Source organism: Gigantopelta aegis, chromosome 4, assembly GCF_016097555.1.
Source record: "Gigantopelta aegis isolate Gae_Host chromosome 4, Gae_host_genome, whole genome shotgun sequence".
Classification (NCBI taxonomy): Eukaryota; Metazoa; Mollusca; class Gastropoda; order Neomphalida; family Peltospiridae; genus Gigantopelta; species Gigantopelta aegis.
Window position 1 is genome coordinate 75292941 of NC_054702.1, and position 131717 is coordinate 75424657.

At 35.6% G+C, this 131717-nt stretch overlaps 3 protein-coding genes across 7 annotated transcripts; 1 reads left to right on the forward strand and 2 right to left on the reverse strand.

The window, feature by feature from the left end:
* Window positions 1–1454: 1454 nt before the first annotated feature.
* On the reverse strand, window positions 1455–7517 carry LOC121372653 (ankyrin repeat and SOCS box protein 2-like). The gene is made up of 4 exons (XM_041499094.1): window positions 7155–7517; window positions 6368–6456; window positions 5011–5140; window positions 1455–2328 (listed from the first exon to the last, which is right to left on the reverse strand). The coding sequence occupies exons 1-4, from the start codon at window positions 7418–7420 to the stop codon at window positions 1521–1523; spliced, it is 1293 nt and encodes a 430-aa protein (XP_041355028.1). The 5' UTR covers window positions 7421–7517; the 3' UTR covers window positions 1455–1520.
* Window positions 7518–39184: 31667 nt separating this feature from the next.
* On the reverse strand, window positions 39185–57432 carry LOC121371093 (proteasome subunit alpha type-3-like). Its single transcript, XM_041496736.1, has 10 exons — window positions 57359–57432; window positions 46292–46374; window positions 45099–45222; window positions 44342–44443; window positions 43601–43744; window positions 41830–41895; window positions 41347–41393; window positions 40566–40633; window positions 39940–40004; window positions 39185–39502 (listed from the first exon to the last, which is right to left on the reverse strand). Exons 1-10 carry the CDS (start codon window positions 57377–57379, stop codon window positions 39458–39460), a joined length of 765 nt encoding a protein of 254 aa, XP_041352670.1. The 5' UTR covers window positions 57380–57432; the 3' UTR covers window positions 39185–39457.
* A 252-nt stretch (window positions 57433–57684) lies between these two features.
* Window positions 57685–116601, forward strand: LOC121371094 (ral GTPase-activating protein subunit beta-like). Of its 5 annotated transcripts, none has more exons than XM_041496740.1 (29): window positions 57685–57746; window positions 60199–60464; window positions 61065–61263; window positions 61678–61842; window positions 63671–63691; window positions 65744–65977; window positions 66349–66609; window positions 67470–67613; window positions 70039–70239; window positions 72071–72285; window positions 73018–73160; window positions 74386–74489; window positions 74797–74925; window positions 75792–75899; window positions 79024–79391; window positions 83379–83417; window positions 89391–89501; window positions 90559–90736; window positions 91364–91455; window positions 92468–92583; window positions 94568–94747; window positions 95406–95478; window positions 106853–107026; window positions 107240–107378; window positions 108647–108796; window positions 110824–111078; window positions 111700–111859; window positions 113347–113463; window positions 113932–116601. In XM_041496740.1, exons 2-29 carry the CDS (start codon window positions 60261–60263, stop codon window positions 114047–114049), a joined length of 4398 nt encoding a protein of 1465 aa, XP_041352674.1. In that variant the 5' UTR covers window positions 57685–57746; window positions 60199–60260; the 3' UTR covers window positions 114050–116601. The 5 variants fall into 5 exon arrangements, with proteins under 5 accessions (XP_041352674.1, XP_041352671.1, XP_041352675.1 ...); XM_041496737.1 differs by lacking the exon at window positions 83379–83417 and adding an exon at window positions 86145–86213; XM_041496741.1 differs by lacking the exon at window positions 83379–83417.
* Window positions 116602–131717: the final 15116 nt, after the last annotated feature.

Genomic DNA, 131717 nt, shown 5'->3' on the forward strand with positions numbered 1-131717 from the left:
ACAATATATGTTTAAATAAATCAAATTTTGTTGGTGTGTATATAAACAAGCATTTCCACCCAAAATATGGTTAATTCTGGAACAGCCTTAACATGTGTAATGCTATGATGAAGGACATTATGCATTGTAAAACTAAACAGATTGATGCAATAAATAATGTAAAACTAATTAACAAATCAATAAGTAATTACTAAATGGTAAATACTTAGTGATGGCTGTTAATACAATTACTGGTCTAGTGTGAAAAAACACATTTACGTTGGTGCTAAAAAAAAAAAAAAAAAAAACAATGAGACAACTGCAATAAAACATGAGACAAGATGTGCATTTACAATTATTGGCAGTAGGTATGTAGGGCCAAATGGGCCATCAGAGACGGAACAGACAGGTGGGATGAACTTAATAACCAGTCATTGTTTTGTTAAAACCACAGAAAGAAAGAAAGAAGTGTTTTATTTAACGACGCACCCAACACATTTTATTTACGGTTATATGGCGTCAGACATATGGTTAAGGACCACACAGATTTTTTTTTAGAGGAAACCCGCTGTCGCCACATAGGCTACTCTTTTACGACAGGCAGCAAGGGATCTTTTATTTGCACTTCCCACAGGCAGGATAGCACAAACCATGGCCTTTGTTGAACCAGTTATGGATCACTGGTCGGTGCAAGTGGTTTACACCTACCCATTGAGCCTTGCGGAGCACTCACTCAGGGTTTGGAGTCGGTATCTGGATTAAAAATTCCATGCGACTGGGATCCGAACCCAGTACCTACCAGCCTGTAGACCGATGGCCTGCCACGACGCCAACGAGGCCGGTCATTAAAACCACAGATTTTTATATACTTTTTGGATATCTTTACAATTTGACAGATATATATTTACCATTTTACAGACTAATGGATCCTAGATATATTACAATTTTACAGACTACTGGATTCTAGATAGTTTTACCATTGTATGGACTACTGGATCCTAGATATATTTATCATTTTCCAGACTACTGGACTCTAAATATAATATATGTATAATATACCAATTTACAGAGTACTGCATCTAGATATCTTTACCATTTTACTGACCATTGGTTCTTACATATATAAAAACACTGTATGCTAGATATAGCTATCTTTATAGACCACTAAATTCTAGATATTGGTACCATTTCACTGGCCTTTTGAATCAATATAACAGTACCATTTTACTATTGGTTTTAGATATCTACACTATTTTATTGATCACTGGATCCTAGATATGTTTTCTCTAAAACTGATTTCAATATTTGTATTACTCAATGATTTCTCGTTCTAACCAGTGCACCACAACTAGTATATCAAAGACCGTGGTATGTGCTATCCTGCCTGTGAGGTGGTGCATGTAAAAGATACCTTGCTACTAATGGAAATCCAGCGGGTTTCCTCTCTAACACTATATGTAAAAAAAACCTGATATCAAATAGCTAATCATTAACAAATCAATGTGCTCTAGTGGTATCGTTAAACAAAACAAACTTTCTTTTTACTCAAGAATATCTGTATCTGATTCAGAAGATATGTCCAGTTCTGGGCAATCAGCACGAGAACATGGGACTGGGCAGTAATATGGACACATTTGGTCATCAGTACTAGTCGGCTCAAATATTTTCTTGTTTATCAGATCTGTGTACTGCAGAAATTCCTTCAACTTTTCTGGAAGAGACAGGAGGGAAACCTTTGAGGTAGGATGTTTTCCAAGTTGAAAAAAGATCTTTGCACGACAAAGTTTCATCAAAGAATTGGGTTCATTCTTCAACTTTAGCAACCATTTGCAAATATCGGGTCGACGATATATAGAAACGGGCCAAAGTCTGGACTGGATCCACTGCTCATTTAAATAAGTAGGCTTTATTTCAGCGAGGAGTTTTACAACATGAGTCATCTTTGCATCAACAGCCATGTAGAAGTATGATCGTTTTCCCCGGTGAGGATCCAGACAGCATCCTCCGTGAATCAAGGCTATTGCACACTGTTCAGCTTGAATGTTTATTGCTTGTTCCAGAGGCGTCTCCTTCCACTTGTAGCGTTTGTCCAGCTTGTAGTCATACTTTATGAGCAGACTCACCATGGCGGCATTGTGATGCTCTATTGCAACAGTCATTGCCGTCACACCGTATTTGGTAGCTACGTTGATTTTGATCCGGTTCTGCAACAAGAGTTCGCAGATCTCATAACGGTTGTACGCCACCGCAAAGTGGAGAGCTGTCAGACCAACCTCAGTTTTTGCTTGGATGTTACAGAGAGAGTTGATGAGACATTCGCAGATTTCTTTATTGTTTAACTGTACAGCCCTGCAATACGAATTTTCAGTATAATATCTGTTTTAAATTATCACGTATGTGCTGCAATGGTGATAGCATAACACTTTTTGTTAGAAACAATTACAAATCAAAAAAAGAAATCAATTTCTGAAAAACTAATTAAATGAGAGAAAACCTCACTAAAATCAGGTTATATGATACATGTATAATAACAATTAAATAGCAGACAGATTTTGATGTTAAACTCGAAATTAATATTAACAACTTATATTGACTAGCTTCAAGGCTAGCTAGCTTTGGCACTCACCAAATTCACCAATTGCAAACATTAAAAACAATTTGCAGCTTTTATTTTAATGTGGCCAAATATTTTTATGTCATAGATATTTTGATGCAATTTTGGAAGTTTAAAAGCCAGTTTGTCAAAATTTTCTGGTCACCCATAGTTAGCCCTGAGATTCCACTTTTTTTTTATCATCCTAAGATAATGATGGTACAAAAATGATGCCCTTATTCAAGCTATAATACTGGGTGTATTTTTATTATTCAGGGATAAAAATGACATTGGACAAAACATCCACAAAAATTGCAGGACTTTTGAGTTTTTCATCTATGAACATTGACCCAAACAATCTTTTGGTAGCACTAAAATGTTAAAGGAGGGGACAATTAAGGCATTTGGCCTGGTATGCATATTCAACGATATATACTGCACATTATTGCTTAATATCAACAAGTATAATTGTATAGTTAATTAATAAAATGGTTAAACGTGATGACTATTATATATAACGGGCGCAGCCATTTTGTACCATCCCAGTGAATATGCCCTCTAGCAAGCTGGTGGTTATGTAATACCTAACGTGTCACGTCAGGAATTAGTTTTCGAACTGAAGAAACAAAACATACCTGATTTTTGCGGATGTATCGCAATGTTCTGTAATAATAGCCATCCCAATAAACCACCATTGTCAAAGTGTTGATATAACTGTATTATGTTTTGTACATAAATTAACCCATGTACTGAAATAATAATCGGAGTGTTTTCTTGGTTAATTGTCTTTTCTTTCCGTGGCCTGTACTTGTGATTCCTGATTGGCAGGTGTATATTTAGACGGTCACCCAGACACTGTGTTTAGACACACTAAAAAGACGTGCCTCTTTTATTAAGATCACAAGGTATTGGCTGATAGCCGCGCGGACGCCCCTCAAATCAGAATGGTTATTATCACTTTATTACTGTAAGTAATTCTGTAAAACCCTTGATTAAGTAGACTTTCCCATCTAAAATCACAAAACTGACCAATTACGTCGTCCCAAAGAAAAGAAAAGTATCACTTGGGTATCGTGAGTGGTCGTTTTTGCTCGAACGTATCCTACCAATAGGGTTAATAATATGCATTTTTTCTTTGGATTTATATATTTAGTTAAATAGTTTATTATACTATCAAGTCATTTATGTTGTTTTACAAGTCAGGTTGATGAAAGCGAAGCACCTTGTCGTAAATTAGAGCGTTTGTTTACACTATACATAGAGGAGATGGACAGAGCTGACGTCACTTCACCCCAAGCTATACCACCGGACGTCACAAAAACGAAACAAAATGGCTGCCCCAGTTAGCAGGAATAATCATGTTTTTTTATTAACTCTAAAATTACACGTTTTTCATTTGTTAAAGTGTCAGTATGTGTTGGTGGTCCGGGTATGCATCTTTCCAACACATAAGGCTCGTTTGAGTTGACCCTACCTTTAAAGGGACTGTCCTGAGTTTGCAGCCATTGTAAGACTAACAGAGCCTTTTCGGTGACTAAAATTACATACAAGTCTGCATATCTAATGTGTTTGTGGTTGTATGCTAATGTTTGCAGTGCTATAGTCAATGTTGATTTTCTTCCTGATATACTAGTACATGTATATTGTTTTTGTATGCACAAAATTATTGGAAAGTAAAATCTGGTTTAATGGGCTACTACAAACATTTGAACAATTTATAACAAACACCTTGCTTATACAGATAATGATATTCAAAACAGGAAACTATCTTTAATATGAAATGTTAGTCATCAAAAAGGATCTGTTACATTTAAATATGTTAGAATGGCAGCAAACTCAGGAAAATTCCTTTAAATTCTTATCTCCAGATAAAGCCAAAAGAAAACAATATATATATTTTGGGGGAGCATGACTCAAACTCCCCTAGAAACTTCACTCACCACAGTCTAGACCACCCCCTGTATAAATTTCTGCACACATGCCTATAGTAAATCTGATTATATTTAACCATTCAGAATAAAACATTAACATTATTGTTTTTCCAATGACATGTCATTATTCAATATCCTTCACTCCCCAGTCTAGATACCCCAAAGTAATTTCCTGCACACATGTCTGTGTAGCTGCGTTCACTAATCTGTGTCACATAAAAATTTAGGCCTATTATTCACCAGTTCATCTCTAAAAATGGTGACATGTTTGATTGCTATATCATGGCAGCTGATGGTGAAAGCTCACACATTTACAGAAATTTTATTTTTATTTTACATCAGCAAAAGGCTATTGTAAGAAGGGGAGGCATGACTACAACTTCAACTACATGGCCAGAATGAATTTAAACACACTGGGCCAAATTTATGAGGGCTGTTTTTCTTAGATGCAGGTGTTTAAGCATTGTAAATTAATGTATGCAAAAAATGTAAATTTGGCCTGTTTACTTTATGAGTGGTGTTTCAAATCCCACGTTGACTCCTAGTCTTCTCTGATTAACATCCCCGCCTGCATTGATGATCTGTTGAACAACCTCTGCACTGTTGCTCATCACTGCACGGAACAGAGGGCTGCAGCCTGGATAGTGATGTAGTTCTTAGTTTAGTTACACAATCAGTACATCAAAGACATCCAAGCTATAGGTCTGGTGTAAGTTAAATTATACATGTTATTTTTAATTCTTTTGTTTTACATGACATTATTTAAGGATTGTCTGTTATTAAAAACATAATCCGCAAACTGTGTGAATCGGCGCAGCCATTCTCACATAAGTCTGTGGATGATTTTTTTTTTTATACCCAGATAAACGTAAAAGAAATAACAGACAATACTTATAATTAAGTTTGAATCATACAGGCTAATAATAACACTAAAACATCATACTTTATTTTGAATTATTTTTTATTCATAAACAATAACGCTCAATAAGACAATTTGCCCATATAATTATATTACGGGTATATAAAATGACGTCATCAAATATGCTGTTCCCTGACAACGTAATTTTTACGTTCATTGAAAAATTAACAAACTCCCATTGCTACGTCTGGACCAATGGGATGACGTTACATTGTAATGAATGTAACAGAAATTTAATTATATAGAAATATACAACACTTGATTCCGTGTTTATCACATGTCTGTTAGTATTAAAAATATAATTATTGTCATGAAAATATTTCTGTATTATGTAAACATATTGACTATAATTATTGTAGATCTGTGGATTCTTATTCAGAAGATAATACACAAGTTACCCATTACAAAATGTATGTCCAGACTAAAATAATTTTCATTTGTCACTCACTAAAACTGATGACAATTTAAGTGATAGTAACTGGTACCAAGTTTGTTATTCTATTCATTACCTCATTGATTGTTTCTCTAAAAGCCCTTATTTTAAATATCCATACATGTACAAATGATTATATTTATAAATTGCTTTAAAAAATCTATAATGAATTGTATTAAAATAACATTTTATTACAAAATTTAATAATTAAAACATAGAGGTATAAATGGAAATTCTCTAAACCACATGACATAATCCATGTTTGCCCAATCATGATGAAGTCATATTTAGTTCTCACTTGGAAAGTGTGATTCTTATTCTCTTAGTTAGGAGTGCTCATTAGGATAACAAAGTTTTGTTATTAACATTGGCAATTAATTTCTTAAGATTCCATGGCTACGTTTACTACAGGTTCATTAACATACATATAATAGTTATACCAGTATCAAATAAGAAAACAAAGTTTCCAAACTACTAAACACAAATTCATGTAGCAAACCAAATGTACAAACCTGAAGCCTTGTCTATGACATTGACCTCACACTGTCCACCTCTTAAAAGAACACCTGCCAGTTCCTTATTGCCATGTTTAGCTGCCCACCTGGAAATGTAGAAACATTCTGTGAGTTAAATAGTAACTGTGTCACCATCAAGGAATGCAATAACATCAACAAAATGTGTGATTTAGATACACCATAAATTTAAATATTTCCACACAGAGCAGTGCTATCTCTACATATGCAGAATAATGATGAAAGCTCAAGCCTCTGAAAATTGTGATAATGATAGTTTCATTTGCACATTGCCTGCACAAGGCTAATTTTGCATATAACCCAATTTAGGACATCATTTACATGGTTATGATGGATTATGCAAAAACAAAATTGGTTACCTCAACTTGTTTTCTGACTTTGCTAGTATTTTTAGCAACTAAAACTACATATTAAATACATTTTCTTATTTAGTATGTATATTTGTGGTCATGATGTTTGTAGCAGTTATTCTTCAATTTACTTACAAAATTATTGGAAGTTAAAATCTGGTTTGGGCTAGTACATATACACTGTATAAGGACGACAATGAAACATCTTGAGCTGAAGTTACAAAGCTTGCTTATGTCTTACACCCATTAAAGTAAAACAGCCTTCACAAATGTGGCCCTTTGTTTATGAAGACAAAGATATTCTAAAAAAGAAAAACATACTTAATGTATAACTTTAGTCATCAAAAAGGCTCTGTTAGTTGAAAACATCTTATAATGGATGCAATCTCAGGATAATCTCTTTAAAGGAAACATACCATATAGGTCTTCTGTCATCAGCAGTGACTGCGTTAACGTCTGCTGGTTTGGGTTTGGCAGCAATCAACACTTGAGCCATTTCTGCACTGTTCAGCTCAGCCGCAATGTTCAAAGCTGTGGGCAGAAGCTCACAGTGCTTGTCTTGGATATCCGGAGAAATAGTTTTTTCCTTCAACAGTCTCTTCACTCTTGAACATTCCAGATGTCGAACATTATAAAAGAACTCTTTCACTTTAGGATCCTGACGTGGCTGTTCAGAAGGCATGTTGTGTGTTCTCTCACAGACTGAGGAAATCCTAGGTCCAGGATCAGCTGATGCATTAACTTGTAAATGAATTCTCCATTTCTCCAACAGTGCTTAAGGCTACAAATGACATCATCTACAAATAAATATAACATAGAAAAAATAAATAAACAGTATTGTGGATACAAATTACAAACATCTTTGCCAAATTAGGTGTAGGATGAATTATACAAATGATCACCCCCAGTGACCCCTTTTGTTCCCATCCCCCCAATCCTAACCCGTTTCTCACAACTAGTTTGTCAAAGGCTGTGATAAATGATATCATATTTACTTCTCTCTGAATATCTGTCTCCCATCTCCCCTATCTCTCCTTCTACTCTCTCCCATGGGTGGGATATAGTTCAGTGGTAGAGTATCCACCTAGATGCAGTTATTGTAGGATCAATGACTCTTCGGGGACCCAACCAGGTCCCAATGCTGGTACACACACACACACACACACACACACACACACACACACACACACACACACACACACACATATACATATACATATATATATATATATATATATATTAATGCATGAGCGAGAGTGCCATATGGAATTTATTAAACAAGTTTGGGTATTTTTTTATTCCCCAAACGAGTTTTATAAATTTTGTACAAAACGCCCACATGTTATAATTTATTTATTATCCACAATGTTTTATAACAAACGTTAATTATGATTATAATTGCTTGACAATCGATGTTATAAACATTCAGCAATGGCAATTAGTATAGTGACAATGAATGTTGTTAATAACTTAATATCATACCCATCGACTGCCACACGCAGTGACATCCGAAGTGTGATAGAATAGTTTTTAATGTAGTATTATGACGCATGTCATAAAGATAATATGGATAATGTTTGGGTGTGACCGAAACATAATTTTTTTAAATTAAAAACGAAAAACAATCGGGGGGGAATACGATGTTTATTCAACCGTTTAATGTAGACCATATGAGTAACAAATATTTTACATGTCCTGTTTATGAAACGGTAGGATACATAATAAAGATCCCTTGAGCTGATTTCCTCTCTTTCTAACATATGATAGACACCAAACACCTATAGTTTGACAAACACACATGATTTTGCTTATTTTATGGCGTGCAGTATAAAAACACACTGTCGGGACTGTGTACAGGTATTTTATCTGTTTAACCGAGTACATATCGATCACTGAGATTTTTTTCGGTTTTTATATTAGTTAACCGTGTTGATTAGATAAGCAATTTTTGGGTAAACTTAATGCGTAAATTTGTAAATGTTTTACCTTACCGATCCGATCGTTGTCAACATATACAATCTTGTACCGTACATATACTAAATACCGTAGGTGTTCCGCGGATTATCTTCTTTTTTACACTCCCTCCTTTCATTCGAAGAAATGAAGAACAAGAATATACTAGTAAAACGATATTTCCCAATGCCTGTAGTATCAGTGTCCTCGCTGGGTGAAAATTAAAGTGGGTTCGTCTGCGCGACTCCCCTCCCGTCCATCCAAAAGAAAAAGTACAGTTGTTAAGAATTACTTACAGCAGAGATTGCATGTATCCTGTGCATAACAGACACACTGGCGCATGCAGAACGGGGTTGGGGATTGGAGATTGGGGTCGAAACACCCTGCTCAAAGCTTCTTTTTTTCAAAATATTTTCCGGGGAGCATGACTCGACCGCTCCCCTAGAAACATCGCTCGACATAGTCTAGACCTGAGATAGGGGTGGGTGTGTGTATGGATGCATGGATGGGTCGATGTATGTATGGATAGATGGAGGGGGATGGATGGATGGATGGATGGATGGACGGACGGATGAGTGGGTATTGGATGGACAGACTGACGGACAGATGGACAGATGGATGGATGCATTTATGCCTGTATGTATGTATGTATTGAGTATGTATGTCGAGGTTGACTGTTACATACATATATATTAACGCACTGGCGCAGGGGATAATTAAATCCTTTCTGGCTTCACAAATTGTCTCATGCCGTTGCTGGGACTCGAACCTGTGGCACCGAATCGCCCGCAAATTGCAAGACTAACCACGATACGCACTAGGCTATCGAAGCTTCCATCAAAAGGAAGTTCTTTAACTCAACCACATGTATGTGTGTGTGTGTGTGTGTGTGTGTGTGTGTATATTGATGGATGGGTGGATGCATGTGTGTGTGTGTGTGTGTGTGTGTGTGTGTGTGAGTGAGTGAGACTGCGCGTGCGTGTGTGTGTTTGTGTGCAAGAGCGCATTCCTGCTCATCATTATTCGGAAGATGATTCGAATCTAATCTGTCGTCCCACGGCAGCTCAGGGGGGACCAAACCGGGCGGCTCAACCGCCAGGGGCGGTCCCTCCTGCTTCACAGAAGAAGACGAGACCGGCAGGGGCGGTTCAGGGGGAGCCAAAACCGGCAGCTCAACTGCCGGCGGCGGCCCCTTCTGCGTCGCCGTCCCCCACTACTCGGAAGCAGCAGACGCCAGGAGCGGCAAAGGGGGAGCCAAAGCTGTCGGCTAAACCGGCAGTGGCGGCTCCTCCCCCTGCAGCACCAACGCCGATGGAAACAGGAAAAGTGTCGTCCGCACCAACCAATCCACCGGCGTCTCCACGAGTTGTTGCGACAGCGGTTGCAGAGCGTGAAGCCAAGAAGAGGAAGGTGTCGGTCCAGGGCTTGTCCGACACACAGCCCACGACTTGGCAGATCGCACGCAACAAGCTTCCTGGACGGTACCGCAACTGTGTGAAGGGGGAGTTCACTGCGACCTCTCAGCTGCCAGGCCCCTTCGTCACCAAGAGCTGGAGACCAACACCAACTGGTCAAGGGCGGTACCAGTTCCAGTACGTCGAGGGAAGTCGTACCTACTACCTGACGTCGGAGCGGAACGGGATGTACCGGCAAGGCTTACTGAAATCAGACATGGATAATCCAATCGTCCATCGGATTATCAAGCTGATACTTCCGGAAGACTACTCAGCAATACTTCGGGGAGAGTGCTACATCGACCTGCCTCACTTCTTCCCGAAGTTCCGAGCCGATCATCCCATAAACTCGCCATGAGTTCCGCTGCGTACCCACTCCTAGGACATGTACTTCCTTTTTTAGGGCTCAGTTGGACTTTAAAAACATTTTTGGCCGCAGTTCAAAATTTCATTGTTTTTTGTTTTTGTTTTTGTTTTTTGTTTTTTTCTTTGTAAACAGTCCGACGCAGTTTATTTTGGTAGCCCGTCTAAATTGCTCAAATCACCTTAAAACCTTTTCGGTCGAGCACTCTAATTTTATTGTTTGGACTTAAATTTTGGTAGCACATTTTGGTCTTCGGTCTTTGACCTAACTACTAAATTCGTATTCCAAATTCCGCCCACCTCAAAATTACCCCTCCCCCCCTGGCCCGGACCATATAGATCGGACTTTAAACTTTTAGACCTTCGTTCAAAATGTTATGTCAAAAATATTATTAAATAGTCCGATCCTCTCTTCTTTCTCTTATTTATTTTTGGACTGTCCTTCTAAAATGCTCCAAATTATATAAATATTCGGCCGAGCAGTCAATTCCCACTATTTAATTTTTAGATGTAAATTTCAAAATTATCCCCTTAATTTTGTTCTGTCCCGGAGCAAGTCACTGGCTATCCAGAGACAGGCCCCGGGACGGACATGCTCGAAACTCTAGTGGTATGTGAGCATGTTAAAATTATTCGCACTCGCACTCAAAATTTGTTTATAACACGAATGCACATAGGTTCGATTCCTATAAGATCCACTGACGCTGTCCAGCCACTGTTTTTTCAATCATCTTTTAATCATAATTTATATGACTGGCGATGAGTAACAAACAATATATGCATCCAGATTGTATTTACTAAAAGGTGACGGACGGGCTATATTTCACCGGCTTCAGTTGTGTAGTGTTTAATCTATCGGGCTTCATGCTAGAAGTTACTGGGTTCGCATCCTACTACGGGCTCCCACCCAGAGATGAGTTTAACGAATCGATGGGTAGGTGTAAGACCACTACACCGACTTCTCTCTCACCAAAAACTAACCACTAACCTGCTGTCTTGATGTGTGTGAGAAGTCAATTGGTATGCGATATGAAGGAAGGAAATGTTTTATTTAACGACGCACTAAACACATTTTTTATTTACGTATGTATGTATGTATGTATGTATGTATGTATGTATGTATGTATGTATGAATGTATACAATGACAAAAAGAAAGACATGTTTTATTTAACGACGCACTCAACGTATGTTTACAATGAATGCATGAAGGTATGTTTTACGACACACAATACACATCGGCTGTTGGATGTCAAACAAAGGGTATATATGCATGCATGTAGGTATGCCTAGATGGATGTATATGTGGATGGATGGGTGGATGGATGGATGGATGGATGGATGGATGGGTGGATGGATGCATTTATGCTGGTATCTATGAATATATGTATGTAATGAATGCATGAAGGTATGTAATGAATGCACACAAAGTGTATACACATCGCTCGGCTGTTGGGTGTGTGTGTGTGTGTGTGTGTGCGCGTGATCGTGCGTACGTGCATGCATGTGTACATGCATGCATGCATGCATGTAGGTATGCACGGATGCATGCATGGGTGGATGCATGGATGGATGGATGGATGAACGGATGGATGGATGGATGGATGGATGGATGGATGGATGGATGGATGGATGGATGGATGGATGGATGGATGGATGGATGGATGGATGGATGGATGGATGGATGGAAGGAAAGAAGGAAATGTTTTATTTAACGACGCACTCAACACATTTTATTTACGGTTATATGGCGTCAGACATATGGTTAAGGACCACACAGATATAGAGAGAGGAAACCCGCTGTCACCACTTCATGGGCTACTCTTTTCGATTAGCAGCAAGGGATCTTTTTATATGTACCACCCCACAGATAAGATAGTACATACCACAGCTTTTGTTACACCAGTTGTGGAGCACTGGCTGGAACGAGAAATAGCCCAATGTTGCCACCAACGGTGATCGATCCTAAACCGGCCGTGCATCGAACGCTTTACCACTGGGCTACGTCACACCCCAGGATGGATGGATGCATGTATGCATGCATGCATGCATGTAATATGTATGAGTGAATTGCATGCATGTAATAAATATGTATATATCATGTATGTATACATGCATGCGTGGGTTGGTGGGTTAGTGGATTGTGAATGTAAGGATGTAAGACGGATGGACGTACGGGCGGGTCGATGGACAGATGGATGGATAGATAGACTATTCAGGACGCTTACATAATATACATGTGTGTGTGTGTGTGTGTGTGTGTGTGTGTGTGTGTGTGTGTGTGTGTGTGTGTGTGTGTGTGTGTGTGCGTGAGGATCAGTTACCAAAATGTCATTTTCACTTTGACCTGTATTCACGAATGCTCTGAATAATGAGACGGAAGTTCCAACAAAAACCTAACTGCTGTATATGGTTACACTATACCAATTAATTTCCGGCTGGGTCGAAGTTCGAGGTGCACCGCTTTTGATAGAGAAGTTAACACCACAAGTCCTGTGATTGGTTATAAATGTGAGTGTGTTGGTTGTAAAAAAAATTAGTTTCATCTGGGCTAAAAATGTATGCAATTTTATTTGATGTAGTACCACCGTGTCAAGTAGCCTTGTGCTTGGAACATGTATGGGGTACCTGTAAAAAAAAGTACTAAAATTTTGTGCGAAACTAGGGGTGTTGCAGAAACATCTGGTTATACCGAAAATGAGCCATGAAAGGTACTATTTTCTGCAGTTAATACTTTGAGGTAGGGGTTGTAGTACTGATATTTATGGGTCACAGTTTGGTTGATATATTGCATATAGTGTTTTTAAACACAAACGTTAACATGGTCGCCTATGGGATTTGAATTGGTATAGTCCAACCATATGGGAGTTACGTCCCTTGTACGGTGTTTAGCTTTGGACTTTTCTAATTATTTAGCAAAAATGTACTTACTTCAAAAAATAGGTGACTTTTTGGCCTACTGGTATCTTCAATACATTCTAACAACATCTTTGTATATGTTGGAACCAATAGAGAGACGAGTTTTCAGTATCCTTTTTGTGTAATCAGAATCGCATCATTATGAATCATTTCCAAATTGTCTTGCCATGCCATTCCATTCAACCATTGCCATCCAGGATCCATGGTTATGATGGTATTTATGCCTTGTCCCAGACTGCACTAAATGTATTTTTGTCTATAATTAAAGTCTGGTTTGATGTAAAGAGAAAAACTAAATTATTTAGACCAAACTAAACTTCTATATTTATGTGCAAATTGAGGCTTCACCTTGCAGCCCTGGATCAAAAATAACTATCGTCCTTCCCACAGGGAATGCTAGCCTGAGTACTCTGCATTTAAGGCATGAGTTCGACCCATACCCCCCTTTCAATGGTTAGGGTAGTTTTAGGTATAGAGTTAGTCTTTAGAGCCTATCAGGGCTTCTGGATTATGGTAGCCCCATTCCCATGGCTAGTGATATTCATTGTTGGGCTAGTAAATAACTACTATTGCCATGCCAGACGGCTAGTGATTTTTTTGGTCTAATGTTGGGAGTTAAGTCTATTTGTAAATATGAATATCCTGACCTCACCCCCCCCCCCCCACCCCCCATTGTTAGTGTTTGTAAGCTTTATCTCCCTCTTTAGTTGACATATCTCATTATTACTATTATTTAGTAAAATTGTATTAACGTAAAGTAAAGAAGGACTAGTGAATTTTTAATCGTGGCTAGTAAATCTTTTAAATCACTGATCCTATGGCTAGTGCATTTTAAATTTTTTATAGAAGCCCTGCCTATGATATAAAGGGGTACGGGTTGAACTCTTTCCCAGTTCAAGAGCTAGACGGACATTTGGATGTTTATGATCTCAGCCAGGGATATCTCAATAGTGAAAACGGGGTGGGATTTAGCTCAATCGGTTGAGTACTCTCTTGAACAAATCGCCTCAGTGGATCCATTCAACAGATTTATTTTTTCTCTCATTCCAACCAGTGTAACACAACTGGTCAAAAGCTGCTGTACGTGCTTTCCTGTCTGTGGGAAAGTGTATATATAAGATTCATTTCTGCATTAGGAAAAATTTAGGTTTCCTCTGATTACTATGAGTCAGAATTACCAAATGTTTGGCGTCCAATAGCTGATGATTAATTAAACAATGTACTCTAATTGTGTCGTCAAACAAACAAAACTTTTAGATATGTCGGTGCTGATGGCTTTTTTTCTGTGATGTATGTGTTAGTAGTTATAATAATACTTTACAATATAAAGGTAATTAGCATCAAACCTAGGATTATTGATGTATTAGAGTTGGAAACTTTGCCATAAAGATTCTGTGGCTGAGAGAGCAATCATAATGTTCAAATGTCCGTCTAGCTCTCGAATGGCTGAGTACTTGGCCTAAGGGAACACCTTTTTTCATACTATGAAATTTACTACAACTCATTTATTTCTGAGCCGATTGGTTCCTAAATTACACACAAAAATAGTAATTTGTTTTGTTTTTTTAAGCACTTTTACATTTCTTTTTAAATCGATCAAACCAAACTGAAATTATAATTATAAAAAACATTTTTGTAGGAGGATGGACTATAGTCTGTTATCTCTATAGCCCAAAAATTTGATATCTTGAATTTTTAGCCATAATGAAAATGTCTTGCAAGACTTGGAGTTAAATTTTAGGGTTAAGGTTCTCTTTTCTATATTTAAGCCCCATCAAGGATTAGTGATTTATTTGAGAGATGGGTGTCTAACTCTTTTAAAATGTGTTACTTTTAGCCAGAATGAATTGAGAAGTAATGTACATGCAGACTTTTTATATTATACCCTGTATATTCGATGTTCTTAATGTTCCATTTAAGTGTGGCGGACTGCCCCACTGTTGCATTTTGCCACCCCGCTTTCATGTTCTGCTGCCCCACTTTATTTTTGATATACACAAAAAAAAGTTCTATTTTATTTGAATAATGAAAAGATTTTATTTTTATCGTTTCGGCAATTTCCAACTGAAAAAATATTTATTTGGTGCCAAATTTGTAACATGATCAGAACCGTCATTCTGTATTTTTTGTTCACTGACTTTCGTCGGATATATTGTCTTCAATTGCAGATTTAATTGATTGTAACTGATTGTTTTTACTTACTGTCTTTGTTTATTCAGCAATTCCTGATAGTAATAACATTTTAGAAACTTTTTATTTTGTTAGGGATATCATTATCACCGCTTATAAAAACAATGTAAGTGATAGTGTTCCATCATTAAAATCATTTATCTTGAGTTCCAAATATTATATATACACCACCTTCATAAAAAGGAAACTACTTTTATCAGCTAGCAGAATCAATGCAATCAATTCATTCGATGAAGATTAGAAAAAAAAAAAAACAGATTTTTTTTATCCCACTTTAAAAAATCTGTCTTATTTTTCAGATACATGTATCTTGAAATCTTTATTAAAATAATAATATTAAAACTTTGATTGGTTTACCAAAACAGCTGCCTCCCTTTACTTTCCACCCAGCGAGAACACTGAAATTAATATTAAAATGTGGTTTTTTAGCTAATCATGTACAAACAGGAATGAAAGTGGCTCAGGTTATAATTAGGCATCCAAAGACAGCCACTGAGGAGAGGTGCAGTTACATGTATATATCACATCAGGCAAATCAAAACCTTATCTTGAGTTGTACACCTGGTGACCGAAATTTTGCACATTCATTGCAGCAAATTATTTTGAAATATCCAAATTGTAATGTTTGTAAAACAACTAAAAAATTAATTTTGATAATAATTCAATTGACTTGTTCTCTGGTATGTATAATATGTTATTTCGGGGGGAAATTTGGGCGCCAACTAGTCTATTAAAATAAAATATATATTTGGAACACTTCGGCCAATTTTGTTACCAATATGCAGCTACACTGGGAGTGCTTGATTGGGCGATCGCGATTCAGTGGGAACTATTATTAAAATTGAAACAAAAATCCTATGCACCTTTTAGTGGTGGTTGAAAATAGCTCCACCATTGTTTTTAAAGCATTGCATAAATTGTGTTCAATATTGCTGCGTTTGCACTTGCATACACTAATATCTGCCATCTATGATTCGATTCTGGGTCATTTTGCCCTGAAACCATTCCAAACCCTGTGTTGTTTCGCCCTTAGTCCCGTTTACAACGGGTTGCTTTAACCTAAATCTCATAAATCATTGACATAGACCTGCAACTTGCATGGGGAAAGTAAATTATACTAAATATGCTTCTATCACAGGGATGGCACAAGTCTACCTCAGATCTATGTCAACAATATAATTATGATATGGGGGTGGCACAAGCCAGATTTTTTTTTTTTTTTTTTTTTTTTTTATATGGAGTAGGACAGAAAAAAATGTGAGATAGCCCCAGCCCCTACTGGCTTGTAACTATACTTTGTGTGTGTGTGTTTTATAGATAAACTTGCTAAAGTGCTGTGTTTTTTTATAGATAGACTTGCTGAATGTGGTAACATTCACAGACATGTCTTAAAATGAAGTATAAATATCAAGCAAATAAATCAAAATTGAACATAATCCACTCATAACACTGGGTTAACCAGGAGGGGACATGGGACCACTCCCATCTCCAATCACACCTCTTTCCCTCATCACTTTTTATATTTGCCTGTTTCCCTAAAACACAACTCTTAGACAGTGTGGGTGATGACTCATTATTAAAAGCATTTTTATAAATAAGCAAAACAAGCATACATAAAAGCATATATAATATGTTTTGATAAAACACTGAATAGTTTTGTTTTGAAAAGTTCAGGCTGTATTCTATTTTTCTAATCCACTAAATGTTTCAGCCACCAAAATGGGTGATTTTGCTAATATGGACGCTTACGTGGAAAACTGCTACATATAACAGCCAATTTAGTGCTTATTTGAAGGGTAGAAATAGTAATAAAACGCTAGCTATTTGCATAACAGCGACCTCTTTAAAAACATTGATATACACATGTACTTTAAAACTGAGTTGCATAAGCCCATTATAAAACTAATGTCCTATGCCAAGTACAATACTGTTTTAAAAATTAAAAAAAGTTTGGGCTTCTCAAAAGTAAAAACAATCCTACTCACCCTGCTACCACCACTACCCACCCACTTACTTCTGGTGGCTGTGTAAATCAACAAACGCACAGAAATATGGGGTTGTTGTTTTTTACCCAAACAAAATTGAGAGTTGATCCCTTTTTTTAACAAATAGTGCTCTTTATCTCTTTAAAATTGATCATTCTTGATGTGTTTTTTTAATTAAAGAATCAGTTTCCAACCCCTACCAATTTTATAATTTGCTTTAAATTGTATTCAGACATGTTACTTTCAGCTTCATTTTAAATGTCTGTTGTTGATTTCAGCTTCTTGTTAAAGGGAGAGTCAACTCAAACAAGAGCCTTATGTGTTGGAAAGATGCATACCCGGACCACCAACACATACTGACACTTTAACAAGTGAAATGATTATTCCTGCTAACTGGGGGTGGCCATTTTGTTTCGTTTTTGTGACGTTCAGTGGTATAGCTTGGAGCGAAGTGACGTCAGCTCCGTCCATCTCCTCTATGCACAGTGTAAACAAAAGCTCTAATTTATGACAAGGCACTTCGCTTTCATCAACCTGACTTGTAAAACAACATAAATGACTTGATAGTATAATAAAGTATTTAACTACATGTAAATATATTTCAATTTGCATCAATATAACGAAATGGAGTTATAGTATTTTTCTTTTTTTTTTAAACCAAAGAAAAAATGCATATTATTAGGCCTATTGGTAGGGTACGTTCGAGCAAAAACGACCACTCACAATACCCAAGTGATAATTTTCTTTTCTTTGAGACGACGCAATTGGTCAGTTTTGTGATTTTAGATAGGAAAGTCTACTTAATTAAGGGTTTTACAGAATTACTTACAGTAATAAAGCAGGACGGCTGATAATGTCCATTACGATTTGAGGGGTATCCGTGCAGTTATCACACAGTATCCTGTGATCTTAATAAAAGAGGCACATCTTTTTGGTGTGTTTAGACATAGTGTCTGGGGACCGTCTAAATATACACCTGCCAGTCAGGAACAACAGGTACAGGCCACGGAAAAAAAAGACCAATTAACCAAGAAAACACTCCAATTATTATTTCAGTACATGGGTTAATTTATGTACAAAACATAATACAGTTATATCAACACTTTGACAATGGTGGTTTATTTTGTATTGAAAAATGATATATAATTGTTGTTGGATTACTGGGATGGCTATTATTACAGAACATTGCGATGCATCTGCAAAAATCGGGTATGTTTTGTTTCTTCAGTTTGAAGACTAATTCCTAACGTGACACGTTAGGTATTACATAACCACCAGCTCGACGGATGGTACAAAATGGCTGCACCCGTTATATATAATAGTCATCACGTTTAACCATTTTATTAATTAACTATACGATTATACTTGTTGATATTAAGCAATAATGTGCATTATATATCGTTGAATATGCATACCAAGCCAAATACCTTCATTGTCCCTTCCTTTAAATGTCAAATAGATTTTATGTAATCATTTATTCATATCTTGATAGAAATTGGCTTGGCCAGAATTGTAGCCACTTGCAAATTTTATTCATCAATTTTTGTTAAAAAAAACAATTAGCCAATGGTTAATTTTGCTAACGACAGAGTGTTAGACTTTAAAGATTAATATACATAAATAAATCATGTGTACACAAATGTAGACTAGATAGGTCCTGGCTTATAGTTTAAAAAAAAAAAAGTATTTGAAGGAACAGACCCTAGTTTTTAAACACTAAGGCATATTTTTCTTTATTAAAGCCATTTTTTTATCATTAAAATCAGACATTACTTGCATTTTATTGCTTAGAATATCTATCTGAGTACATCAGAAGTGTTATGGGCCATCCTGATGTTTGTAAATGTAATGGAACGAAATGCTTTTTTCATAATTCTAAAATTGCATGTGCTTCTGAGAAGTAATAGTTGTGGAGACGAGCTCTGGTCTACATGTATTTTAAGAGGGGTTTCCCAGTTTTAACATCACATACTCTTGTTTAACTCCATTGCATCTTTAGTCAAATGTGTTACAGAGTAACTACATGTTAATGTAGGTTAACCAAACAGTGACTTGTTTTCACAGGTTCAAACTAAGGTCTGCGACTTCAAAGTGTCAAACTTTGGTACTTGCGACACATAGTCTATGATTTTCAAAGGCCTGAGAATGAATAGATAATATTCCTAAATACTGCATCTGATGATGTAGGTAGAACTGTAGAAATTTGTGACAGCAATCAGAAGTGCTGCCACAAAACACAAAAAGCCGTTATAAAAATTACATGATGGAGAATGTACGAGGAGGTGTAGTTTCAGTGAAAAATAATTCACAAGCCCCATAGGGACAAGTTAATTATTTTTCAGGTATCAACACTTCTGAGTGCATTTTCCTACTTAAACCATTAATATTCATTAAAAAATGTACTTCTATTTTCTTTTTTGATGAAAATATTGATTAACAATGGCAACTAATGTTTACAAAACGAACACTGATAACCCAAAATTATAGGATCCTTTCAGACATAACCTGAATGATTCAGTCATGAAATCTTCAGCAGTGGATGGATATTAAACATGATGCCAGTGCTATACATGTATGTGTAATCTCTGATTTCTGATTTAGTTTCTGCCAATCTTCGCTGTGTTCTGCCAGAATATATTACTGTCACAAGCACCAGGTTTATAAGGCTTAAATTACATGTTTATTTGATGATGCAGATGTTAGGCCTCATGGGTTAAAGTGTTAATTGTACTTGCAATGTTTACAGTGTACAAGTTGTGTCAGTAGTGGGTTCGAATCCCTGACCTGAACACATAAAAAGTTCAAATTGCAAGTGTTGATTCTTGAAAAATAATCTACACATAGAACAACAGTGTGACATTACAGGTATGGATTTTTTATTTTATTACATGTATTTGTACTGAATTGTCATCACAAGATTAGATGATTCAAATTTTAAAGGTGTGTGCATGTGAAACCAGGAACATATATTAGCAAACACCATATTGTCAACAATATTGTTGTGGAAGTAGTAATTGCTAATTTTTTGCATTGGTGTAAAAACATGTAGCACTGCTCTAAAATGACGTCACACACTGCCATGACTGTATGTAGGCTGCAGATTATTAATAATAACAAAGGTGCCAAATCTAATCACTTTTAATAAGCAGCCTGGAACATCTCATTTATCATTTTATGCACACACACAAAAACCTGTTAATTCAAAAAAACATTTTTTTATCTGGCTTGTTTTGACTTTTTTATGACCATTTTGACTTTTGGTGTGTTGGGGTTATTTTAACTTATATGTGTGTAGGCACCATACCATCATTTCTGTTGTTGTAGCAGCTTAATATAGTCCAAGTTAGAAATACATGTAGAAATAGATGGATTTGACTATAATTCCTCATTGAAAAAAAATGAAAAAAATTCTGATATGCCTTTTAAAATTGTTGCTTCATGATTTTAAGTAGGTTGACTTCTGTAGTATTTAATTAGCATATTGATTTGAAGCTACTTATAATAATTAGTACCAACTGATAACATCTGTGCAAGTGGTATGCTGACTTTGTTATGCTATAATATACTCTTCAAAAAAAGAAACGCAAAAGGGTACAAATGGGTTATAACTCCGATTTTATGTTTCCTACCGGTTCATGCTTTGTGAATATAAGGTCATTGCATGTCCCAAACACATTCCCACGGTTACATTCGATAAAACGCAGCTACTGTACAATAAAGTTCCAAAATGTGAATATTCACAAAAACGCAGCCACATGTAAAGCATGTCACCACTGCACGTGCGTTGTCTGCACGTGCAACATGAACACCGACAGTATAAAAGTGCAGGGTGTTCGCTTGCCTGGCCTCTGTATCTGGCCGACAGTTGACAATCCAGGACATGCCACGTCTCAGTGAACCGCAGAGAAACAATGCCATCGGCCGACTAGATTCAGGCGAATCCAGAACGGCCGTTGCCAGGGCATTCCATGTGTCCCCAAGCACCATCTCCAGACTGTGGGACCGTTACCAGCAACATGGATCAACACGTGACCTCCCTAGATCCGGTCGACCACGGGTCACTACCCCCGGGCAGGACCGCTACATCCGGGTACGCCACCTTCGGGAACGATTGACTACTGCCACCTCCACAGCCGCAGCAATACCAGGTTTGCGCAGGATATCCGACCAGACCGTACGGAACCGCCTACGTGAGGTAGGAATTCGTGCCAGACGTCCAGTTCGAGGTGTCATCTTAACACCACAATACCGTCGACTCCGACTGCAGTGGTGCCAGATTCATCGACAATGGCCTCAACTGCGATGGAGACAGGTGTGGTTCAGTGACGAGTCCCGATTTCTGCTCCGACGTCATGATGGAAGATGTCGCGTGTATAGACGTCGTGGTGAATGTTATGCGGCAAACTGCATGCAGGAAGTGGACAGATTCGGCGGGGGTAGTGTCATGGTGTGGGCAGCCATCTCACACACTGGCAGAACTGACCTGGTCCACGTGCAGGGCAACCTGAATGCACAGGGCTACATTGACCAGATCCTCCGGCCACACATCGTTCCAGTTATGGCCAACGCCAATGCAGTGTTCCAACATGACAACGCCAGGCCTCACACAGCACGTCTCACAACGGCTTTCCTACAGAACAACAACATTAATGTCCTTCCTTGGCCATCGATATCACCGGATTTGAACCCAATTGAGCATCTATGGGACGAGTTGGACCGACGCCTCCGACAGCGACAACCACAGCCCCAGACCCTGCCCGAGCTGGCAGCAGCCTTGCAGGCCGAGTGGGCCACCATCCCCCGGGACGTCATCCGTACTCTGGTTGCTTCAATGGGCAGGCGGTGCCAGGCAGTTGTCAACACACGCGGAGGCCACACCCGGTATTGACTCCAGATGACCTTGACCTTGGTGGTGTGTCCTATCACTTACTCACAATGGACTAGAGTGAATTGTGAACAATCCTGCAACATTTGGTAATTATCGGACTCACCATTCAATAATTAAATCAATTCTCCAAATGTTACGACAATGTGGTTTTGCGTTTCTTCTTTTGAAGAGTATATTTATTGGTAATATATTTCCTCGTCCATTTTTTTCTTTTTTTTCTTTAAGAACCATGTATTTTCATTTTCACATTTAATAATGATTTATATAGAAACAATGTGAACATCTTTACACACTATTCTTTGTATTTTATTCATGACTACAGATACTTTTAAAAAATCCAAAGTTCTGTTTATTCTTTCTAAAAATTTGTAATAAATTGTATTAAAATAGCATTTTATTTCAAATTTAACAATAAAAACTGAGGGAAGTAAATGCAAAGGCTTTAAAGTATGTAACGTCATTGTGTGTATGTTTGTCAAAATGTGATGATGTCATATTTAGTTGTACCAATGCATAATAATTTCTCAGTGAGAAATTATGATTTTTATTTCCCCGGTTCTGAGTGCCTGCTAGGGTAATAAATGACAATTATCTGCCTAGTATAAATGTTACTTCTAACATGTCTATTATACCCGGTACATGTACCAGGTATATAGAACTACTAGGGGTGGGATCTAGCTTAGTCTGTATAGAGTGCTTACTTGTGGTGCATTCATTGCTGGACAGAAACTCATAAGTGGATCCATTCTGTGAATACATTCCTACCCCCCTCCCCAACCAGTGCGCCACAACTGGTATATCAAAGATTGTGGTATGAGCTGTCTTGTCTGTGGGAAAGTACATTGTACCTAAATGGCCCTTTGCTGCTGTAAGCTCGTTGCAACTGAAAATTATTTCACTCAGGACATAAATTTGATTTATTATCCTCTATTTAACTTGTCTTCTATAATGACATTGAATTTGACTACATATATAATGATAATTGTGTAAAATCTTACAAGCATTTGTTTTATTATGTATAGGTAAATAGTTAATTGTGTGAACAGAATAAATAAATAAATGTTTAATGACACCCAAAACCTGACAAACCCCCCATCCCCCAAACAAAAAATATATAGATCATAGGCTATATCAAGTGCAATTTGATCATTGCTATGCCAAATTTATTTACAGTGAGACCTGGATAAGCCGGACTCCAGTGATCCGTGAACCCCACCTTATGGATACCCACAATACAACACAAACTCGATCTACACTATATAAATGTGTTTGTTAATCCAGATATTCAGCTTCCAGATCCAGACGAACATTATCCAAAACAATTTGTAAAAATTAAAAACAATTTGCTTCACTTGACCAAACGTAATTTCTTCCGACAGATCATTTAATTAACTTGCTCAGAGTTCATTCAACCATGGCCAGTATAACCAGCAGTAGTCACCACCATGGCCAGTATAACCAGCAGTAGTCACCACCATGGCCAGTATAACCAGCAGTAGTCACCACCATGGCCAGTAAATGCCAATAGACAACTAACGTGCAGCAAAAGCTTAGGTCTTGAGTTTGTTTATGTGTTGGTTCTTTGTTCAATAATTTTCCTTTAACGTGGGAATGACATGGTTCAATGCTCTAGGATACTGTTTTGTTAACATTTTCATTGCCTTTATAAAATGTAATTCATAACAATAAGACTAACAGTCACTGGTAAAACGTAAGAAATAAGAAGTGCAGCCTTTAAATTGAAAGAAAAAAGTTGGTAAAAACAATATCAAAAATTCATTTGAGAAATGACTTTGAAAATTGAAATGTCTTAAAATATAATTTAGAATTATTTGTCATCAATAGATATGTTCAGTATTTTTGGAATATAAATATTTTTGTTATTTTTATTCAAATATAAATCTGTATGTGTTGCCTTTTTTTAATTGGTTTGCCATTCGAGGAAAATATTAAGTCTTAATTTCAGGTATGATTCAGTACTATGGAAATTCCTTAAACCGGACATTTTTAATAAAAACCACTCCGTCCTGATTATGCTGTCATGAGATTTGCTTGGTAGTGCGTTCACCTGAGATGCAATTGGTCATATGATTGATCTCCCTCAGTGGACCTAGAGGGGTTTTCCAATCTAGTCTAGAGAAAGGAAAGAAATATTTGTTTATAGTCAACTTCAACTTACTATGTTAGCATAACAAAAATGCTATACAACCTGAGTCATAACCTCCACCTCAGCATTGTCTTCCCTTGCCAGATGTATATTAGAACACTCACGCATGGGTAGACCATCAACCTCGTCTTCAATTCTGCAGTCCTCCATGTTTCAGACATGTTTCTTTGTGCTTTCAAGATAACTTCATTTTACATGATTGTAAATTGTAAAATGGGTTTTTTTTGGTTCTCATTTACTTACTACTTCATACGGGGTAGTTTTTAGGGAAGTTTTAATTCTCGAGGTAGGATGTTTCATACGGCTTTGTTCAGTTTGACTAGACTGAGGGTGAATGCTCAAGAAAGCTTCAGTGTTTTGATACATACTTGCTGTGCAACTCTTGCCAATCATGCTTGTATAAGAGGCAGTGTGACATCTGTTCCTCGTGGTCTGTCACGATGTGGACCAAGTTCAAGAAACAGATCCGAGATGCTGAGATGAAGAGCATGCACAGAGAAGTGTGGAGGTGATATACAGTGTTGTCCTCCATCCCGACTTGCTGGCGGTTGGGTACCACTTCGAAGGTGTCGAGGAAGGGTGCTAGACACAAGGGCGATTCTTCTTCCCACCAAAGCCATGGCCATGCTGGTAAACCTGTGGCACCAGCCTGCACTGCGGGGGCACTGATACTCCCTGCTACTTTCTATGATGGATTAGGGTCCAACTGTATGTTGGTTTGCCTCGGTTGGTGGACGTGGCTGCAACTGTGGCACCAGTGTTGGTGGATGGAGGTTCTGTTGTGTTGTCAATGCCAGTTCCTCCCAGTTCAGATTCCCATCGTGGAGATGGATGCCAGGTTGCCGGTTCCTCTTGGCTTGGTTATGGGAATCACTGCAGTTGGGATTTAAATCTATGCCAGTCCCCCTCCGTCTAGTTTTTCAGCGAGGCCTGTGATGGTACAGTTTGCGGTTTTGGGTGCAAGCCATCTTTCTGCCAATCAGTGTCATGGGTCGGTGCACTGTTCAACCCTTTTGAGGACTGAGTCGGACTATGGTTTGGGGGAGGTGTCAGCACCGGGCGCAGTAATTGATGAGGTACCTCTCTTTGAAAGGTGTTTCGCCAGAGGAGGGACATGATTACCAGGTGGTCCTCAGTTTTGTTCATGAACAGGTGTGCGAAGATGCAATTCTGACTGAGGAGACTGTTCCCTCATACCAAGGTGTTTCTTTTGGCAACAGAAGCATTGCATCAAGATTTGGGCTTGCCATAAGCACACAAGTGGTGCACTGATCGCTGGCAATAATAGAATTCTGGGCACTGTGGTCAAGGAGTACCCGGCAGCTTTAGCTACAAAGGTTATGGCTTTGTCTTCATATAAGACGGTAGGAGCTACCTTCAGTTCTGATCCAGCATTCGTTTCCACTCAGGTAAAGGCAGACTGCCACTTGGATAACAGAAGCATGAGGGTGGCTAACTGAAATTTTCATGATCAACCTATGTTGACTTTTGATACTTTCAGGGTTTCTGCCAGAGGATAAAATGGGTATGGTGCCATACCAAAATGTGCAAAAACTAAATTAATGACTTTATCATTACTGTATGATTTTCTTAACCCTAAACCTAACCTATTTGTTTTCTGAGGGCCTTGCCCCCTGTCGACTGTGGTTACATTCAACACACACATTCTAAAAATTCAGTTGCATAGCGCCATACCCCAAAATTTCATTCTGGCAAAACCCCTGACTTTACTTGTCACAGGAAAACATTCCCTAAAACTAGTATATAGTATAAAACTATAGTACTGTCAGAAATAGAATAAAAGTAAATATTTTGTAAATACCCATTCAATGATACTTTACCTAATTTAGCATATACTTGTTTGGGCTCTCATTGATGTACAAGGTAGTGTTTACTCTTGAAATTAAACTAAATATGTCAGTAAACCGATGATTTGTGACCTTTATTGGAACAGACTATAACACATTTTGATGATATGTGTCAATTTACACAATCTTACAACAATTTAAAGGTGCTATATAATACCAGTAGATAAAATTATTTCCTATAATCATTTATGGGCATATTGTTAACGGTGTCTTCTTTAAATGTTAAATCAAAAGTTTATTTTTTAAAAACCAAAAAAAAACCCAAATGATTTGCAATAGCTGTCATTGGGTAACATTGAGATAGCACCTTTAATACCGGTATAATGGATAGTTATAATGGCTCTTGACAGTTTTGCTCAAAAGTTACTTGTAAATGACTACAAATATTTTGTTTTGGAGAGGGGCAAACCATCATCAGAAACAGTCCCTCACATATTGTAACAGCAGTGAAATTGACACATGTTGACCAAAATTTGTTCCAATAAAGTGCACAAATCACCTGTTGACTGACATTTTTCTTTTAATTTTAAGAGTAAACACCACCTTGAACATCAATGAGCACCCAAACAAGTAAATGCTAAATTAGGTAGACTATCATTAAATAGATATTTACAAAATATTTACTTGTCAGTTTAATATGTAAGAAATAATCGACGAAAATCATTTTTATTCTATTTCTGACAGTACTATAGTATATCAAAGGTTGTGGTATATGCTATCCTGTCTGTGGGATGGTGCTACTAATGGGGAAATGTAGCAGGTCTCCTCATTAACACTGTGTGTCAAAATGACCAACTGTCTGACATCCAGTAGCCAATGATTAATAATTCAGTGTGCTCTAGTGGTGTTGTTAAACAAAACAAACTTTAACTTTAGAAATTTTATTGAACTGCACGGAGTAATTAATGGTGATGTACAACCCTAAGTTCATACATTTTTGTAGGGAGTATAGAATGACTTGTATGGTTTATGTGATTCATTGCAAACATACATGTCTATAGAGGTAGTTTGTATCCATTACTCTTTGTGGATTAATTAGGTTATTCCCCATTGATCTAGAGCTCTTTGACATGTATCAGTGTGTTGCACTGTCAGTAGTAATTATAAGCTGCATGCATACAAATGTAGATCACTTGCTTTTACATTGTCAGGTGGTTCACACCACACACAATGCCTATGAAAGCTGTGGTAACTGAATAAGAATGGCACTGAAGTGAATTCATACAATTTGTATTTAAAGTATATGATGTTGAAAATGTTTAATACACAAAGGTCATGTGGCATTCAGGGTAGAAGTATAGAGGTATTTCCATGGGCCTGATAGACTAGTAGCCTAGGAATGTTAATACTTGTTAAGAAAAATCGCTAGTCCATGTGACCTAAAGATATGAAAATTTGTGGCAGATTAAAAAAACCTCACCAAACCTATGCATAAATTTTATTATAATAATAATAATGATATAATAATAATAACCACATTGGAATGATTGCCTGGGGAGGAGGATATTTTTACCTGTGGTATTGATTGATATTTTATATATCTCTTACATCAAATTTGGACTTAATGATGAGCTTACGTCATTCATAAAAAGCTTTTTCTTTTTGTTTAGTTTATACATTCATATTCTAGTTCTTACTGAATAAATCATTGCATCATACTCATGTGTGCTGCATAATATATGAATAAATGTTTGAAAATGGTATTATTTTACATCCTGTATAGTAAAAAATTAAACAATGTTTTTTAACTCTTTTAATATTATTGAATAATTGTTACACACAAAGCAGAGATTGATTCTCATCAGTGGGCCCATTGGGCTATTTCTCGCTCCAGCCAGTGCACCATGGTATGTGCTATCCTCTCTATGGGATGGTGCATATAAAAGATCCCTTGCTGCTAATCGAAAAGAGTAGCCCATGAAGTGGCGACAGCAGGTTTCCTCCCTTAATATCTATGTGGTCCTTAACCATATGTCTGATGCCATATAACCGTAAATAAAATGTATTGAGTGCGTCGTTAATAAACCATTTCCTTCCTACCTTGTTACACACATAAATACCTGTATAATATATATATACATATATTCATTATAGTAGTTACAGTCTGTAGCATGCACTGTATGAACATAGTTCAGATTACAAAATATATTATCAGTATTTTATATTTTACTAGTATTAAATTACCAGATAATGACTAAGCTATGTTTTTGGCAAAATGCCCATAAATATTGATAGTCTTTGACAAATAATCCTGTTTTTGTAGTCAAGCCAGATAACATTTGACGTGATTTTAGTTTAAATTGAAATTTAATTTACGGTTTTAAATAATCATCATACATGTAATTGTTTTTACAGTTAGGTTATTTACTGATTCTTGAATCAGTTAAGTAGTCATAATTGTTTCTGAATATCATTGGATATTTAATATACAAAATAAAAAAGATTTTACCTGAATATCATTATAAGAAAAGAAGTCAAAACTGCAAATAAAATCCTTAATAAATTATACTATATGTTAGGAGTTATTCAACAATTATGTAACACATTAGGATGTGTATAAACTTGGGGCATCATGGAGGTATTTGTTAACAGCTATTTAACATTGTAACACCAATGTCTACATTTTAGTAAATAATGCCACAGTCATTTGTGTTACAATTTTTTTTAATGAAAATGATGTCTAGTACATGTGTACAATGAAAATTAATATTAATGTTGGCCAAGAATCCAAAGATATATATTTGGAGGTGGCCTAGCTGTAACTTTTAAAGGGGTTTAGTTTTTTTAACAGAACAAAATATTAATTAGTATAGAGTGGTGGAGGGGCTGTGTAAAATTTACTAAAATGTTTTGCATTGTGTTTGTTGAAATGTTCTTTACTTACATGTAGCTATATTCCTATTATGGTTACATAAAATATTACATATAATTTATATGAAAATTTTATATAACTGTCACTGGATGATTTTGTCACAGATTTGTTTTATCAATTACTTTCAATTATTTTTACAAAGTTAAATATTTGCCAAACTTAAGTTGTTTTCTATATGCATATGGTACTAGGAAGGAAGGAAATGGTTTATTTAACGACGCACCCAACACATTTTATTTACGGTTATATGGGTCGGACATATGGTTACGGACCATACAGGTATTAAGAGAGGAAACCCGCTGTTGCCACTACATGGGCTACTCTTTTCGATTAGCAGCAAGGGATCTTTTATATGCACCATCCCACAGACAGGATAGTACATACCACAGTCTTTGTTACACCAGTTGTGGAACACTGGCTGGAATGAGAAATAGCCCAACGGGTCCACTGACAGGGATCGATCCTAGATCGACTGCACATCAAGCGAACACTTTACCACTGGGCTACGTCCCGCCCCGCATATGGTACTAATTGGGGGGGGGGATGACTGGTGTAAAAACATTGAAGGAAAAATTAGCAATAAAGTGTAATTATACATTAATTTTATTACTCCACTCTTTGTATTATGATTTTGTCATTGATTAATATTAATTAACATTGATTAACTAGCGCGTCACAAACACTTGGAACCCATTGTTATAAACGAACAGGTTTGTGCCTGCCTGTACCTGTGTAATTGATACAGAACCTATCAATTTATTGAACAGTCAGGCAGTCATTAGGCCAGGCAGAGTGAAAAACAAACAAAACCTGAAGCAGTGGCATTTTTATCTGGGATAAGCCTCATTGATTGACTGATATACCCCACAGTGTACTTTTAGCTGTTTTCCTATCCTGTACATGTATGACCTAATATTGAAGAAACTATTCCTATTCCAGTAGTCTTGACGACCAAACAATGACACCTGTTTGTTGTTGTACATTTTATTCATGCTATGAGTTCTCTATACAGGCAGTGGATCTATAAGTTATGATTTAAAACTGTTTAATTGTTGTGTGAATGTGGTTTTTTGTCACATGAAATGTCAAGTGTAGCTCTTGGTGTAGTTAGAAGAGGTCTGCAATGGAAAGTGTTGTGAAAAGGATTGTGGCTTTTTTGAATGCCTGGTATTTGAAGTACTCCCTATTTATTCCTGTTTACATGTTGGAACCGACAGAAGCATGTATTGTCAGTATCTTTTTAATTCATCATGTACAGTTACGTGTACAGGCAGTCTTGACTGAAGTTGTCCAGTATGTCTCATAAAAAGGTCTGTATGGACAGGTGGTTTCTTTATGCAAGTGAGTTAACTATATTTGTTTATAAAGAATAAGACAAGGAGGGTGTGGGTTTTGGGTGGTTTTGTTTTGTGGGGTTGGTGCTAGGGTTTTTAAATAAAGGTGACCATATCACATTACATTAATGTAAAACTATTTATGTATATATATATGTATATATATATATACCTGTTTGTAGTGTGTATGTTATCATTTGGGTTTGAAGTCTTTGCCATTTAGCTCAACTTAGCTTTTTGGTACAAACATACAATAATAAAATGGTAACAATATTATGACATAACCATGAAAAATGAAAATATATCCTATAACATATATCATATTTATATAACAGATTCTGGTCACAAAATGGCTAACTGTACCCTATTTACTGAAATGGAAATTGCTGTATTTAATTTTTTATTCAATTATTTTCATATAATGGCTAGTAATACCAGGGCCAAATATCCATCCGTAACCCCCTGTTAGGGATGGGGTTAGGGTTGGAATTAGTTTTAGGGCAGGGTTAGAGTTGGGGCTAGTTTTAGGGTTAAGGTTAGGGTGAGGGTCCCTCTTTATATTAATATAATGGGGGAGGGGGGTAACAGGCGGAAATCTTTCTGACAGGACAGTACATACTATGGCTTTTGATATTCCAGTCATGTGGTTGTGATGGGCCAGGATAGACCGAAGTCCATCAAGGACGATTGATCCTCTCACCCACTGTACCTTACATGTAGATAACCATTGATCCCACGTACTTAAAATCTGAGTGAGATCGAAGGTAATACATAAATCCTGACATAAGTTTCGTGAAATCAGTACGACATGCACACAAGTGTAATAATTTCTTTATAATCCATATTATTATTGTTATTTTTTATGAATAACAAGGACTGTCTCAAAATGTTTCAACCACAACTAGATAAGAAGGAGACGACGAAATGACATTATATTTCACATGCAAAGTCTGAGCTAGGACTGGGGGAAACAAGGTCATGTTATGACCCCGCTTTCCAAAATTATGTCATTACACTTGCTATTACATGTGTGCTTTGTATGATTATTATTATTAACTTGGTTATGTTGAACCATCTGGATAATAAAGTGTATTGAGGCCCATTATACATGTATTGACACTATTGTATTACGACTTAAGACAGCTGAAACCTTCTGCACCCCTGGGTAATGTACAGCAGTTCATTCATTAATATTTTGTCTAGTATATATTGCCTTTGTATGTTGGCTATGCGTTCACTTGTTTAGACTTTGGTTATAAATGTTTTATGAAATACATATTTGATAGTGTAAATATGGTCGCTCATCGATTATTGGATTTTTGATCAGTCTCCATGCTTTGATATTTCTAGCATTTACTCTGATATTTCATCAATACTCATTTGTTCTGTGGAGTGCATGAATTGTGTTCTAGGTATTTCCCCAAGTACTTGTGTGAATTGTTGATTATATCAAAGTGGATTTAGTTGGTTTGTTTTATGTGGTTATGTTGCAGGTGATTGGTATGGTAGCTAATATTGGAATTCTTATTGTTTTATGCAATGTCTGTTGTGTACCACAAATAGGGGGATTTAATCCATTCTAGGATAGCATCATTGTTCCATATACATAACCATGGACAGTATATCAAAATAGTAGTTTTTGTGGCTATCTCAATTTTTCCCAATTTTGGACTTAATGAGTTCTTAAAAAACTCTTCTATTATGTGGTATTGTTGCTGTTGGGTTGTTATACCCCTGTGGTATTGTTCATAGCAGCAAGAGAACATGTAGGTCAGGGTTTCTGTTTTTGTTGAACTATTTTTGTTGACTTTTTACTTTTAAAGTGACAGACCCTATTCTTTAAACATTATGGGGTATTGTTTACAATTAGAGCTGTCTTTTATAATTACAGTCAGACATTAATTAAGATTTTATTGTTTAGTAGATTGTCTACTTTTGCCTCTGGTTATCCTGGTGTTTCTAATACATTTTTTAAATATTTTTTTAAATCCACATACATGCTTATCTATATCTCAGAACTGTCTATGGCATGGTGCATATATAAAGATCCCTTGCTGCTAATCGAAAAGAGAAGCCCATGTAGTGGTGACAGCGGGTTTCCTCCCTCAATATCTGTGTGGTCCTTAACCAAAGTCTGATGCCATATAACCGTAAATAAAATGTGTTGAGCGCGTCATTAAATAAACCAAATTTTTCTCTTTTTTTGTTGGGAGTCTGTAAGAAAGAAGTCAATGTAGTGGACCTACTTTAATGTATCTATTGACTCATTAAACTTGCTCTGGGTGGGAGATACTGGGATGTGAATCCAGTACCTACCAGCCTAATGACTGATGGCTTGATAACCACTACACCACGGACGCCTGCAGTTTTCTTGTTTGATCCATTCAATACGATTGGAACCGAGAACAAAAACAATTGATCCTCATTTGTTTGAACAGTATGCAATTTAGTTGTCTTCATACATCTACTAGCATTTCTACACAACAGATGTTTTGAATAACTTTAATATAATTGGTGATATTAAAAATATGTACATTCCTTAATTATTAGTACTCCAAGTACATGTATTTATCTTGTGATATTATACTTTTTACTCTTTTTTTTTTTGGTCCTAATTATAGATTTTTAAAGGCTAAAGTTCATATTTTATTATATTAATATGATGAACAACAGGTATAGCATTTGCATGCATGGATGTCTGACCTTATCAGTGTGTTCATGTGAGGGTATTACTAAACATTCATTCTGTTCATCCACGTTTGTTAATTATCACTTGTGTCCCTAACTAAATGTAAATGTAGTTTGTTTGAAATGATTGAATGTTAAATGCCACTCTAGCAAAAGGATACATGATCAGCTAATGGGAGCCAAACAGGTAAGTTTATCAATGGTGCAATTACCTATCAGGATATTTTGCTTTGAATTTGAGTTAGTCTACATCCGATAAGTTTATGTGATTTTTAGCATGGTTCAGGTAATTTTACAAAACTGAATGCAGTATTGTTATTTTTTCTATATTTGGAAGTACTTGGTAGCTTTCTAAAGATGCCTGTTTGAGGTTGGGTGGGGAGGGGCTTGGGTTTTTTGGGGGGGTTTTTTTTTTTTTAATTAGGCAAAATGATTTCCTTAACCAAGTGTCAGATGCTCTGTTGGTTGCCCTGATTGCGATGTGTGTGTACACCAGCTATCTCTTCCTGCCTGGCCATGCCATCATGCTGCTCAACTTCATCAAGTACATGCTGGGACTGGACCTTCAAGAACATGCCGATACTGGACATGCAACTGCTGTATGACAGGAACTAAACCTGGACTTTTGACTTTGTACACCTGTGCCTGCAAGCTTAAACATTTGTAGCAGATGTATCAAACTGTCAGAACAGTATCCTGGATTTCATTTCCACAGTGGTGAAAAACATTGACAACAATGGTGATTGAAATAGCAACATGAACACTAAATATTTAATTTTTTTGGCTTATCAGGTTTCTGTGTCAGATACATGTAGCTTTGTAATCGTGTTAAGTTGTGTACAGTGTATGTTAATACCATATACATCAAATATAAGCTACTATTACTAAATAAACTTGCATTAACATGATATATGTACCTTCAAAATTGCTTTTATACAAATTCAGAATATAAATAGCAATCATGGTAAATATCCAGGTTTTAGGGCAGGTGTGTGTGTGACCGGTTTCTGTGGGTCATGAAACTTGCTGAGGACTAAGCACCCAAAATGGAACCATTCCATTCCTCAGTGTACCAACAGTGTCACATAAATACTTGTAGGTGTATATCAAGGCAGTTGACAGTATCCACAGATAAAAACAACAACACAGGTTTATAACGTATACTAATGGAAAGAAGTAAGGGAACACAAATAGTAACAGCAAATATATTCACTGCTACTAGAACTCTCATCCACGGTATTAGGAAGTTAACTATCATGAAGTTAACTATCATACTGACATTCAGTGCTACAGTACTAACATTCAGTCCCACATTACATATCTTTATTTTCTACAGGCATAACTATTCTAATAGTGAATTAAAGTACCATATGTTCCCTTATTTCTTTCCATCTGAGCAAGCTGAAAATTTAGCATGTTTCCATAATTCCCAGATTTTGGGTCAGAAGCATAATTATGGGACAGAATCACAAAAAAAACCTTAACAAAATCCATATTCAATGCCTGCATTAGTATATTATTAAATTTCAGTTTGTGTTTTGTATTGATAAACTGTTACAGGGTGTGAAAGTGAGATTGCAGTTTTAAAATTACATGTACATTAATTTTAATAAAGCAATGAAAATCTTTACATTGTGTTTCCTTGGTAACACTGGTATTCAAAAGTATATTAAGGAATAGTTATTACAGATATGTACTTTAAATGGGGGGGGGGGGTCCATATTTTTGAAATTAACAACAGTTCACAATTTTTTAAGGTATGTACAAGGTAATTAACTGATCAAAACATGTTTGGACTTTCGACAGGGGTACCTGCATTAATTGCATAAACAGGAGATGGTAGAGGCAGAGGCACCTGTCCTATAGGACATGTTTATGTAGAACCGTGCATGTTTATAAGATACGGTCCAAAGATCTTACATACACATGTAACTGTATTGCTTATAAATATATTGTTTTAAGCAAATAGTGTTTGGTACTGTACAGTTATTCAGTTATTGGTCGTCTCTTCTCGGTTACAGAGCATTTTTCATGTAATGTCTACATTCACCTGCTGGGATAATTCTACTAGTGGTGTTTTAATTGGTTGAATGTGACCTTGACATGGGATTACACAAACAAGTGAAAGCTACTTGAGGAAGCATTAAGTTACCAGAATATTGAAGTTTAACTACTTTAGAATATCATGCACTTTCAACATATAATGTCATATTTCTTATTTTATATTAGTTATAAGGCCATTTTTTTACCAAAAAAATGTTGTTTAATGCTTATTTGACAATGATATGAATGTATGTAATGTTTATAACATTCTCTTTTAATCCCAGAGAATTTTTCATGAACGAGCATTGGACAAAGTATCCTCGCAAATATTTCATCTACATCCATTATGTTCAATGCATTGTCTACTATTAAAGAACAGTTTTTCTCTTATCCGGCCTGTATATAATCTTACTAATAGCAGTAATATTGTTCTCCCCTGTTGGCTTCTTGATGTGGTCAAGAGATTGCTTCCTGATGTTATGTAATCATGAACTACTGAACCAACTTGCCAATCAGGATTTACACATTTATATTTTGTTACTGGTGTGAATATTTGTAATTCTCCATTGCACTTAAACATGATTGTGTCGACTATAATAATAAACAAATCTTGCATCAATGGTTTTCTTTTTTGTCTATAGCTTTAAGATTGTGGTAGTCGTAGAAAATATTGGGGAAAAATAAGTAATGGAATATGAAGACCATACAAAATTGGATTAGCAGCAAGGGATCTTTTATTTGCGCTTCCCACAGGCAGGATAGCACAAAGCATGGCCTTTGTTGAACCAGTTATGGATCACTGGTTGGTGCAAGTGGTTTACACCTACCCATTGAGCCTTGCGGGCACTCGCTCAGGGGTTTGGAGTCGGTATCTGGATTAAAAATCCCATGCCTTGACTGGGATCCTAACCCAGTACCTACCAGCCTGTAGACCGATGGCCTACCACGACGCCACCGAGGCCGGTTGTCTGGCAAGTATATAAGCCACAAATAAGCTTATCTAAAGGGTTTTTTTTAATTTGAGGTGATGTGGGGAAGGGAGGGGTTGTTGCTTTTTTAAATCCAGGCAATCTTGTTATTCACTTTGGGTTAGCATTAATTTATTCAGGGCTCGAACCTAACGGCTGCACAGACGGCAATTTCCGTCATTGAGATATAAATTGTCGTAGGTAGAGAGCATTGCCGATGGCACTTTTGTGCTGTCGGTAAAGCTCCCCAACAATGGCGAAATGTATACACCTGGTGTACATTATCTGCCAATATTTAACATTTGTACATTTAAAAGATGTCTACATATAACAAGATAGCCTTTCAGTCAGGTTTATTTGCTGCAAATGTCGCTTTAAAAAAATTGCCATAGGCAGGCTCAAAATTGTCATCTGAGGACTGTTTCACCCATTGCAATTTTTTTCAAAATTGCCGTGGGAGACAAATTCTTAAGTTCGAGCCCTGTTATCTATTCAGTTTGGTAATTACAGACAAAAAGTTTGGTTTGTTTAACAGCACCACTAGAGCACATTGATTTATTAATCATCAGCTATTGGATGTCAAACATTTGGTAATTTTTATATAGTCTTAGAGGAAATCCATGAGTAGCATAATCCCACAGGATAGCACATACCACGTCCTTTGGTATACCAGTTGTGGTGCACTGGCTGGAACGAGAAACAGCTCAATAGGCTGCTGTGGATCGATCCCAAACTGACCGCCCATCAAGCGAGAGCTTTACCACTGGGCTAGGTCCTGCACCTCTGCAGACAAGGACGTTCTTTACCGTTTTACCACCCTAACAATTCATACTATTTTGAACTTCGGTGTCCGTTGTGATATGAACTTAAAAATAACTATAGCAGATCTATGTTGTAACAAGGTTGCGTGGATGATGTTTGACCCATGACAAACATTGAAACAACTAAAGTCAATAAGAAAATGAAATGGTTTTGCTCATCCCCACATGAAAGGTCAACAATACATGTATAATGAATGGTACTAATTTTTTCTACCATGTAACACATCTTCAAAGATCCAAATTATGGATCGGGATAATTTTCAATTTGAAAACCTGTTAAAGCAATTTTTAGTTTAGTTTTTTGGCTCTACTAGATGTTTAATAATATCAAAATACACATGTAATATTTAAAACTTACTGCCTCACACCAAAACCTTTAAGACAAAAGTTACTGTAGTAAAAACATTGGTTAGAACTATGCAGCTTGGAGATGGAGAAGGAAGGAAATGTTTTATTTAATGGTGCACTCAACACATTTTATTTACGGTTATATGGTATCGGGCATATGGTCAAGGACCACACAGATATTGAGGGAGGAAACCCGCTGTCGCCACTTCATGGGCCATTCTTTTTCGAGCAAGGGATCTTTTATACGCACCATTCCATAGACAGGATAGCACATACCACGGCCTTTGATGTACCAGTCGTGGTGCACTGGCAGGAGCTAGAAATAGCCTAATGGGCCCACCGACAGGGATTGATCCCAAACCGACCACACATCAAGTGAGCGCTTTACCACTGGGCAACATCCCGCGCTGGCTATAGGGAGATTTTGGTAATTTGGATTCTATACTCTGTATTCTTGCTGGTTAAACTAGTCATCATACCACAATAGATGTCTGGTGAATCCCATGTTCAAACCGATTTCAAACATTGCCATATGTTACAAAATATCTTGTAACATTTTCCATTAATTTACTCCTATTGGATCAAGAGTTGGAAGTTTTTCCCCAATTTATTTTAGTTTGACCAACTTTAATTTCCAACACGTGTGTCAACATTTTATACACTAGTCTCTGGACGGGTCGTGTTATGGCGTGGCGTTGTCCATACGTCCATAAACTTTTTTTTTCTTTCGCAAACAGATCTTTCTTATCAATTAATATAGAATCATCAAACATTGCATGCAAATAAAACTTGGGATGGCAGTGGGTCATGTACCATTACTAGGTCAATGTGACCTACTTTTTAGAGATTACTGCATATTAAAGGAAATCCTTATCCAAGCCATATTGTCTGTATCAATGCATATAGGATAATCAAACCTTGCATGCAAGTACAACTTGGCAGTGTCACTGTGACCTACTATTAACAGGTGTATCGATAACCTCATCAGTACTCTTGTTAAAGCCTTTAACACGAATGTTTTAGAATTGTGTTTATATTCTCATTTTAAGAGTTAAATCTGCATGTGCATTTCCTCATGTGCAGGAGTAGCAACATTCTTGTGAGTTTTCCCAAAACAGCAGCCCTCTAAAACAAAAATAATACCTTATATACATTGTTGTTCTGTTTAGCTGACATGGTCAGACCATCCATTTTTTTAAAGTCTTTTTGAACATTTTATTTTTGATAGGTTGTACAGACAGGTGTCATTTTGTGAATGCAACTTTTTTATTGATAATTTTATAATTTTGTATAAATATCAGTTATTAAGCATCAACTAATAAACACATGCAAAATGATGCCAAGGTTCATCTTAAGTAATTTCCCAAGCGAACAGGTTTTATTTGTGTGGGTTTTCGCTTCCAAAACATCCTTTAAGAACTAAGCTGTATTACATGACAATCACCTTGAAAAATACATTCAGAATATTTTTCTCAGATGGCCATGATCCAATAACTTTGTGATGAATAAATAGACCTCTTTAATTTTTTTCTTCAAATGAGTTGGATACAATTAATCACAGTGGTAGAGAAGACAAAACTAAGACACTTTGATTGGTGATGTAAATATATATTCTGTAACATTCACAAATGCATGTAGCATATGATCTAACGTCAGTGCTGTTTAATGCCAGTTCATCCTCTAGTATGACTAGCATTAATAACAATGATCTTAGTAAAGCAGTCAGTTAAGACTTATTGTACATAAACCCTGAAATAAAAAGTTTTCTTCATGTTGCTAATGCAAAGCACTGAGAATGAAACCAGTCTAGTAGATGATGAAGATGAAGACACAAATGATAAATGTCTATGAATAATATCACTATAAATCTTCTTCATCCGATTCATCAGATTCTTCAAGTGCCTCCTGAAAAACAAAAAGGAAATCTGTTAGCATATATATATATAAGAAAATTAATTGTTTTATCAACTTTGTAACTTCATGAAATGATAAAGTTGTCAGTCATTGCTTTAGTGTACAATTTACAAATCTTTCTTGTGTTGAAACAATTCAGGATTTTTTTTTTTTTTTTAAATGAATTGGTTTTTTTTTGGTTTTTTTTATCATTCTCTTTATTTTTTCTGCACTATACAGAACAGACTATTAGTGTTATATAAAAGTGTCGGTCCATACTTTGAAACTATCTCAGTGCTATCGTAAAACCATCATAGGCAATGACAATTTTACGGCGAGTTGTAGTGATGTCATAGCCTACAATGGTTTTATGATATTGTATCGCTAAAATAGCTTTGAAAATCTGTTTCAATAAATTGATAGATGGAGAATTACAAAATTAACCATACCTTAGCATATTTTTCCGCCTCTGCATAAACATCTGGTGGAACCAACTGATGCACACCTCCAGTTGCTGAAAACAAAAATACAATCCGTAACACTGTTATTCGAAACTAACAGAAATAACACTGTATTAATATATCACACAAAACAAGTTTTATATAATATAGTAATACACTCTTAAGAAAACTTTTCAATTTAAAAATATCTTAAGCTGAAAAATCATGCATTACCAGGGGAAAATGTTTCACTGTTAAATGTATCGGTGAATCAAACAATGCTTATTTCAATAACATTCAGCTGTGCATGATGTTTTTCACTGTCGTATGCATACAGCTTTTGTTGCTAACCCATTAACCTTTGTCATGCAGCAATTTTGTATGCCCTGGACATGGTGCTTGAACCTTAGCAAGCGAGGAAAAAATATAATGATGGATGGTCAGACACATAGGATCACCAACTTTGCATTATACAGCACAAAACATTTTTTATTAACACTGAAAAACATTGTACTAGTTAAATATTTATTCCAAGCAAATAAAACTAGTGTGCATATGATAAACAGATGAATAGTATTACATTCACTGTGATACTTAGCATTACAAGATTAAGTAACAAAGATGCACTGGCTTACCTTCACCAACCCAACTAAGTTCCAGTTCAAATGTTTTGTCTTTTACTTCGTCATGTACTATGTGGATACTGAAATTAAAAAACAATGAAAAATGTGTTTTAGATAAAATGCATTGGGATGGACAGACTGGTAGCCAGGAGAGATAACCATATTACTATGTATTGAAGATAGTTGTCAAAATCAGCTATTTCTCCCATCCCTAGCTATAAAATAAATCTGTCTTGCATAGGCCATGATGTCATTGCTTTTAACATGGGGAATAATACGTTGTTTGTAATATATGATGTCATATTAATGCGAGTTGGGTTAGTTTTATGGTTTATTTAATGAATGGATGGATGGGAGAAAAAGACTCCATCATATGCGGTCATGTGGGAAAAAAAAGTACACTCTCAGTGGTGGAAATTTCGACCCTGGGACTCGGCAAGCCTCATCCTGGGTCGAAATAGACTCTTTCAAAATTTCCACTACCGAGAGTGTACTTTTTCTTTATACTAAAATCTGCAGACACACCCTTTAGATATTATCCCCAAAAACCTGTCACTTTGTAAGTTAGCCGGATTAAGACATGCACATGATCTGCTTGAGTAACAAAGATGATCTCTTTAACATGATGAAAGTCTCTATTTATCTAATCCATCCCATTCTCCTACAAAAATATTTTTTCTAAATAATTTCAGTATGAAAAAATGAGTTCCCTGTGAGAAGGACTATAAGTGTTACAAAGATGTTCAAGCATGCCAAATAGATATTTAAAAAAATTATAAATCGATATACTTACATTTTTGCTACTTCTTTAACCAGTTCACGCATTGTCATATCTTTCATCTGTGATAAAACAAATTCAAAAATATGTTTAACAAAAAATATAGATCTATATGTCACTAACTTCATTAAGTAATGTTTAAAGGCATTTAAAGACATCTACTTTTTTAATTATATGCTGTATTGTTATACTATTAATTTTCAAGCAAGTCTGTGATGTAGTTCACAAAAAATGTCAATAATCAACAAATGATAATAATACAGACACACTGTCCCGACAATCCTCAATAACTCTCAATTCAAGAAAAAAATGCAAGAAGAATATCAGTTTTATTACAATCCAAGTCATTTTGTTTATTTAATGGGTGACAAATTATATCAGCAAATTTTTACAAAAATGAAAAGCTAATGATAGCGAATAAAAAACCAAAAATAACAAGTTTAATTTTGAGAATCGATGTTACTAAAATAACACATCTGTTGTACTCAAACAACTTACTTTTAATTTTTCGATTTCAGTCTTTGCAGCTTGCTTTGCTTTACCCACTGCACAGCCATAGTAACCCTAAAAGAAGAAGAAATATATTATGAACATACTGGTTTTGGTAATAAACATTTATTTTCTGGTAATATATCAACAAATATGACTAGGCTTAAAGGTTTTTAAGTAATAATAAGAACGAAAAATACATTTATTTCAAATCAATAATAATTTCTTAATTTTAAAGGCCAATAGTCATTTCAAAGTCAAGGAAAGGGATAATTGACAACAGACACCTCAGTACATTTTAAACTATGATTATTTGGTGTATAGCATATGTTTAGCCAGGGGTTCTAGAATATTTTTTAAATTCACTTGCCATAGGGCCAGTGGATTTGAAAATTTCACTGGCCATGGTGAAAAATTCACTTGCCCAATTTTTACTGTTAATAAAACAAAAAAACTGTAAATTAAAATAATTAACTTTTTAAATGTCCATTTTTCATACTGAGAAAATATGCAAATAATTTTCATCAATTTAGAATAAAGTTACAAGAGAAAACAAACAATTAAGAACCTTTATTAGCATAAAGTGTACATGTATTGCAGTTTAAACCTTTATTAGCTGTACATGTCCCCCCCCCCCCCCCCCCCCCCCCCCCCAACACACACACCATATTAATAATTTTTCAATTTGGGTATTTTGTTAAATTTATCTATTTCATGATACTGTGTTCCTAAGCTTTTTAAAAAACTTTTTTGCAATTTATGTCATATTTTATAAATTAAATTAAATTAAGTATTTGTAAATAGTGACATGCAACCTTTAAAACTAATAAAAGACTGGTTACCATTTTGCATATTATTAGTATTAGAGTAACAAATCTTTGAATTCCAGTGTCAAAAACAAAATGGCGGCAAAACAATGAACTTTTATTTTTCCAATGTTTACACTTTATAACTTTAATAAAGTTATATCAATGGGTATATTGATGTCATGGATGGGTCAGAGATTACTGGTGGCCAACTGTTTGTTAGTGAAATATTGCATGTGATAGCAAATTGAAAGAAGTGACTTGTAGATGTTTATTTTGTTTTTGTATGATCGTAGGACGTAGCATTGTAGATTTTTTTTTTTTTTTTTTTTTTTTTTTTTTTTTTTACCACTTGCCATCGGGATTGTACAAAATAACTTTTACTGGCCCGAATCCAAAAGACACTGGCCTCGGGCATCGGGCCACCGTATTCTAGAAGGCCTGGTTTAGCTCAAAATGTTGTAAATAGAGATACAAATTTGAAAAACCCTGCCACTATGTAGCCTACTCCTACCAATAAAACAGAAAGGAATCTTTCATTGCACTAAATCAGGACTACATACCATGGCCTTTGGCACAGGATCCCCCCTATACACCATCAAGGGTAATCAATCAGGTACACACTAACACTGAGCTACATCCTAATCCCTTTGAACTTCAAGCTCATTGAGATCCATAAATTCTATAATCATTTTCTTTGAAAATTCTTTACAGTTTTTTTTCCCCATGTCACCTATCTGGCCCAACAATTTTTTTTATCTCCTAAATTCAATTAAACACAAAAGTCACACTTCATCTGTAACTCTGTATGATAAAGATATATACACAAAATTTCAGCTCAGTAACTTGATGCATTGCCAGAAAACTATATATAGAACAGACGGACAGACAGAAATAAAAACTAATAGTATAGCCCCCCCCCCCCGATGAACCAGTACTTTGGGATGATAATATAAATTTGTGCAAAACAATACCCATGATACTCCTGATGGGTCAATGAGATACATCTGTGGTCCTTTCTCTTCATAGGAACCGAGAATGACAGCTACCCCAAATGGTCGAATAGAGCTGTACAGGGTGTAAGCATGGACATACATGGAGACCCTGTCTGTGAGATGCTGCAAGAAAGGAAAATATTAGCATATATGCATTCCTATACAATAACATGTCAGGTGCAAATTACAAAGTAAGTCACTTTGACACAGGATTAAGCAGCAATCTTTCATAGTAGGTCAACATTGTTCTCCCAAATCATTGTGAAGTACAAACTGACATGATCCTTCAAGAAGAAATCTTTTCATACTCTATTAGATGGCAGTTGCAAGATTTAGTACAATCTGTCATTATCAATTTCTTTGCATGTTGGTTAAGCATATTTAAACTAAAACTTGCATACTTCAAGACCACTAACACTTTGTTTATGCAAATATACTCCAAAAGTGTTCAGACTGATTTTGGAAACTTGATGCACAGCACACCAGTAGTTATCATTATTGCATTTGTGAACATAAGGGTCTTTGAACTGAACAACCTGAGCCAAACATTTTTAACTACGTGCAATGTATCGGCAGGTAAGCAACCAATTATATAAATATAATCCACATTTAATCTAACAACTGGTTACCTAGGTAAATATCACATGAACTGTAGACAAAAGTACAAATTAGAAACTAACATGAAGTGTTACTCTGCAGACTTAACCAATACAAGCTAACCTTAAGAGGGATGGATGACCCATAGTTATGTCTGTAGTTGGAGCATTCATCCCGACAATTGTCCACCAAGTGTCTGGCATCAGCCAGCAAACCAGCTACAGCCTAAAAAGTAAAATAAACAATAAATTAAATTCTTCTAAAGCCTTACTCTTACACTTAAGACAGCATACATGTAGATAGATATTTTTATTTAAGGAAAATTAAAATTACAATGTTGACTGCAAAAAAATAATAATTATAATAAATTTAATGAAATCTTGCATATGATGGAAGCTTTATGGACACAACCCAGAAATATTTAAGAGGGTTATAGAGGGTGATCGGTTAGTAACATCTTACACATAAACCACAGCAATAAATAAAAATAGCAATGTTTGTGGCATAAGATTATTGTGACAAACATTGACAGAATAAATAGGTACTGCAAGCAAGTCTGTGATGTAGTTCACAAAAAAGGTTCTATGTCAATAATCAACAAATGATAATAATACAGACACACTGTCCCGACAATCCTCAATAACTCTCAATTCAAGCACATTTCCCAATTTTCTACCTAAATTTACACAAATCACAGAAAAAACTAAAAATGGAATGAAAAATATAGCAAAAAAGATAAGGAAATTCTCATACATAATGAACTAAATAAAACCGAGTCTTAATATCCTCATGGGAAACTACTGTGTAATATTTTCCTATTTATTAAATATTTTTGTGTCAAAAAGATTTCATCACGTAATTAAATTACAGTGACACTTACAGCCCCAATATGCCTGTCAATGTTAAATATCCTCTTGTTGGTGCCCGCTTCATACAGTTTTGATGTAACCAGTTTCTCAACCCCAAACACCACTCCATCTTTACCACGAATCCCAATAGCTGTCCTGAAATTAAACAATAAAAATAGGTTTTAAGTATCTTCATAAACTTACAAATACAGTAGTTTTCTTTTTGTGCCATTACCAAGTCAGGACTCCACATCTGTGATTCGTGCCTATACTTGTTTTATAAGCTCCTGTCCTGGGTCCCGACTGCAAGTGTCCTACTCTAATAGTCTGCTGAAGTCTTATTGATCTGTTACATGCAGTTTGTACAGCACCGCTATCGTATTAGTCTCCAGTTCAGCTTTTAAAACATTTATATGTATAGCACTTGGCTCTCTGCTTATAAAACTTTTAGTCTAGACTCAAGACACCATGGCAACACCAAACAAATTGTATGACATTATTAGAGATCGGAGGTCTATAGTCCATCCTATCCTCCTACATAAATGTTTTTTTTGTGTAAATAATTTTAGGTTGGTTTGATATAAGAATAAAAATAAAAGTATTTTGGAATTAACAAATAAAATACTATTTTTGTGTGTAATTTAGAAAACAATCCGCTCAGAAATAAATTATTTGGGGTAAATTCCATAGTATGAAAAAAGGCATTCCCCTTCTGGAATCGGCCTTGGTGGCGTCATGGTTAGGCCATCGGTCAACAGGCTGGTAGGTACTGGGTTCGAATCCCAGGGGAGGCATGGGATTTTTAATCCAGATACCGACTCCAAACCCTGAATGAGTGCTCCACAAGGCTCAATGGGTAGGTGTAAACCACTTGCACCGACCAGTGATCCATAACTGGTTCAACAAAGGCCATGGTTTGTGCTATCCTGCCTGTGGGAAGCGCAAATAAAAGATCCTTTGCTGCTAATCGGAAAGAGTAGCCCATGTAGTGGCGACAGTGGGTTTCCTCTCAAAATCTGAGTGGTCCTTAACCATATGTCTGACGCCATATAACCGTAAATAAAATGTGTTGAGTGCGTCGTTAAATAAAACATTTCTTTCTTTCTTTCTTTACCCTTCTGGAAGGACTGTAGATTGTAAAGTTTGATAAGCACAAGCCATGGCCTAGTTTTTTAATCATTAAATGTTTCATCTTGACAATACCTGTAAAAACAGATCCACTTACCCACTATTTTCTACAGCTTTCTGAGCATATTCTACTTGGAAAACTCTGCCATCAGGAGAAAACTGTGATGCTGACAAATCATACTGAAAAAATACAAATATGGACTGTTAATCATCTTACTGAAAACAGTAAACTTCACCTACATGTACAAGTACATGTTGGAATATTCAAGGAAAAAGGTACAGGTCTATGTATTGTGTTTTATGTAAATCAAAAACTATTCCAAGTAGTTTAGTGCCACACAACATCCACCATTCTACTTACATTTGTATTTTGGTACATGTACATCTAAGAGTAATACATATTTTTAAATATGGGCCTGGCATAAATATAGCCATACAAATATACATATATATAAGAAAATGTCCACATTCAGTAATTAATATTAGTAGATCTGGACTGATGAACCTAGCCCGAAAACACCAAAGAATACTGTTGCTCTTCAATTATGTTAGAACTTTTTCATCTTGGTTAACAAAGTTACTGTGATATTAAGGTACATGACACTGTCTATAACATTTTATTTAGCAATTTGCTAGCTACGTTTCAGAGATTGCTACACAATTCTATGACATCAAATAGTAGAACACTGTCAATCAATTATCATTTGTCCCTATTCAAAATTAACAAAAAATATTATGTTTATTTCATCATCGAACTTGGAATAATTTTCACACATTAGTCATTTTGTACCATCACTGAGAGTCATTTCATATCATAATGTAAAAATGAAATTTATCTAGTCATCATACCTCACCAATATAATATATAGTTATATATCAAATTTTTTATAGGTACAATTGACTTGTTTAAATTACTTTTGTTTTTCAAATCTGACCAGATGCATCATCAAACTTAAACTTAAACTTGTAATAATTTACAAGGGAGATAACTGATTGATTAATGTTCACCAAAATATAAATATGATTTCTGTATTTTCACTGTAACTAAAATACAGTCAACATATGACTTTTCACCGAATATCACTTTTATGGTTTCTGTAGATCTACATACTTCATTACTATGCATATAATAAATTTAGTTATTGTATAAATTTTATAAACTTTCTTCCTCAAGTATATTGTTTTTCTCCTCAGGATGATGTGACTGGTAACCATTCATTTTATGTTTTTTTTTATCATTATATGGTACAAACTTACTGTTCACAATGGTATGAATTGACTAGGCAATATTGTATAAAATTACTATGATTCATTTTTTGTCTCAAATTTTCAAAACATTAAAAATTAATCAACCTCTGCAATTAAGAAAATGACCACAGCAAAAAAATGGAAATATAGTGTCCACAGCATTTTCCACAGACATTTTACATGTATGCAACTTCGGATTATAAGTAAATCTGAATGATGAGTTTGTTATTTATTTTGTTTGCCAATATGCTATCAGATTCATTTATACCAGTGTCGGTATTCGTTGACTAAAAGTGAAGCATTAGTTAACACATTGATGACAAGATAAAAAACAATGGGGTTGTAAGGGGATGACAATTTATCATATACAGCGTAGTCAGTCTGCAGTAATGTGCCAGTTCAATCTTTATCTTTTAATTATATTACATCAAAGTGTCAGAATATATTTAATGCAATATAGAATTAAAATTATTTTCATTAAAGGGACAGACCCTAGTTTTAAACACTACACAATATTTTTCACTATTAGAGCCGTTTATGATCACTGAATTCAAACATTACTTACATTTTATTGTTTTAGATTATCCATTTCCATAGAACTATTATCATAACAATCTCTCCCTATATGTATATCTACATCATCAGGCCAACCATAAAACTTCAAGTGACTTGTAGGTATATATGGTGAACATTTCACTCGAAATAAAAAACCCGTACTGCACCACAGCCACGGTTCAACATGTACACAACCTGTCACTCTACCTGTAATCCAGTGATAGCTGCAATGCACGTGTTATGAACAGTCAACAGAGTCCAATGACCTTCCCCAAGTTCAGTCAGCAAAGGATATTTGACTGGATTCTGACATGAACATTTGGTTTACCATGCAGTGCATAAACCAGTCTAGCGAATGTTTTTCTGCTCAGCCTGGCTGAACTCAGCACTAGCTGGAACTCTCTTTAATGCTGGTAATTGATATACACTGGTGGCACCTAAGTCTGCAGACCTAAGCATTTTAAAGTTAAAATATTTCTTTAAAATTATTTGTTTCACCGCCACAGTACAACTGAACAATAAACGTGTTGCTACTGAAAGTTTTTTGTTTTTTTTGTTTTTTTTAAACTCAAGTAATGAGTGCATTTTTAGTGGAACCCCTCTGTATTTACTGGCCTGCATGACGGCACATAAGTACGCGTAGAAAACGTTAAAACAACCACTTCTGTCGCTAATGTTTACAGAAACAACAACAAATAATGGATCCGACTTTTTGTAAGTTCTAAAAAACAAACACTTCCTGTTATAGTCTGCAGGGATTCTAGAATTTTTATAAAATCCACTAGTCATGGGATCAATTATTTAAAAATTAAAATTTTTTTACTAGCCCTGCATTACTTTATGTTAGTATAATTTTATTAAATAATAGTAATAATTGGATACGTCACCTAAAGAGGTAGATAGAGCTTAAAAATACTAACATTGGGGGATTGGGGTGAATGCAGGCTATTCATATAACGCACTTAAAAAAAAAAAAAAATTCAAGTCTTGCAAATTTAATTATGTAATGTTTAAATATAATTTAATATAATATAGATGTTGGCCGATTTTTTTTTTTTTTCATCAATCATCATCATCATGGTTTATTTGTTTTCCCCTCACTGGCCACCGGGCTCTAACAATGTACATATTTGTGGAATACTAGTATATTTATGACTACTAGCATTTGCATTTTTTTTTTTTTTAATATCGGCTAATTAATCACAGAACTGAACTCGTCCCTTTCTTTACTAGTTACAATTTTTAATGTCCCGGTAAAGAAATTCACGGGGTCGGTGAGGGGTCCTTCCGGCCCCTAGGGGAAACACTGATGGTAGACCAAACACTTTGGGGGCATTTTCGGGGCATTTGCTTTTCATTAAAAATACACAAAAATTAATTGAAATAAACATTAATGTAATTTATGTGCTTGCTTTAATAAATAAATGGCAAAACATATAAAAGGCATATTTTATTAATTAATACAGTGCTTCTAGATTATGGTAGCCTCACTCCCATGCAGGCCTTTCCCCAGGATTTTTTTAAGGCGCCTACATATTTAGCATCATTATAACACAAAAATCAAGCCAAAAGAAGTGGGGTAGTGGGTTGAAAACAGTTAAGCGTTTGCCTTCAATCCATCAAATCATGTTGGGTTTTGTTGTTGTTGTTTTTTTGGGGGGGTTAAATTTTGTTTTAAAATATCCCATCAATTCCCCACCCCCAACAATTTCATAATTTGCACCATGTTGTTGCTGTTGATTTCAGCGTCGTGTTAAATGCTTGTTGTGATTTTTGCTTGTAAAATACCTAAGCTAAGAATGCTGACTTCACAGTATATTCATTTATAATAAAAAAATAAAAAAAATAAAAACGTTAATAAAATAAAATTGTACGGTCTTTTTAAAATCCAGCTAACTTATTAAATGTCACCTCACAGTTTTACAAATATATATCTAGCATTATCTAACAAATATGATTATTGTAAACTAATTCAGTGTACGTGTAACTGCAATTTGTATAAATACTGCATGTTCATTTCCCGCGATCGCGATCTGCATGCGTGCTCACGACCATAGGTACAAAATTAACAAAGACAAAGGAAATAACCGAAACTGCAGTTAGGTATTCATTGATGCAAACAACTATTGCTTTTCTACAAATTTACATCAAGATTTACTTCTGTGTAATTGTATTGTTTAATGTCCGCAACGATGTCTCTTGACACGTGGGTGTCAGCTGACTCTGAAGCGTGACGTATATTACGCCAAGAGCGTTCCTCAGTTCAGCCAACGAATGTTCTTCCTAACGTTCGCGAACTATTTGATTGGTGTCCATTTGGTTTAACGTGAAGCACACAAACCAGTGTAGCGAACATTTTGTTTTCTTTCGGTCTAGCTGAACTCAGCCCTTGGGATAGCCGATATGTCTTTCGGCCCTGAACTGGCATGTGTATTCAAATTGACATGCATTGTCGGTTTGTTTTCATTACTTTGGTTCAAAGACTTTACAAAATTAAAATAGCAAGTTACATATCTTCCAGACATTGAATCACCGTCACATTGCTGTCATACATGTCGAATGCATGCCATTAAAATTAATAACCTTGATTATTAAAATTAGCAAACATCATAAGGCATACGCTGTATTCTGGATAACACCGTTTCTTGTTACTGGTCGCGAGATCGCTATTATGCTAATTGAATATTTGGTATTATTATGTTTGAGGTGTCGAATAGATTATGTAACTGTTTATTCACATCAGAAGATAGAAAATGGCTCAGCAAATTTTTTAGCCACTTGCTAATTTTATTAGCCATTTTTTGGGTAAAAATTATTTTTAATTAGCCTATGGCTAAATTAGTTACCAACAGTCCTGGATGTTTTCAGTATGTGTTTTGGGAAGGGGGTGTAACCGTGTTAGGATAGAAATTACTGATTGCCAACTTAACTGTACTATTAAAAAGTGCTTCACCTATTGTTTATTGAGTTAAATAGGCATCTTCTTTGATTGGCCTTGAAGCTTGATTGCTCGGCACGGGAATCCCATTACACGTAAGTGCCTTCCTGACAGATTAGCGGTCCCAGTAGATGTGGTAAAATTACCAAACACCAATTGTGAGCAGACGACTGGTCCATTGTTAAGTAGTTAGGAAGTGTTTTACCTGTCATAGTGATTAGGTGTGCTTGATATACTGGTACACAAGTTGTTTGCAAGAGGTAGTCGACTGCCACGCTCGTACTTGTGATAATTGTTTTTCTAAAGTACTTCAGATCAAGGCGTAGCGGCAATTGATTTAAGGCATGTCGAGCCGCTACGCCTAACGGCCCTGGGGAAACCCCTGCCCATGGCTAGTGATATTCAGTGTTGGGCTAGTAAATAACTACTATTGACATGCCCAGCGGCTAGTAAACAAAATAATAGTTAAATATTGCAAATGAGTCTATTTTGTAAATATGAATATCCTGACCCCACCTCAACTCCCAATGTTAGTGTTTTTAAGCCCTATCTGCCTCTTTAGGTGATATATCTGATAATTACTATTATTTAGTAAAATTGTATTAACTTAAAGTAAAGTAGGGCTAGTGAATTTTTAATTGCGGCTAGTAATTTGATTTAATCACTGATCCCATGGCTAGTGGATTTAACAAAAATTCTAGAAGCCCTGATTAATAATACCTTTTTGGGTGTTTTATAAAGGCAATTTTAGAATTAATTAGTGAAAAAGGCTTCTTTAATCTCAGGGCAGCATGGTGCTGATTAAGGCAAGGTGGTGCTAGATTATTGAGGAATGGTGCTGCATCTAGTTCACCAAGGTAAACATCTACGGTCCGTTTTTTTACATTTTTACATTTATTGGACCCATGTTTACAAGTTTAACAGCAAAAGCAAGTGCGCACTTTCCGCCCAGATTTCAGGGAAATTGATACAACCATGGAATTAATTATTTTGTGGCGAAATATGAGATGTACCAATAAATATAAACACTTACTGTATAAAGAAAACTTCCCGAGTCACGTTTTACGCATAAATAGACAGTTTGTCCAAATAGTAATCCTGCAATTATCCAGTTTTCAGTTACAAACAAAATCTCGAATATTTCCGCCGGCCATTATGAGCATATTTAAAATGTGATTGAAAACTGTTGGCGGAATCGGATTATTTTTATTATTACTCGTCTCAGGTTCACACGTTGCTTCCACGATATTTAATGGAATATCACGTTTAATAATAATAATAATAATAATAAATAAACTTAATTAATGAATAATATTTTTTAAAAATCAATTAATTAATACTTAATAAATAATAATATAATATTAAATTACTGCATAATGTTAGTAATTATAATAAATAAATAAATAACATAATAAATAAATTATTAATTTAATAATAATGATAATAAATAAATTAATTGATTAATTTAATTATTAACTAAATAAAACGGGGTTTTTCTCATTTATAAATGTTTCCGTTATACACACACACACACATAGAGACTTATATACAAACAACACAGAGGTTAAGTAGGAATCAAAATACACATCGGTTTAGCCAATGTGCAGACAGGTACAAGGCAGTCATCACAAGCAGCAGTTGTCATCAATGCATATTTTGATTCCTAGTTAACCGTTTGAACATTAACTGTGTTGCTGAGGATTGCCTCGCAACCATATGAACATGTTTTGTAATTAATGCATAACTGTGACTTGATGACAACTGCTGTTTGTGATGACTGCCGTGTACCTGTCTGCACACTGGTGTGCACTTGACAATAACATGCAAGTAGTGGGATGGATGTGTATCATTCCTGTTATTTTGTTGGTACCAGGATAACTTCAGGTAAGTTTACAGTTAACATGTACATACACTTATGTTAATTTCTAAATGTTATGGTTAACATTTGAGACTTAATGCTTGATAATTATGTAGTTGAACATACTTTTTCAGTACTTCATTTAAGTACATTGCTGTGCAGATTTGTAATGTAACTACATATGACTTATAGTACAAGTTTTGAAAGTAGTTACATGAATATGTTTCAATGAATAAATTACATGGAGCTGACAATCATTATAACATGTTAGATTTACATGTATGAAATGTTTTCAACAGCCAGTTTAACTTTCAAATTGTCTGTTTTCCCATTATTTGTGTGTCTATTCACCTTTCCCTAGAACTTGCTATAAAAGATTAATATAAATATTAAGAAAGGTTAATGTTCAAATGATTTTTTAGGTGAAAAAAAATGAAACATCAAAAAAGAGAGTAAAAACAAATAATAAATAAACAAGACCCTTAAAATAACTAATGACCTGCAATGATAATTAAAGTAAGATTTTTTTTAAGAACAAAAAAAAAGAGAGAAAAACCTTTGAAACAAATGTAAGCAATGGCCTGTAATAATAATATATATAACAAAAATACTAAAGGAAATAATAATTTCTAAAAAAGAAAATAAATGAAGGCCTTAAAATACATAATAATACACCCCAAAACTTTAATGTGATAATGCATATAATGCAACCCACACAAAGCACATATATAGAAACAAAAATAACAAAATAAATAATCAATTCCATTCAGTTCTGCAATATTTTTTTTTATTGGGTGTATGTAAAATGCTTGATACGAATAATTCTCGTTCCACAATATTTTCATTCCGCATTTTCGAGGTGCCAGGATAAAAATAACTTTCATAATGTTTAAATGTGTCATCTTTAAACATCTAATCCTGGAAAGGTTACCAAAGGTATTGTACTTAATATTTTTGTCTAAAATTTATTAAAATATGTTGTTGTACGTGTTGAGGCTCTTAAATAAAGCACATATGCCTGATTTTATTAAATCGTGATTGCAAATGGAAAATTCTATCCAATGGATAAATGTTACGGCACAGCAATAAACATCACAATAATAAATATCGTGCCAGAGACGTTTATTTTGATGAACTAGTGCTGCACCATGCTAAAACACTAAGTAGCATAGAGCAAGCATTTTTTTAAAACACTTTTTAAAAACTTTTTTTTATGTAAACTGAAGCAAATGGACCTAATTAGAAGGAAAATAAACAAATAAGTTTTAATATTTCATAGAAAAACCTCTTTTTTATAGTCAGAAAAATGACGATTTCACAGGTATTGCAGAGGCTAATTTCGTGGTTTTGGCAAAAACGTGTCTTCACCATACCACACTAAAATGAAGCATTATAACAAAAAAACTAAAAATATGACAATTTTACTTGTTATCTCATCAAACTATCCTCACAATTTCAATATGTTTAGTCACTCCCTGTATTTTTAGCTGCCTGTCAAACATGTGACCCGTCTGCCAAAATTGTGTCTGTGAAATGCCAAAAAGTGAAAACTTCTTATAGTGTTGCTACATATTAATAATCAAATTATATATATTATTTCTACTAAGGATATATACATAATTGATGATAAAATTTACTAATACTCATACAAATATACTAAACAGTGTTTATTTATTGGTATATATGTCAATGGGAAAAACGAAAAAACGTTTATGTATGTATTTATTGAGCTGAAAGGCTTTCCCATCACCAACATTTTACAACATTACATGTATTTGCAATTCAGTTGCACACAGTAATTTATATATAGCTATTCACACACCCAGATAAAACATGCACTAAACAACAAGACAGAATATGATAAATGTTTTGAAAGGTCACTAGCCCAAATTCCTGATCAATTATAACTGGAATTTTTATATAATTTGTAACATTACAAATTTACAAATATAACAGTAAAATGAAACAAACAATTAAATCATGTTGTAACTTTCATTTTAGGCCAGACAAGCAAGAGCATAAAACACATAAGAATATAAACCATGTCATTAAATTTGTTAAAAGGACAAGAATTATTAATCAAATTCCACCACAGGAATTCACAGTAGGAAGACTGTGTTCATTTACATGGTGTATACCTTTTGCACACTCAATCTAGTGTTGAATACTTTCTTCTGGATCAAAACTTTCTATTTCAGGGCCAAGATGCATAATGCACAGTACAGACTGAAGTTTCCTGTGACATTCTATTTCTTTGCAGTGTTTTTAGCTGGTTCAGTTTGCTGAAAGACCGTTTACAAGCAACAGTTGATTTTGAAAGCATCTTGTTACAAGATTATGAATCGAGTTTTGATATCAGAATTATTTTAAAGTCCAAGTTATTATGACTTGAGACAACATTACTGGATGAACAAACAAAAATGGTTTCAAAATTTGTTTTGGTTAACGACACCACTAGAGCACACTGATTTATTAATCATCGGCTATTAGATTTCAGACATATGGTAATTTTGTAATATAGTCTTAGAGAGGAAACCCACTACATGTTTCCATAAGCAGCAAGGGATCTTTTATATGCACTTTCCAACCGTTAATATACAAGTCGTGGTGCACTGGCTGGAATGAGGAAATAGTTTCAATACCTAAATAAAACAAGCATGTTTTTAGTATTATTACTAAATGAAACAATAAACATGACTGGTGTTGTTAAAATGCAGATGTCAGTTGGAATCACAGTTTTGTTACCATTGGCTAAAATTATGTATGAACAATTGGTTTTGATTGGTCATTTTAAATAATATATGTGAAACTTGTCTTGAACGTACCACTAAATATCATGATTATATTCCTGATGTTCGTAACTTTGTTTAAAAAGCACCAATTTGTATTTTACTCAATACATACAAGTGCAGGTACAACAATGATGTCAACAAAATAATACACGGTAATCTTGAATACAGAAATATTTTGTTTAATTATTAGTTGCTTGAGAAATTTGCAGTGAATCCCTCATGATCAGTATCAAAATGTTCATAAATGAGTACAGTATGATAAAAGACATACATTTGGTCATGTTGGTGTATTACATATCAATTTCTGAAACACTATACAACATGTTTTTGCCACACTGACTGTCACTCAATCATTTGTCAGTGTATACAAATGCAACAAAAATGACTGTAACACTGAAATTTTTGGCCAATTACTATATTCTATTTTAATTTATGTAAAGAAATCTACAGTTTCTTTTATTCACACTTGGTGATTAAATATTTTCCAAAGAACCACCACCAAACCCCCCCCCCCTCCAAAAAAAATAAAAAAAAAATAAAGGAGTAAACTTTGAACTAGAAGTGTGCAATTGTGTTCTACAACTGTATCACTAAAAACTTTTGGCTAATGGCTGTATAGTATTTTTTTTTTTTCTGTTAACACTACAAAAATATTTTGGTCCTCAGTGACTCAATACTTTCTCAATGTGATTTATTCTTCAAAAACAAACTAATTTGGTATTAATTAAACCTATAAAAGCTTTATTGAATGTCTACCACGTTATTTATATATCATTTACGGAAGTATGCGCGCTATTATCAAGAAACACAACTACCATTAGTGACGTGTACGTCCAGATAAGTTATGTCCCTTGCAAGGTATTCTAGAGAAGTTACGTCCCTTGCAAGGTATTTTTCCGGTCACCATAACTACTCGGTACCAACGTTTCATAAACAAACTAACTATGAATACGGTTGTTTTAAAATATGTCACTGGCGAATATCATTTGTTAAAAGTATTTCCCATTATATTATAAACATATGAAGTTGCGTCTGGATGTTTAAATGTCTTTAAAGTGTTTATCAATGTTTGTAAAAAAACAATTGTCAGTATCTACTTCGCACTAAAATGGCAGTGTTACTTGATTTAATGCATTCATCACCCTAGTTTACATATTCGGCACAATTCCCATTATTACCCCAGTCGTTAATGTACATAAGGCTGGAGAAAAATGCATGTAATCTGAGACGCGATTTTGTCAAAATGAGTTTAGAGTAGCGGCCCTTTGCTTGCTCGTCGCTACACTAAGAAAGGATTTGTTTTATGTCCACATTATTGATTTTTTTTACGTTAATTGATTGCAATCTATTTTGTTTCACATATCGTTGCTGAATCATTCAAAGAACTTTCCATGGAAACAACAATATTTATGGCTTTCCTTTGGCACTGTCATATGTATAAAGAACATTATAAATACTTATAATCTAATATTATAAATAGTTAGGGTTAGTGACAGTGCCAAAGGAAAGTGCTTCCTATTTATGCTCAGAAATAGTTTGCCTTCAATCTCAAACTTGGATAAATCTCAACCTTACAATTCAGACTTCGGGTCTGTTTTGAAAAAGCTTCATGAACATTTTCATTTTCATGATTTTGTAACAAAACATCCAACACTGTCCTGGGAAAAGAAACAAATAAGAAAAACCGAAACAAAACATATCCTGGATGTATAAACAAGTAAAGATATTTATTTACATCTCGAATTTAATAAGTCATCATTTTATGAAACTTACACCTGTTCCAATGGAACTCATATTTTGTTTTCTCTTGTTCACGAAGTCTGCGGTGTCATGCAGTCTGTTTTCATTTCCGGTAAAAATATAAAATCTCGTCTTACGACGAATACGGATTCAAACATATTTGACCATGAGAGAGGTGGTTAGGCTGTTTCACTTGATTTATTATTACAATTGTTGCAGTTAAAAATACATGCAGTTATTTTTGTGGTAATAAGCAAATATATTTACTAATGACGTTTGATGTTTTTTTGTGTATTTTAATTTATGCCTAAATCGTTTCAATGTTGAGTACATATGTTTACAATTTCCTGTTTTGGAGGAAAATGGTGAAAAAAAAAGTGAAAAACTTCAAAAAGCTATGATAAATTGTATTATTACAGAGGTTATGATTGTTTCTTTGGTTGTTTCTTCTAAACTGCATGCGGTGTTTATTCAAAGCATTTTGTTTAGCAGTTATTAAGCTTATTTGACTGCACAAACTACTTTTGGTCATGTGTTTCTGCCTGACAGTGACGGTTCTCAGAAATAACTTCCATAAGAATTAACTTTAAAAAGACATTTAAAGTCAAGCATTACCAAAAACATCATAGTAATATAAACTTTGATTGTAATTTATTACGAAATATAGACTTAGCAAATAATATGTCATATCATCAGATATTCCAGTCAAGTGTGTCTGACAAATACTGTTTACATGCCAAAGACCCAATGATTCAGTGCGAATTGATGTGCACTGAGTATGATTACTTCCAGTTGTTGTTACTACTATCTTTAGTTATGAAGCACTTCGGTGTGCTTTCAACCCATTCCACATCCACATATGTCGACTAGCTAGTGGAAGTCTATTAACCAAATGCAGTTTGTTTTGCTTCCATTTATGATGTTACGTAATACGAAATCAATGATACAGTCCCAGACGTGATGTTATATGAAAGCAACAGGGCCCTTCTGTTGTGTCATAACTGTATTTGGTTTATGCAAGTGGGGGGACTTATTGTCTGTTTTGTTTTTATTACATACCCTCAAATTATTTTTTGGTAGAAAGCCTACAACCTGTTATTCTCGGAACCGAACATACAGGTACTTCGACCCCTGACCGCCATCGTTTATCACGTGACACGGTGAAGCTCTTCCTTAGTTACGTATGGTTTGATAGTGAATTGAGACAACTTTGGTCGATCATTTACAGCAGTTAACGGCCAAGATACCTGAAACAAGTTGTGCAGTTGGCTGCATAAATCATAACATGATGTAAAAAAAAAATATCGTTTTATAAATTTCGAAAAGAAGAGATCAGACGCCTCTTCTGGGTAGATGCACTAAAACATGTCAAACCTGAATAAACGCCAGCGGCCATGGCTTCCCATACAGAATGTGACTACGTTGAGTTTAATGTTGCTTGTCGACACTAACTGACAATAGCAACCAAAATGGTTAAAGCATGTGCAATGATAAAAATTCCACACTATACTGAAAATAAAATAGACTTCTATGAAAAAAACCCGGATGCACCCAGTTCTTGAATAAAGAGTATACTCTTTTTTTTTCTTTTTTTTTTTTTTTAATCATCAAATGTGTGTGGTCTTCATTTTTCATTTAATCGAATTTTAGAGTCGCTTGGACATTCTCTATACTTGTATTTATTTGGCAATACTTCACCTACTATATCTTATTTATTTTAATTATTTTTAAATTTTAAAATAAAAGTACATACCGTTCAATTACACATATAATAATAATTATAAGTTCTTGTAACTGGTTTACTTCATCATTTAAGTCAAGTATCCTTAATAGCCCTCGATCCCCACATATGTTGTCAGGGACAACCCTGATAACATATAAACAGGGGAGGGCTAGAAAACACTCTAGCTAGATACATCATTCAGTGGCTTGAAAAATGTTGCAAGTATGATTTTCCCATTTTCCCATTTCCAATTGGATATGAGATCGTGGTGAAAATTGTGGATAAATCCTTGGATGAGCACTCTATATAGTTGCCTTCTCACAAAACTAGACTGGCACAAATGAAACTACAGTTCTCTTAATTTTCAGAGGCCTATACTGGGAGACTATATATCATGACATATAAAATACTCAAACTTTGTTGCATTTCAAAGTAACATTAACAATGAGGATGGTTTATGGTATATTTATAGCCAAATGTATCTTAAATTTGAGAGTGAAATTTATTTATTTATTTAAAAGAAAAAAGAAGCTATTACGAGCACTATAAATCATTTCCTATCTAGACAGTTCAGGGTTGCCATGTACATGTAGAGCTGGTGGTATGGATGAGACTGTATATCACAAAACCGCACAAATAATTTTCGGTATTGGTATTATGTCAGTACCGATTTACCGTACCAAGCAAATCTCAAAATAACGTAATTTCGGTATTGAAAAAATGTTTCACTGCCAATTAGTAAAGCACTAACAATATATCTGACAAATGCAAAATGGACATCGTTCTTCCTGAGAATCGACAGAAAAACAGTTGAGCCTTAACTCGAGCCTGCATTTAAAGCTGAGTATACTGTAAATACTGCTCGATAATTGTATCAGTATTGTGTCAGTACTGATACCGAGGTAAATCACCCCCAAAATACTGATACCGAACCTGAAATTTCAATACCACAGAGCAATCACACCCTTCTAACCATGAGATCTGGTTAATTAATGTGGTACTCGGACATGCATCACTTGAGTTGTGAAAATACATATGTATATGCAGTGGTAATGGAAGTAGTCTTTTTGTATTTTTAAAGTTAGATTTATCATGTTAATCACTGATGGTTATACAGGTCTGCGATGTTATTGTTTTGTTTTTATTGCAGATTGTTTGAAGATGACGAGCTACAAGTAGTCCACATCTGTGTACTTAGCCACACTGACGGCTATGTATTCTGAGTGGTCATCCCTTCAGGAGGAGATCCAGAGTGGGAAGGGTAACCAGTCAGTTCTAAACAACTTCCCACCTGGCGTAGGTCAAGAAGTTGCAAGTGTTGTCGTTCGAAATATTGCTGCTAACCTCAGCATTTCTGCTGCAAGTGATGAGCCGAGCAATTTGAAGGATGACAAAGACGTCAAATGGACCATGGAGGTTTGTAACTATTGTACCAGATTCTTCTTAACCTGTCTGCATTTAAAACTGATTAGCTGATATTGTTTTCACTTCTATTAAAGAATTTGATAAACTCAGAATATTGAACAGTTGTTTTGGATCATTGAAAGATTTGGTTCCATATTGATATATTTGAGGTACAGTGTGACAAAATATTCTACATTTTTAAATGTATGTGGTGTTAAAATAAATTTCAAATTAAAAATATTTTTATTTTCAAGAATAGATAATTAATTTTGAATTGAACCAGGGGCAAAGTGTATTATTATTATGGGTTGTTTCCAGGATAGCTTTTAAATTTTATTAAATTATTAGTCCCCTACCAGTCCAACTAGAAGGGACTATAGGTTTTGTCATATTCTGTTTTAAGTCCATCCACCTGTCTCTCCATCTGTCCTACTTTTTCTTCATAATGACTTAAGATATTGGGCAGATCAGGTTTGACTTTCATGAGCATTTACCCTTTTTTGTGTGACCGTTATGGTCCTTGAATTTTAGCAGATGTGAAAATTTGTTGGGCCCGGTAGGGGACATGTATTTCTTTAGAAGTACTCTCAGAATGTTTGTTTAATTTTTCAGGTTCTTTGCTTTGGCCTGGGGTTGCCTCTCACCGAGCACGACACAATCAATGACTGTGTGAAGGTATATTGTGAGTGGCTCACAGCTCTAATCATCCCCAAGCCATGTGTACCGAAACCTGTGATCGAAGACCCCAACCCATACGCACAAAGTATCCTACTTCATCTACTAAACCTGTTCAAGCCAAGGCCACAAGCAGGTAACAATGACATGCTGAAACTTGTCTAAATGGACATACCTCACTAAAATAAGAAGGGAGTGGGGAGAGGGACTTAAAAAAGTATTGGGGCATGGTAATGTAATGTCTTCGCCAGATTGACAAACAAAAAAGGAAACTTGTTTGTATTGGGGAGGGAACCTGCACCCCACTAGTTTCACTAGGTATGGCCGTTTTATTCTCTTGCCACTGAATGATGAAGGTGTACACATAGCATTAGGCTTTTCATCATATATATAGTATTTATGTGTGATGTGTGTGTGTGTGTGACATACATTTTCCATGTATGTATTTTAGCCTAAATTAGTTTGCTAATATGTTGTTGGTGTGTTTGAAATAACTAGATTTTTTTCTTTGTTAAGTTTATAAAAGATTTACTACTGTTATTTAATATAGGAGTTGACTTGGTGAAGCGACAGGCCCTGTTATGTCACAGAGTTCTGCGTGCCATCGAATCGGTTGCCAAGGAATCGTATATGTTAACGCGTGCCACGTGGGAATCACTGCTCAAGTTCCTGCTGGCTGCCACTGACAGTCTTCTCTCTCCACCCACTGAGAAAGGTCATCACTTTTCAAACTTTGTCACTCTGGTTATGTTGCCTTTGTTCAATACACTAACATTTCTGCAGCTTGGCTATGGCTGTCAATATATATATGTATGTATGTATTTATTTATTTAAAGGCATATATTACAAGGTTGATTTTTTTTCTTTTATACATAACTGTATTATAAATAAAACTATTTAGTTGTGATAATAAACTTTACAGTTTCACTACTCCATATGTTTTCGTCGATCTAACACAAGAAATTGTATATTAGTATTCTAAGCAATTTTACACGATTTGAAACATACATTGGGCCACCATAAGACAATTTGCAAACATTTATACTTTTAGTTTACTGGATTAATTTTTAACAAAAAGCACCCATAATGGGGTACAAATTTATAACTTTTACTCACATATTTTTTACATAATATTTTGTATTTAAATATATAAAATAATGTGCATATGTGAAAAAGGGTATTATTTTTGTGGGTGTTTTTTTATTAATATTACATTTTAGAACAGTTAATGTGGTTTAAAATTACTATAAAAAAAATTGATAACACTTATTCCATATTCATTTTGTTTTGCTGGCCACAATCTTTGTGGGTTTTTAACTACAATTAATATTCCATAATTAGTTGTATTGGCTATAATTTCCTCAAAATGACAGTGAAGTTCTGCCATTGTTGTCAAGTGAAAATACTTGCTAAAAACAATTTTTCAACTCAAAATTAATGAAAAAGTTAAAAAGTAAATCGACCATAGTCTTTGTCAAATCTTTTTCCAGTTGTTCTGTTATTATTTCCAGCCAGTATTGTGTATAAATGGCAGGAAAATATTTGAATATACTGCATATGGTATTTACCGTGCTGGTTTGCTTGATGCTGGCATAGTATCTCTCCATTATCCTAAAAGTTAAAATGCTGACATTATGAGTGCTCAGTAATTTGTTGTTTGATTGAATGCCAAGTAGCAGTAATTCAGTTGTCTACCAACATATTACTAATCAGTGGGATATGACTACATGCATGAACTTTCAGGAAACATTTATCTTTTTACGTAATATTTTGTTAGGCTATTTGGTAGATTAGTTACCTGGGTTACTATGCAATTTAAATAAAGTTTTAAGTAGTTAACAATGAAAGTGTTCTTGCATGTACTCCGGTTTAATAATACTGTTGAATGTTCAAATATACGTATTTAATAAATACATGTGGTGGCTTTCTGTTTTTAAATACAATCTATGGTTTAACAATAATTTAATATTGTATTCAGGGATGGAGTTTAACAAACCTGCCTATATAAAATGGTAGATAATTAATTTTACCAAACTAAAAAATTACTACTATTAAAAAGAATTTTGAGAGTACTGTTAAAGCAATGCTTGGCCCTCTACCGGATCCCAAAATGTTTTATATTGCCTAAGTTCATAGGCGAAAAATTGGTAAAACATGAAACTTGTTCAGTAACTTTCAGCTTGATATCTTGAGGCATCGTAAAAAAAACAAAGATAGTCGTGAAAACTCTATGTTGGATGGATATTGTCGTTTTTTATCTTGAACTGGCAATGCATAATATCGTTGTTCAAACATATTTGAAAATTTGAATAGCCCGTAAATTTATAGATTGCAGTACATTTGTGTATTTATAATACTAATACTGGGTTAACCATTTGATCTTAAATTGTCACTTCTGATTACTGTAATAATGTAAATTATTTTTTGTAACTAAGAAAGTGAAAGGTGATACTAAAGCATTTTGAGACAGCATGTTTTGTGAAATGAATTAATACTAATCTTGTTTCTGCATGTTATTTTTGTTTATTTGTTTACTCATGCAGACGACACTGGACTGAGCTCATGTAAGTCATGATGTTATATCAATAATAGATCATTTATTAATGTACCATAACAGAGGTGGATCCTAGCTAATTTAAACTTTATTTAGCTTATTTGGATGTAGTGCTTGTTATGGAAAATTATTAATTGTGCATTACAGCATGCCTTTCTCACCACATATATAGAACATTCATAAAGTAGTGGTAAATATTTAGATGTATATAAATAGAATGAAAAACTCTACTTTTGGGAAATTATTTCAGTCTTTAAAAGAAAAATATTGCTTTGCTGTAACCAAATGATAACTAAAAATTGCCGTAACATTATTTTTCTCAGCTATAGTTTTTACTGGTACTAAGCAACTAATTTACATTCGAGGGAAGCTTTAATAATGTGTGCAGTCAGTGTATCACTATCAGTTTAAGATTAAAGTTTGTTACTTTTGATGACAAGAGAGATTTGGTATTGATTGTTGTTGCATGTATATATGGTGCCTATGTAAGTTTTTGGCTGTCATTTGCACATCCTGATACTAGTATTCTGTTTGTATTAGGTATACACTCTCCTAATTCAGGATGTGCCACTGTTTATGGTATTCTACATGTTGGTAACATTTCACCAATGACTTCACTTCTGATACATTGCCTCATTGTTGCACCTGTATGTACATGTACCTGTAGGTGTTGTGAAATACAAATGTTGTATTTTCATTAGGCGTGGTGACGTTCCTTATTTACTTGGATGTTGTGTTTGAGTATGTCTGTTGAACTGGTATCAGTGTTGTAATCTTCCAAATCCATTTGCATGTGAAACATGGGTGATTTTATGGCACTGCACCTAACTGTCTTCTCTTCCCTATTTTTTGTGTAAAATGCTGTTGCTGTTCATTGTAATGTGACCGTGTATGTAATTTTTGGTATGGGTATTATTTCAAGTAATGATGATTAGTGTATATGTTTTGGAATATAAATAATAGCAGTGAATGTGATTAATAAACTGGTTTTTGTTAAATAATTGTTTTGTAGCACACTCACAGTAATAAATTAGTGCCTGCTTAGCAGCAACATTGCTGCTTACAACATTAATTTGGTCTCTGCTTGTTACAGCAATTTTTGGTCCATCAAATGTGCTTGCTTGTTTAAAGACGACACATAGAAGAAATGAATGCTAATCTTTTACTTCAAGTATTGTACATATTTTGTCTAATTTCTAGCCTAGAATTTACATACATGTATATTGTTGGTTAACCATGAACTACTGTCTTTGCTTCAGAACTTTAACTTTTAACTCAGGGATTCCAGTTGTTTTAATATGATTAATACAACCCGTTGGTCATCTAGCCACTTATAATGTTTGTAAATGTACAAGTTTTTTTTTTTTTTTTTTATATTATTATTATTATTTTTTTGTTGTAATTCACCTATTTAATTTAGATTGTGTGTACATGTACTTGTCACTTATACAAATTTAATATTGTTGTCTACTGAAATAACACTGTAAACTTAATATTTACGTTTTCCACTTTTAATTTAACATACGGTTTCTAACGATAAGTACATTTTACATGTACATGTACAAATGTATGTAGCAAGTAAAATATTTTTAAAACATTTTAATATTCAGTGATTGCAGTTTATTTAAATATACAGGTACGTGTATCATGGTAAAATGTATCATTAATCTCTAAATTGCATTTCATATTTAGTTTGTTTTGCATGTTAAGTTTGATGTCTGTTAATAGATATATATATATATATATATATATATATATATATATATATATACATACACATACACATACACATACACATACACATACACATACACATACACATACACATACATATACATACTGGTACTGTACTGGCTTTTTGTTGTTTCTTTTGCTGTGAAGATTCTTTTATATTTTTTATATTGAAGTGTATTGTAAACTAAATTAAAAAGTACCGTAATATATGATTCTTGCTTTGTCCTTTTTTTTCTCAGATTGCACTGTTTGATTATAAAGTGACAGTGGTGATATTATATATTTTGCACAGTGTTCAAAGTTGTATAGTGATGTTTTGTTTTCACAGATGACATTGGTGACCACCTGTGTGAGAGAGTGCTCAGTGTTCTGTTTGGGATTTGGATCATCTCCTGTTCCAAGTGTTTTCCATCCCCGTCACTGTGGAAGACCTTCCACAACATGTGTTTGTTCTGGCGCCATCACGAAGCGCTTGTTATTCAGTGGCACAAGATCAACCACGCTCTCACTTCACATCTCGTCCGAATGATGTATGGGCCAGGCTACCCAGAACTCCTTGTCTGTAAGTGAATGAGTACTTCAGTTTTTTGTCTCACCGTGACAAAGTCAAACAGTGAGATCTAGATATTAATTTTCCTGTGATGGTGTCAACTTTTGCAGTATGCTCCAAAATTAAGTATTAAAAAGGGTGAAATTTAGTGACAATAAGTGATAATTTTCAGTATCAGTACTGGTTACAACATTAAAGTTGTAGTTGGACCTGACCTGTGCCCTCCATTGTGGATAGAACCCTACTTTAAGCAGGTTGTGATTAGATCAAAATGTTTAAAACCACATAAATGTAAAATTGACATTATATGTAGATAGTTGCTTACTAATGTGTTAATTAACCCATGGTCTATCATTTTAACATATGGATTTTTTGCTGTCTAGGTGAGGACGATATGGCTTTGATACCATCTGACATCAGTCAGGAATGCATCACCCAGAGCTGGTTTCGTTTCCTGCACATCCTGCAGAACCCGGTGGATCTGAGTAAACCAATGATCATCGGCGGGACCCAGCGCTTCCTGCAATACGCCCTGTCGAGCCACGACGTGGTGGAGCCCAGTCAACACGAGTGTCTGCAGAAACTGCCCGTCATCTTCTACAAGGCCATGAGGGGAGTCTCCATCATGATCAACGCATTTTTAGGTAAATAGGACAGATATCTACAAAACTAATTTATCCTGCAACCACTGTTTCTGTTGGTCGATTATGATGCCTGATTAAGGCAAAGTCATGAATGTATACTAGTAGATTATGATGCTTTTGACGTCACATACATGTGACATCATATGTATAGTCATCTTTTCATTCATAGAACATTGATTATAATTTTTTGTGGGCTATCATTTGTAGGTATTACCAGCTGCATGTTAAAATGGTTATTTTGTTTGATTGGTTTGTGATATCTATTTTAATTAAGTTTCTTATTTTAAAAAAAAACTTGAAAAAAGTAGATACACAGAATAACTAGTTAATGACATAGAATATCAGCTTTATCCTGTGAAGTAAGAATGAGAAATTTCTCATTTATCCTAACATGATTATTATCTTTATCCTGCAAACCATAAAAAGTTAGGGTAAAGCTATTATTTCTGTTATTTCAGATACATTGTATGATGACCTAAAGGTATAATGAGCGATTTTGTAAGGTAGCTATGCATGTGATGTCACTATGTGACGTCAAAAGTCATAATAGGCTGGTACACATTTATTATTTTGCTTTAATCAGTCATCATAATCGGCCAGTAGAAACAGGTTACAGGATAAATATTAATATATCAATGAGTAACTAGTAACCATGTTTATATTTAAATACTTTTTTAATTAACTATTAAGCATCAAAGTACCCAAAATATGAGCGAATAACTTGGAACTGTTTTGTAATTTCACATATTCCTAGGTCGAAACATAATTTTGGATGTGTTTTTGTTACAAATCTGTCATCAGATATTTCTCACAAATTCAACATCCATTATTTAGTATTTGATAGCTGTTTGGTAATTCAGGACTATCTCAGTCGGTGAAAGAAGAGAACCTGATGGCCCCTCAGTCTACATGTAAACAGACTTCAGCAACACCAGTGACTCCACCTGGACAGAGGAAGATGGCGAAACCCATGCAGGTGTTGGCGGGAACTCTCACTCAAAGAGGTGATGACTGCCTGTGTGTTGTACCTTGTTGTGATGTAACATGTGGGAGGCGAGAGACATAGATAATAATATAATACCCCTTTGAAAGAATTTATTTTACAATGAGGTTGCCGGTTGTATGTAATGAGAGAAAGCGAGTTAGATATTTTTGAAAACCACGTTGTAAGATAAAATGACTCCAATGGGCACAAATGTATTATTATATTTCTACACACCCTTCCTTAAAAAGTGAATTTATTATCAGACCTGTCAACCCTCCCGGATTCCGCGGGAGTCTCCCGGTATTTGATCAAATCTTCCGCCACCTGTGCGGGAGACAATTTTTTCTGTTAAATGACATTTTTGTAAGTATAAAAAAAAATCAATCCCGTTTTGCCAAAATAACATAAGGGAAGTAACTCATTTGCATTCGGAAAATGTTGACTTATTTCGGTTTCCGAGAATGTAACAGGCCGAATTGTCCCGACTGTTTAACCTTTGCCGAAGTAAGACTTGTGGGATATTTATATCGTTAAAAAAGCACATGGAGTTTATAAAATGACGTGTTATTATAATGTTTGTTGTCATCGTAATGGCTACGAAGCGTGTTGCCACTAATTCAACAGGCTGTGTATTGCCATTCAGTGTTGCCATATATATATAACTATCCAATTTAGTTCTAATAACGCCTCTGAATTGTAAAATGTCTTCCCACTAGGTTATGTAATGCAACTATGACGAATCTGAAGTGCCAGGCTCTGGCCCAGAGTTGACAGCGATACACACTATGCATGTTAAAATCACATGTCACAGCAAGACAAGGAAAAGACCAATTAGCTATATAAACATACTTGTGTCAGTTAATTTTGTATGTTTGCGCAGTAAAATGTTGGTAACAAGGGTACACTTCAAGAGATTATTTTTGTACAATAATAAATGTTGTGTTGGAGATAAAGTTACTCACGGAAATGGGTATAATTCCGTTAAATTTCACACGATGTCCGTAATGAGGTTTTACTTATGATGTAACGTAACCTGTAAGGCGGTAAGTGTAATACCGTAAATGTACTAATTAATTTTTTTATTTCTTGTTCGTGTTCTTAACATTTTTGGATAAAAGTTATTTAAAAAAAACTTTAAACTTTAAAAAAAATTAATAATAATATATATTTTTAATTAATTAATTTTTTAAATATTTTTTCTTTTTAATGCCAAGATCTAAGGTTAACAAGTATATATGACATTATGTAGTGTCCATATAACTTATTGTAATATATATATATTTTTTAATCTTACGATTTTGGGTTAAATTGTGTTAATTTTAAAAATCTCCTGCTTTTTCAACACACACCTCCTGCTTTCTCTTGACTAAAGGTTGACAGGTCTGTTTATTATTTGTATGTTGGATAACCATGTGTACATACATATACATCAGAAGTGTTATGCCCTGAAATTTACTTTATCTAAAATCCAGGTTATACTACAAGAAGTTCACACTGCTCTGATTAACTGATGAAGCTTGTTCCAGAAAACTTTCCTCTTTTCATGAATAATTAACCTGACCTCTAACCAATGGTATTTACCCCTATTTCAGTAGACTGGTCCAGACATTCCAACAGCCAATGAAACGGCTAACATCTTCCACCAAGTCTTTGGCTTTCTGTTCCAATCATGTGACACTAACTTTCTTCTTTTTCCTTTTCTCCTATTGTTTAGACATCTCTTCTTGCTAATCCAAGCCACCACAGTTAACATGAATAGAGTCACATAAAGGCAATTTTGTTTACTACCCACAACTCATAAAATAAATTTTTATTTTAAACATGTATGCATATACAAAATATTGCAGCAGACCAACCCAGGTATAAAATAATAGTTTCTTGCATTGCCTGTGTAAGGGACCGTCCATAATTTTCAACATTTTCACAAGTGTACAAACCGTACATTTTTGACCACCCCCCCCCCCCCCCCCCCCCCCCCCCCCCCTAAAAGTGTACATCCCCTGTTGATCGACATTTTTCATTTTCAAAAAAAGTGTGCGCTGGCCCCTTAACCCCGTCACACAGACACACACACCCTGCGCGTACGGTTTGTACGCTCGTGAAAATGTTGAAAATTATGGACGGCCCCTAAGGAATGACCTGTTATAGATAAATATCGTCTCCAACATATGTGATTGGATATTATGTGATCATGACCCAACTGTCCTGAGTAACCATAAATGGATGACATCATTTTAGTACAATCTATGATGTCATTAACAATAAACTTTTAAACTAATGTTGAGGCTTTTTGTTTAGTGATTTCCCCTTATTTATATTAAAAATAGATGCAACATTAGTTGGTATGTTGTATGACAGATAGTTTGAAATGAAGCGTAGATTTTGAAGAAATTAATATTTTCATTTTGGTTGGGAAGAATTTAATATGTTTTCTTATTTTGCAGCATCTTCGAAACCCAGTCATCTTTTACAGAAACTACACTTACCACCTACAAACAACATCCAGACCCATCTGTGTATTGACAATCAGCTGCCGTTCTCACCCAGTCGGCCACGGTGTAACAGCATTCTACACCTGTTTGGAGCATGGCTCTTCGATGCTGCATTGGTCGGAGTCAAACTTCACTCATTACATGCTGCACCAGGTGAGTTATTGGTTATGGTCATATATAGAGATAGCTGCAAAACTATTTAAGAAGCCTTAAGCTGAAAGTTTAAACTATAAGGCGTAGATCATTGAAACTGGAGTCATAACTGCATCGTTACATTTTTGTCTTGCTTTTAGTGAAGTAAAAAGCAAGATATAAATATTACTTTTGTAAAGTGGTAGCAATGCATCAACTTTTGCATTTAGTTAAGCTTTAAAATTTCATGTTTAGCTCTATTTCCCACTGTAAGTCCATTAATTGAAGAGTTGTTTTTGTTTTGGGTTTTTTAAATTATTATTATATATTTTTTAATTAACCTGCATGGAGATGAACATTTATGGATGCAACTTTTACTGTCATCAAATAAGTTTATGGTAGTCAAGATGTTTAATTCGTCATAATATTGTTTTGTTTTTCATATTAATGTTTTTAAATAGAATTATATATCAGGAATAAAAAAGGCAAATGTTAGGCAAGACATTTAATTCTGTTTACCGTATATCTTCGCCTGTAGTCGATCTCAGCTGTTAAGTCCCTAATTTCAAGCCCTCATTTATTAGTCGACCCATGAAACACAACTTATAAATATTAAAGTATTTCTTAGTTTCAGCAAATGAGAATCGTAAATGGCACATATGTATAATATTTGAACAAAAGTAAATTATTTTACAAACTTTGGCTTTGTACATCGCGATATTCCATTTCCAATCAAACCACATAGCATCCAAATGAAATATGCCCTTAGTAGATAGTGAAGGCTGTTTCACTGTTACCTTATAGCACTGTACAGCATGGTTTTGTGCATAGACAACAACTTTATTTATCACTACAATATCTAGTCTAAAACTGAAAGTAGAATCACATGTTGTAGACGCCATATTAACAATATACAGAGAACAACTCTGTTGTAGAAAGTGTACTGGTTTTTGTGCAAAATGATATATGTTCCTGTTGCCTAGTGAACTGCAGAGACCAGTCTACACTATTTTCATTTTTAGTGAAAGTCAATTAATATTCATGAAGCTAATCATGGAAATATTGTGTACAAAAGATTGTTTGAACAACAATTAATGCCAGAAACCAGATTTCAGAATAAACATAGGCAACAGCTAGTTAGTATTGTTTACACCTTTGCTATTATTGTAACTAAGTGGACTGCTGTCTTAGCAATGTGAGTGATATCGTACGTCTTTCCCCATAACCAAAACTGATCTAATGCCCACCCCAAAAAAGTTATAAAAAATAAATTTGTCAAATTAACATATTTGAGTATAAATACTGGACTTAATTCAACAATAAAACTTGTAAAATCATCCCAAAAACGGTAAACAAATTTTTGGGGGAAACGTATAAGTCGACTTCCCAAGTTGTAAAATAATAATGGTGAAACAAATTTGACTTATGGGCGAAGATATACAGTAATTCATGTTTTTTAATATGGCCCAAAACCTCACAAATGTGAATTAGTCCAAGTCTCTTTGAGATGACAAGTATGTGAGTGTTGTAGAAATTTAAAAAATATATATATATTTATGCAATTTTAGATTTCAAACTTTCTGTGAATGATATTTAGAGAAAAATTAATCTATTGTGGTTGCACAAATTGTGACACATATAGTAGTTATTAAAATGGTGCTTTGATCAACACTGGAAACATATCTTTTTGCTTATATTTTTTGTGTATGTTAAAAATATCTGGAATAAATGCTCTAGGTATCCCTTTTACTCTGTAGGAAAGTTTCATTACTTTACTGTTCCTGTAATTAGAGAATTGTGTCGTCAAACCAATGATTTAAAGCTAGAATTTTATGGTTTTATTACTTCACAGACAAGCCTAACCGAACCAGTTCATTTCTCGAAAGCTTGACATCCGAGCAGGTGAACAGTGATGTTTTGTGTGACAACACGTATGAATCGGGTCGTGCTGAGGCTGTAGGCACACTCTGCCGAATGTTCTCGTCACATAAGACAGGGGAGGAGATCCTGCCTATCTACTTCTCTAGATTCTATCTCTGTGTGTACTATGGGCTACAGACCGATGAGGTAATCTGCAAACTGAATATCTGACTAGCTATTCATTTCATGAAATGCAGACTGTCTGTATAATGTGAAACTTTGAGATATAAAATAGTCCAGAGATTCAGGTTTTTGAGGCCATCAACCATTGATAATTTTATCTCTGTGTGTACTATGGGCTACAGACGGATGAGGTAATATGCAAACTTAATATCTGTTTTTAGAACATCAGTCGTTGATATATTTATTGCTTTATTCAACTACCCATATTTTTAACCTAATTCAATTTGATAATTAGGTTATTTTTACACAAACTAAGTTTTCACAAAGTAAAATGGATTTGATGTAAAAATGCTTTAAAATTATATTTATTTCAGGAATTGTTTTCAGTATTTTAAAGATTATTTCAGTTTTTATTTTGAAATGGGTTATGGGCCATTTACTTTTATTTTATATATAATGCTTTAGGGCTAGTTCTGTTACTCGCTAAATTCACCATTTGTGATTTTATTATAGTTTGGTGAAATAATTTCAAGTAATATCTGGCTTTTTGCACTTTTTGTGGTTTTAATAGATAATTTGGTCCAATTTTCTGCTCACTTGTGTATAATAATCGGAGATTAACCTCACTTTTTATATTATATAATTATAAATTTTTGGCAGTTATAGTAATATTAATAATAATAATAATAATTGTTATTGTTGTTATTATTATAAACGTTAAATATTAATCCCTTGTGGTATGTATTTGTTTTGCAGAACGTCATCAGCGGTCAGGTGTTGGTAAACATCCTGTTCAATTCGTGTGATCTGCTCCGTGTTGATTTGACTGGTGTTCACATTCTCGTGCCTTACTTCCTCAGTGCTATCGAACTGGTGCTCGTGAAATCTCCAGACTTCAAGTCAGTATCAAATTCATCTCGTTACAACTTATAGCTTCCAATTCATTACTCGGAGATATCTGAAACGGAGTATTATATCTGAAATTTTTAGAACTGGTTTTGAGTAAAACCAGAGCCACCCGACTTTTTAAGTCTGAATCGAGTTCAATAATTTTTTAAGTTGGTAGCCTGTTATTTGTTAATTGTATGTCACATTATTGCAATGAAGGATTTTGCTTGTGGTAGCTTTACAACTGATCTGGGTTAAAACAATGCCCAACTTAAAGTTGTGTTAAGTTAAATAATTTGTTTTGGTGATAGATTTTAATTTGTTACTTAATATCACTTTGAGATAGAGTATTCTATTTGAAGCATCTGGAACTGATTCTGAATAAGATAATTTAACTTACGCTAGAGGCTCAAATAAAACATTCCTTTTCTCCTAGAGCATAAACATACTTCTAGCTAATAATCTATTTATATTGTTATATAGAGAATACTATATGAGTAACTCTTAGATAACATTTATCTTACAGTGAGTTGTTTTAAAACATATCTAATGAGTGAACGCAAGTTGAATGTGTTATTAAACAACTAGTTATAACATAAATAGTGTCTAATGGATACAAATGTAGTATTCTATTTCTTACATATCCTCAAAAACAACTAAAACCTATTTACGGCCCTAGTGTTTGCAGTTAACTTAGAAATCAACTTCAGGTTATATGTGACAAAGCAATCAATTTCGATTTGTTCTTTTTTATCCATCGGATGGTATGGCAGAGGTTATCTGTTCATTACCTAGGAGTAACCAGTCGTATGTCACTCATGTGTGTTACAGGCACCGATGAAGCAAGTAGACACTGGGGGGGGGGGGGGGAAGCTGACTGAGATCAAGGGTTCAAAGCAAAGTTTCTAGGGTGGTTTGGGGGTAGGCTTCCCCATAACATTTTGAAAACTAGAGGTCCTGAAATGCAATTTTCTGCGTTCTACACACAATATTCATCTCTGCCTTAAGATTTACTACCAATAATATTTTTGCCTGTGTTATTAGCTTGTGTTACCACGATAACTAATGGTGTTCTCACCAGTGGGTGTGTAAGAAATTTTTTATTCAACATAGTTTACTTCTGTTCTTTGTGTGAAACATTAATTAATTATTCTGTGGCTTCCTACTTTTAGAGTAAACACATTTGCATTGTATGTATAAATTTCACCTCTGATAGTACTGATATGTCTTTGGCAGGCACTGTGAGCATATATCATATGTTGAACTCCGAAAAGCTTGTATCCACTTACTTCTGTCGATGCTTTGTCTGCCACTTCATTTCAAGGATTTGGAAATAAAAGGTTGATTTTACTTTTACTTGCTTTATTTTATCTTCAGTGTAAATTCGCCAATTTGTGTGAAAATATTTTACATTATAATTTATTTTCAACTTATGAACTGTTTATGACCACACAAAATCACATGATGTTTTGGATTTTGTAAATTGTAGATTAAGATTTGAGATAAATTAATTATTTGATTTTTGATTTTTTGTTGAATAATATCCATCAAATATTTAATAATTATAATAAATGATAATACTTAATAATAAACTTAACTTAAACTTAACTTATATATGTACCATTAACAATGCATTACCATCTGCAGATACTCTAAATAGTCACTTCAACATTAAATCTGGTTTGACGTTCCTGTCCCTGAAGGCAAGGACAATTGATCTGCTGCAGAAGGCGTTATCCAATGAGACAGACAGTGCCAACACTCAGATGCTGCTTGGTAAATGCTAATCATACTTTATGAGGTTTTTAATTTCCCTGCAAACATCTTGAAAATATAGCTATAAGCTTGTTTGTTCATGCAAATATCCTCCATCCATTCGTTCGTTCATTCATTCATTCATTCATGCACCCGTACGTCCATTTTTTCACTGATCTATTCATCCGTATATTTGGTTGTTCATCTATCCATACATGTATCTGTCTATCAGTGTAATGTTGTCCTATGGATACATTCATAGTTAATTCAAGGACTTGTTTTTAATATTAGATTATTAGCTTTTAGGATACTGCAGACAAGATATCTTGCTTGATACATAAGTCAACACTGTATACAACATGCAGTGCATTTGCCAGTTCATATTATCCACTCTGGCCAGAAATAATAATAGCACAACTGGAAATATCTTTAATAGATATTATGGTCCATTTACTTTTTAATTTTTCAGAGAAAAATACTTGGGAACTTTGAGTTGAAAAAGAGGTTTTCAATGAGTATTTTATCATGGCAGTACATGCAGAAAGACACTGTTGAGGGATTGATGGCTGATTGTGACTGTCAGTTTGATATTACATTTTACCAACAGTGAAAAGTATTAAATATTGGGTTTGTTTTTAAAACAAATTGTGGTTAACAAATTTAGATCCAGTGGTTATCCACGAAAATGAACAGAATTCACAGAATTTCCATTAGTGTTGATGGAATTTATTTAACATTTAAACTGGTTCTAAAGTCAACTTGGATTTAGTTGCCGAAATTGGCTGGTATTTCTTAGTGTAAGGAAACCCAGTGTGTTTTACTTGTAATCACTCTAGTGGTGTCGTTAAACAATTTTTTTTTTAAAGTTTTACTTGTGATCTCTGCAGGAGGACTGATGCTGCTCGTCCAGGACCTGGCGACCTGTGAGAATGCAGAAGAAAATGTGATGCCAGTGAAGGACGCCAGCTCTGACAGGATCAGTCATGTTAAACATGGTAAACACTTACTCATCATATGGAGGAGATTGTTCATTCTCATTTTAAAGGGACAGAGCCTCCTTTTTAAGCACTGTGACATAATGTTTTACAATTTTTTGACCACTGAAATCAGACATTATCAAGATTTTATTGTATAGATTATCCATTTCTATACATCCGAAGTGATTCTGATCATCCTGGGATTTCTAATATCTTGAAATGCATTCTTTGTATTTTAAAAAACGCACCTATCTCTGAGAAGTAATGGTTAGGGAGACAAACTCTTATGATATGTTTTAATGTCACAGACTCTTGATTCATTATATGATGTTGTAACTTTATCTAAATGTGTTACAGGCTTGCAAATTAACCAAACATAGTGTCCGTTTTTATGGGTTGAAACTAGGGTCTGCACCTTTAAAGTATTAAAGTGATGTACCTGTGTCAGGTTTAATTTCTTTGAGTAAGTAAGGCCTTGATGTTAACATTTTTCAGTGGTACTAACTTTGAAAATCTGGTAGTGACATCTGTTCTTAAGTTTATATATGTTTATATAACGGAGGCTTCACGCACGCCTATCACGGGCTTAATCTCTGACTTTCGCCAGTGACTAAGTTTGGGACAGGGTGGGGGGGTAAGTTTGAAGTGGGCGGAATTTGGAATAAAATTTTTAGTAAGGTCAAAAAAGCCTAAGTCTACGGAGAATAATCTGCATCCTAACCATGTCTGGACTAAGAAATTAAAACCAAAAGTATATTTGAATGCACAGCCTAAAAGGTTTTAACGGGCGCCAAAGTAAAGTGCGTTGGACTATTTATAAAAAAATAAACATAGAAATTTTGAGCCACGGCCAAATATTTTTAAGTCCACCTACGCCCAAAAAAGGAGGTTACCTGTCCTAGGTAAGGTTGGCGGCTACGGGGAGGCGATGATGATGTCCTCGTTAAAGAGTGGCACCAGCTTCCTGAAGCTGTGGGTCCACAAGCACTTGACTAGCTGGAGGTACTGGGCACAGGCGATGATCTTCATAATCCTGTGGACGGTGTAGTTGTCCATCTCCTTGTAGAGGATTCCTTGTCGGTAAAGACCATCCCATCGCGAAGTGACCACTAGGGCTTGCCCCACGCCCCGTAGATCCGTGGTGTGGATGGCGATCTGGTGGCCATCCGAGAAGGTCTTGAAGTTCTCCTCATGGACCCCGCCTGGCAGTCTGTCGGGGTCCGTGACGTCGCCCACCAAGTACTTGGAGTACTGGCCTCGGATCTTTCCAGCTGCAAGCTTCCAGTTGTCCCGGGCAGGCAGGTTGGTCCCCCAGAGGGGTCACGGCCTTCCGCTTTGCAGCACCAACATCCAAAGTCGTCTCAGTGGAGACCCCTGTAGGGGGGTGGAAGTCTCAACGCGGACGGACGATGAGCTGGAACGGTTGACGTTGGCCGTGGTACCACATGAGTTGGCTGCTCATGTTGGCCGGTTTGGTCGTGATGGGGCGGCGACGCAGACGGGACCTCCTCTTCGTCTTGGCCGTAGTCGCATCGCCATATACCAAAGTCACGGTTGCCTGTGACCCGGTATAAGCGACGCTGTATTCCAACAGCTTCCCGTAACTGGCGAGAAATCCCCCCAAGGGTGGGGGGGGGTTAGTCTAGAGCGCATGAAACCATGTCTAACTTCATCGTTAGTCGAGTCGAGAGTCCCCCCACTTTTTAAGTGTCCAATATTGTGACAGGATTGACCTCGATGTTAATTACACCCAACTCTAAGTTACAGGTGTAGACTAAGCAACATAATTTGTTACAAAAATGTGAGTTTCTGGCAGTTTTCTACGTGCTTGAAAGTGTTACATTATCTTCTGTGTCTGGAAAATACATAGAGGCCATTTCATGGGGGGTTTTTTAATACGATGTCAACGAGTGATGTGTGAAAACCATATTTTCACAAATTGTGAAGCAATGAGTGAAAATATGGTTTTTACACATCACTTTATGTTAATATCTTTCGCTTATCCTATCAAAAACATGTAATACCATAGTATATTTCTTCCAGTTGAACTTTTGCTGAAAATTTACATGAATTTTAATGTTTTTTATTTAATTAATAAATTAATAATTATTTAATAATACTGCTGTACAAACAAAGCGATCCACCCACAGAAACAAAACGAATCAAACGCCAAATTCAATTATAACTTACACTGTGTCATCATTATTTAGCTTTGTATTCAATAAGGTTTAGACATTTTATCGTAATTACACTTCATATACACTTTTTATAGGTACAATGGTTTAGTTTACTTAATTTTTTTTTTTTTCAAATACGATCAAATGCATTTGTAATCATCAAACTTAAACACGAAGAAATGACATTGCCCTCAATAATCAAAACAATAATTTACAAGAGAGATAATTTAATCATGAACTGAAAAAAAGTAAATATTTCTATATTTTCACTAACTAAAATACAATGAAAATATGACTTTTCACCGAATATCACTTTTATGGTTTGTTGTAGATCTATATATTTCATTGGATGTATATAATACAAAAAAATATGTTGAGTGGATGTGTTAATGTTCTTTATTTTATATTTCCGTGGCGGTCATTATTCAATTTTCTTTTTCTGAGCATTTGAACTACTCTTGATTTTGTACATGTATTCTTTTGCACCATCTCCACCACTCTTCTGTTTTAGATGCTTTGTCTGCCTTTGGATTAGGTAAATTGTTGACAATAAATGAGTTAATAAGTGCTTAAAAGGTTTAGATTTTACTTTGTCAGTTGTGTAATTGTTGCTATGTCATTTTATGTTTTTTGTATTCTTTTATTACTTGTGCATGTTAATGACTGTTTCTTAGTTGAACAGCCAAGAAATTTCATACCACACACTGTCGACAGCTCTTACAACAAAACACTTTTTACTTTACAGTACTAATACAGAATCAGTCATGTGTACAATCATAAACTGTATTGTGTTGCCACTCGGCAAGAGAGATTTAATTCTGCTTTGAATAACCGTTTCCTTGAAACAATCTTAATGTTTGAATATATATGATTATGCCTTTGAGTTTTAAATATGCAAATTATTTTCACCTTCAAAACTGTTGCTTCAACTGAAAATCTCCCTCTGTTGTAAACTGTTATTTCAGACAGTGCCTACAGTCTGTTTGGTCATGCCACCTCCCTGGTGTGTAACCGGCTGATGGCGTCATGGAAGTCGGAACTCAACACGGCACTGGCGGCCATGGAGCTGCTTGCTGGGTTAGCCAAAGTGTCGATCCAACCTCCAAACATGTTGATGTGCAAGCGCACAGTGAAGTGGATCTGCGACTTCATTGTTTATCAGTGCAGTCGCCCCGCCCCGTCCCACTCACGCGACCTGCACTCTATGATAGTCGCAGCTTTCAAGTGTCTTCTCCTGTGGCTGGTGGAGCACAGTAGTTTGTTGTATGACAAGGAATGTCTGCATTACGTGTTGGAGGTTGTCGAACTCGGGATTTCCGGATCAAAGTCACAGGTATATTATTAAAAAATATATATATATATATATATTTGGTGTGTATTCGCAATTGCATGAAAATAAGTATGGTTCTATTAGAATTCTTTTTAACACAAATTCCTAATATATGTGGGTTTTCTTTATGCAGATTTATTTCATTTTGTTCTTAATGTCTAGTTTTAATCCTTTTTTCCTCTTTCTTTTCCTTGGTTCTTTGTGGTTTTGGTGGTATTGAGAAATATATGTTGGAGAGTAATAGCTAACATGAAAGCATTACTTTTCCAAACTACACAGCATTAAAATTATATAGTAGTACTTACTTTTTACACATACTGACAATGGGATGGCACTGCTTTTCTTATTTTGTTTCCTAGCAGTTATAGATTTGAACAATTAACTAAGAACAAAACATGTTTTATTAATACTTGAATGGATAAAATAAATAAATCTTGATAATTTTCAGGCATCCACAAATTCAGAATTTGCATAACCTGGAAAAGGATTATGCCAAAAAACATGTTTGTTTACAATAATAAACAAAATGAAAGATAATGCATTGTTGATTAGATCATTCAGTAAGTTTTACATAAACGGTACATGAGTTATGCAAGATAAACCTGCATAAACAATACATAAACAAAATGATTATTTATTAAATTTGTGGATGCCTGATTTTATTTATTTGCTTATCATTAGCTAACATGCAGTGAAATTCTGCTCGTAACCCAGCTTACGAAAAGGGATGCATGTAGCTGCTGTCTTTGCCAGGAAAGGCGAGTCATCACTCTCAATCACCTCCTTACTCGCCTAGAAGGTTTTAGGAGAGCTGAAAATCGATAGTCTTGCAGCAAAATGTGAACTAAATTTTATGTTTGAAACTTCCATATGATAGCTCATCTGGCACCATATTAGGAGAGTGATCTGTAGCTTGCCTTGATTTTGTTCATGGCGAAGACTGTAGCTAACTGTAGCTAAGTTTGCATTGTCATAGCAGGGCTCACCCTGGATCAAAAATACCTGTAGCCAAAATATTAGCCAATGGAATTTTTATTAGCCATATTGAAAGTGCTTTAGCCAAATTTGTTTTATGCAGTACTGTATAGAGTATTTATATATGAATATGAAAATGTATCTTTTTCAGCTAATTGTGTACAAACTGGAATAAATAGGAATAACAAAACCTCAATGGGGGTAGGGGCAGTTAATATATTACTTCGATTTTTTAGCGGGTTTGGGATTGGGATGGGGTTATGCAAAATCTTCAGAGTTTGAAGCCAGTACCCCATACACCCACCCCCACTTCTAAGGCCTATGGCATTAAATTAACAAACATACAGAAATATGGGGGTGGGTTGGATGTTTATGAATGGTGTGGGTTTTTTCTTCCTTTTTTTCCAAATAAAAATTTGAGAGCTTTTTTTTTATATATAGAGCTCATTATTTCTGTAAATAGCAATCCTTATGTTAGTTTGAATTGCTTTTTTTAGTTTGAATTGCTTTTTTTTTTTTTTTTTTTTTTTTTTTTTTTTCCCCAATTCCCCACCCCAAACAATTTCAGACTTTGTGCCATGTTGTTGCGGTTGATTTCAGCGTCGTGTTAAATGTTTGTTGTGATTTCTGCTTACAAAATACCCCGGCTAAGAATGCCGACTTCATAGTATACTCCATTTATAAAAAAAAAAAAAAAAAAAACTTTAATAAAATAACAATTTACGGTCTTTTTAAAATCCGTCTAACTTATTAAATGTCACCTCACAGTCTTACAAATTTATATCTAAACTTATCTAACAAATATGATTATTGTAAACTAATTTTATTCATTGTACATTTAACTGCAATTTGTATAATTTAAATACTGCATGTTCATTTCCGATGATCGCGATTTGCATGCGTGCTCTCGACCATGGGTACGAAATTAACAAAGACAAAGGAATAAACACAAACTGCAGTTAGGTATTCATTGATGCAAATAACTATTGTTTTTCTACAAATTTACATCAAATTTACTTTTGCATAATCGTATTGTTTAATGTCCGCAACAATGTCTCTTGACACTCGGGTGTCAGCTGACTGAGGCGTGACGTATATTCCACCGAGAGCTGTTCAGTTCAGCCAACGAATGTTCTTCCTAACGTTCGCGAACTATTTGATTGGTGTTCGTCGTGTCCATTTGGTTTAACGTGAAGCGCACAAACCAGTCTAGCGAACGTTTTGTTTTCGCTCGGTCTGGCTGAACTCGGCCCTTGAGATAGCCTACATGTCTGTCGGCCCTGAACTGGCATGTGTATTCAAATTGACACGCATTGTCGGTCTGTTATTATTAGCCTACTTTGGTTCAAAGATTTTACAACGTAAAAATAACAAGTTACAGATCTTCCAGACATTGCTGTCATACATGTTGAATGCATGCCGTTAAAATTAATAACCGTGATTATTAAAATAAGCAAACATTATAAGGCCTACGCTGTATTCTGCATGACACCGTTTCTCGTTACCGGTCACGAGATCGCTATTACGCTAATTGAATATTTGGTAGTATTATTATGTTTGAGGTGTCGAATAGATTATGTAACCGTTTGTTCACATCAGAAGACAGAAAATGGCTTAGCCAAAATTTTAGCCACTTGCAAATTTTATTAGCCATTTTTTGTAAAAATTAGCCAATGGCTAATTTGGCTACCGACAGCGCGAGCCCTGTCATAGGTTGTCTGATGAACTCCCACAGAGGCTCTGTGTTATTTTTCATTTCAACCAGTGTAGGTGCTGTTCTATTTGGACCTTATTTGGAAGCAGCATGATTCTTTTCTAAAACTAGTAGGCACTGTTCCAGGATGGTATGTACTATCCTGTCTGTGGGATGGTGCATATAAAAGATCCCTTGCTACTAATGGAATAATGTACTCTAAGACTATATGTCAGAATTACCAAATGTTTGGCATCCAATAGCCGATGATTAATTAATCAATGTGCTCCGGTGGTGTCATTAAACAAAACAGAAACTTAGATCCAGGATTTTTTGTAGAGGGGGTATACATGCAACCAACACTGAGGCTAAAATAAATGTTTACAGTACAATAGTGTCCAGGGAAAATGTATACAAAATGGTCTGTTGGAGTCTTATTTAAACCCCCCTTCCATCTAGACCATGCTACGGTAATGCCCCTGTACTGTACTGTTCATACTTAGTATGTATTCCTCCATTTCCAGATGATTCAGTAATATCAATCACCGTAATTGGATTATTTGTACAAAATATCACTAGTAAGTGGGATGTGGTAGTTATATGTATGCAGATGGTTAAATAAAATATGTTTAGCAACTAATCAAATGTATGTTTCAGATAATACTTTGTTGTGCCAATATTTAGGTCAACAGTCTGTGACTGTATGCCTTTAAACAAACATTGTTTTCTTTTCTTTGGAAAAGATCATAAAATCATGTTTTGGGGGTTATTTTGGGAGAGAGTGAAGGCTTATTTTCCTTGGTTATGAAAAAATGGATTGTATGGTGAAATTGACTAACAGAAATGAAATTCATGATTAACTCTGTTAGATAGTTTCATGTTCATGCTTCCTTATAAACAAGGATATAAAAAAGATGTAATTATGCATAATATCATCTGAGTAAATAAAGAGTAAATAATATTACACAGTATCATTTAAATACATCATTGTCAATGTTAGAATTGCTATTGGGCTATTTCTCATTCCAGCCAATGCACCACGGCAAAGGCTGTGGTATATGCTATTCTGTTTGTCCTACTAATGGACAAATGTAATGGATTTCCTCTCTAAGACTATATGTTAAAATTATCAAATGTTTGACATCCAGTGGCCGATGATTTTGTCTGTATGCTAATATTATTATTTAGATACCATCATACCAAACAGAGAATATTGTGTGAGGTTTCTAAAGATTTTATTTGGTTACAATTTTATTTTATGTGAAGTAATAACATTTGATTTGTTCATAGTGGTTCAACTGGTTTGTGTTGTGTTTATTTAGTACCGGTATTCAATATACTGGAAAAAGGCTCTCAATTCGGTGAGTTTAGCTTCACCTTATCTTCATAGTTGTTTTGGGATTGTTTTTGTTTTTGTTTCTTTTAGTTCATAATTTGACAAGATATTCACAAATCAGTTTAAAAAATAATTTTAATACCTTTATATTTTATTGTTTGTTTGTTTTTGGGTGGGGGTTTTTAAATAGTGTTTATTTTGTTAGTATTGAGTGTTAAATGTTCAGTTTTCATTTATTGTTTTGTAAGCAAGTTCAGTTTCAGGGATATCATACAGGACAGTTTTTTAAAACTATCTTAGTTCTACAAAATCGTAAACCTGTTGTAGACTGTGGCGTTTGATATGGTGACGTCATAGCTTATGATGGTTTACAATATCATAGCACTAAGATAGCTTTGAAATCTGTAGTCAGAAGCTAAATGTTAATATTAGTTTGGATCCCAGTCTTTAACAGTTTGGTGCTATGCTTTTAAATCATTTTGGTTCCAAGTCCAGCTGTAATTTTTACCCGGTGATCAGTTGGTCATGAGCTTCTGTTGCAAAATTATGAATAGTTACTAGGCCCTAATCTAGAATTGATAAGTAGGAGAAATGACTTCTCACTTCCCAAGAAAGGGGAGAAGTTTGATATAAAAAATAAAAAAATGGTAAAGTGAACATATATTGGTTTATTACCCCAGCGGTCACTCATAACAGGGAAAATGTTTTCGATATTTTCTCAATGAGAAATATTCTGCATTGGTCTAACGAACAATACTATTGGACAATTTGACGCTTACAAACCAATGACTTTGTCGGTACTAAATATGACGTAATCACGATTTGACAAACACATAAAATGATGTCATGTAGTTTAAAAGATTTGCATTTACGGCTCTCTGTTTTTTGGTGTTAAATTATTTATAACAAAATGTAATTTTAATGTAATTCATTATAGATTTTGAAGCAGAATAAAGAGAACTTGTGTTTTTGAAAATTATTTATGAACGTAATTAAATTACAACGTTATAGTAATTCTCAGAACTGTGTGTAAAGTGGTTTACATCATTTCTATACAGGTTGGCATTTGTGCATGAGCGTGGAAAATAAAGGTTTTTAGAGAAAAAATAGCTGAGGTAATAAATAGAATAACAAACCAGATATCAAATTTATGTCCCTCGTGAAATAATTTTCATTTATTTCACTCAGGACATAAATTTGATAATAACTGGTAACTCGTTTATTATCCTCTATATATTTCATAATGTTTTATGTTCCGCATTGATTCAGACAGACTTCAAATTAGATACTCAATTCAAATTATAATATTTCGTTAACAAATACAACTACTTCTAGTAATACACTTACGCAAAACGGGAATATTTTCATTAAAAACATGATAGTATTGTAAAAGTAACCGAAAATTAATGTCATTACATGTACCGGTATTTTAAAATGAAAGTAATAATTAGTATTTTCTGCCATTACTGAAATTAATCTAGCTGGACAGGTCAACCTGCAAATGGCGTGACGTGTTGATGTACAGTCTCGCACCAAAGTAAAACGGTGAACCAACAAGGTGTTAATTAAGCTATGACACTAAAAAAGTCAGTGTCATGACCCTTGTTATTTTGTTGATTTTGTTTTTAAAATCAGATTAGGTTCAAAATATTATGGCAACTTCTATTTATCTCTACTGTTAACAACTTGGCAATATGAGCCGACTTTTGGTGAATAAAGGTGCCAGTTTGCTAGCAAGATTAGAGATGTAGTTATAATTTTTAAACAGATTTTTATAATATTCACACATTTGACAGTGTAATTTACGTCTGTTACCCCTTAGGTGATTACAGTAACAAATGCACACACATTTTCAATAGTTTAAACATAAACATAATTTGTACATGAGGAATAGGTTCTTGAGGAGTCCAATAAATCTATGACATGTTAATGCTGGTTTATATGTTGAAAACAGATTTGATTGACTTGTAAACTTTTATATTATATAAGCAGATTGAATTAGAATATTCTTTTTATCTAATTTGAGTTATCACATTTAAAAGAACATTTTTAGTATTGGTTACATCATCAATTAGACGTACATAATGATAAATTCATTTGGTGTAATGGCAATCATAATAATACAGATGTTGAAAATGAAAAAAAAGAGAGTAATATTTTAAAATTTTTAAATAGATAATGATCTCTAGAAATAACCATAACTTCAAGCATTATTTTGCTTCAAACAGAAACATGGGAAAACATTTTGAACAATTAAGGTTAATAATTTTCGACATGAACTAATGAAACACAGATATGCTAAATGGTGTAGCATATTCTTTCTGGATTGCAAAATAAAACAGTTTACACACAAAAGATTATGGATTTATTATGTTTGAAATTGATGAAGCTAATTTTTGTGACCAGTGCTGTTGAGTTTATTTAGGAATTTCTTTTTGTAGTAACAATGTAAGCATTGTCATAAGTAGTGCTTGGTGAGATTCATGAAGTCACAATGTATACAGTAGTCTATGCTTGCTGTTGTATTCATGTTTTAATCCATATATTAATAGACCTTTATGAGTGTTATGTTGCAGCCTATTTCAGTTGAATATTTTGGCACATGTATTATTCTTTCTTTGATTTTTTTTATTTTATAGTGCAAATCTTGAATCATTTATTTTGCTTAGTTCACATGTATTTTGTTTTTTCGTTCTTGTTGCTTCTGCAGGGTTTTTTTTCGTTTGTTGAATTTAGTTGATTTGACTTTCAGGGAAAAGTACAGGAATCTCAGAATGTAAAAACCAAAGTTGATGAGAAATCAAAAAATGTAACACCTAAGGTACTAAGCATTAGACTTAACTTGTGGCCTTGCATTCGTTTAGCTTTAGTTGAGAAGTATATGTCTGTCTGTGTATCATAGCTACTAATGGTTGACTCCCAAGATGTCATACTTACAGCTTGCTTGCCAGGACTAATTTCATATTGTTTGCCAGGACTAATTTCGTATTGCTTGCCAGGACTAATTTCGTATTGCTTGCCTGTAGTTCTAATTGATGTTTGTTCCTATAAATGATATTTTTGAAAAGGGCTATTTATTTAATTTTAATTTCTAAATGTTTATGATAATGCTGTATTTAACTTACCACTGATGAATGACATGAGCTAATTAAGAAGGGTATGTAATTCATTGCATAATACAGAATCTGATGTAACCAATAATGACCTACTGAACACTTAGCATCTTTACACATATATTCTTTCCCATAACCATTTTAAAAATATATATATTTGTCTTATATGAATCAATCAACATACATGTATATATAAATATATATAACCATTTTTTTATTTCTTCTGCATCTTATATTAATGAATAAACATAACAGGAATGAAGATATATATTTAAAATATAATATATTTATGTATATATTATGCACATAAATGAAACATGTTTCTTGTCAGTTGTTTTTTGTAATTAAGGTAAATCCCTATTGTTAAGTAATTAAAATATATCACCATCATCAGTTACCTGATTATCATTTAGTTTTATTTCATGGTGAAAATATCACATGACTAACCAAGGCCAGCCATAAACAGTCAGTTTACTGAGAATTTTCCATCAGTTAAGTAGTGGGTTAATAAGCAGGACCCATATTCACAAAACATCGTAAACCTAGTTTTACACATAAATGTAAATCTACGACTGAAGAGCTATTCACGAAACAACGTAAATATATGTTACGTGTAAAGTTGGACGTAAATATGAGAGTGCCTCCAGTTACAACTAACACTGTCCGTAAGTCGTGTATATATAATAAATCAAGCACAATCGCCGTTATTTACTATTTCCAATAATTGAACAGTTTGCGATGGCGAACGCCCACGGATTAAATATAATTTTTGTTGGTGATCGAATGGATGTATTTGACTAGGCCAATTTCTCCTTTTTAAGAATGTCCTAAAGTTCGTACCAATATGCGGATCCTCACTAATACCAAAATGCCATGGTTCACCTTTCGTGATGTTATTGTTAGCAGACGACAAACGAAAATTGCGTTTTGTGCATTTGTTATTTATCGTTTCTAATGTGTGGGTTTTTTTAATTTATCCGGTGATAGTGTTAAATCATAGATTTACGCCCAACTAAGTTACATTTACATTTACGACAGTCTTTGCGAATAAGGTGCTTCTTGCACATAAATATAAATCTACGGCAGACGTAAGTGCTAGTCGTTGACGTAAATTTACACCTTTTTGTGAATATGGGTCCTGGCCTCTTCGTCTTAAATTCGTGAGAACAATGTATTTTTACATTTGGCACTTATACAAGGCTAGATGGGGTAACTCGTTTTTCATTACCATATCCTATTTAGGACATCATATGAATGGTAGTAACAGGTTATGCAAAATTGAATGGGTTGCTTGTAATATTTTTGGTATAACTAATACATTTTACATTCTTAAAGGCCTGGATTAATAGGTATTTTATTTATTTATTATAATTTAATTTTTTAACAAAATAAGAGTGATTTCAGTTGATTTGTAGCAAGCATTTGTTTTGTCTTTTTCGGTTGGCCTAAGCACTACATATAAAATGAAGCTGAGCATTAATTGCTTCAACATATTGCACTGATTAAAACATTTATCGTAAACAGCAATTTAAAATATAATGGTATCAATATTACATCTACATAACTAGTTTTTCCTTCATCACAATTTTTTTTTTAGTAGTTTGTGAAGGTTGTTTATTTTATTGCATGTACTTTGCCCTTAGACTAGACCATTGTGTGGTAAATGACAAAGCATGCAAATACACAGACACACACACACAGAGAGAGAGAGACACACATACACACACATGCGCACACACAGACACACATGCAGACACACACATACAGACACACACACACAGACAGAGAGCGAGAGACATACACACACGCACACATCTACACACCGACACACAGACACAGATACACACACACATACATACACACAGACAGACACACATACACACACAAAATATACACACACTCATATACACACACACACACACAGACACACATACCACATATAGAGTAATACATAATATATTTGTATACAAAGACATTTTCAGGCAAAGTTATGCATACTGACAGGTGAGAAGGCAGACAACAATATTTTTACAGATAGATATATGTGTGCAAGTGGTACATTAAGCCCTGTGGTAGAGGTGTATGCTGTTCTGTATGTGGGGAAGTCTGTGTAAATGTCCTCTTACGGTAAATGAGGGAAACCCAGAGCATATCGAACAGCAGGTGTTTTAGTTTTGGTCTCTTGCTAGACCATGATGTAAAATGCCTTATTTATGCTGTTTGAAAGAATCTCATTAAACAAACATACATTTGTACCTTGTTTCAAACCTAATTGTGTAATAAGTCTTATTGCTAACAGTTTTTAATGCTTCTTTTTGTCAAATTCACAATAGAAACTTGTCTGGAACAAGTCTGTCAAGAAATATTAATTAGTATTACAATCTCCATACTAAATGTTTTGTCATTTATGAGCATCCTTAAGTGCCGTTTATATACCAGGTTTAATTAGTAAATACTCTACTATTATGGCATGGCATACACCAGTTTATATGTGTTTTTACACATGAATTTAAATGTGTTAACAAACTTTGATTGTTAAACTTTATCATTGGAAATTAGTAACCACATATGATTTTCACTGTTTTGTTTATTATTGTACCTGTATGTTGTATGATTGGGGTTGTGTGGGGTTTTTTTTTTTGGGGGGGGGGGGGGGGTAATTAAAAAAAATAAGATACACCGTACTATCTCAAAGCATGGGGTTACTATTCTTAATTGAAGAAATAATATAAATGCTGTATTTTGTGTTCTCTAATACATGTTCTCCCCACCCACTCTACATCTAAGATTTGATTTTGCAATGTGGTGGGGTTGCTTACTGGTCCTTGGTCATTTGGATTTTTCTTCTGCATTTAGACTAAAGAATCATCTTTATTTCGTTTCAGAACCGTGCAAGTGACCCTCCAAAATTCAAGGGAGAAAAGCAGTTAATGCCAGCCTCCATGAGGGTGAAAGATGCTGCAGAGGCTGTGTTGACCTGTATTATAGATCAAGTGGTATGTGTTGACCTGTATTGTAGATCAAGTGGTATGTGTTCATCTGTATTGTAGATCAAGTGGTATGTGTTCACCTGTATTGTAGATCAAGTGGTATGTGTTCACCTGTATTGTAGATCAAGTGGTATGTGTTGACCTTTATTATAGATCAAGTGGTATGTGTTGACCTGTATTATAGATCAAGTGGTATATGTTGACCTTTATTATAGATCAGTGGTATGTGTTCACCTGTATTATAGATCAAGTGGTATGTGTTCACCTGTATTATAGATCAAGTGGTATGTGTTGGCAACTTCAGTCATTACATTATCTTTATATTCAAATTTTCCAAAAAAAGGACTTTATATTAGAAGTATTTTTAATGGCAAAATTAATATGGGGTGTGCTTTCTTTTAGCTTTTTTTATATATATATATTTTCGAATAGACTAGATTTAATCTGAAATGCAAAGAAATCTTATAGCATTTTTAGCTTTCAAAAGATCGTTAGAGTTTTTATTTTCAAATGAGTATCGCAAGCCTGCACCAGATCTGACATTATCAAATGTTGTTGATAAAAACAAAACCAAGAAGACAGAAAAAATATGATTTTAAAACAGTGGATATCCACTGTGCTGAAAAATGGTTATTTTATTAGGTGTACTTGGATACAGTTTAAATCCTAACAGTAACATCAAAAAGAATATTTGATGTAGCCAAACCAAACAAATTGTGAAAATTGCATTAATTCACCTTATTTTTTCAAGCAGTAATTTCTTCTTTCATTGGCTTTTTTCTTCAGGTTTTTTTTTTTTCCTTTTTTTTCTTTTTCTTAATTTTAATTTTTTTCTTCATCTTTAATACATAAACAAACATTTAATACATTAAGTCATCCTTGACCTACTGCTGAAAATCATTGATTGGGTTACAGGAAGTCAATGTTGCCTGGCTTACACAATTCAGTGTTGCTTTGAGGGTTTTGGGGGGAGGGTTTTTTGTTTTATAAAAGTGTGCATACTGACTTAATGTTGACATGTTTTAAAGGATGGATTTGGACAGAGTTTGTTTTATTATTTCAGGGTGCATTTCCACCCCCATGTGGACCAGAATCTCTATTTTCTCTGCTTGATGAGCGCACACTTCTTCGCTATGCCAAGGGCAGTGGGTTGATTGAAAATGGATCACCATTTAGATACTATGTTATTGATAATTCCATCGTCGTTGGTTTGTTAGAGCAGCCACTGGGCAGTGTTGAAGGTTATTTACTCTTCTTTTTTCCAAATAACTTAAACTGTATATTATATAGTGGCATTTTAAATATAATCTAATCAGTGGGATTTTTAAATTTTAATTTATCCCTTTCCTTTCTCTCCTTTGAATTCCATCTCATTTCTTTCTGATCTGGCAACTCCTATCTTTCAACATCTTTCGCTGTCCATTTCCACATCCCAGTCCTTGTCTCTCTATGAAGTTTTAGTATTATTATTAGCAAGTATGATTCAAATTTAATTATAAGTATTGTCTGTTATATCTTTACGTTCATCTGGGTATAAACGAAAAAGTCATCAGCAAACTTACGTGAGAACGGCTTCGCCATTTCACACAGTTTGCAGATGAATTTTCTTTTTCATACCCCAATGCATGTAAAAGAAATAATAGACAATCCTTAAGCATATGAAAAAATTAAACAAATTAAATTAAAATTTTAATTGAATTTTTTTGGTTATTTAAATTTTGGTGTGTTGTGTGTGGGATTTTTTATGCCGAATTTTTTTTACTCTCTTTTTTTTTTTTTTTTTTTTTTTTTTTTTTTTTAGCATCTATTTAGATGAATGTTTATGTTTACTGGGGTTGTTTTTTTTGTTTACTTTTTCATTTTGCCAGATCCTCTTCCTACTGTGACTGCCCTAATTCGGGGTCCATTTGGACGACATGCTTGGACCATGCAACTTAGACACTCCCCAAGATGTCAGAAAGTATGTTTATGTTTAGACTAGATTTTATTACTAACGTGATGTTTAATCAACTACAGTAACTTTATTATATTTATTTGTCATGTTTAATTAGTTTTAGTGCTACAGTCTGAAAAGGATACTAGAAAAGGTTGTGATATTAATACAAGTACCCGGTAGGTTTCACCAGATTCACTATGTCAATATGTATGTATTAAATTATTTAGGAGAATATTTGTTGTTAATATAAACATGTAGTCACTTTGACAGTTTGATCTGTCTAACAATATTTCTTTTGCATTAAACTTTCCATTATCATCAAGTATTAATATTGATTCTTATCAATTCCTTAGTGGAATCTGTTGATTTATTTAATTCAACTACTCTGTCATAGCATGGGACGGGACATAGCCCAATGGTAAAGCACGCGGTCAGTTTAGGATCATGGTATGTACTATCTTGTCTGTGGGATGGTGCATAAAAAAGATCCCTTGCTGCTAATCGAAAAGAGTAGCCCATGAAGTGGCGACAGCGGGTTTCCTCTCTCTATATCTGTTTGGTCCTTAGCCATATACGCCATATAACCGTAATTAAATGTGTTGAGTGTGTCGTTAAATAAAACATTTCCTTCCTTCCTTCTATCATAGCATATGCATATCTCTTGCTGCTGTTCAGTGGCTGCAGGTGTCTTCTCTCAGTATAAAGGCCCAGTGGTAAAGCGGTCATCTAATGCACGGTCAGTCTAAACCAATCCCCATCGATTGGCCCAATTGGGCTATTTGTCATTCCATTCAGTACACCACAACTTGTAAATGAAAGGTGGTGGTATGTACTATCCTGTGCATATAAAAGATCCCTTGTCACTAATTTAAAAATGTAGCAGGTAATTCAGTGTGCTGTAGTGGTGGTGTTAAACAAAGCAAACATTAACGTTTTCTCATAATCCAGAACAGTGTCTCAATTCAACACTAAATATCTATAGTTCAGTTATGTGCTGAGGTATCATTACAACTTTCTTTCCTTATTAAAATTGCAGATTTCAACTCAGGCAAACCTAAATCGACCAACACCAGATAACAATGTTGGAATCCATCACAAAGTGGAGCATAGATACTTTCCAGAAAGCATTGAAAAGATACCATTAACCAATGCGTGAGGGAATACATTACTATGTTGATCACATTAGAGGGTTGTTTTTTCCCAATTTTTGGTTCCTTGGTTGATTTAATGGTATTTAGTGGTTTTCACAGCCTGATCTACTTCACTGCAGCTTATATTAATATGTACTGAATGTTGCAGATCGTTCAGACACTGATTATTTGTAATTTAGAGTTTTTCATGTTTGACAATTGTTTTAATATTGCAATAACATGTATAATGGGTGTGTATCAGTCTGATCACATGTAGATTCAGAGTTCGACAATTCCGCTAGCCCGACGCCCGTGGCTAGTGGTTTTTAAGTTCGGGCTAGTGAGAAACACAAAACCACTAGCCCGCAGGGCTAGTGGTTTCCACACACACACACACACACACACACACACACACACACACACACACACACCCTCCTTATCGCTCGATCGTGGGTGTTTTTTTGTGTTTTGTCTCTCAGTTAAAATTTTGTTTAATAAATTTGATTGTGACGTTTGTCATCGAATAATATCAACAACGCAATCAGTATATAATAATAATCCACTTGAACTAGGTCTGCAAACTGCAGTAACATGCTACCTCTATATCGCCAGTTACAGCATGCATTGTTTACTTTTCCCTTTCAAGTTTCTGGCACAGGAAATAAATCTAATGACATGCGTGTTTTGATTGGTTGGACACGTCACGTGGTAGTTAATCTCACACATATGTTTTAGGCTAAGAACTTGGAAATCACCAATCGCGACGACAGGTTAATCTCAATCAAGTAAACCCTAGCCATGCTTTGAATTTCATTGTTTGTTTTATTTACCTATTGTTTTCTAATTTAACACTTCACTGACAACAGTTTACCTTAATGGTAACCGCACATGCAATGACTCTGCTTGGCCTATTAACGTGTAGCGGTCTGGATAATGCGTCACAGTTACCGATACAAGATGATACCTTTTTGGTTCATCAATTAACAACGGATTAGATGTCGCCGTTATATTCTTTTGATATTGGTCTGACACGGGATGATGCCCTGTATTTGAGCAATTGACATCACCGTTCCTGGCGACATAAATAGTAGGGCCCTAAATGTATAACCCACTACCGAATACACTGAACCATCTATTACCATGTGTCACACTGTCGTACCCTCATTTAAATTTAATTATTTTGATAGTGGTTTTAGATAGCAACCATGAGTTTGCTCAATTATTTTGTCCCCGGGGGGAGAGCAAAAGCGAAAACGGAACAATGACGATGGATCACACTTGACAAAAAACCAAACGTACAACACGGCAAAAAACTGAAATTTACAACATGATTTAAGTGTTTGTTTTATTTTACTGTTATACTCGTAAATGTGTAATGTTACAAAAATTATATAAAAGTCCAGTTATAATTGATCAAGAATTTGGGCTAGTGCTTTATCTTGGTGGGCTAGTGGTTTTCACAAACCCACTAGCCCTGTGGCTAGTGACTTTTCAAAATATTTGTCATACTCTGAGATTGGGTGTGTACTAGTTTGATTACATGTAGATTGGGTGCTATGGCGTGTGTCATAGTGACATCCTAACTTTTGACAGGTTTATGATATTGTAGCACTAAGATAGCTTTGAAAATCTTTAGCCTGAAGTTGGAGTGTCCATTGAGATCAAATTTCAAATTAGTATGAGTTTATATAAATTTGTTGCCAAAAGCCAGTACCACTATAGTCTATCCCATCCTACAAAATTGCTTTTTTGTAAATAATTTCTGTTTGGTTTCATGTAAGAAGAAAAGTAAAAGTGTTTTGGAAATAAATGAAAAATACTATTTTTGTGTGCAATTTAAAAAGACAATTGGCTCAGAAATAAATAGGTTGTTGTAAATTCCATAGTATAAAAAAGGCATACCCTGTGGGAAGGACTATAAACTGTTAACTGTTACTGGTGTTGCATATCACTGAGGGACACTATTGTTATACACTTCTTATGATTTGCTTGTTTGATATTGGCAGTGACAAGAGTATCCCGCCCATGGAATCACTGATTACAGATGAAAACCAAAATGACCTGGAAAAACTTGCTGGATATATTGAAAAATCTATCTCATTTGAGAAAGAAGTTAGTGAGCGAGTAAGATGGGAAAAGGCAGCCACCCCTTATCCTAACCCACTGACAGAATGCAAGCCTCCTAAGTAAGACTGAGTTACCTCAGATTTACCCTGTAGTGGATTCTGAATTGTCTTAATGGAGGGTTAAAACTGAGGCAATAAGCTGTTTGTGCCCCAACTGCCGTATGCAGCTGTTACTGTTATTGGGTATACTTGTCTTTTGCTAGTTTTTAGTAATATAAAATGTAATAAAACGGAAAATGAAAGAGTTGAATAGCGTGCTATTTCAGTAAATTTTGACATTTTATTATAACTTATAACTGAATTAATATGTAGAATAATGCTGTAGTTTGTTGAGGCTATAGATTAGTGGTTTGTCAAAAAGTTATCATGGGCATTATGAGCTTACAGTTACAGATTCGTTTTTAAAACATGGCTGGAGAAAAACTCTACTATTTATACTTCTGGATTAATTTTTTATAAAAAATTCATTGATGAGGTACAAGTTTATAACTTATTGCTGACATAGTTTATAAATATATCAAATAATGTTTAATTGAGAAAGGAAACATTTTTTTATTGGGGAGGGGGAGCGGGTTCTAATTTTTATAATATTTTAGAGCAATCTTGTTTAAAATTAGGGGTTCTTTAGGATGGGGGTTTGGGATCATCTCATAGCTTGTTGAGCCAGCTTTATCTGTTTTTGTTTGTAGATGTGACATGATTGTGTTTGTTCTTTCAGGATTTGTCCCGAGTACCAGACGGCCAGATTGTTTCTATCTCACTATGGCTTTCTTTCACTCGAGTGCCTCAAGGTATCATTGTTTGCTATGTCTGTACTTCCTTTTTTTTGGTCTTTTTAAACCAGTAACATAAGATTTAGCATTTTTGTGTGTCTTCCTTGTTGATCTCAAATTATTTTTTGGATGAACAGGGGTGCACAAATCGGTTGTCCATGCGCCCGGGCAACCATTCTTTGTCAAACAGTTGCCCGACGGGCAACCAAGAAAATCATAAAACAAGTAAAATGAAAAACAAAACTTCACGACACTCGGACAGTCACAGGCAATTCAAAAGTATCGAAACTGATAACTTGACTGACCGGCAATATAAATATCCACCCAAATGCTGCCATCCACTCAGCGTCCACCGTGCATGATTTTCACGAGTTCAATGCAGACAGATACGTTTCAGAATGGTGGCTATTAGCAAAAGGCACAAGACATGTGAAAGGCCACAAACTACACCAACAACCATCCAGTTCTGAGCTAAAAATTTGGCTAAGCCATTTTCTATTTTCCGATGTGAACAATCGGTTACATAATCTATCCGACACCTAACATATAATAATAATAACAAATATTAACTGGGATCTCGCGACTGGTAACGAGAAGCGGTGTCATCAAGAATTCAGCATAACAATGTTTGCTTATTTTAATAATCACAGTTATTAATTTTAATGGCAACATGTATGCAAGAAAAATCTGTAGCGTGTTATTTTAACTCTGTAAAGTCTGAGCCAAAGTAATAAAAACGGACCGAAATTGCGTGTCAGTTTCAATACACATGCTAGTTCAGGGCCAAAGACGAGTAGGTTAGGGCCGAGTTCTGTTAGACCGAGCAAAACAAAAACGTCCGCTAAACTGGTTTATGCGCTTCACATTAAACCCAATGTCCACGTCGGGAACCAATCACATAGTTCGCGAACGTTTGGAAAATGTTCGTTGGCTGTTCTCAGTTTGCATATAGATTACGCTTGACAGTCAGCCGAGACTGTTGCACGTGTCAAAAGACATTGTTTCAGACATTAAACAATACAAGTACACGCAAGTAAATCTTGATGTAAATTTGTGAGAGAAAAAAACGCCACCAAATAGTTGTTCGCATCAATGAATACTTAATTGCTGTTTCGTTTGTTTATTTCCGTTGTCTTTGTTAATTTCGCACTCATACATTTCGCGATCGTGGGAAAGGAACATGCAGTATTTATACAAATTGCGGTTAAACGAACACTGAATACAATTAGTTAAAAATAATCATGATATTTGTTAGATAAAATATATAAATTTGTTGACTGTGAGGTGATATCTCAAAAGTTAGCTAGATTTTAAAAAGACCAGTAAAATTTGAATTTATTATCTTTTTAATCAAAACCTTTTGACATAAATGGATAGTTGTCATAACGTGAAGTCAGCATTCTTAGGCTACGTATTTTACAAGCTGAAATCAACAACAAGCATTTAACACGATGCGGAAATCAACAAAATGGCACAAATTAAGAAATTGTTGGGGTGTGGAATAGATGGGTTACTTTAAAATACAATTAAAAGCAGTTCAAACCAAAATAAAGATTGCTATTTTACAGAAATAATGAGCACTGTTTAAAAAAGAAGAGTATTGGCTCTCAGATTTTTTATTAATGCCATAGGCCTTAGAATTTGGGGTGTGTTTGCAGAGGGCATTGGCTTCCAACTCTGCATATCTCCCCTCACCCACTGAAAAATCAAAGTAATATATTAACTGCCCCTATCCCCATTGCTGTCTTTGATTTTGATCAAGGGATATTCCAGTTTGTACATAATTAGCTGAAAAAGATGCATTTTCAAATTCATATATAAATACTCTATACAGTACTACACAAAACAATTTTGGCTAAAACATTTTCATTATGGCAATAAAAATTCCATTTGGCAATGTTTTTGGCTACAGGTATTTTTAATCCTGGATGAGCCCTGAGTTCATTAAAGTATTATGACTGTGTCAGCCCAAGCGAGATTGGACCGCTTCTGTGGATCCATTCAGCTGATTGGGTTTTTCTCGTTCCAACCAGTGCCCTTCCCCCCCCCCCCCCCACCGAAAAAAATCCAGAAAGCATTTTAGAAAATTAAAGCAAATTCTCTTAACTGTTTAAGGAGTTTTAGACTATTAACTACTCAGTTGCCTCCTGTTTAAGGAGTTTTAGACTATTAACTACTCAGTTGCCTCCTCTCCCCCCCCCCCCCCCCCCCAACACAAAATCCTAGCTACGGCCCTGGTATGTGCCTTCCTGTCTGTGGGAAAGTGCATATAAAAGATCCCTTGCCGCATTAGGAAAAATGTTGTGGGTTTCCTCTGATGACTACGAGTCAGAATTACCAAATGTTTGACATCCAGTAGCCAATGATTAATTAATCAATGTGCTCCAGTGGTGTCGTTAAAAGGAAACATGTCACGAGACCATATTATAGCTCATTTTAAAAGCAAAATGATATAAAAATAATATACAAATAAGTTTATAACAATAAAATACGCATAGTTAACTTAAAATGAAGAAATTACGCCAATCAGTATCAAAGTACGATTTATGCATATTTATTCGTGAGCGTTTGGAAAAAAAGGGAAGTGACGTCAGAGCCGCTGTACTTTTCCATTGTTGTTAACTGTTTATATATGGAGTAAGGGGCTTAGGATCTTTTCAGTCCAACAGTGTCGTACTGCGCGGCCTTTGGGTGTAAAAATAAACAGTTTAAACAATCGGGATTGTCTTTTTACGGTTTTCCAAAGGATTGTATCCAAAGAAAGACGCGTGTATTTTATCGCAAAACAAAAGATTGGACACCAACACCACATAGTACTTTGGTGTCAGCCATCTTTACAGCCCGGAGACCGAACGTTACCCAGAGACAAAAACAGTACTCGGTTGCGAATGCCGAGGTGTACATTGTACATATTTGGAACAAAGATACACCTCAGCATGATGTATTTATATATGTTAAAACAAAAATGTAGAATGTTTTGTTTTTTTAATTTCGGAAAAAAAGAGATTTTTCATGTTAGGGCTGTAGGCCTACATAACAAAATCTGTATTCACCGTCCGAAGAAGGAAACGTCAATAAGTAATTAAATATGGCATATACAAACATGGGATTTGGCATGAGGATACATCTCAGTACGATGTATTTAAATATGTTTAAAAAAAATATATATCTAATGATTTTAACACGAAGTTCAATACAAAATAAACCACTACTGTCGGTGTCGAAATAACTATTATGTTTCATCCACGGGCTGACTTGAGAATCGGAGAGTTGTTTTAGTTCTTTCCATGGCCTGCACATGTGATTCCTGATTGGCAGGTGTATATTGCAGGGTATCGACCAGGTAAGTGATTACCACTGTCTAGACATATGTACAAAATACTTGCCAGTTTTTTAAGATCACAGGGTATTGTGGCGTAACCTGTCGCGACTATAGTACAATGTTAATGGACATTATCAGCCGCCCTGCTTCATTACTGTAAATAATGCTGTAAAACCCTTGATTAAGTAGACTTTCTCATCTAAAATTACAAAACTGACCAATTACGTAGTACCAAAGAAAAGAAAATTATCACATGGGTATCGTGAGTGGTCGTTTATACTCTAACGCACCCTACCAATAGGCCTAATAATATGCTGCTTTTTTTTTAAGAGAGAAAAATACTATAACCCTATTTCGTTCTATTGATGCAAATTGAAATATATTTAGTTAAAAAGTTGCCCTCAAGTCATTTATGTTATTTTACAAGTCAGGTTAATGAAAGTGAAGCGCCTTGTCGTAAATTAGAGCGTTTGTTTACACTGTGCATACAGATTTCATTATGTACAGCCCGAACATGAAAAATGCGATATTTTCGAAAAGAAAAAAGAAAACAAGTTTGTCCTACATTTATATTTTTTACATATTTAAATACATCATATCGAGGTGTATCTTTATGCTAAATATGAACAGTATACACCTCGGCATTAGCATCCGGGTTTTGGTTTTGTCTCCGGGTTACTTTCGGGCTCCGGGCTGTAAATTGGTCGACCGGTCTGGTCTGGCACCATCGGTTTCTCCACCCTCCGACTCGCTATCTGTTTTTTCTTCAGTATCACTGTTGTAAGTAAATGTGTGTCTTTCTTCATTTACTAACAGCTCAAATTGATATGGCAAAACGTTTTGCGAACGAACACTCATGGTTTTGGTAAGCTGTGCAAGTCTTAGATTCTTTATGAGTGATACGGACTAATGCTTTTAAGTGTAAGGCTTCAGATCAAGCGACGCGTCTCTGACCTCGTGATTGCCCTGCTCATTAAAGATCGGCAATTTCCGCTAAGAGCTCGTATCTGGGGTTTTTTTTTTATGGAGATATTTTAAGTAATTAATTTTTTTTTTTTTTTTTTTTTAGGTGATTCAATTTATAATTAATTGTACATGGTTGGTGCCAAATATAGGTCACGTGACATGTTTCCTTTAAACAAAACAAACTTTTTTTCAGCCTAAGCGAAGATGAGCTGTAGATAAATATTTCTTTTCACATTACCTGTCCTCAAACAAGGGCACCTCCCCCCCCCCCCCCCCCCCCCCCCCCCCCATGCAAGTGGTCTGGTCCGAACATCCCAACAGCCAATGGGATGGCCTAAATTCTTCTACTGCTTACTGCTCTCTAGTTCCGGTCACATGACTGTAACTTCCTTCTTTTTCTCTTCGCTAAAGGGTCTGGACGTCCTTTTGCTTGGCTCTGTTTTGGAGTCAACTTTTTTATAAGACCTTTGGTTTTGTATTCGTGTTTGGGTGAAATGTTTTTCACCTTCGTTTTCGTTAGCTTTCGTATGTCTTTTCGCGTATTTCGCTTGACTTTCCAAGCGTTTATTTACATGAAATGTTGTTTATATTGCCGGTTGTTGTGTCAGACACCATTTGCAAAATGGCGTCTTTGTTGACCGGCTTTGTGTTTGTGTCTAGGTTGGTTTTTTCTTTCTCTTTCACAGATTTCACACATGTCTGATGTTAATGTTCAGCGACTTGTACGAGCGTGTTTACGCTGTAAGAAGTTTACTGCCGGCAGCGACCCACACGACTTATGTCCGGGTTGTGTTCCGTGTGCCCTTACTTCAAGATGCGACCTCAGATGTCGAGTTCGCGGCTTACCTGAAAGTGTCAGCGAGGGCCAAGAAGGTGGAATCTTTGCCTTTCATAGCAGACTCCGTGGCGGAAGTGTTACGCTCCATTTTGCCGTCCATGCTTCAAGAAACAATGGCGTCAATGGCGACTGTACCCAAACCGGCGGTTTCGGGGTCAGGTCCGATTCCAGTCCCTTCTTCAGGGGGTGCGGCTTCTTCAGCTCCACCGATACCTAAGACTTCGGATGACAGGCCTGCGGTCTCTACACAGCCCTCTAAGAAGCCGGCTCATTCAGATAGACACTCCACGGATTCCAAGGCTCACCGATCTTCGGCGGGGAAGTCCTCTTCGGCGCATCGGAGCCGAGACCGTAGACGCTCCACACGACCTGTACAGCTCCCTACGGGTTCCACAGATCGTCAGCGCCGACCTTCAGTTGATGTGGCTTCCGAGGGATCTAGACGGGACCGTCCACGGGCCGGTTTAACCGGTGGCTTCCATTACGTTAGATCGATTGGCCTGTGCTCGACTTCTACGAGACTTTGGTGATGAAGTGCCTGCGGCATCTGTCATTGAAGAGCCCGACTCTACGGACCATATGACTATGAGGGATTGCTTGGCAGCCGTCTACGACATGTTGCCGTCCTTGCCACATCCACCGACGCCGTCCAAGAAGGGACCGACACCGATGATAGCGACTTATGTCCCTCCGGAGGATGTGGTCATCCGTTCCTTGGTATCCACACGGGACCACCCACTGTCCGGTTCTCCAGTATCTCCATCGGGCCATGACCAGAGCGACTGGCCTGTTCACGGGTGCTACGTGACTTTTCTGATGATGTATCGGTTCTTGCGGTGCTGGAAGATCTGGATGCGGCGGACCACCTGTCACTGAGGGACTGTCTGGCTGTCATATCTGATATGCTACCGCCGCTGACCCATCCACCGGTTTCAGCCAAGAAGGGTCCGGTTTCAATGATCGCCACGGAGGTTCCACCGGCAGATGTTGGCATTCGATCGTTGGCTGCCACAGGCCCCTGTCGGTTTACATGGCTACCAGTAACCGGCCCGTGCGGATCATTTGTTCCAGCAGACAGAGCCCTGTAACGAACTGGAAGATTGCGTCGTCGGCTCACTGTTCGGTACCGTCGTCCCGTGATCGATCGAAGTGGTACAGCATCCAGGCTTCCACCGGCTCCTGCCGGTCCGTGTACATCGTACCGTCCACACCAGTCGGCAGCTGATCCGGCATTCAGGGTTTACACCGGCTCCTGATGGGACCGTCCACGGTCCGTGTTTCCGATTGCAGCCAGTACATTGGATCGAATTGCCTGTGCCAGGTTACTGAGCGATTTTCCAGATGATGCGTCGGCACCTTCCGTTATAGAAGATCCGGACGCAGTGACCCACATGGCTGTGACGGATTGTCTCGCTGCGGTGTATGATATGCTTTAGTCACTGCACAGTCCACTGGCACCATTCTAGAAGGTTTCCGTTTGAGGACAGATCCGATGTCGAGGTTTACTTGAGTCGACTTTGTTTGTGCCGTTCCCCATTCGTCACAACGAACGTATCCCGTCTTCAACCTATCCTTCAACGGTGTGGCGCCGGCCTTGGATGACGCTGTTTCCGGCGGGACCAGACGTCTTCCTAGAACTTACAGATTGGCACGTCCTGTCGATGGCTTCAGTTCAGCGTAGATGTTTGTACATGCTGTCCTATTGGGTTGTTTTCCTGGGGACCATAACTCCTCATGTGCAGGATGCCGGAGGATATGCCTTGTTCCAGCCGTCGACTTTGATGTTGGTCTACCTTATATCTTCAGTGACGTCGATGTACACTACGATTGCACACTATCATCAACCGACTTGCCTGAAGCGATCCATTCTTGACTTTCAGCACAAGCCGGTAATCTTGGCAGACATGTGGTCTACATATGGCTGACCGGCCTTGGTGGCATCGTGGCAGGCTATCGGTCTACAGGCTGGTAGGTACTGGGTTCGGATCCAGTCGAGGCATGGAATTTTTAATCCAGATACTGACTCCAAACCCTGAGTGAGTGCTCCGCAAGGCTCAATGGGTAGGTGTAAACCACTTGCACCGACCAGTGATCCATAACTGGTTCAGCAAAGGCCATGGTTTGTGCTATCCTGCCTGTGGGAAGCGCAAATAAAAGATCCCTTGCTGCCTGTCGTAAAAGAGTAGCCTATGTGGCGACAGCGGGTTTCCTCTAAAAATATCTGTGTGGTCCTTAACCATATGTCTGACGCCATATAACCGTAAATAAAATGTGTTGAGTGCGTTGTTAAATAAAACACTTCTTTCTTTCTTTTACATACGGCTGTTTGCCGTGAAGGGGTTCGACGTTACAAGCGTTCCAGGTTGGTGACGAAGACAGTCTACTAGTCCGGTCACTTGTGTTGAGATCCCGTGCACCGATATTCTCTTGTTCGAGGAAGGTTCAGCGACATTCGGCAGATCGTTCTCTATATCCGGTGGCGATGCAAGACAGTCGCTACTTCCGCTGGTTCCGGAAGTCATCCAGTTGCCATCAAGTGGTACGGGTTTTTTACCGTCACCGTTTTCCTGTGGTTCATTGTGGCTTATCAACTCACTGACGTTCACTGTTGTTACCGCCAGAGTTCGTGACCGATGCTGTCCAGATTGTCTCTGCTGCTGTTTCGCACCGGGTGGTGTGACGGCCGTGGATTTTAGCCGGTTGCTGTTTTGCATTGCTTCACTTCCAGGTATATCGGGCATATAGGGCATATAGCGTAGCGAGTTGCTACGCTGTCTTGGCTCTTGCCTGTATCACGGGGTCGCTGTTTCCGATGTCTTGATTCCTGAATCACTCTATTACTGTTTCATGAAGTATCATTGCAAGAGTAATTTTGACGTCGGTGCAACATTTGACGCTTAGAGGTCGCAGTATCCCGTTTGTTTCTGAATTCATGCATTCAGTACAATAACGCAGATTTGCTGATCCGGTTACCAGTCGCCCTGCAGTCCAGTCCCTGTTGGTGGCTGTGGTTTCCAGATGAAGCCGATCTACACATCAACCTGTTGGAGATGTTGGCAGTTTACAACGTCATCCTTCATTGGCGAGAGATGCTGTCAGGCACCTCTCTCATGGTAGCCACAGACAGTATCACTGCAGCGGCTTACATTAATCGCCAGGGCGGAACACACTCCAGCAGTCTGCTGCAGTTGACTTATCGTCTCTACAAGCTGGTCGACGCGATTCCCCTGCAACTTCGGTCTCGCCATATTCCAGGGGTCTCCACAGCCGACAGAATGGATGCTCCATCCCGAAACGTTTCGATGGGTTTCCATCAGACTTTGGACACCAAACATCGATCTCTTCGCCACACGATTCAACCATCAGCTGAGGGTTTATGTGTGTCCGGTGCCAGATCCCGAAGCTCTGGATCTCGACACCTTGGCCATCAGCTGAGAACAGATGGACGCATACGCTTTTCCTCCATCAATCCTCCTTCCAAGGGTGCTTCAGAGGTTTCAGCCTTACCATTGTGGCAATCCAGGATGTGGTATCCAGATTTAATACATCTTGCCGATCTGCATCCTGTTGTTGCATCCCACGTCAAGACTATACCATCCTCGTCCGCAGTTGTTCCAACTGCATGCGTGGACTTTATCTTCAAGAGTTTGAGGAAGAAAGTCTTTTCTTCGCAGTCCACGGCGGCCATTTTGAAAGCACACAGATCATCTACTACTGCGGCTTACAACGTCAGATGGCGTTGCTTTCACCGATGGTGTCCGGCAAAAAAACCTCAAACCTCAGACGATCCAGATACCTTGTCTCGCTGGGGTTTTTGCTGTATCTGCAGACCGCTTTACGATTGAAGGGGTCTACCATCGCTGGGTACGTTTCGGTCAACGCTACTGTTCATGGTGTCGCTACTGGAACGAAGTTATCGGGTATTCCTGAGATCCATACGATGACCAAGGGGTTTCGGCTTGAGGATCAAGTACACCGGTTTCGGCCACCAAGATGGGACTTGAATCTGGTGTTACGAGCATTATCGACCGCACCTTATGAGCTGATTGAATCCTCTTCCCTGCAGGACCTGACGCGGAAGACGGTGTTTTTACTCGGAATTCCATGCTCTTGATGTGGACTTCGTGCGTTTCACCGAGATCGTCGTGCGGTCAACTTGGGGTTACTCATGAACTTTGTTGCAAAGAAATCAGTTACCAGACCAAGCGCCTCATTCGTATGTTGTGCAGGCTCTCTCCTCTATCGTTGGTCCAGCGGACGTTGAGGACTTGGCGTTGTGCCCTGTCAGAGCCCTGCACCATTACATCGAGAGGACCAGATCTTTTCGCCAACATCGCAAGAGACTTTTCCTCTCCTGTAACCAGAGTCGGTTACCAAGAACACGGTGGCCACCTGGATCCGGTCTTCTATCCTGACTGCCTATCAGAAAGAGGGTTTACCTGCTCCATCTGCTACTAATCCGCATGAACTCCGTGCCTTGGCTGCCACGATGTCCCTGCACTGCAACACACCCATTCAGCACATTATCACTGGTTGTTTCTGGGTTACGGACTCCATCTTCGCCAACTATTATCTGAGGGTTATCTCCACAGAAGACGTTGAGGGGTTCCATCATCTGGGTCCGGTTGTTGCTGCACAGACTCTGTTAAATACAAGCCGTCCTCGTCGTCGTTGATGTCTGTCGGATTCTGGGCTGCATCCAGAGATGTTCATTGAATCGACTTTAGTTCCTTGCACGGTTCACGCACTGGTGCTGGAACTTTTGTCTCGATAACATTTACCCTGCACTGCATGTGGTTATCTGTTGTCATTATTGAACTAACAGTTCTTTGGTGTACTAGACAGAAAACACTCGGGGGACTTGTTCAGTTCAGTGTTCTGACTGATGCACCTCATTAGGTTGTCGCTTGTTATTAAAAAAAAAACCACTTCAATACGTGAGGGGTTACCTAACACCTGCATCCCTGGTGGCTACGTCTTCCCACCCTGTCAGAACCAGCATGTGATGTGGCTTCCGCCTCCTGGTCCATTTGTTCTGGGAGCCATACCTGCCACTGCTGACGGATGCCACCATGCTGATTGTTGTTACTAACATCACCTGCATTGGTCTGTGACGGGCATCCCTAGGAGGAGGGCTTACCAGGGTTGGCCTCATTCTTCCACTAGTCAGCCTCTTTCCGGTTTGGGGAGTTATCGTAAGCATCTACGGATCTCGGCACCCACCACCATCTGTTGAATGCTGCCCTTGTTTGAGGACAGGTAATGTGAAAAGAAATGGAGAAAACTTGGAGTGTTTTCTCTTTTATAGATACATTACCTGTCCTCAAGATTTCATCCTGCCCGGGCCTCCCCGCTTCCTGTTCTCCGTGCGATGCGCTCAGGAAAAAAGAAGGAAGTTACAGTCATGTGACCAGAACTAGAGAGCAGTATGCAGTAGAAGAATTTAGGCCATCCCATTGGCTGTTGGGATGTTCGGACCAGACCACTTGCGTGGGGGGGGGGGGAGGTGCCCTTGTTTGAGGACAGGTAGTGTATCTATAAAAGAGAAAACACAAGTTTTCTCCAATGTTAAAAAAGAAATAAAACTAAACTGATAAGTAATGATAATAATAAAAACCTTTTAAATTTCAGTTTCATTTTAAAGACAGTTCAAAATTATATGCATAAAACGTTATGTGGGCAACCAAGAGATGATGTTGGGGCAACTAAACTTCAGCTACTGATTGCAGCTATCACAATTTCACATTTGTGCACCCCTGGATGAAAATCCTGCACTTTTATGTTTGCTATTTACATTCCATCATTATTCAATCATTTATATATAACTTTAAACTTTTTCTTTTCTTTATTAGCACAAGAATATTATTTGCCTTTTATTTTCAACATATAACATCAAGATACATAAAGCTGGTATTTGTTGAGTTACAAATCACCAAGTTCTCAGTCCAGACTAGCAGACAACAATAATTACTGATTCATTGTTTTATTAACAATTACATTTTTAGAGTGAAAAATGCTCAAAATAATTAGCAAGCTGTAACAGAATTGTTAGATCTAATATAGAATCTGACAAATATAATATGAATATCAAATTTATCTCAGTGCAGTGCTTTTATCAGCAATAAAATTTTACAATGAACAGTTCTCAAAATAATTTGCAGTCGTTACAGAATTGTTATATCTAATATAGAAACAGACAATTAGAACATATAGAATGGATGTATCTCAGTGCGGTGTTTTACGGTCTGTGCTATTACAATTTGTAGGAGCCCTCAAACAGCAGTGTGCCGCCCGCCCTAGTCATGCTGGATACATCCAATCCAGCCATCTTCGCCGATCTTGAGACTTTGGACCATATTCCTAGCCGAGACAACGACACACTTCACATCTTCTACGTCAAGTCTGGTCAGAGGACCGTCACAGAGCTGTTGTCAAATGTGGTATAATGGTTTTTCATTGCAGTTTTAACTGTTATCAAGCCATCATCCAGTCATTGTTAGTCCCTACTAGTCCAACCTTTTACTATCTTTTTATCATAAAAAAATGAAAACGACATTGTATCTGGGTTTTGTGTAATTTAGTAGTTACAGTTTATTTGTTATCATATGTGAACCATCGTTCACTGTGCATAGTGCGAAACTGATATTTTTCAGGTGTCTTCTTCAAAAGTACAGCCCCAGTTTCTGGAGTTTCTCCACTCTCTTGGGTGGCCTGTGGATGTGAGGAAACATGCTGGATGGACAGGTCATATTTCATCAAGCTGGAGAACCACTGCACCCGAGTCTGTTGATGGTAAATCCAGTACACATATACAAAGAAATCTTTATTACAGGAATTAAATGTTTAAATTTTGTTTTTAAAACATTTTTTAAATGATTTGGGGGGAGTGGGGGAAGGTGTGTGCATAAAATAAGTTTAACATAATAGATTGCATTTAATCAAAAATATAATAAAATAACTTTTGGAGTATTGTACAGAGTAAATCTGTGGTGATATGATGGTTTAGTAACATATCGCTGATTCTAATTCATGAGATATGTACCTTGTCTGTTTTGCATATAATTTATTTTAAGTTTCTGTAAACATCAGGACATCCAGAAACATTGTATTAGCCAAAATTGGTAACTTAAGAAAATTGTTATAAGTAATATGTAATTTAATGGTGAAAAAAGTTATAGAAGTAGAAAATATTTCACAGTACCAAATAACTAAGGTGATCCACCTGTCTTGTTACAAGTCTACAATACAGAGGACAATTGATGATGATGATATAGGCTTTTACTGTTACACATTTCACATCACTACTTATCACCCTGAAGTAACTTGGTGATGAAGTGTTGGCTTAATGTGCAATGAGGAACAATCACTCACCGTTAGGCTGTTTTATGCTATGGCTACCACGTGTTAAATGTTTTGATCTGTCTGTGTTTGTTTATGCTCAAGGAATTATTGTGAAATTGTCCGTATGATACTTAAAGCAGCAATCTCAGCTCACCATCCTGTAACATAAGTTACAAATTAGAACTGACAAAACAAGTGTTTTTATAAATTTGTGTGCATTCGCTATCAACAGATATGAGCTGTCAGTACAACTCAAATATCATTACTATTTTTAATGCTGAATGGTATTATTTGTAATCACTTTGGATGTTATAAATATTAATGAAAATAAGTATTTACAAGTCATTGACATCAGTTTTCTGTCTGTAATGCACCATTGTTTGTTTTGTTTGAGATATTTTCTACAATCTTAAGCTATTTTAAATTTGACACCTGGTAGTCTGGATTATAGTTCCTGCAATTTCACATGTAAACATTATGTGTACACATGCAGAAAATAAGAAATAATCGAAAATGTAATGTAATTTTCATGATTACAGCTTTAAAGAGGAACAACTGATATGCCCCATTGTCCCCTTCAATCTCCTATCATGCTCTCTATTTCTTTATTGTACCAACCACTCACCTTTCTTCGCCACTAATTTGGAGTTTTTATTCTATATACAAAATTAATGAACAATGAAAACAAAGAAGACGTATGTGTTATATTGTTTGTATAGTTGACGACTACCAGACAAACACAGGAGGAAGTATATATGATGGCCGACAGCAGGTTCTATACTGGGCAGATGTCACCACAGAGATGGCATTTGTTGTTCCCTCGCCAGAATCTTACAATCAAAGGATAACTACCCCAGTCAATGATTCAGGTTTGTTTCAGTTTGTTTAAAATATTTAATTCAGTATTCTAAATACATATTCTAAATATATGCCTGTTCAACAAGATATTGTAAATTAGGAAAATTATACCAGCATGATATTAATGCAAAAAAAATGTGACTGGTGTATTTGCATAATAATTACATGACATATTTCTAATCAATAAAAACACACAAAAATACAAAATGAAAAGTCAGACAATAAAACAAACCCCACCATTTGTGGTAAGAATCTGTTGAAGTGAAATATTTTTGAAATGTTTTAATTCAATTTTAGTTCAGTTGAAAATAATCACGTAACAAACAAAAAACTTAAAAGAAATACATTCTGGTCCAGCAAAATGAACATCTTATGAGTTGTTCACACGAACTGTATTTACAATGTTATCTCCACACCTTGTCATTTCTACAGTGCTCTGCATAAGAGATGGAGGAAATTACTTCCAACTAACAAAATATAATAGCTTCTACTGGTTTGTCTTTCAAAACAAATGTTAACTTCTTTTGTTTAATTGATAAAGAAAAATTTAAATAAATTCATTGAACTTTGCATTTCCTGTATTCTGTGTGAACTTTAAATTTGCAGTTATAAGATGTATTAATAAAAATATGCATTTAGTGTGTTCCTGTCAACAACAAAAAAAATACATATATAGTATGATGAATGATATTTCTGCTTTACTGTATACCATTATTTACTTCATAGCTATGGTGTATTATGATTGTTAATCAAAATAGAAGTTAAAAAGTGCTGATATTGGCACAAAAAAAACACTTTACAGTTGTATTTGTTTAAAGGGACACACCCTAGTTACGGCTAGTTGTTAACCATTACGGTGTTGTTTTTCGCTATTAAACCCATTTTTTCACAAATAAAATTGCACTTTACTTACCGTTTGTTATTTAAAATATACATTTCCATTCACCTGAAGTGTTTTTTGGTAATCCTGGTGTTTGTAAATACCACAAAATGCATTTTTCGTATTTCTGAAAAACGGACGCACGTTTGAGAAAAAAACGTTGAGCAGACAAGGTCTAATCTATTTTTAGACGGGATATTTCCATTTCAATGTCACAGACATTGGTATACCACGTGACCGTTATCATTTTGGTTCGGTTTGTTTTCTCGTGCACGATTCGCGCAATCAACATCCGATTTGTTGTTGTTCATTTGTGAGATTTTTCTTCACAGTTCGTGAACATTTTCAGTAACAATAAAGTTCAGACAAGTAAGTATCTCAATACAAAACGTTACAAACCCTTAAAACCAATAATTTTGCTAAGTCCTACGATATCTGGAGAGGGGATACAACCAGGACAGAACAGTTGGAACATGTCCAGGAGAGGTGAAAAGAACGCACCCCAAGTCTGTGAAATTTGTCGTGACGTAGGCATTGTTGTGCTTCGAGCGACATCTACCAGTGACATCAGAATACAAACTTTCAAAATTATTTCAAGCAATTGGGACATGGGGATTCCCATGGTATTTATCGATATAAAACCTGCTTTTTCACTCCATTTGCTAAAAACGTGATCAAAGTGTGTTACAGGTTTGTAGATTAACCAAATTATAATTTATTTTCGCTGGATGGAACCTGTCTGTGGGGTGGTGTATATAAAAGACCCCTTGCTACTAATGGAAAAATGTAGCGGGTTTCTTTTCTAAGACTATATGTCAAAATACCAGATGTTTGACATCCAATAGCCGATGATTAATAAATCAATGTGCTCTAGTGGTGTCATTAAACAAAACAAACTTCTTCTTTTTTTGTATCAGACACCCATTCCCAGCGAGAGGTTATTAAATAAACGTCAACTGCTCTTCAACGGCTTTAAACTATACAGTATTCATAATATTTGAGTTTGTTACATTTTCAGAAACATTTAAAAAAAAATCCTGTTTTATGCAATCTTTCTTGACATCCAATAGCCAATGTATTTTTGTGTGCTGGGGTGTCATTAAACATTCATTCAGTCACGTTGTTGTAAATTATTAATTCATTAATGATTTGATACAGAGCGATCACCAACTATGTCGAAGAATGTGGCGAGTGATTCTCTTGTTTTCAAACCGAAGACCTTGATCCTGGAGTCTGAGAAGGCTGGTGTTCCACCCAAAGAGAGTCCTGGGTCACCATCCGAGTTGAATGTGCCCAGCACGTCGGCAACACGCACCCGTCGACTCGGCAGGCAGTCAGCCACAATGGCTCCTGAGTTTAAAGTCTTCACCATCTGGCTCGAGAACTTCGAAGACCATGATTATGTCCCAACAGGCATGTCTGCTATTGTTAATGAAAATAGTTTCTAAATGTCAGGGCCCGTTCCACAAAGCGATCTTAGCACTAAGATCACCTTAAGTGCATTAGGTAATTATGCATTTACGATGATCTTAGCGCTAAGATCGATTCGTGGAATGGGGCCCTGACATTTAGAAAGTATTTGTGTTTGTTGAGGCGGGTTGATGTGTCTGGATAAAGAGAAACATTTGGGAAGCTAATATCTCATAGGGTTTCCACTGGCTTTAAGAAATGTCTAAAAGTTTCAGTAATAGCACCTAACTGGATTGTTAAAAAGATGATCATAGATGGCCAAGTTTGAACACTTTGGTCTTATAATTATTGACTTATTGCATGCATATGGCTTTTCTACAGATGAACTGCTTTCACATTCAGTTAGTTCTCCCCAACTGGTATATCAAAGGATGTGCTACATTGTCTGTGAAAAAATGCATTTGAAATTCTATATTGTCAAGAAAGATAACCTTTGGTTACAGCAGAATGGTTTCTTCCCTTATTAGACCACATATTGCCATTGTCGTATTTGTGACACCTATTAGCTGCTGATAAACTAGTGCTGGCATGTTTTTTAATGAAACATTCCTCTTTTTTTTTCAGATGAAATGATCAACGTGGCAAGTACTGGGCAGGAGCAAATTCCAGGCAGCAATAGTGGGTCATCATTACGTGACAGAGAAGTCTACATCATATTTATCCATGCTTTGCAAAACGGACTTTTCAGAATACACTTGCATAAATGTGAAAAATCTCAAACCAAGTGAGTTTACTCTGTAAAGAACAGTGTCACCATTTAGTTACGTTATATCTTTAGTAATGGCTGTTACAGAAGTGATTGCATGGATGGAACAGAAGGCATCTTTTGTCTCGCCTTTACGAAATAAAAAGGCGAGATATAGGTATTGCTTTTCTGACGGTGATGGTGGTTTCAACATTTGCGTTAAAGTTTCGCTTTCAACATTTGCGTTAAAGTTTCGCGTCTAGACCAGTTTCTCACAAACTATAAATCTTAGGCCAGTGAAACTTGGTTTATAGTTTCACCTCTGGATGTTCATCAGAGTGCACAGAAAAAGTTTATGGTAGGTGAGAAATTTAATTCCACAGAATTCCTGGGTTTATTTTGTTTACCAACCACTAACAAAATAGCAGTTTACTTAAACCAAGTATGCTTAGAGAAAACATTACAACATAAAATAAATGTCATGGTGCCATCCCTATCTGGAAAAGTCATAACGCAAAACAAAAATACAACTACAGCTTCATGAAGTTGTATGTCTGTGCTTCTAATGCCATAGGAATTTTGTTTTAATAATTAGTCCCCTACTGGTCCAACCAGAGGGGACTATAGGTTTCGTCTCTGTCCTTCTGTCTGTCAGTCCATTCATCTGTCCCATATATAGTTTTCAGAACGTTTTTATCACAAAGCTTCAACATACTACGCTAACATTGTGTATATAGCTTTATCATGTACTGTTACAGATCAAGTTTGACTTTCATGGCGATTTACTAATTATTTACAGTTATGGCCCTTGAACTTAGGAGATACAACAAAAAAAATTCCAGACTTTTTTGCAGTGCCTCAAGATATTAGCTGAAATTTTGTTTTAGCTTTAGTATATACTGTTACAGATCAATTTTGACTTTCATGGTGATTTACTAATTTTGTCTGGTGTGTATTTATCATGATAAACATTTTCTCCTTAGATATTTCCCTTTCCATTCACTGGTGTATTCAAGACAAGAGTATATATGCTGTTCAGTTTGTAGAACACTGTTGACCCCAGAGATGAAAAACCTACAGATTTATCTGGAATTCCATATTTTAGGAGACGGGATGTAGCTCAGTCTGTGGAGCACTCTCCTTAGGAGCTTACATCATAGGATCAAACCATGTCAGTGGATCCATTCTCTGATTGGGTTTTTTTCCATTCCAACCAGTGCACTAGGACTGAAGTATCAAAGACCATCGTATGTGCTGTCCTGTCTTTGGGAAAGTGCATATAGTGGAAAATGGGTTTCCTCTAAGCCACTAAGTAAAAAATTGCCAAATGTTTGACATCCAATAGCTGACGATTAATTTTTAATAGAATATTTTATATTTTGTTTTTAAAATGAATACATCAAACCAGTTTATGGTAGGTTAGACATTTAATTCCACAGAATTCATGTTAAAAAGATGTTTACTGTACAAACTACTAGGAGTTGTGTCGTGTGCATTTAATGACCAATGTTATTGTCGTTGATCAGAATGTCGATGGCCATTCCACTAGTGGATGGGATGCTGGTGAGCAGGAGGACCCTAGGAACAATGGTTCGACAAACTGCTATCAACATATGTCGCAGAAAGAGAATGGACAGTGAAATGTAAGTTTCAAAACTGACAAGTTTAACTCTTTCTTAGATATCAATCCGGGATTAAACATCTTCTTTTTTGTTTTAATCTGTTTTTCCATTTCAGTTTAATAAATATAACAAATTTCCTTCCATCCATTTAAACATATATAATAATAATAATAATAATAATAAAAATACTGAATTTTTTTAGCTTTTGAGAAATAGTGTGTTTTATTCTTCAAGCTCTTGCCGATTTTTCATGCTGGCAAGTGGATAATATATGTCTGCTTAATATTCTTAAATGTGCTTGTGCATTGTTAGGATTGCCCCATACTGCTAAATAGAAGTAGTCATTAGAGAGATAATCATTGCAAAATAAACAATGTACTGGAGATGCTTTCAGGTTTTCTTGGAGATTATTGTCATTGTGTTAGTACATTGTTGTGTTTTATGTGCAGAAAATCACTTCTGTTACTCGTTTTACTTTCTGCATTATAGGTACCAGCCACCTCATGTAAGAAGAAAATTCAAAATCCAAGAAATTGTGAACAAATACCGAGTGACTTTGACAGAAGCAGAGTTCTACACATCGTTGTTTGAGAAAGTGCCAAAATAAGATAGCCTATATGTATTCGCAAAGGGCGGTGTGCAATAACATATTGTTGGTGGTTTTTAAAGTTTCATTCGATTGTTATGTCATTGTTTTAGGTCAATGCAAATCTTCCTTGAAATTTCTTAAAACATGCTGTGTATTGAGAATTCAACGAATGTGCAATCGCCATAGATAACTTTTTAAAATCTGGTCAGTTAAGATTTGTAAAAAATAGAATAAAAGACTGGTCTTTCAGATACCATTTATCTTACAACTTGTTTAAGTTTGATAAAAATTAATAAATTAGGTGTTGGTTAATTGATTTGTAAAATATATTTTGGTATAAGGATATTACTGACAGTGCAAAAGAAAGTGTAAGTAGCATGCAGTGAAGGGGTGAGAATCAGTAAAACATCCGGGTGACATATCTGCATGTAAGATATTTGGCAAACAAAATCCCTAAAGTCTGCATCCCAGCTGTATCTGTACACCCTCCTATATAATGCTTTCTGAAGCAGCCATACAAAACAATGTATTACGGAGAATGCAGTCATTAAAAATATACTCCCAGTCAAATCTGCAAGTGATGTGTATGCTTATATATCATATAGTTCAATACAAAAGTTGGCTTTGTAAGTTCTGTATTTGACTTTTGACCTTAATGGCACTGATCCTGTAAATTGTAATCATGAAACATAATTTGTGTTAATTTGATTTAATTTTTAGGACACTACTTATGGAGCTGATGGACAAATGGACATTAAGACCCATTGGCGGTTTCACCATGATTCGTGGTTTAAATCCACTTTGAAAAAGGATCAATAGAACTTTCAATTCATGTTAATGGTTAAGTTCTGATCTTTGCTCAAAATATCATTTTCGACTTGATGGATGGTTCATTGTATTATGTGTACATACACAAATAGTTCAAGGTTTAATCTGTCATATTCAAACCACCAATGAGAAAAGAAAGAGAATTTCATATCCTGCCCAAACGTTTTGCAATATAAAATATGAACAATTTTGCTCAGATCCATATAGATTCGGTTTTTTTTAGGGGGCGTGTATGTTTGAGGGGGTTGTTCATAACAAAAAGTTTTTAAAATTAACAAACGACTAGAATAACTTACAAGAACATTATTACAGATGTTGCCTATATTTTGTTTAATATTAATATGTTATGTATGTTGTACTTGTTATTTGTTACATATAATCTTATATCTGTATTATAGTTAAGTTATTGATATAGAGTTCTGCATGACAAGTCAGCTGGTGCCTTATTCCTATATTTTCTACCAGTTTGATTTTTCAAAATGTGTTACCCTTTGTGAAATTAGTGAGAGAACAAATTAAAGACTAATGTTAAGTTTGGTTAAAAGTTACTTCAAGAGCAAAATCAGGTCTGAAGATTGAAAGGAAATTACTGTTACATTTGTGTGTGAATATGAGTCAGAACTAAACATTTCTAAGGACAACAGTCATTAAAGAGGCATCATTAATCTGGATTGATTGATCAATGGATTATGTATTCAGTGTTATGACCACAAACTGGGGTACAAACTGAATAAATGTAGATCAGTTACAGCTCTTTTAAGAAATGTCTATGGCCTGTTTATAACTGAAAAACTACCATATCATCATTTTCACCTGCCCAACAGTTCAAGTGGGCGATTTTGTTAGATTTTCAGTCCTTCATTAATGCTAAAAGTCCCACTATTAAATGATAGTTGTCCTTTTTAGGTGACAGCACTTGGTTCTGGCTTCCATTTTCTCATTAGGGACCATTCAATGATTAGGTACATACTAATGCTGAAATACTTGTCAACACACACCTTACTTTTACTGACATTATGAGATTTGCTGTTTGTATTTTTATTTGTTTTCTTTGGAATTAAATACTAGATAGAAAATGGTCATGGCAGGATGCATTATGAATAAAAATGAAAGTTTTTTTCTAAATTGTTGCATAACACTTGACCAAAAACCCTCTCCATCCATCATTTATAATGTTTTGAAACAGATCCCATAGCATCCTCTTCCCCATGTCAGCATTAGATAATTGTTGAATGGCCCCTCGTTTCCAGGTTTGATATGTGAGGTGGTAGTTCATTGTTCCATGTTTTCAAAAGACCAATGAAATAACACATACTTTTAACATTGGGGATATTTTTGCAATGTCTGTTAATGTTTTTTTGAAGCAACAGGTCAAAGGAATAGTTGGGTGTTTCAGGCTGCAAATTTAGCAGGATTCTTTGTTTCTGCGAATCTCAGATTTTGGGTGGGAAGAATAAAATTATGAGATGGAATCTCAAAATATCTACATTACATCATCTTATGATTTTGGTGGAATTCTAATATAAAATCTCCAAATTTAATGCCCAAGATTTATTTAATTCCATTTATCTGGGATGAGTTATGTTTTAAAATCATGTGGAAATTGGCAGCCCTATGGTCATATACTCTTCAAAAGAAGAAACGCAAAACCACATTGTCGTAACATTTGGAGAATTGATTTAATTATTGAATGGTGAGTCCGATAATTACCAAATGTTGCAGGATTGTTCACAATTCACTCTAGTCCATTGTGAGTAAGTGATAGGAGACACCACCAAGGTCAAGGTCATCTGGAGTCAATACCGGGTGTGGCCTCCGCGTGTGTTGACAACTGCCTGGCACCGCCTGCCCATTGAAGCAACCAGAGTACGGATGACGTCCCGGGGGATGGTGGCCCACTTGGCCTGCAAGGCTGCTGCCAGCTCGGGCAGGGTCTGGGGCTGTGGATGTCGCTGTCGGAGGCGTCGGTCCAACTCGTCCCATAGATGCTCAATTGGGTTCAAATCCAGTGATATCGATGGCCAAGGAAGGACATTAATGTTGTTGTTCTGTAGGAAAGCCGTTGTGAGACGTGCTGTGTGAGGCCTGGCGTTGTCATGTTGGAACACTGCGTTGGCGTTGGCCATAACTGGAACGATGTGTGGCCGGAGGATCTGGTCAATGTAGCCCTGTGCATTCAGGTTGCCCTGCACGTGGACCAGGTCAGTTCTGCCAGTGTGTGAGATGGCTGCCCACACCATGACACTACCCCCGCCGAATCTGTTCACTTCCTGCACGCAGTTTGCCGCATAACGTTCACCACGACGCCTATACACGCGACATCTTCCATCATGACGTCGGAGCAGAAATCTGGACTCGTCACTGAACCACACCGGTCTCCATCGCAGTTGAGGCCATTGTCGATGAATCTGGCACCACTGCAGTCGGAGTCGACGGTGTTGTGGTGTTAAGATGACACCTCGAACTGGACGTCTGGCACGAATTCCTACCTCACGTAGGCGGTTCCGTACGGTCTGGTCGGATATCCTGCGCAAACCTGGTATTGCTGCGGCTGTGGAGGTGGCAGTAGTCAATCGTTCCCGAAGGTGGCGTACCCGGATGTAGCGGTCCTGCCCGGGGGTAGTGACACGTGGTCGACCGGATCTAGGGAGGTCACGTGTTGATCCATGTTGCTGGTAACGGTCCCACAGTCTGGAGATGGTGCTTGGGGACACATGGAATGCCCTGGCAACGGCCGTTCTGGATTCGCCTGCGTCTAGTCGGCCGATGGCATTGTTTCTCTGCGGTTCACTGAGACGTGGCATGTCCTGGATTGTCAACTGTCGGCCAGATACAGAGGCCAGGCAAGCGAACACCCTGCACTTTTATACTGTCGGTGTTCATGTTGCACGTGCAGACAACGCACGTGCAGTGGTGACATGGTTTGCACGTGGCTGCGTTTTTGCGAATATTCACATTTTGGAACTTTATTGTACAGTAGCTGCGTTTTATCGAATGTAACCGTGGGAATGTGTTTGGGACATGCAATGACCTTATATTCACAAAGCATGAACCGGTAGGAAACATAAAATCGGAGTTATAACCCATTTGTACCCTTTTGCGTTTCTTTTTTTGAAGAGTATATAATGATGTTGATTCACTAATAATAGAAAAAAATTATAAAATTTTCCATGTAATAGGTCAGTTGTTTTGGATAAGAATGATTTAAAATATGTAAACTGTAATCACACTGCCATAAAACAAATTGGGGAAATGCATGTACATCATATTTTGTAAATTTAAACAAGCATATCCATTAGTGATAGTTGTGTTCTCTTACATGCTTCATATCATTTTTCAATCAGAACATAACTGTACCATTTACTCACGTTTGAATTCATATGAACAAACCGAGTACCAACTTATTGTTGCTAGACATGTCGCCTCTAATATTTTTGCTGTGAGACTCGAAAGTTTTTGTTCAAACTCATGCTGTCAAGTTCAAGATGTCAAACTTATTTAGGGAAATGTCGGGTTCTTATTATATTCTGAAAGTTCTCATCTAATTATAATTACTACATATAACAACATGATTGTCTGAATAATGTTTTCATTACATTGTGTCAAATCATCTTTAAAATGTTTATCAGGGATATATCATAAATATTTGTGAAACCTGTTGCTACCAGAGTCCTACTGCTTATATCAAATAAACAGTAAAAATTGTTTGTCGGCATGGAAGGGTTCACTGCCATGTGACCCCCTCCCCTGATAGCTCTGCTGTAAAAGTAAGGAGGACTTTTGGACCGTTATAATTCTGTCTTACCCCCTTTAAACAATGTTTCAATGCAGACGGGTTTCTTCATATAGTGTGTGTATAAGTGATTATTATGTGAAATATTTGTTATCAGTGAACTCGAAAAAGATTGATGTAAAAGTAGTTAATGTCAAACATGGGATTATTGTTGTAGTAGGGGAATGTTTGCCTACTCGTTGGTAAGCAAATATTCAGAGTTTTCGTTAACTCTGTTGGTAAGAGAGCATTATAATGTCCAAATGTTGCTCTTGATCTCCAAGTCCGAGTAATCCGGCTAAATGGACCTAATCAGGTACATGCAGCCCCGATCCCCATCTTTAGGCCGAATCTCATACCTTTAAACACTTACAGGTTGACAGCTCTATTGTTGCTCATGGTAATTATATTATTACAATACATAATCAGAAGTCTGGAAACGTAACACATACAAATACCAGCCTCGCTGGTGTCGTGGTTAAGCCTGGTAGGTACAGGGTTCACAACCCAGTACTGGCTCCCACCCAGACTGAGTTTTAACAACTCAATGGGTAGGAGTAAGACCACTACACCGTCTTCTCTCTGACCAACAACTAACCCACTATCCTGGACAGATAGCCGAGGTGTGTGCCCAGGACAGTGTGCTTGAACCTTAATTGGATATAAGCACGAAAATAAGTTGAAATGAAACCTACACATTTTGTGCCTGATATTAGTGATAATAATACTGAATGCATTTCATTTCTCTTACTTTTAGCCGATTCACCATGTCATGATCGTCTGTAACATGAACACATGCTTTCAGTTTATCATCTAGTCCACCAACATCGGTTAGCATGTTGTAGTCATTGACACAATTAAAGTGCTGAATGTATGCTTAAGTTATGTGTATTTTAATTAATAAACATATCTTCTCATTAGGTCGTGTTTGCAGTTTATTATCTTATCAGGGATGAAAAAAACTCTGGATTTGTCCAGAATTCTGACTTTTATACAGAAATTTTAACACAACCTGAAAAATGCTCCTGTCCTGGGGGTTTTTTTAATGAAAGGCTTGCTTTCCATTAGCGCGTTGTATGCAATTTTATCTGTACAATGCATTTATGTAGGACCTTTTCATAATGGTGCAGTAATAAACTAATCATTTCAGTGAAGTTTTCCAAATTTTTGGTCCACAGTTATTTTTGACACATATATAAAGAATGACAAAAACTGGAAAGTCATTTATGAATACTATTGACACTCTTAATCAGTTTGCTAGTTTATCAGGTCATAAACTAAGTTTCAGACTATATGGATTGACACAACACTACAAAATATTTACCCAATCGTTGCTTATTTTTAAACTGAATTATTTGTTTTTGGCTCTACCAAATCCACCAGGTGATTTTTGTTTCCCAACTTTATAATACTCTCTGAATTTTTAAGGCAGATCCACTCCTGTCAGTAACTCTATTTTCTTTAAAAATTAGTAACACCACCCAGTGTTTTAAATCTCGTTATATATTGATAATTTTCAGATTTGCTATAGATCATCATTGAATAAATTTCAGCAATGGCTTTAGATTCTCAAAATCTAAGACTGTATGCATATCTGCAGTTGTAGAGACCACATTTCTGGGCTATCAGGCAGCTATTTTTTGTTCCCCATTTAAAATGTTAAAAGGAAGGGCTTAAAGGTCCTCAATATGTTTCAAGTTATTGGCAAGACAATGGGGAGTAGACTAAATGGTTATGTTCCATCTGTATAGATCTCTAGTGAGCTCAAAACTTGACTTGACATATTGTGCATGGGTCAGCACACAGGTCTTACTTGCCAAATCCTCGACACAGCCTGGGACTTGGGCTTTGTCTTCATGTTTACAGAACATCTGTAAAGAGATGGTACGTTCATGTACATGAACCTATAGTCCGTACCAAAAGGAATGCTTTTTTTTCATACTATGAAATTTACTACAAGTTATTTATTTCTGAGCAGATTGTTTTCTAAATTCCACACAAAAATAGTATTTTTTTGTTATTTCCAAAACACTTATTTTTCTTGTACGTCAAACCACATTGGATGTACAGAAAGGAATATTCCTAGCAAGAAACTGTTTTTAGAGCACCATGTACCTTCATACCATTAATTGGACTAAACATAAATAAGTAGAAATTGTCTGTGTCCGTTGCTTTAATTCCAGTGATGTGAGAGTCGCAGTGCTGATGATTTGAAGGAGGAAAACAGGAGAAAATAATCTTACTTGAGAATGGCAGGCACTAAGCCCGGAGTACACCATGTTCAGTTGAAATCTGTGCTAGTCTCCGAAAGTTTAATCGCTGGAGATAAATTCATCAAGTGGGATGATAGGAGTATTTCAATTAAAATTTACATTACAAAGTAAACTGATTAATAAGTGGAAGTTCACAACTGATGACAGTTTTACAAGGATTGATGTTTTGGGGTGGGGGTTGGGTTAATGTTGATCAAAGGATTCTGTACACAATTATTTTTCTGTTGTATGCTGTTATGAAAGGAAACTTAAAAAAAAACCCAAAGAGTTTGGTTTGTATAGTTAAAAATGTTACATTGAGTTTAGTTCCACACATCTAAGAGTTTAGTTCCACACATCTAAATAATGATTGGACAATAAATCATAATCATGACCGGCCTCGGTGGTGTCGTGGTTAGGCCATCGGTCTGCAGGCTGGTAGGTACTGGGTTTGGATCCCAGTCGAGGCATAGGATTTTTAATCCAGATACCGACTCCAAACCCTGAGTGAGTGCTCTGCAAGGCTCAATGGGTAGGTGTAAACCACTTGCACTGACCAGTGATCCATAACTGGTTCAACAAAGGCCATGGTTTGTGCTATCCTGCCTGTGGGAAGCGCAAATAAAAAGATCCCTTGCTGCTAATTGGAAAGAGTAGCCCATGTAGTGGCGACAGCGGGTTTCCTCTCAAAATCTGTGTGGTCCTTAACCATATGGCTGATGCCATATAACCGTAAATACAATGTGTTGAGTGCGTCGTTAAATAAAACATTTCGTTCGTTCTTTCTTCTTTTCATTATCATGAAAAGGGATTGCCGAAACACTCACCACTTTTCACCACCTTTGAGAACTTCCTTGTTATCAACATGAAACAGGTGCACAAACCATGAAATTGGTGTTTTGGTGTATACGTTTAGGAGCTTAACTTAAATTTATTATAAGACACTTTATGATACTAATTGCATGTTATGGATACATTCAGTCTATCATAGTTGGTAACACATGTCTATGACATATTTTCAGTCTTGTTGACTTTTCCACTAGTGCGCAGTATAGATTGATTACTTTTGACAGTCTTCTTTTATTCTTTGAAGTTCAAAGGAACTTAAACATGCTGAAAGTTACTCTAACATGTTATTCTTTTACTGCTTTATTGTGTACATTTCTTCCGTGTCTGTGAGTACTCTGCACATATATTTCTCAATTTTTGTGTGGTTGTGTTGTTGGAACTTTTAATTGTATAATGAAAAGCACCTTCCAGATCCACACACACTGAAATATATTATTGATAGTTTTGATGCTCATTTTGTGGGAAAGATTAATGAGACATATGAACGCTATGTGTTTAACAGCTGAAACCAAAGCGCTGCAGAACCTATTGAAGACTATGTTGCTGCATTGCGCACACTGTTCAGGAATTACAATTTTTAGGATTGTATGAAACTGTGGTAAAACTTGGTGTACCTTCTGAAACTGGATATTTTTACAACTTTTGCCGATGTCTTTCATGACAAACAAGGCAACTTACCTGGAATCACGCACTTTGAGATAGACTGTACTGTTACTTGTGACTTCTGCCGTTGTTCACCTATCACTATGAAAACGTGTGTCAAAACAGCTCGACAGATTGACTAAAAGAGATGTCATTAACCCTGTTGATCAACCTATGGATTGGATCAAACGTATGGTAGTTACCACAAAGAAATCAGATTTGTCTCGATCCTCATTCAAAATGTGAACACTATCCTCTGCCTGTAATGGATGACATCTTGCCTAAGCTTGCAAATGCCAAAAGTCTTTATAAAACTTGATCTAAGCTCCGCTTACTGGCATATACTTCTAGATTAAGAATCTAGTCTTGCTACATTCCAGATACCATTTGGCCAGTATCAATGAAAAAGACTTCCATTTGGAACTTTTGTGAGCTCAGAACTCTTCCAGAAATGTCTGAATTGTGTACTGCAAGGTCTTGATGGGGTGACTGGTGTGTCTAATGATGTCATTGTCTATGGATCTGGCGAAGACCTAGAATCTGCAACAGAAGACCATGACAAGAATCTCACTACTTTGCTTCAAAGATGTCGATCTGTGGGAATGAAGCTGAATAAAGATAAACCTGAAATCTGAAAAAAAAAAAAAAAAAATTCTGGGTGAAGATATCCAACCTTCCTGTGGTTTTGTAAACTACTTGGCAAAGTTCCTGCCTAAACTGTCTGATGACCTTGAACCTATCAGAAAACTGACACGTGCTGATGTGGTATGGAATTGGACACCTACTCGTGCCAAAGTCTTGAAAGCTGTCCAGAAACTTGTAACTGAAGTTCCTGTTCTGGTGTACTATAGGTATTACTAAACCAAATAACTTCCGGCTGGGTCAAAGTTCGAGGTGCACCGAAATTTTGATAGAGAAGTGAACACCACAAGTCCTGTGGTTGGTTATAAATGTGAATGTGTTGGTTGTAAAAAATAATAGTTTTATCTGTGGAAAAAAAAAATGCAATTTTATTTCATCTAGTACCAATGTGTCAAGTAGCCTTGTGCTTGAAACATGTATGGGGTACCTGTAAAAAAAAGTACTCGAATTTTGTGACGAACTAGGGTAGTCATAGACTCTACCCGTTATCTCAGAAACGAGCAGCTTGACCCCCAATTTTTTCTGATTCACTTTAAGTGTGAGGGGTGGTACTATTTATATCCGTGACGTTTATGTCGGTTGATACGCTGCAGGTAGGAGTTCTAGCCACATATGTTACTATTGTCGTCTATGGGACTTGATTTGGTAGTAATACACCCTATAATACTATAATCTGAGCGTAAACTGACTATTAAGTGTGATGCTAGCCAGAAAGGACTTGGTGCTGTCTTGATGCAATATAGTCAACTGATTGCTTATGCCAATCCATCCCTGACAGAGACAAAAACTTGATACAAGCAAATAGAAAAATAAATGTTTTGTTTGGGGGGGGGGGGGGGGTGGGGGGGTTTCGTTGGAGAAATTTCACCAGTATACAATTCTACATAAATCTCTTTCTGCAACCCGAGACGTCTGCAAGGTATGATGCTATGTATTCAAGGCTATGGCATTACTGTCAGATATAAGCCTACTTGACCACCTCGCAAAGTATGCAAGAAGACTTTGAGCATGTGAATATGGTGAGTTTCCTATCAATCAGAGATGAAAGATTTGTAACAGAAAAGATGGAGACTGACAAGTAATCGGACAAGTTAGCTGCTAAACCTACAACATACTACAGTTTCCGTGTTAAGATGTCTGTTCAAGATGGCCTGATTTTTAAAGGTGAAACAGTTGCTGTGCCTTTTACTATGCGACCAAACATGAAAACTGCAGTTCTTTCGCCCCATGGTGGAATTGAAGGATGTCTAAAACGAGCCAGAGAATGCTTATTTGGGCCCAGCATGTCTGCTGACATCAAGCATTACATCTTGACTTGTGAAACCTGCCATACATATGAGAGCTCACAACCAATAGAGCCATGGACGTCCTTGTCATCAGTGGGAGAAAATCGGGATATATCTATTTGAACATGATGGAAAAGACTTTCTAGTCACTGAGACTACTTGAGCAATTACTGGAAAATTGACAGACCTGAGAACACACAATCATCAACTGTCATTAGAAAACTTAAATTGCACTTTGCTCGCTATGGATGTCCATGCATCGTTGCAAGTGACAATGGACCACAGTTGATATCTACATCATTCGCAAACGTCTCCAGAGCTAACGAAAAAGCAGAGTCTGCAGTCAAGACTGCCAAATGTCACCTGAGAATGAATAAAGAACAAGACCAGTTTCTTGCATTGCTGAACTATCACAACACTCCTACCCAGGCGACAGGTACGAGTCCTGTACTATGATAATTTTCAAGAGAAGAACCAGAACTCTACTTCCTATCTTACAGAATCTTCTCAAACCATTAATCAATTAATCAACATAGAAACTGAAAGAATGAAGCTACACTATCAGTGGAATACAAAAACAAACAAGCAAGACTGTACACCAAAAAGGCCAAACATTTACCTCCCTTAGAAGAAGGTGACTATCTATGTCTGAAGCCACGGTTGAATATGCCATCTACAGATGTAACCGTGTACAATCTGACAAAAAATTTAGAACCACCACCATTGGAACCTTCTTCTATGGAACCTACTGAAAGAACCACCAGTACTTATTCTAAAGGCATTTCTGTGACACAAGAAACTGTTATTAGTCCAACTGAGTACAGTCCATGGTAACACACGTCTATGGCGTACTTCCAGTCTTGTTGATTTTTCTACTAGTGTGCAGTAAAGGTTGATAACGTTTGACCATCTTCTTTTACTCTTTGAAGTTCAAAGGAACTTAAACAGCATACACACATTCAATTCTTTTATTTCCGTAACCATTTGCTTACTGGTACAAACAATATAGTATACATGTATAATATATGAGCAATCAATTGTGACAGAAGTATGGCTATTGGAGAATATAAATAGACAATTGGAGCATGTTATATTAAATTATCCAGTTACAAAATTTCTGTACCTAAAGGCTTTGACCAAATATTTGTCCAGATTACAAAGCATTTTTACATTTAAACAGTTAAGCAACTCTATAAATTTAAACATAGGCCTAAACCAGTAATAGTGTTTTATATATGTCTTTCTTATATCACTAAATGCAGGACAACATAACACATATAAAAGATCTCTTGCTATTAATGGAAAAATGTAGCGAGTTTCATCTCTAGAGCTATGAATGTGTCAAAATAACCATATGTTTAACATCCAATAGCTGATGTTTAATAAATCAATGTGCTCTAGTGGTGTTGTTAAACAAAACACATACGGATTTTGTGCCCCAATACTAATATTGTATACATTTCATTTATCATACTTTTATGGGTTTTTTAACTGTTTCATGATTGTCAATAACATGGACATGTGCTTATAATTTTTCATCAAGACAATGACATATATTCAAACTTATTTCACAAGAAGAATTGTAAAACATCAATTAGCCTGTTGTATTCACTGTCACAATCTTAAGTGCTGAGTGTATTTTTTAAATTAATAAACATATTTTCTAATTATGATGTGTTTGCAGTTTATCATCTATTAAGGATGAAAAAAGATGTTTTTGTCCAGAATTCTGGCTTTAAGCACCACCTGAAAACATTATCTGCCCTTGTTCTCTGATGTAAATATCACAGTAATTAACTAATAATTTCAAAATTCTGTGAAGTGTTCCAAATTTTCCGTCCACAGTCATTTTCAACACACATATATATAAAGAATGTTAGTACTACAACAATTTATTATTTTTTATTTTGCAAACATTAAAGCAGTTTAGTGTCTTAACTATTAGACAAGCTTAAATATGATGAGGTAACTATTCAACTAAACAACTGAGGTGCTTGCTTTGTAAGATTAAACCACCTCAGAGGACCCATTCTCTGATTGGGTTTTCCAATCACAACCTGAGCACCATGACTGGTGTATAAGAGGCTGTGGTATGTGCAGTCCTGATAACCAGACATACGTTATTGTCAATATTCTACTTTTTACGTAATCATTTGTAGAAACCTTTTTTAACCCTTTGTTTAAACCCTTTTAACTTCTTTGTAAATAAAGTTTATTTAACCATCAATTAAGTATTTTGAGCTAATCATCTGTATAAATGTTTTTAACTTCTTTTTTTTCTTCTTTTTTTTTAACACTCCCCCCACCCCTCTCGTTCAGAGTACAGTTTCTGGCTCTAGTCAGAAATCGTGCTTGAAACGAGCGTGTTTGAACATTAAATTGATATAAGCACGTTAATTCCCGACATCTGACCTGACAGTCATTTGTGGGCATACATACATACATACATGCAGTCCTGATAGTGGTAAGTGCATATATACAAGATCCCTTGGTACAGGAAAAATGTAGTGAATTTCCTCTAAGACTATATGTCAGAATTACCAAACGTTAGGGGGCAGGACATAGTTAAGTGGTAAAGTGCTGGCCTGATGCACAGTCAGTCTAGGATCAATCCCTATCAGTGGGCCCATTGGGCTATTTCTTGTTCCAGCCAGTGCACCACAACTGGTATATCACAGGCTGTGGCAGTTACTATTCTGTCTGTGGGATGGTGCATATAAAAGATCCCTTACTACTAATGGAATAACATAGCAGGTTTCTTCTCTGAGATTAGATATGTCCGAGTTACCAAATGTTTGCCATCCAATAGCCAATGATTAATAAATCAATATTCTTTAATTGTGTCTTTAAACAAAACCAACATTTTGTTTTGTGCAAGTGGACAAATGGTTGTACGTGGAATAAAATGTAGGATAGGGATCAACACTGCACCCTACTCCATCCTTGCTACTCGATAGTGAATAAAAGAAATTAAATATATTGGGTTTTAATAATTAAAAATCATATTTCATCACACTGTATTTTTCTTGCAAATTAATACAAGTGTTAGGCCACAGATAATTAAATTTGTAATTGAATACAATTTTTCTTTTTTAAACAAAACATCCCAAGTGACTATAAGTGATGGTTCTTATAACAAATAACTGAAAACATGACTAGGCATGATTGTTAAACTTTGTTATCAGCTCCAAGTATAAATATGACAGTATTATTTATAATACTAATCTAAATGTATTATCAAAATTAATAAAAAATGTCTCCATTGGCCTGTTGTAAATTTTAATTACTGACATGGAGACTACAGTAAAGGTTGCTGTGCATACTGTCAGTATCGGGATATAAAAAGTGTTCTGTTCAAAGAAGCAAATATTCCCGTGCTAACAAAAGTTTCACATAAATCTGTAATAATTGCCAGGTTATCAATTTATTCAATAATGTCCACCCAGAAATCAATGGCTGTATTGAGTCTGTCGATCACACTAATCGGAAGCTTGGTCATTAACTGATACAAAATAAGCTAGAACCTGATACATTTCCAATGCACCGCATGCAATATGGGTAAGAGATCAATACAGACTCAATACCCTGAAGTCATACAGCGATAGGAGGACAATAACAGAATGTAGACATGTCACCATGCCAAGTTAATGATAATACATGAATTAACCCAAAATATCATTTACATTCATTTGTCTTTTGAACCATTAAGACTGGGTGGAAGGTTTGCAATGTTTGCAATCAAAATACCTTGTGTCTGCATTGAGGTAGAAACTTACCGTACTATATTATGTGTAATATGTGTGACAAGAAGTCATTAAAGCTAAAATCTCATCTTTCCATATTATGCCCTCATTTATTAGGCTAATGCTAAATATAAATGCACCTACAGTTTTATTAAATGTGTGTTATCACAATCAATTGTGAACTGCCAACATATAAATCTGATGCAATTGTTTTTAATACTATGTAACACAAATCAAAGGAATAGTGTCCCATTATCCCAGTGGTAAAATAAAGACTACCCCGGTAATATATTTTTTATGTAACTGATTAGCAACTATGGTCAAACAAAATTTACAAGGGTGGGGAAAGGATACTGACAACTGTAAAATTTTATACAACCAGTTCAGACTTCAGAATTACATAAAACACATTTCAATGACTACATTTGATACAAATTCTAGTTCAGACTTCAGACTTGCATAAAACACACTGAGATTGCTACTTTTGATATTTAATGTCTTTCGTTTGACACTGTATGACATCATTACTGTTATTACATCAAATTTCAGTAAAGTTATTTCAATCTACTACTGGTATAAATAATAAGGACCTAATTATACACGGGGACTATTTCATTATACGTAAAAAAGATAGCATTAAAAACTTGTGTTGGAAAGATGTTTTATTTAGTTGGTTAACAATACAACAAAAGAAAAATATACAGACTACTGAAGATATTCAAGGACTGAATATTTGGTATAATACTAAGATACTAAAAGACAATAAACCATTTTTATATGGTAAGTACATAAAAAAGGGAATTGTTTTCATACATGACTTACTTGATACTGAAAGAAATATCCTTACATTTGAAGCTTTTAGAAATAAATATGATGTCAAAACTAACTTTTTGAACTACGGATCATTAGTGAATGCTGTAAAATCATTTTTGTATTCAATAAACCTTATTGATGAAACATTTGTTTCCATTCAAAGCCCAATTTTACCTTTCAAACTGAAAATTGTGTTAAATAAAAATACTGGAAGTAAAGACATGTACAACATATTGAACTATAAAGCATAATTCCAAAGTCACAGATAAAATATGCAAATAAGGGTTTGAACTGCGATTGCTATACTTGGGATAAATATTATATTTTGCCATTTAAATGTCTGAAAGATACAACTTTAAGATGGTTCCAGTACAGACTGCTTCATAGAATTCTTGCCACTAATACATTTCTGCATATGATTCATTACGTAGATTCTAATAAATGCACTTTTTGTAAAATTAACCGAAGACTTTACAGCACCTTTTTTACAACTGCAATAAAGTAAGAAACCTATGGGAAACTGTTGAAAAGTTGATTTTTTTATAAAACAGGAATTGGCACCTCATTCAATAAAAAAAGCTATTACGTTTGGGATTGTGGATGGCGAACTAACTTATGTAGTGAAATGGTTAATATTCAATATAAAATATTATATTTATAATATGAAAATACTTCACAAAGATTTACATATAAATGCTATCGAACATATCCTGAAAAACAAATTCCAAATTGAAAAATCTATTTATATTAAAAATTGTGAATACAACAAATTTAATATACATTGGGAAAAATGGTTCAATCTCTTCATTTAAGAACCAGAGAAATAACTCCTTTTGTTTCAACTGACATTTTTATTTCTTAAATCATTAATTTTCTCTTTCGACTTGTTTGGAATTACTAGTGCATTACAAGTGATTTTATTTCTACTTCTATATTTCTTTTTTCTTCCTCCCCCTATTTCTTTCTTTCTTTCTCCTCCCCCCCCCCCCCCCCCAATCATAACCAACTAGTGTTTGTGAATTCATATATATAAATATTTTTCTTCTTTTTATAGTTCAGTTTTGTTCTAGATTTTTTTTTTTTTGTATGTAGATAGAGAGCATTTATATCAGAAAATACTATAAAACCACCAACATGCAAAAAATCGCAATTAAAACAATTTTTAATAGAAACTTTATCTAGTTTGTGGATTTAAAATAAGTTAAATCACAAATAATAAATAATTTATTTTATTATATTAAGTATTGTCTGATTAAATAATGGTAATATGTATATTCACTACCAAATTAATCTAGTAAGAAAAAAAATATATTGTGATGCACTTCAATTTCATTATAGCAGAACAACAGACATATATATTTTTAAATGAAATAAATTATTGTATCAACTGTAATCATGATTGAACATGTATCATCATTGTACAGCAATGATTCAAGGCTCCCCAACCTTGACATTGTCTGCTTGATCTGGGGATAATAAATATTTTAAAAAATAATAATAATAATTTTAAAAAAATATCTGCTCAATGAATATGCAGTGCCTTTAATAAAAAAATAAAAAAATAAAAAAAAATAAAAAAATAAAAAAAAATTCAGTATATTCTGGCATTATTGCAAATTTGCCTCTTCAAAGTAGACCTGATGAATTATTTATTATTTGCATTAATGCATTTTATATTCATGTTCCTTACCATCTACAAAATTCTGACAGTTTATCTGGAGTTGTTTTGGGGTTTCTTTGTCATTCTAAAGGGAATAAGACGAAATGATCACCTTTAACCATAGCCATTTATAATAGCTAGCATTTGAAATTTTTGCTTTTTAAAAATGTTCTCAAGATTAACCAAGAAAACTAAAAAATCTGGTTTAGGGCAAGATCAAACTAGGATACAATATATGATGCACACAGAAATTTGATAAGACTAATGAAAGGAAATTTGACGTCTTGACATTCAAATAATGATGCAAAAACAGTGAAACAGATATTTTAACAGTTGGGAAAATAACTAATTAGTACTACCAAAACGTTTTGGGTTTTTTAACGACACCACTAGATCTTATTGATTTATTAATCATCAGCTATTGTATGTCAAACATTTGGTAATTTTAACATAAAATCTTAGAGAGAAAATCCACTACCTATTTCCATTAGTGGCAAGGGATCTTTTATATGCACTATCAGTACTACCAATTTTTCACATATTTTACTCACTTTCCACTGTTGACCTTGTCATTCATTCAGCCCGGAAATATATTTTATACATAAACTGGTGATGTTAGAACTAGGTTAATTCCCTCCCCCCTCCCCCCCCCCCCCCAAAAAAGGGTACACAGGTCATCTTTTTATACTTTTTTTTTTTTACTACATTCACACCTATAGATCCAGATAATACTATTTATTAAAAAAAAAATATTTGTTTATAAATAAATAATACATCAAAAAACAAAACAAAAATAGGGTCAATCCTTTCTTCTATATAGGAGTGGGTTCGTAGAAGCACACAATTTTTTTAGGTCTTAAAGGGACATTCCTGAGTTTGCTGCATTGTAAGATGTTTCCGACTTATACAATATTTCTACGATTAAATATATTTTCTTGTTTAAAATATCAGTATCTGTATATTCGATGTGTTTCTGGTCGTCTGAATATTTGTAAGAAGCCCGAACTCGATTTTGTTTTCAAATAATTTTGTACGTATGAAAAAACTATTTTTAGGAAATAAAAGGAAATTTAACCTAGTACAAATATTAGAATGATCAGGAACATGTTTAATATATAGCCACTAATATTTTATGCAGAAAAATATATTTAATATGTAATTGCAATCATTAAAAGGTCTCTGTTAGTCGATAATATCTT

Excerpts from the sequence above, each read along its gene's own strand:
- LOC121372653 (XM_041499094.1), bottom strand. The coding sequence starts at position 7,420 with ATGCCTTCTGAACAGCCACGTCAGGATCCTAAAGTGAAAGAGTTCTTT. Across the intron at positions 6,457-7,154 it reads GATGACAGAAGACCTATATG|GTGGGCAGCTAAACATGGCA; the intron begins GTATGTTTCCTT and ends CTACATTTCCAG. Across the intron at positions 2,329-5,010 it reads TTTGAAACACCACTCATAAA|GGCTGTACAGTTAAACAATA; the intron begins GTAAACAGGCCA and ends TTCGTATTGCAG.
- LOC121371093 (XM_041496736.1), bottom strand. The coding sequence starts at position 57,379 with ATGAGTTCCATTGGAACAGGT. Across the intron at positions 41,896-43,600 it reads ACCCATCAGGAGTATCATGG|GGTTACTATGGCTGTGCAGT; the intron begins GTATTGTTTTGC and ends TTCTTCTTTTAG. Across the intron at positions 39,503-39,939 it reads AGGCGGAAAAATATGCTAAG|GAGGCACTTGAAGAATCTGA; the intron begins GTATGGTTAATT and ends TTTGTTTTTCAG.
- LOC121371094 (XM_041496737.1), top strand. The coding sequence starts at position 60,261 with ATGTATTCTGAGTGGTCATCCCTTCAGGAGGAGATCCAGAGTGGGAAG. Across the intron at positions 60,465-61,064 it reads ACGTCAAATGGACCATGGAG|GTTCTTTGCTTTGGCCTGGG; the intron begins GTTTGTAACTAT and ends TTAATTTTTCAG. Across the intron at positions 86,214-89,390 it reads CAAAAAATGTAACACCTAAG|AACCGTGCAAGTGACCCTCC; the intron begins GTACTAAGCATT and ends ATTTCGTTTCAG.